The sequence below is a fragment of the Podarcis muralis genome, chromosome 11 (genome assembly GCF_964188315.1).
Source record: "Podarcis muralis chromosome 11, rPodMur119.hap1.1, whole genome shotgun sequence".
In the NCBI taxonomy this organism is placed as follows: Eukaryota; Metazoa; Chordata; class Lepidosauria; order Squamata; family Lacertidae; genus Podarcis; species Podarcis muralis.
This window is the reverse complement of record NC_135665.1, coordinates 30,911,211-31,055,389: the sequence shown is the minus strand read 5'-3', so window position 1 is coordinate 31,055,389 and position 144,179 is coordinate 30,911,211. Positions and strand designations below refer to the sequence as shown.

The 144,179-nt window shown below is 43.9% G+C and overlaps 2 protein-coding genes and 4 long non-coding RNA genes across 13 annotated transcripts in view; 4 read left to right on the top strand and 2 right to left on the bottom strand.

Moving 5' to 3' along the window:
- Window positions 1–31,073: 31,073 nt before the first annotated feature.
- On the bottom strand, window positions 31,074–117,338 carry LOC114606288 (uncharacterized). 4 transcript variants are annotated; one of them, XR_013394647.1, is made up of 11 exons: window positions 115,437–117,338; window positions 71,646–71,771; window positions 63,793–65,693; window positions 61,359–61,450; window positions 59,507–59,607; window positions 59,076–59,173; window positions 57,736–57,861; window positions 48,388–48,541; window positions 42,300–42,550; window positions 41,280–41,391; window positions 31,074–40,292 (listed from the first exon to the last, which is right to left on the bottom strand). It is a non-coding gene; the product is annotated as an uncharacterized LOC114606288 (long non-coding RNA). The 4 variants fall into 4 exon arrangements; XR_013394648.1 differs by having other exon boundaries at window positions 63,851–65,693; XR_013394649.1 differs by having other exon boundaries at window positions 65,569–65,693.
- LOC144329206 (uncharacterized) lies at window positions 54,308–56,176 on the top strand. The gene is made up of 2 exons (XR_013394653.1): window positions 54,308–54,984; window positions 55,863–56,176. It is a non-coding gene; the product is annotated as an uncharacterized LOC144329206 (long non-coding RNA).
- On the top strand, window positions 110,650–115,265 carry LOC114606289 (uncharacterized). 3 transcript variants are annotated; one of them, XR_013394652.1, is made up of 4 exons: window positions 110,650–111,383; window positions 112,094–112,246; window positions 113,491–113,638; window positions 115,162–115,265. It is a non-coding gene; the product is annotated as an uncharacterized LOC114606289 (long non-coding RNA). The 3 variants fall into 3 exon arrangements; XR_013394651.1 differs by lacking the exon at window positions 115,162–115,265 and adding an exon at window positions 114,552–115,142; XR_003708826.2 differs by lacking the exon at window positions 115,162–115,265 and having other exon boundaries at window positions 113,491–115,142.
- A 2,457-nt stretch (window positions 117,339–119,795) lies between the features above and the next one.
- Window positions 119,796–130,555, top strand: NR2F1 (nuclear receptor subfamily 2 group F member 1). 3 transcript variants are annotated; one of them, XM_028748355.2, is made up of 3 exons: window positions 119,796–120,356; window positions 123,100–123,627; window positions 129,305–130,555. In XM_028748355.2, the coding sequence occupies exons 1-3, from the start codon at window positions 119,924–119,926 to the stop codon at window positions 129,583–129,585; spliced, it is 1,242 nt and encodes a 413-aa protein (XP_028604188.2). In that variant the 5' UTR covers window positions 119,796–119,923; the 3' UTR covers window positions 129,586–130,555. The 3 variants fall into 3 exon arrangements, with proteins under 3 accessions (XP_028604188.2, XP_028604190.1, XP_028604191.1); XM_028748357.2 differs by lacking the exon at window positions 119,796–120,356 and adding an exon at window positions 120,393–122,673; XM_028748358.2 differs by lacking the exon at window positions 119,796–120,356 and adding an exon at window positions 120,394–122,646.
- Window positions 130,556–138,418: 7,863 nt separating this feature from the next.
- The window catches only part of LOC144329205 (uncharacterized), a 21,452-nt gene continuing 15,691 nt past the window's right edge, over window positions 138,419–144,179 (top strand). The window contains exon 1 of the long non-coding RNA XR_013394646.1: window positions 138,419–138,873. This is a non-coding gene — a long non-coding RNA (uncharacterized LOC144329205). The remainder of the gene's footprint in view (window positions 138,874–144,179) is intronic.
- The window catches only part of ARB2A (ARB2 cotranscriptional regulator A), a 221,968-nt gene continuing 217,548 nt past the window's right edge, over window positions 139,760–144,179 (bottom strand). The window contains exon 12 of the mRNA XM_028748345.2: window positions 139,760–139,869. Within this exon, the coding sequence (XP_028604178.2) occupies window positions 139,775–139,869 (95 nt within the window). The 3' untranslated portion in view covers window positions 139,760–139,774. The remainder of the gene's footprint in view (window positions 139,870–144,179) is intronic.

Genomic DNA, 144,179 nt, shown 5'->3' with positions numbered 1-144,179 from the left:
GTTATTTTCACAAATATCTTTATTTTTATTTACATTTTTACCATAGAATCATAGAATTGTAGAGTTGGAAGAGACGCTGAGAGTTATATAGTCTAACCCCCTGCAATACAGGAATCTCTACTAGATCATACATGACAGGTGGCCACCCAACCTCTGCTTAAAAACCTTCAAAGACGGAGAGTCTACCACCTCTCACTGGAGCCTGTTCCACTGCCATATAGCTCTTGCTGTCAGGAAGTTCTTCCTGATTAGTCGGAATCTCCATTCTTGTAAATTGAATCCACTGGTTTAGGTCCTGCCCTCTGGAGCCAGAGAAAACAAGCTTGCTCCATCTTCTATCACATCTCAGTCTCCTCTTTCCCATGCAAAACATTCCCAACTACCTCAACAGTTCCTTATAAGGCTTGGTTTCCAAAACCTTGATCATCTTGGTTGCCCTCCTCTGCACACTTTCCAGCTCATCAATATCCTTCTTAAATTGTGGCGCACAGATCTGGACACAGTACTCCAACTGAGGTCTAACCAAGGGAAAATGGAGTGGTACAATTGCTTCCCTTAATTTGGACAGTATACCTCTGTTGATGCAACCCAAAGTGGCATTTTTGCTGCTTCGTCACACTGTTGGCTCATGTTCACTTCGCCAATGAGTTCCTCCCCATTAGTAAAGGACCACACCCAAGATAGATGATCCCCATGTAGTGCTGACATTAAAAGTGCAGCAGCAGATTGTCCGAAGACTCTTCTCTTCCCTGATCCTTCACCCTAGTGCCCAAATTTCTTCTCCAGCTAACATCTTCACACATCACTGAAGAAGAATGGCATGGAGATGGAGCCTATTTGCTTGCAGTACTTGACAGACTGCAAGTGATTGCCCAGCACAAGGAACTGTTTGGGGCAACGGGGGAGGGAGTATTTATCTGAAGAGACCCAGCCTCTCAAAGCCTCTGAAAATTCCCATCTTCCATAGCAATGCCTCTGAAGTTTACTTTCAATCTGTACAGTAGATATATGAACAGTTCTACAGTAATGTGCGTTCATTTTGTAGGGTTTTTTCATTTAAGCGTTGTTAAGCTTCTCACACTGTGAATTTTATGAAAAATGACCTGCTTATTGAAACGATTGCACCTCCTGATGTCTTGTCTCTCACCATCTAATGGCGCTTCTTTTTATCTTCTTTCCTATGCAATCTGCCAGTGCTTATGAATGCTGGGACTCTGTCGTTGACAGGGAATCCTAAGGACCACTTAAGAGACATAATGCTTGCAGAAACAGAGGCTCTCTGGTGGGGTCTAATCTGTGAATTAGCCCAAGGCAGAGCTGGCGTAATATTTCAGATAAACAATCAGGCACGACTCCGTATCTTGTTTACTCCTAAAGCAATAAAATGCCAATTTTTTTATTTTTTAAAAAATCTATTTTACCGAAGATCTTCACAAGCAATCTTTCTGTTCCTACTAAGTGGAACGATTTAAAAATATATGAGGTTGGGCGGGGGGGAGCCATGTGGAGGGGGTTTTTTTATTCATGTGCACTATGCCCCAGGTGCATAATGCAAAAGACTTTGTAGGAGAAGCAACTCACATTTGGATTTCTCCAGGAAGGCTGTGCATTGCATACTTTAGCTCTCCAGTTCAAAGCAAGATATTTTAAGCCTGGGAACACAGCAACATGCCAGCCTAAGGTTTAAAGAACTACACTGCAGTGGTAGATGGGGATTTGGCCTTTGGTCAAAGACTGACTTGTAAATAGCCTATTCTTCTAGTAGTAGGGTAGCAGTATTTTAAACTTTCAGTGACTTTTATGCAGCTGTCCAGAGGGCATAATCAGATAGGCTTCCCATTTTTAAGAAAGCTCCAGCAGGAGGGCATTTACCAACAGAAGTTCCAGAGTAATTCAGTTTTAAGAAATTGTCTTCAGGCAATGGGTGACCTGATCCCTTAATCCATTTTGAGGAACCATGCTCAGGTAAAATACCGGTTGTTTTATGTATTCTCTCTGCCTGATTTACTTTTATGTGTGTTTCTTTTATTTGGATCCCCTGTCTTCCTCTGACAAAAAGCAGTGAAGTTTTGATCAGTAGGAAATCAGGGCATTGAATTCTTTCACATTTGTAAAATGGTGTCTCTGTTTAAATTGAATGTATGATTCATCCGAAGCTGGCTTAGGATATTATTGGGTCTTGAGTAAGCCGCATGTCTATTCTTTGCAGTTGGAAGAATGTATGTCTGTCAGTCCCATTAAAACACTATTTTTACAGTCCCATTAACTATACACCAGAAGTACACTTTGAGATTTAACTGTCAACTGCAACCAAACTTGGCTTTTAAAAATAAAATATTATAATAATTTTGTTGGTTGAATGTAATCTACTGATTATTAATGGTGCATGTTTTCTTTGAGATTTACTTTTTTTACATTTTTAAAGCTGGTTTTTATCCACAAGATTTCAGCCTAATGAGGTACAGTCAGTTTAGATAGCTAATGGCAGAGTATAAGTAAAAATGGTGGTCTTATTAAACATTAATTAAGTTCTGGTATAGAAACCCTCTTGAAAAGTGTGACAAAAATCAGCTGGGGTGAGTGGGTGTATGGAGCAGCATAAGTCAAAACATGAAAAGACCTCCTTTAAAGACTACATCTGTGCTGGCATATCTTTCTTATAATTATTTTCAGTTTTCATTTCCTCATATTGTGGGCTCAATCCAGCCAATGTTAAGCAGCATAAAGTCCCATTCATCTCAGAAAGTCAGTTCAGCATGTTCCCAAATGTCTCCCATGAAATAAATGAGATTTAAAAGTTATTAACTTTGGCTGGAATACGCCCAGTGTTTCAGTGTATTCTCTCATGCTTTCAACATGTCTTCAACTTTGAACTTCTAACATTGCATAATCCATGATGGCTTTGGCTGATGGGAGTTGTAGTCACCTGCTTTCTTTTTATTCAAGTGAGGAAAATGTTTGTTTATTTATTTTTGCACACAGCATGTGCTATCCCTCTGCAATATAACGCAGGGTGTTCTCAGAAATGGCTAAATACCTAAACAATGTACCGTACAACTTCAGATATACAGGTTTTTTTTAAAAAAAAATCAGATGGAACTGAAAGGTGCTGGTTGTGTCAACAACTCAGATGGGGATTTCCAAAATTATTCATGATCCCCACAAAGCGTTTAGTGCTAGTGCTAAGGAACATAGTGGCGAGGTTGGCAAAACACCCATTTTCCTACAACACAGTCTGGAAGCTGAGCACAGATTGCAACAGGATGCCAAAACAACCAAAAATTAAATGGAGATTGCACAAGTAATAAGCAATCTTTACTGGTGGGCTGGGGGGAGCATGTACCACACACAAATTGGCCTAGGTAGCTTTGAAGTTACTTAAATTACCTTTTCTATCTTGTTTGTAGAACAAATTCAGAACCTGGTGTGTGTGTGTGTGTGTGTGTGTGTGTGTGTGTGTGTGTGACTATTAATGTCTCAGATTTGGTGGCTGTCAAGCATGCAAATGCTGGCAATCCCACGCATATGTGTGAATGCCCAAAAATTCAAAGATGCAGCAATGATGTTGATAATACACTGTTGGATGTTAATAATGCCCACTGCACAGGCATCTGTGAAAGCTATTCATGTCAATATGAAGGACAGCAAAGAGGAGAAGAGATGATTAAAACCTTAAGTCAAATAATTGGCAGGAGGTGTTGTGGCTGTGTAGGTGGATCAAGGACTAACACAGAGTCAATTGTGCACATTTGGCCTCAGCTTGTTTCAGCTCGCATCTGCTAGTTATTTTGTATCCAAGCAATTTGTGTGTTTGTTGTACAGTCTCTCTCGTGATTATTAGACACTTAATGCTAATCTTATCTAGAAAGAAGAAGACAAGATATATGTAGAACATGAAATTAAATCTATTCATGTTTTGTAAAGTGCAGGACCAGCCCAAGACATTTTGACACCTGAGGCAATGGACAAGAAAGCACTTCTCCCCAAATCCTTGTACAAACCAGGCTGCCAGTTGAATTTTACTTCAACAATGACCGCACTCATAGATCCCATGCTTGCTATCCAGAAAAATCCCCTGGTCTTGCGCTGAACTTGATCCAACAAAGTCCAGCAATCTTGATCTGACAAAGAAGACCTGGGCGTGGGGGGCTGAAGCGGGCTGTTTTAAATCCCCCCAGGAGTGGACCTGAAGGAAGCCTCATTGTTCCTTCAAGTCCACCCCCGGATAGCCCAGCCCTCCCAGCCAGCCTGCCATTTGCCAATTCAGCAGGCTGTCACAGAGCAGGATTTCAAGCCGGGAGCAAGAGCCGAAGCTCGTGCTCTAGCAAGGATCAGACCCTGACACACAGCCCTGCATCGTCAGCAGGAGGAGAGGCCGTTCCACAAAGCTGCCGCACCCCTAAAAGGGGGTAAGTGGACTTATACAAAGGCCAACCAGGCTGACAACTGAATCTTACTTCAACACTGGTAATGGGACAGCATTTTCCACCTCAGGGCCAAAGGCTTGTTTAGGAAGAGTAGGGCAGCCTAGGTGACATTTCCACATGGCTCTTACTGTTAAAGCTCTTTATGGCCTGAGACCCCCATTCCCTCAGATACCACCTCTCCTTATATGAGCCCAGATACTCTTTACATCTTGCTCCATGCGTCCAGACTGCTAGAAATGCTGTCTGTGGTAAGGATCTTTACCATAGCTGCTCACAGGCTGTGGAATGACTCCATTGGTGGAGCTTGAAACAAGTCTGTTTGTTCAGCTTTTCAGAGATAATGCACAATGTACATCCTCTGAAAGGCCTGGGGCTGCTATGTGGGCATTATTTGAGGCCCTGTGTTTCTGCCGCTGTTGATTCTATGGTATTTATTTATTCTTACTATTAATGTTACTTTTAATGTTTATGAACTGTTGAAAGCTGACTTGAGCCTTGGGTGGGTAAGATATAAACGCTTCGAACAGATAAATAACAAAACACATGTATTGCCTTACACCTCAGAAACTATCATGTATACCCAGATGTTGAAAACAGCAAATAGGTGCTGTGCTGCTGCAAGAAAAGAGCTGGTCTTAAGAGGGAACACTTCAGTGGTCACTGATAGTGGTGCATGGGGAAAAGTTGTCTGGGTTCTCTGGTGGACCAGCCTAAGAGAATGGGAGAGAGGCCAGCCAATCTCATAATATGGACTAATCAGGGTATTGTGTGTCCACAGACAGTCTCATTGGAATGGTCCTCTTCCTGGTTGCCTCTCCAGACACCTGTTGCCTCTGCTGGCCTCAGTCAATAACATAAACCTGTAGCTCCATTAAAAACAATGAATGGGCATGTTGTCGGGGTTGGGTGTTAGGGGAGGGGTAGTACCTCTGGTGGGGGACATATTATGCTCCTTCTGGAGCTGTTTGTCCACCTCTGGTCCCCACCCTCCATTCAGCTCCCACCTGTGGCTCCTAGAAGCTGTCAGCATGTGACAGCGGCCATACCCTGGGAATGGCTTTAACAGGTTGCCTAATCCAGGTGAGGATAGCCGATGGGTCTCAAACTTCCTGTGAGTTAGGGACTTCCCTGCACGCAGAGACACATAATTACTCTATGAGTTAGTGTTCATGCAAAAGTGCAATAAAGTTCCTCCTGCATGACCAACTTTTTGGTTGATTCTGGCATGTTTTCAGGAATCTTATGATTACAGTGGTACCTCGCAAGACGAATGCCTCGCAAGACAAAAAACTCGCTAGACGAAAGGGTTTTTTGTTTTTTGAGCTGCTTCGCAAGACGATTTTCCCTATGGGCTTGCTTCACAAGACGGAAACGTCTTGCAAGTTTGTTTCCTTTTTCTTAACACCGTTAATACAGTTGTGACTTGACTTTGAGGAGCAACTCATAGAACGCAATGTGGTAGCCTTTTTTGAGGTTTTTAAAGACTTTGGTGATTTTTGAAGCTTTTCCAAAACTTTCCCGACACCGTGCTTCGCAAGACGAAAAAAATCGCAAGACGACAAAACTCACGGAACAAATTAATTTCGTCCTGCGAGGCACCACTGTACCAAGATAATTGATGTCATGACTTTTATTTTCCCCTATCCTATCCATAATTACACAGAAGCAAGTCCAACCATGTGAGCTGATTTTTTGGAAGTGACGCGTAATTGATTGATCATTTATTGGAGCTTTTCCCCATAGGCACTCACATGACTGCAACCTAAGCCATTTCTTCCTCTTTAACTGTGGCTGTGTAGTTTCTCTCCCATTATTTACTCCAAAATTATAAAAGCAGTGCAGTGTAAATCTTTATATAATAACCCAGAAACCTTCTTAAATACAAATAAATGGGTGGCCTGCTGTTTGATTTTGGCATACTCATTTACCTTTCTTTACCTTATCTAAAAAGGTTGAGTAGGACAAAATATTAAAACACAATTACAAAAGCCATTATGAAAGCTATAACAGTCCTCATTCAAAGTCTCTGCAGCTTTTCTATGGATTCATATCGGTCTACAAAAGCTTTTCATTCTCCCCCAACCTGATGAGGCAAGAGGTAGTTAGCAGAATATAATGGAATGGGAAAAGAATGTGATGACCAAACAATATTGGTTGGTTTCAGAATAATCTACTCCTTGTGCTGTTACTTTTTGTTTCATTTGCGCAACATAAACACAGTTTATGGACAACTGTATGGTGAATTTAAAACCCCGGAGCTCACTTCCTATTGCAGATAATGGATTGTTAATTGCTCACTGATAAAGATTGAGGCCGCAGCACCTGCAAACTGCAATAATAGCTGTATTTCATACATATGCATAGCAGTTGGACAGGTAGCAAAATAGCAACATTAACAGTAAAATCATATTCAATAGGGTTTATGTCACATTATATTTTGCAAAGAATGTGTATGACCACTGAATCAGACATACTTCCTTTTATGTTTTGTTGAATAGTACTTTAAATTGCAGAATTAAATGCTCAGAGCAGAAACCTTGTCAGTTGCAGTGTCACTGAATCAAATGCTATAAAGATGAAGTAGTCCTGCTGTTCTTTCTGTCAAAGCCTTCTGGCTATACTTCACAATTTGTACCTTTATTTGTTCCTCCATTTCGATTCCGCAAATGAAATGTTGAAACAACAGCATGTGCTGTGAAACACAGAAAGTAAATAGAAGGACTGAACTTAGGCAGAGGTGGAGAAAAATCTCAATATGAACGACTGATGTTCCCAATTCTGCAAATAAAACATTTTCTAACGTACTTAAAGGAAGAGGGGAAGTGTAGGTGTAGAATACATTTTACAAAGCCAGTGCAGATCTTCTCTTGGGACCAAACTAGACATGGCATTATTCTCATCATTTAGCTTTGCACTATGACAGCTAGCATGATTTTATTTAACAAATAGGAGCTTAAGTCAGATCAAGGCCATGGAGGGGGAGCTTTAACCCTTTGCTCCCAGCACAGTCCCAATCTAAATGTGGGGTGGAGGGCAGACCCTCCAAGTTTCCCTATCTTCCAGGGACAGTCCCGGATTTACAGAAGCCATCCCAGTTTCTGATTTGATCCCAAAATATCCTGCTTTTCCTTAGGACATCCCTCTTTTCGTCAGATAAATGCTGGAGGGTACGGTAAGGTAAAGGTAAAGGGACCCCTGACCGTTAGGTCCAGTCGCGAACGACTCTGGGGTTGCGGTGCTCATCTCGCTTTATTGGCCAAGGGAGCTGGCTTACAGCTTCTGGGTCATGTGGCCAGCATGACTAAGCCACTTCTGGCGAACCACAGCAGCACACGGAAACGCCATTTAGCTTCCTGCCAGAGCGGTACCTATTTATCTACTTGCACTTTGACGTGCTTTTGAACTGCTAGGTTGGCAGGAGCTGGGACCGAAGAACGGGGGCTCACCCCGTCGCGGGGATTCGAACCGCCAACCTTCTGATCAGCAAGCCCTAGGCTCTGTGGTTTAGATCACAGCGCCACCTGTGTCCTGGGTATGCTGGGACGTCCTTATTTTCATTGGAGAAATGTTGCAGGTTATGCAACATCGGAGCCAAGGAGATACAACCTTTAGAAGACACCTGAAGGTATAGGGAAGTTTTTTTAATGTTTAATGTTTTATTATTTTTTTATGTATGTTGGAAGCCACTCAGAGTGACTGGGGCAGCCCAGTCAGATGGGTGGGATGTTGTTGTTTTTGTTGTTGTTGTTGTTTAGGATGTTGCTATTTTCATCAGAGAAATGTTGAAAGGTATGGGAGTGCCCACAGTTGAAGTTCATAATAGGAAGATATTTGAGGAGTTGCTTCTCAAACTACAGACCTGTCTGCACTTCTAACCTCATATTTATTTGTTTATTTATCAGAAAGTGGCTAAGTTAGAAACTTCTTCATTAGCTATGTATGAAAATGCAGCTTTTTAGCACAAAGGATCAATGTGCACTTCATGCAGGGGCTCGTGGTGTCACTCAGATGTGTGTGATGCTTCACTACTTACTTTTATGCACTAGGTAGAAACATTGAAAAGTAATAAGCTGAAACACAAAAACTGTAATTTACTGCCACATGTTTAGAACTGCTACAAAAAGAGGGGGGGGGGGGTTAGAACTAAATTTTGGATGCAGTGGAGGGATCCCACCAATATTATATTTGGTCAATTTTGTTCAGTCTCTGGTATCTAAAATGGCATTTACCCCAATGAGATTTCATTGCCTTCATTGCTTTCATTTGTATCCGAAGCTGGCATAAAGGAGAGAGTATTGAGCGAGGTATCTTGCTTCTCGCATGCTTTGAAACCTTTGGTGGTCCAAGGGAGTGAGCTCCCCATCACTCCTTAGCATTCAGTGCTCTACTGATGCAGCAGCCAACCATCTGAGAGTCAATCATCTTTGATGCCTTCCCACATGGATGGAAGCTATGTGTCAATGATGCATCCACATGGGTGGGGCCAATTGCAAGGTTCCTTCCCATGGACTCATTGTGATGTCTACTAGAATTAGCTTGACCATTCTATCGGGGGAGGCACACAATCTATCCACAGCCACAGGACAGCACATTACGGGAATGTGAATCTCACCTGTCTGGAGGCTGCATCTACAGGACATGATACTCAATGGAGGTGGAGGTGGCAATGCTCAAAACCAGATACAATCTAAAGATATTTTGTCATCATTAAACATAGCAGATTGCACTATATTTCTTCCCTTTGGTTACAAAGTGCTCTTGTAAGGGGGGGACCTCTAAACAATTACATTTCATTTTGTGAAATAAAAATAGCATTTTGTATTTGGTTGCTACAATTTCTTTTAAGAGAAGGAGCTCTTTATCTTCAAAAACGGGAACAAACATCTCTGCATGTCAATTGATTGTATTTAAACTTTATTTTCAAAAGCATTAAAAGGAACTCTGGCACAGAGAATAATAATAATAATAAAATGCCAGCGCTCTTGTATGAACCCATTTCTGAATGTCAGGTACCTGAACTACACGCACAAATCAGAATTAGATTTCTTTTTCAGGTGTTGTAGGCACAGATTTAAGTTTGAGGCCATTGTCTGAGATTCGTGTGGCCTGTGCATTGTGAAAAATCATTGGAAAATGAACAAATGAAAATCTAACTTCAGAAAAGCATTTTGCACAGGCTAACACCTAGGCTAATTCTTAGTCCAGAGAATACCAGTAAATAATACACATAGTGCACAATGTGGGAGCATTTAGCTTTCGATCTGCATTTTGAACTTGGCTGTAGATGTTCTGCTAGATGCCGTGGTTTTAATACCTTATTGGCAAAGATGCAGTGTGGACATTCAAACAGCATATTAGTAACTGACTGAAGCCTATCAGCGCATGCACACATGCCCACATATATGAGAGCTATCCGTAGGATTCAAAGTGATGCTGATCATTCAAAGAATGGGTAGGGGGAAACCTAAAGAAAACCCCAATGAGAAGCTGCTGCTATAAATTACATGAGCTGTTTCTTCTCAAGTTAAGCATTACCCAAGGGTAATGTGCTGGCTGCAATGATGAAACATGCCTAGGCATGTGCTGAAGCAAGAGACACAAGTGAATCTTGTTAATTAACACTAAATATCTGCATCACTGAAGACCAGCAATACACATAAATTCATAGGGTTGGATCCCAACAAAGTTTGTTGAATTTAGGTCTCACTAAAATAAATAGTAGGGACGCGCGTGGCACTGTGGTGTAAACCACTGAGCCTAGGGCTTGCCAATCGGAAGGTCGGCAGTTCGAATCCCCGTGACGGGGTGAGCTCCCATTCCTCAATCCCTGCTCCTGCCAACCTAGCAATTCGACAGCACGTCAAAGTGCAAGTAAATAAATAGGTACCACTCCGGCAGGAAGGTAAACAGCGTTTCCGTGCACTGCTCTGGTTTGCCAGAAGCAGCTTAGACATGCTGGCCACATGACCCAGAAGCTGTCTGCAGACAAACGGCGGCTCCCTCGGCCTATAGAGCGAGATGAGTGCCGCAACCCCAGAGTCGTCCGCGACTGGACCTAACGGTCAGGGGTACCTTTACCTTTTAAAATCAATAGTACAAGTTAGTCATCATTTACACCATATGGAATGAAGTGCATTGTCCCATGTGTATCAGTCAGGATGAAGTGGATCCAACACACCAAAACTAGATAAAACTGTTCATGCAACTTTTGCGAGTGCACTATGGGAAACAGAAGAAGCAGCCATGGTTAACTCAACCATCTTCATGCTGCTGCTTCTTGCCGGATCCTATCAGTCTGTAGATTAAGGAACTCCAGCATTATGATCAGATATTTTGCAATACACTGGTTCTGAGGAGGAAATAAATGTTAGAAATAAGGAACATTAAAGGAAGGTGCCAGGGCTATAAATGCTGCCTTGAAGAAACTGATTCCTTTACTCCAGCAGAGTGGTGGCATTATATGAATTAAGTTATCATTTCGTCTTTAATAATCATGTGGCCTTTAAGGCAAAACCAAAAAAGAGAAGACACTCTATAACCATGAAGACATTGTCTGTTTCCTTATTTTACTCTTCACCCTTAAAAAAATATTTCTGACAGATGACTTGATTTCAGTTGTTGGGTAAAATAAAGCATGCCATATAACTCAATTCAGATGTAATCTGTGTAAAATTTACTTGAGCGGATTGACATTATTTATGTTCCTGGCTTAACCCAGAGTAAAGAAACAGCAGGTATGAGTCACCCACTATTTGACTGTGTGTGGTGATTTCCGATAAGTAAGGCGTGAATCCAGTAAGTGTTTGTGCTTTTGATGTTGATTTTTGACCTTGTGGAATGTAACTAAATCGCGCGCACACACACACACACACACACCATGTATGTATAAAGACTTCTTAGTGCATGTTATGTGGGCCCAGTTGGTGATTGAAAGGAAGATGGTATTCCCCTCCGTACTGAATAACAGTTGGAAAGCTCATAAAGGAATATCCATCTGTGGGAAAGTTAGAAGTAGAAAGGATAGGTAAAATTATTATAAAGCTTATAAAATTATTATAAAGCTTGCTGAAGCCACATGTGAGGGTGGTAGACCCATTTGTTGAAACCAAGGCCTCTCCTAACCACATACAAAATATATGTGTAGTGATTTTAATAACAAGAGAAGTGTGTACGTGAGGGCAACTGAATCCTCTTCCCTTAGCATAGAGGCACCACCTATTAATTTCAATGGAGTTTCTGCAGATGAACTTCCCAGAAGTTCTGAATAATGTGTTCGTAAATAAAGAGGAGTCATTTTCACAAACACTTACAGAAATCAGACTTGTTTTATTTTCTAAATATGAATATTGTATCTAACCTTTGGTAATGTCAGTTGTTCTATATACATAATAACTTAAACGAACAACAAGTAAAAAAATGTGGAAAAGAAAAAGATGGGATAGAGATTACATAGTGATTTTTGGGTTGTAAGCAAGTAGAGCTGGATACTCTTTCTTCTTAAGGTTTTTCTTTTTTAATCATTTCATTTTTTTAAAGGCATCAAGACCTGGGCTGCATTGTCACCCCTGATGAAACTTCTGTTTTCCTGTTGCTGTTGAGCAAATTCTTAATACTCAAAGGCAGTTCAGTTTCTATCAACTGAATCCTCTTCGAGTTTCCAGATTGTATGGCTAGCAAGTCGTTGGCATATCCTGAGGCCTTTTGCTGCTTATGAATTGTGCATCCTGGTTCTTCTCCTTAAAGCACTGTGATAGATCATTATTGGGTAAGCATGGAAATCATCATAAAACAAACTGAAAACTACCTACCAGCATTCCTCCTACATTGGGGCATTTGACAAGTGTCCAAATTGGTCAAAAAGAAATTTTGCCATGTTGAAGAGTAGCAGTCTTGAAATTGATGTTTACTTAAGTCAGGAGCAGCTACCTTGGTGCCTTCCAGATGTTGTTGAACTCCAGCTCCCATCAACCCCAGCCAGCATTGACAGAAAAAAGTCAGGGATGGAAATGGGAGTCCAACAACATTTGGAGGGCACAACCACTGGCTAGCCCAATTTAAATAATGTGTTACAATATCTTATCAATGGTATTGGAAGTCTAGAATTAAAGAAGTTTGCTGTTGAGGGGAAAACCCAGTCCAGTGTATTCTTTCACAGATTTGCAAATACGGTGCTGTCAGCTCTCAGACAGTCTAGCCTCATTATCATGTTCCAAGTTTGGTTGTTTGAGTCAGCGGTCTTGGTCCATGTGAGCAGCTGTTCAATGATACTAAGTCTTACAGATGCTTTCTGCAGGAGAAGCTCAGCAGCAGTTGCTCTTATCACTGTTTGCCCCAGCAGTAGTCACCTACAGTAGTCACTCCATTGACAAATCAAGAGGAATACAATGATAGCAGCTCTGGAATACATTTTTGCATGTTTAAAGATGAAATTACAAACTTAACATACATATGCAGAACCCTGAGATTTTGACTAAGCAGATTAGTGTGGAGAAAGCTCCTTAGTGAAAGAACTCTTTTGGCGACATATGTTAAAATGCTGCTACAAAACCCCACAGGGGTTAAAAACTTTTAGAAATAATTAATTCATAGAAGAAACATACCCTTTGCAAATCAAATTCCTCTCCAAAAGATCCCTAATGTAATTTATTCATTCTCTGGGCAAGAGAGAGGCTAACATTTGAACTTTTATCAAACGAAACTCTGGATTATTTGTATACTACCAGCCTTGCAGCAACCTTACAGTAGTATTGAATGCCTAGTAGCAGTGCTTTTTTCTTTAAAAATGTTTAGGGATACAGTGGTACCTCGGTTTAAGAACATTCCTGTTTACGAACAATTCGGTTTACGAACTCTACAAAACCGGAAGTAATGTTCTGGTTTGCAAACTTTACCTCAGTCTACAAATGGAAGCCGAACGGTGGAAGGGCACCAGCGGCAGGAGGCCTCATTAGGGAAAGCGAGCCTCGGTTTAAGAACGGACTTAAGGAACGGATTAAGTTCATAAACTGAGGTACCACTGTACTCTCATTTTGACTCAAGAAAATCACCGGGAAAGGAAATGAAGCTGTCATCGGAGGTGGTAACAACAAAATTGACCAATCACCATGCTAGATTGCAACTCCTACTTCACACATTAATCGCTTGCTTCCATCTGAGACTCAGGAAACACTGTGACAGCAAATGAGGCTGCCATCAGGGGTAGCAACGGAACTGATGATTCACCGTGCTAGAGAAGAAACTAATTTTTAAAAAAAGTTTCTTCTCCCGTTAGCTTCACAAAATGCTTTGGGGTATGCATACCCCTCCGTCCCCCCAGAAAAAAAGCACTGCCTAGTAGTACTGAGTGCCTAAATGAACTTGAGGGTGGTGCCAGGAGGCATTTTTAGTTTGTTTCTATGCTCCTAGTATTGGGGAGATGAAAAGCTGCCCTATTCTCAATAAAGTATTCTTAGGACTTCATATCATTCTGATTCAGGATCAGAGAGGAATGTGAGAAAACAACATTGTATTCAAACATTTGCCACACTTACTTACTTTGCTTCTATCCAGCCTTTCTACTCTGTATGTTGACAAAAGAGTAGCACAAATGTTGCCAATGATACTTGGGAATGAAATGGGATCCAGTTAGATATCTTATTGCTACACTGTACTGTACAACAGACTCCTGGATTTTGATTAGCTGTACTCCAGCATCATGTTGATGCAACTAGACCCATTGTTCAGGAAGACTTCCGCATAATATGAAAATCAGTACAGTAATTTAATTCCTTTTCTTTTTGGTTGTCCTCCATGCATTCTATAAAATAGCTGTGCCCATCATAAATTTGAGAGTTTTGCCCTTTCCTGGAAGAAATTATATTCAAAATTAGCACAGAGCATCAATATAAATGCAGCCTTTATTTGGACAAACAGAGGAGGTGGACTGATCATCGAGGTGCAGACCCCAAACTCTTGTGGATTGTTCATCTTCTAGAGTATAGCCACTGACCTTGATGGTTGATCTGTCAATAGCATTGCTGAAACATAGAACAGCAGGCTGACTTTACTCCCCTTGAAGCAAGATTTCTCTTCTTCTGGTTCACAAGCACAGCTCTGCCTGGTTTACAAAGGAGTGAAATAGGAAGCAGACAATTAGGCCTGCTTCTAACACCAAGGACAGAGCCCACTTTTGCTGCTGTGAATTAGCTTTGCACCTACACAGTCCTTCCTAACAGCATATACTGTTCTTTGTTATTACAGCCAAACCATAGTTAGCCATCAAAGCAGAATCAACTGTTTTAACAAACACGAAGGCTTTTGGGGGGGAAACTCCACTTGTCTCCCTGATCAGCTAACATCCCTTTTTCTTTCTGGAAAAGTTTCTGGAATGGCTGGTCATTCTGTGTCATTTAGCATCTAGATCCTACTATTTTCCCATTGAACATATGCTATCCTGACATTCAAGTTAGATTTGTCACTCAGGCTGTACATACAGTATTACAGTAAAAATCTTCACTTAGATAGTAATTGCATCATCCTGATAATGTTAGATCTTCCTGGAGATTTTGATACTTCTAATCACAGAGTACTGGTATTGAGTCTATGACTGCAGTATATGAGAATGATGTTTGTTTAACAAGCACACAAGTTGGCTTCACCCACCCTACTGCACTTTGTGACTGCTGCATTGTATTGGAATGATTGCTTTGCATGTGGAAGGTCACAGATTCAGCCCCTAAAAACTCAAGGATGAACCAATCAGCACAGACAATACTAAGCTAGATAGACCAATTGCCTGATGGGTTATATGGCAGCTCCCTAGGTTTGCCTATGCAGGCCATGTAACTGATGGGCCCCAAATGAGGCAGATTTGGCAGAGTTATAAGGGGAAACCTCGTAATTATAGTCTCTGGTACCTGAAATTTCTATTCTGTGCCAAATAATATATATCTGTTCAGGTTCACCTGAATAGAGCTGTGAGGCATATTAATAAAAGTATCTGCCTGTCTCGTCAAGACACTGTACCATTATCTGACTGTATTTTTAATATAGCCCCCATAGAGAAAAGAATTAGAATTTGCTTTAAGCAGCAGCAAAATCTGGTATTGTGGGTGAGGATGGGGGTGTTACAGATAGTATATTTTCTATTTTCTCTTTGAGAAATTGTGTTTTTTAAAATACCGATATATTCCGTTTATATTCAGCCCCCCAACCTCTGCAGATTATGTTAGCCTGAAGCTCATTGAAATTCTAAAAGAAATTGCCTTTCTGGGTATTTCCTGTTAAAATGCTGTAAGATTGCTCATTCTCTTGATATTTTAGTGAACAACGAAATGATGGCAACATGAAGATTCTGCTTCTGGAAAGGCAAAGGATTCTATTTAACTTCTGTCAGGTTGTCCTAAAGGAATTCTGCATGATAATATTTATTTCTTCTGGGAGACATTCTAGATGTGAATAGAAGGGGATTGGGCACCGGGCAATGATGCAGAGGCAGCTGTGAGCACAAGTACCATATTTTATTGCAGTTGCTAAAGTAACAGCATCCCTCCCCTCCAGTATAGCCAAGAAGAGGCATATAAAGCGAGTTCAACTTACACATGCTGCACCCTTTCCTTTCAGCATCTTTCAAATTGTTTTAATGAAATCCCTGTTTTGTGAAATCGAATACATTTCTCCGCCATATATCACGAGCAATGGTGCCTGTGTGAAAGGGTGAGAAATCAGGCCAAACAGAATAAAGCCCTAACGTATATTTATCTGCTGATTCTGAACAGCAGGAATACTGCCAATATTCTTTCAGCCTCCTTTATTATCCTTCGTTCCACTTTGTAGAAGTGTCAAACACCAGAGGAGTAGCTAGGTTAGCATGTAGAAGGCAGAAAACACAGATAAAGGCTGAATGTGTGAATGGACTTCATTGAAAAGCACTGTGGCAGAGATGCAAAAGTTCTATCTGTGCTTTTAAATATGTGCTAGCCTATTTATTTATTTTTTATTTATTTGAATGATTTTCATCATGGCTTCCAGAGCAACTTATAGATCACTATTTAAAGATGAAAAACAGTCCTTTTCTAAACAGATGCAACAACAAGGGAAATCAGTTCCACAAATCAAAGCAGTTGAGTGGGCATAAACAGTGTAAGGTGTAACATAAAACATGTAGCATAAAGCATTGAAAAATGTGTGCTTTGCATTAAAGGTGCATGCAATTAAAAGGCAGGGTTTGGATGTGTTCTTTCAAAAAAAATGCACACAAAATAGGATTGAACTATGATTGAACAGAAGTGAAACTGAAGTGGGATGGAATAAGGCTTCTCAGTCCATTCCAAACTTCCTTGGAATGTCCAAGAGATATCTCTCCTGGCCACAGAAGCTGTCAGTTAATAGCCAGGGACTGGGACTTACAAGTGATTCCTGCCTGTCAAATATGGGGTGGAGGTGGAATTCCGATTCACTCAAAAATTAATTAGCCAAGCCATTTCCCAGTTTTAGAGGAAATGGCTTTGCTTATTTCTGAGCAAACCCAATGTGAGCAGCTGGTGACTCACTCAATAAAATATTACCTTCAGAATCTTTTTCTTCAAGCCAGACCATGCATTATGAAGGTACCCAATGCCCACACAGACCAGTATCACAAATTTGCACAATCTTTGTCATTATGTAACTCCTTTTGGGCGCAGCAAAAGAGCCATAAGTCCAAAGCTGTGAAGTAAGAGTTGCTAAAGCTGGACTTGTCACATTGTAGTAGTAAAATTGGAACATTTGATACCAGCAATGAGTAGCACAATAAAACACATGCATTTAGGACGTAGCCTCTCTTCACAAACACACAAGGAGAAAGCAGATACTTCGTGTTTCCAGGTGGAGGGTATTCTATTATTTATTTATTTCATAAAATTTATACACCACTTGATTGTAAAACAAACAAACAAACAAACCCTCAAAGAGGATCTGAAATACATGTTGATCAAGCTGTAAAAGACTGAAGTGGAACAAAATCTGGAAGCTATCTCTAGTAAATACAGTCAAGCCCCTTCTTTCTCGTAACCTTAGCCAGTTTTGAGTGATACTTCTGTTATTCCAGGATGCTCAATTTCCTGCATCAAGATCAAACTTTGATAAGACAAACTCTCTGTGGAGCACATTTGGTAGTACGGCTAGCAACACGGGCAGCAGTGGTCCTGTCGCTGCTGGTATAGCTGTTGTTGTTAAGCTTTTAAATGCACTACATGCTCTGTGCCCTGTGTTGAAGTAAAATATCTACTTAGAGCATGGTTAACATGCTGTTTCCTTAAATTTAACAAATCAAGACTGATTTGCTCACTGCAAAAATGTGTGGAGGATTTTCTTTTCTTTTCCTTTTCCTGTTCGTTGTCATTAATAATATGCTGAGTCATGTACTTATGGGTTTTTCATCTGTTCTGTAGGCCTTGTAGTTTTTCCTTGCATGTCTGCTAGCTTTTTCCTTTAATTATCCGTACATTGTTGTTTTTGGCAAGGCTGCACTTTCCATCTTGAAATGTTTACCTTCCAAAAAGGCCTCTCTCCTTCTTATCTTCATTGGCTTATTGATATTTCCTGTTCCAACAACTCTCTTCCTCCCCAAATGCTGTGTAGGAACATTAGCCTCTCGTCAGCCATATCCTCACCTTCACAGCTCACTTCTCTCTCTCCCTCTCTCTCACCACATTTATACCATATATTTAAAGCAGTATGCTACCACTATAAAGAACCATGGCTTCCCCTCAAATAATTCTAAGAGTTGTAGTTGGCTAAGGGTGCTTAGAGTTGTTTGGAGACACACACCCCAAATTCCTCTCACAGAGCAACAATTCCCACAGTACCCTGTGAAGAGGGATTCATTTTTAAACCACTGTGTAGCGCTGTGAGAGGAATTGGAGTCTCCTACCTCTCAGCACCCTACAACTCCCAGAATTATTTGGGGGAAGCCAAGACTGTTTAAAGTGGTTTCACAGTGCCTAAAATCTACAGTGTGAACGTGGCCTCTCTCTGCTCTCCTTTTTGAGTAACAAGCTATTTCCTCTCTCAGAAGATGTTTTTGGACTTGTTCCCAAATAGCTCTGACATAAATTATGCCCGTTCTACCCTTGTGTTTCCAGTGAACAACGTTCCAGATGGGTTTCATCAACCTAGGCATTTTACTCTGAAATCCTGGGTAGTTCTGAGTATGTAAATCATGTGCATTGCCATGGACAATGGTGATAGGATTGGTGAGCTTATCCCCACTGGTGATATGCTCCGTGGAGCTTAGTTTTGATCCACAAGAAGCCTATTGCACTGGGTTGCCCCAGCTGAATCTGTTATATTTATTCGCCCTCAATGAATTTTCAGTTGACTATATGTTGTTACATTCTTTAACGAAGCTAAGCTTTTTCTGGAAATCAGTTTAACTGAGTCAAAACAAACAGGACTTGTTAACTCTTGAAAGTGAACAGGTGAACACATCGGTAAAGCAATCCTATGCATGTTTAATCAGAATTTCAAGGTCCCATTGAGTGCAAAAGGCTTACTCCCAGATAAGTGCACACAGAATTCATGCAGCCCTGGGGAAGTCTATAAATTATTTTAAGCAGTTTAGTGTTGATTTCTTGTTTTTATTATTAGCATTTATTTATTTATTTATTTATTTATTTATACATACATACATACATACATACATACATAACCCACCCATCTGGCTGGGTTTCCCCTCTGGGTGGCTCCCAACAGAATACTCAAAACACAATAAAAGATCAAACATTAAAAACTTCCCTAAACAGGGCTGCTTTCAGATGTCTTCTAAAAGTCAGACAGTTGTTTATTTCCTTAACATCTGATGGGAGGGCGTTCCACAGGGCAGATGCCACCACCGAGAAGGCTCTCTACCTGGTTCCCTGTAACCTCACTTCTTGCAGTGAGGGAACCACCAGAAGGCCCTCGGAGCTTGACCTCAGTGTTCAACCTGAATGATTGTTAATAAGTAACAATATTAAGTAGCTCATTAAACAAAGCAGCAACATATCAGACCAAGCATATGAATTGCTGCACTGGTTCTTGGGACAGATGCTAACCCTAGCATTGAAAGATCTTTACTTCCACCAAGTTCTCTATAATAAGTGGTTTGCAGCAAATTGTTTAACACAGTGGTAGTCAATATGGAGTCCTCCATACATTGTTGAACTAAAAACCCCATCAATCCCAGCCAACACAGCCAATGGTATGAGATTATGGAAGTTGGTGTCCAACATCATTTGGAGACCTATACAATCACTATTCCTGCTGTAAGTGTTCTTAAATTGGGTGACAAGCCTATTCTCAAACAAAATTGCCTGTAATGGGTGACAACTTCAAAAGAAGGGAATTTTAGAATTGCATGCCTAAACATTTTACTATTATTATTAATCTGTGAGGAACATGGCCTTACAGGATATGGGATGGTAGCATCTGTATCATCAAACATATTCAGGAAAACAGATGTATCCTCTCAAATATTAATTTATTGTTCTATCACTCCAAGTTTTTAGTGCCTCAAGACAGCTAATATTACATTTCCAAAAATGTCTATGAGTAAAAGTTTGTTCAGGTGTGAGTTCTTCAGATAACACATCATTTTTTAAAAAAAAAAAATTGTACTAATACAGAAAAGAAGTAGGTTTTAAACTTCCCTCTGTAGGCAAACTCTTGTGTGGGAAGAGATCTTAAAGTGCACAAGGAAATGTAATTATAACTCCAGCAATCTCCCATTTAACTTAAGAAAAGTGTTTAAAAATATGAGCAAAGGGGGGAAAGGAAAACATGTTTCAGGTGTGAAAAGTTCTACAATCTTTGTCCTTCAGTTTTCCCATTTTACAGATAAGGAACTGGGAATATTTGCCTGAGACTCCCAGTGAGATACAGACAATTCACATTTTGCATGGGGGTTATGTTCCAGACCTCCACTCATCAGTGGGACCCATATTGTTCCACCCTGCCCCCATTCCACTCTTTTACTGACATTTTTGGGTCAACTCCGGGTTCAGTGCCATGCACAATCGCATGTCAATTGGATACATGTAAATCAGTCCTTGCCTGTAATTGATTTGAATACAGTTCTAGGTCCACATATTTGCCCCTAGCCAGCAAGGCGAATCTGAAAGCAAAATATTACATGCACTTGCATAACTGATGTGGAATGGCATGCAGATCCTTATCTGTGTAAGCCCCATGCAGCTGTCCAGATGTGGATTTTGATACAGAAGATGTGCAATCTCATAGGGACCATGGACTGTTGCACGCAAGTAGTTGCATCCAGCTAGAACTTGGATCTGAGCCACTATCTGCTCATCTGCCACTATTCGTATTTTTGTAATTTGGAAATTTAAGGAAAAACAGGCTGACAGTTCCAGAATCATTATTACCACTGAATATTCCATAAGAAAACAGAGATTGACTATGTCAAGAAGAGGTATGAGAGGTCGAGAATAAATGAAGCATCTAGCCCCTTGGGCCTCAAAAGCAGAAGGCAAAAGCCCTCAGCCAATATATCACCCATGACAACATACACCCATGTGTTGGGAATTCATTTATGGATAAATATAGGTCTAGTTGTCTCTTGCCAGTTTAGAATGTGGGCAGCTCTATAGCCCAGACCTGTTCACTACTTGATTGAAATAACCTGAAAGGAAGCCGCGTTTTGAGGACTTGGGTCTGTTTGGCGAGAGTACATCTGTTTTATATGAGACACGCAATCTGTCTTATTCCAACCTGCATTTCTGGGTCACTTGAGACATTTAAACTGCACTTATAATTAACAGCTATTTTTAAACAGTGAAAAAATAGAGCACTGGTAAGGTACAAAAGCATTAAAATTGCCCCAGTTTTGCTTTTCAATAGGACACACTACTGCAATATGCTTCAAGATCAAAGAGAGCTCAGTAGAAAGAGACAGGCCGATCAGTAGGGATAAATAGTTCCCATTATGACGGTGTAAGAATAGGGTTCTTTCAATTGAAACAATTTAATAACCACATTCATTACATTGGTGTCCACTTGGTTTTTTATCTGAGCAATTTTTGCATAACTGGGGAGCAAGTTCAATTGAGCTTATTCTCTAGAAATTAAGATGTGCAGGGTTTGACGTTCAGAAATTGAGCACTAATAACCTGCAAAGCAGTTGTCTTGAGATTTTTCCCCTGGATAGACTTAGATTTTGCAGACCACTAATTATGTCAAACACAAATGTGTTCTCCAGAATATACCCCCCCCCCAAAAAAAATGCCGTTACTGGTTTCCAAATAGCTACGTTTACACCAGAGGGGCTTTAGGTTGTTTGAGCAACTTTATAAAATTGTGTTACAAAAGCAGGAGTTATGAAACAGCAAGGCCACTCACAAACATCCCCATCAGCAGCCTCGGGAGGAGAAGAGCAAGAAGTGATTCCTAACAACCCTGCTAAGCCAAACAACCAAGCAGTGTCACCAGGGTGACACTTCCAGCAACATAAAAAAAAAAAAAGAGGAACAAGAGGGTCATTGATAGATTTCTTTCTTCTTGCAATGCTGACTTCAGCTACGAACACCTATGTATTAGAAAAGGGTTGGGTTCTCTGCCAAACGGCTTGGCTCGGAATGATTAAGTTTGTAAGTTCTCAACACACAGCGAGGCAATGTACAAAGTGAGCTGCAGTGTTTTGTGGAAAGTTAGCAAGGCATGCTTGTGCACAAATGTTTTTTAAAGGAAGATCTGACTCAGAGTTTTGTTCGTGTCCAATCCAAGCTTCCCTACCCATTCCTTCCTGCTATCCTCCTAGCAGCAGGGGGTGGGGGGGGGGAGTCATCCACCAAAACCTTTAGGAAGAACAAAACATTTCCCAGTGAATGCTCAATCCTATCTTGTTTGGGGGGGGGGCGGTGTTTGTCACTATCGCCAAACCAGCCAAGAGGAAAGAACTGCTGGAGCATGCACTGGGTGGCAACTTCATGCTAGCCCCACTTTTCCTCTCCTCCTGCCCCCACGTCTTTTTTACAAGAAGACAAAGTGTAAAAACTGTGAAGTCACTCTTGCCTCAGTTAAAAGCTTTTAAATGGATGCTTTTTTCCCCAGAAGCACTTCTCTGTTCACCCTTTTCCCTAGATAGGATTTGCAATATAAAGCCATACATGGATTTGACACACAAAAGCGGGGGGGGGGGGGACTTGAACAGATCATGGTTCAGATAAAGCCATGGAGATAAATGTACTTTTCTTAAAAGTAAAAAAATGAACAATTCAAGTCAATTAACATGTTACTAATTGTCCATATGATTGCCAGTTTCTATAGGGATGAGTTGAAAGTGATATAACAGATTTATAAATATAAAATTATATCATTGCTATCTCTCAAAAACAATTATTTTGTGCTCTGTATGAAAGATATACTCAATATTATTAATTTTTGTTTAGATACAACCCTGGCTAATTAAAATAAAGTAGGCTAGCTTTTTTTCAGAATGTTGTTTCCAGCCCTGGAGCTCAAATAACAGTGCAACAGCAGCATGAAATGTGGTTATAATAGCCCGAGACCACATTTCCTGGAACTAAAACATAGGAGATAATAGTGTGAAGGTACAAATTAAATGCAAATAAAACAGATTCTCCATTGTTGCTAATCCCTGGATTGGATTTCAGTGAGGAAATTAGCTGTAATGTTTAACCTCTTTGTGTAGTAACCATTGACACATTATTTGTTTTATTTTTCAGAGTTTATGAAGAAATTATTTGACAATTTGGGAAAGTTACCTTCCAACTTTTAAGGAAGTGATAAGAGTAAATGGTTTAGAGGCCATGAGTTTAAATTCTTGAGGTAGATTTTTATTTAAAGACAGCCATCAATAAGAAGAGAAATGGCATCCTCTGTTGCTATCTACCCATATTTATTTATTTATACTTATACCTCCATAACTTCTTAAAATCTAGAAGACAGCAAGCCCAAGACATATATATAGCAATCATCATCATCATCATCATCATCATCATCATCCAAATGGTGCTTCCTATCCAGGGCTGGCCCAAGACATTTTGGCACCTGAGGTGGACCCCAAAATGGCATTTCCCCCCCCCTTCCCTCCCTTTTCCTTCATATTCACTTCTGCTCTGCCAGTTTGAGCTTGATAGTATGTAAGTTAAGAGTGTTGACCTGCTTTCTTGTTTCCCCCTCACTACCATCACCTTAAAGCATCCTTTAATGGTGTCCAAAGTGGCTCCAGTTTATGTTATCATAGAGTTCACCCTGCTATGAAAAATCTTCAATAATGTCCATGCTAATTATTATTAAGCATCATGTATAGCCATTACTTTTGGGGGGGGGGGTCAACTGAAATACCCTCTTTGGAGAACATGTAATCAACAAAATCCAAAATGTGTTCTTTGAACTCACATTTGCTTTGGTTTAGTGTTAGGTTCTCCTCATCCAACCATTTTAAGACTGTTTCAAGTCAATTATCATGGTCCACTGATGTGATTCCAAATACCAAAATGTCATCACTTAGATTAAGAATTCCTGGGAATTCTCAGCTAGAAATTCATGTATGACATTCTGAAACGTTTCTGCCGCAGAAGCAGTTCCAAAATGGAGGTGCTTGTAGTGATAGAGACTGAGTTGAAAAGTTTGTTACGTGCCTAGATTCTGGATGGAGCTCCAACTGATGGTGGTCAGCTGTGCAGTCAAGTTAGGAATATACCTGAAGGAGCGTCTTCACCCCCATTGTTCAGCCCAGACACTGAGGTTCAGCTCCGAGGGCCTTCTGGTGTTCCCTCACTGCGAGAAGTGAGGTTACAGGGAACCAGGCAGAGGGCCTTCTCAATAGTGGCGCCCTGCCTGTGGAACACCCTCCCATCAGATGTCGAGGAAATAAACAACTACTTCACTTTTAGAAAACATCTGAAGGCAGCCCTGTCTAGGGAAGTTTTTAATGTTTGATGTTTTGTCATGTTTTCAATATTCTATTGGGAGCCACCCAGAGTGGAAGCCCAGCCAAATGGGCAGAGTATAAATAATAAGTTGCTATTATTATTATTATTATTATTATTATTATTATTATTATTATTAATTCAAGTCTGCAACAATTTAATCTACAGTAGGAATAATGTGCCTCTCTCAGTTAGTGACTACACAAATCAGGATTTTACCTGGTTGCTTTGGTTTTTGGACCACTACTATTGAAGAGACCCTGAGGTAAGACCTTGTACTCAGTATGTCAAGCTCTTCTGGAAGTTTTTATTTTTCTTCAGCTAGTTCTGCAATGCAGAAGGGCATTGGCAGACTTTGGGCTCTCAGATTTTAGTAGCACCCTGGGTGGTGCTAACATTCGGCACACGCACACACCACCTCTCACCGCTGCAGTGTGGCACCCAGTGCAGCCACACCAGTCATGCTACCTTAAAAACTGCATCTGAGAAGGGTATATGTCTTTGTGACAGCTTCATTGTCTAATCAGTGTCATAAATGTGAAGTTTTGCTTGCTTGCTTGCTTGCTTGCTTGCTTGCTTGCTTGCTTGCTTGCTTGCTTTTTAGCTTTTCAATTCCTTTAAACACTTCTTGATGAGTTTGGAGAGTTTGAGTCAGTTTGTCAACATATATTTCTTGGGTCATCTTAACCAGTCCTAGCACACTGGCTGTCTTGTAACTAAGCAATGCATCAGTGCCATCAGCTGCCACATACACTGAACTTGTAACAGATAACGTCTCTGAAGGTGGGCTCAGAACATGCCACATGCTGATAATGGTTTTGGAGTAGTGGTAGCTTCTGAGGGGATGCATCATATGCACACTGAGCCCTCATATTTACAGTTGAGCCAGTGTCAGTGAAAACTTAGGTTTTATGCCCCTGTATGAAAACGTGGCAGTGTGTCAGAAAGTTCTGTTTGGAAGCACTTGTTTGCCTGGAGCACACAATCTAAACATATTTGCCCTCTTCTTGTGGCGGTTCAGCCTGAAAATCATTTGCTTGCTTTTGGCTGTAACTGTGTGGTGCAAACTGTCATGAAATGCAGAAACTTGAGTACAGTAGTTATTTCTTTTCCCAAATTTGTGGGTGGGCAATTATCTCTGTGGGGATAGGATGCTCCAGAGTTGTAGCAGGTTACCTGAGCTGTCTTCAAAGACTTTCGCTGTGCTTTAGAAGATTGATTGTCACCTTGCAGGTATCTCAACTGCTTCTTGTTGGAATGGACCTAGAGTGCATGGGCTCCATTTCTCACTTTCTATGGCATGTATTTTGGATAATGAAAAATTATGTTGATTTTGGGGACAAGAAGAACGTCATGAAACTGGAAGCCAAAGCAGATCTCTCAGCACAGGTGTAATATGCCCAAGTTATAGCATTCTGTACCACCATCAGCTTCCAACCAATCCCAAGGGAAGCCCCACATAGAATGCATTACTGTTGTCCAGTCGTGAAGTTACCAAGGCATGAATCACAATGGCTAAAGGCTCTCTGCTTTTTCCATGACACAGGACATCAGAGCATGTCTATAGGTAATTTTTACTTTTTCTACTTGTATACTTTTTTATATGTTTTATTTATTGTTTATGACTACTTTTGTTAGATTTGTAAGTATGTAATTTTTCACATTGTGGGGGAAAAATGGTGAATGGATGGATGTTATTTGGAAGAACCATACAATGAAAGGGGAAATAATAGAGGGATAAGGACTGGAGAGATATAAAGATTGAGGTGAAGCAGAATTTGGGGAAGTGAAGTTGTTGCCATGGGCTGCTGGAGTAGGAACAGGATTAGAGGCAGCTGGAGAAGGTAGTCGGCAAAAGCAAAAAAGAGACAGTGCAGAGGAAGCAAACAAGAGATGGAAGAAGATGGAGTGGAGCAGATGTTTGAAAGTATGATGGTGCCATAAACTCTCTCAGTAAAGATGAGAGTGCAGTAATGTGACCAGGTTTAGGGTGTTTTAAAACTGAGGCACTCCCTGTCAGTAACACATGAGAAGTCTCTCAGTACTTAACAGTGTTTATTAATATCCAGCAGCAAGGATTTTTAATACTCTGGAAGGAAAACCTGTGGTCATGTATCACTCAACCAGAGGATCAACGTAAGCATGAGGCATGTTTGAAACAAAACTGGAATTTTATTTAAACACACTTGATGAGGATTAAAGCTTAATGGTTACTTTCATAAGGCACACCACTTGGTTTCAGTCAGATCACTTTACCAAAGAAATTAAGAATTTTGCTTAAAACTCCCATTTAAACCTGTTCTGTTTAAGCTGTCTTCCTAGAATGGCTATTTGTACTACTAAGCCAGTAAAACACTTTCAACCCCTTCTAGGATCTTTTTGTTCCCCTCAGGGAGACGATATTGGTTGTCCTGCCTAGCAAACTACTAATCACCTAGCTAAACCCTGGCTAAGCCCAGTTCAAGCCCTATCTCACAGTTTGTCAGGTTCTATCTTTTAATTCAACTCCCTCTTGATTGGATTATAATGACTCAAATAGGGGATATATCTGATGTAAAGGCTATCCCAATGCTACATTATTATTTTTAATAAAGCCATATTTCCTCCTCCGTTGACTATTATAACTAGTTATTTGACTAAGAGCTGAGGGAATAAGTATATATTATTATTACTTATATACCACCCTAATACTATTAAGTACTTTCTTAAAATATACAGTAAATAAGTCCCTGCCAAAGCAGTTTAATATCTCCAACAAGGCTTTGTAAGGGACACATTAAAGGGGAATAGGTGGCAAGAAATATTAAACTAGCGCCATGCTCAAACTCAGGATAGTAGAAGTACCAGTTTGTGTTCAAAAATATAAATATATTGCCTTTGAATGTAACTCAGAACAGTTTAGCTTTTCCAACGTACGTTTTATAGATGCCTTTGAAGTCCTTTTGCTGCAAGTGTGGCTTTTACCCCCATTAGGTAATTTAATAGGTAAGATCAACTTACCGGTACTCTTTTGCTGCACCCTGCCCCCATTATACACTGCCACCATTAAAGCAGTTTTGGGTCATTGGTCATTATGGTTACAGTATTTTTGTGAAATCTTTTCCTTGTTCATTTCACTATCCAAAAATATCTGCTTCTTTAATTGCTACAGTTTTGTTACATCTTGTTATTGTTGTTGCTATTTGTTCATTTAATTAATCCACAGAGAGAGTTCTGAACAAATTGCACAATGGACTTTCTTTTTTTCTTTTCTTTTTTACAGGTGCAAGTGTGTAACAGAGTTGTTTAAGAGAATGGAAAATGAAGAATAAGGGGAATGCAAATATGCATAAGCCTCATTGTCATTTAACCCATTTGGAGTAGAGGACAGCATAAAAGGCTGATCTTTCCCTTACAGTTTCGCATAGACGATGCTGCAAACTGAGCTTTTTCTTCTACTATAACCTTGGTAATAATGTGTTCAGTTAATCTGCAGTGTAGAGTCATCCCCTCGAAAAGTAATTCACTTCTTCTTCTTTTTTCTTTTTTAAAGGTGGAAAATAAATATGGTGCCGTAAAATTGTTGAGTAGAGGAATCTATCTGGACATTTCACAAAACATTTCATTATGCTGATAATTCCCAGAAGTGCTCTCGAGAGTGCTTTAAGCTGAGGATTACTGCACTGGATCTGATGGACTTTTTTTGTAGCCCCTTTAAAAGGCAGTGAACCGTTTTTCTATTTTATTTAAATAATGCCCCTTAAAATGGATTTTTAGAGGTATAATAACTCCTTAAGAGTCAGTTATGCTAAACAGTTTCTCTTGATAGAAATGTTGTAAAACTCGTTAACTGCACAATTTCAGATGCCGGCTTGGTGAACACTAACTGACATTTGAATGGTCGGAGTTTGTAAAATAAATTGAAATAGTTGTTGTATCACACAGCTAGCTGTGCACAAGCTGTAGGCCACGAGGGGCTTGAACCTGACAGAAAATTACTTCAAGATGAATGAAAAGTGCTTGTTTCTCTTTATTAGTTTTTGGAGAACAATGAAAATGTTGAATTGTTTACAGAAGGGCTGATTAAAAATGGTCAGTGAGGCCATGTCCCCACTGCTAACTGTTAGCCACCCCCCAGCCTCCCCTCCTCTTCTCCCCACCATATGCATCTTCTTATACCCATAATAGTCACACATCTGTGTGTGAAATGTGCTCATTTTGACATTCCTCTGCTGCTGCGAGCTGCTGAGGCCATTGTTAGGTAAAGGGCTGTTGTCAAGCCTAACAAGCTGGTCATGCAATTTGCTGGACACCGCGGCAGAGAATAACCCACGATGAATTGCTTCAACCTCAAACAATGCTCAGTTCAATATTAGAATACAGAAGTATTCTTTGGCTTTGTGTCGTCCTGATCCTTGCAATATTTTGAAATATTCTATGCACACACACGCAAATCTTTTTTTCCCTCTCTCTCTCTGTCTCTCTTCAGAAATGCATACCTACTGCCCAGAAAGAATATCATGGTAACCAAGCCTTACATGGTTGTTATTTCTAACATATGTTTTTGAATGGTGAAAAGAGAAATTGATACAAAGAGTTAAAGAGCGAGAGACACTTTTGTAACTCAAAATTCATTTTTTTTGTATGTCTTCCACTCCAGGCACAGTGGGATGCTTCAAAGTGCTATCCAATATTCTGTCAAACTGTTTGGTCCAATTTCAGGGCAATTCAAGTCAAGACCCCTTTAGCACAGCTTTGCCTGTAATTTCTTTTACTAACACATATGGTATTGTTCAACGAATTATAAAAGTTTGGGAGTAATTAATATTCCCATGGGGTAAGAGAGCAGTGCAGTCCCTTTGAAGCTTCAAAAACATTTCTCATGATTCTTTAAAAGAGAGCGGGAGAGAGAGAGAGAGAGAGAGAGAGAGACGGAAATCACTTGTATTTACATGGTACTGTTTTTAAAAAAGCCTCCCTCTCCTCCCCTCCCCTTCTAAATCCCTTCCCCCTTCCCTTAAACACACACACCAAGAGAAATCACCCATTAACATGCAGGAGTATGAATGCTATTTGTGGCATTCTGTCACTATACATTGCGTACCGCCCCAATGTGAAAGCAGGATTTTCTTTTTTCTATCTGCAGAACATGCATTCCAGGGCCTATTATGTGTATAAACAATAGCATATGTAATTACCTTTCCAGGGTGGCAATTACTCTTCAGATTCAATGGCTAGAGTTAAAGTAAAAAAAAAAATCTGTTCCCATTGCTCACAAAGCTGCCAACCTTTATGGATCAAATCTTGGTCATCGGTAGCACAGGACAAACCCTATCAATCCGGTTTTTAAAACATCCATGGGGTAGGGAAGGGGTGGTGCAGTCCACAGTCCACATTGCTTTGGGGACTTTGTTTCAAATGTGTTCATTTCAAGCCTTGCCTACCCATCAATTGCTTTATACAATTCTCCTCACGGAAGGGGGGGGGGGGGGACACAGAGAGAGACACACACACAACTTTTTGCTAGGGAGGATTTCCTCAGCAATTCTGTAGGTATGAAAATTCCATGCCTGTCATGTCAACGTTGGTGGCTGGTGTAAAATGCTGACTTGCTTGACTTCCTTCAAGTTATGATGAGTTTTCTGGAGTAGGGGAAAGGAAATTGCATTTCTCCTCCACCTTTCCCTGCCTCCACCAGCCCCCCTCCCCCTCCAGCCGCCCAATATTATTCCATATGGCCTGCGAAGCTAAAATACTGAAGCACTTCAGGCTTAGATTTTCCTCAATTAATCATCACATAATCAACTAAACCTTTAATGACAGTTTAAAATGCCACTAATCTGCAAATAATAATAATAATCCAGGATTCAGGACATTTGAAGAAAGTTGTGTAACTGTGAAAGTTTATACATTTCTACAGAAGTAAGTCCCATTGAGTTTGATGCTCCCATGAAGGTGAATATTGCAGAAATGGTGAACTTGTGGTCTTCCAGATATTGCTGGGCTCAGGCTCACATCAGCCCCAGCCAGCATGGCCAATGGTCGGGGCAATGGCAATTGTAGTCCAACAACTTATGGAGGGCCACAGGTTCCACAGCCCTGGAGTAGAGAACTGCATCCTAACACTGCAATTCTGTACCCACTTAAGAACATAAGAGCTTTTGAATCAGGCTAATGGCCTACCTAGTCCAGCATTGTGTTCTCGCAGTAGCCAAACAGATGCCTGTGGGAAACCTGTTAGGAGGACCTGAGCACAAGACCACTCCGCCTGACTGCAGTGTCCAGCAACAGGTATTCAGATGCATTGCTGCCTCCAACCATGAAGGCAGATAATGGTCATCATGTCTAACAGCCATTGATAGCCTCATCCTCCATCAATCTATCCAGTCCTCTTTTGAAATCATCCAAGTTGATGGCCATCCCTATCTCTTGTGGGACAGAGTTCCATTGTTTAACTATGAACTGCATTAAGAAGCCCTTTCCTTTACTTGCCTGAATTTTCCAACATTCAGCTTCATTACTACTTACATGGTAGTAAACCCTGCTGCATTCAGTAGGATGTGTGCCTGAATTCACATGCAATTGCTGAAATAAGCTGCCTCCCTTTGCCAAATTTGAAGGTCTTAAAGAACATTTTTGCTTCTGGTTGTCATCCAAAGCTAGCAGATCATTTGAAATTGTACTTGATCTTCCTTCAGGAACCTCACAAGAGCACCTTCTCTCAGAGTTTGGAACAATCACTTAAAAGCCAGACAGTTAATTGATTAAAATAATTTATTAAGTTGGCAGCCCCAACTCCCATTAATTTATGGGAATGGGGCTTAAATCCAGTGCTGAACATTTAATAAAATCAAACATAAGAATTTTCAAATGAACATGTAATACATATGTTTAATTTAATAGGATTACAGTTTCTGTGGCTTCAGATGTGTCATTGATACAGGGGGAATGAAAAACATGCCTGGTACTTTTAATTCCTCTACATCTAACAACACTCTCTATGAGGGACTGGCATTGAAAACCACTCAGAAACTTTAAATGGTGCAGAACCCTGTCATTAAACCCTGAATGAGGCAATGTCATTAAACCCTGAATGAGGCAATCTGGGATCTTGTGAACCCCTTACCTGTCATTTCCACTCTTGGGTTGGCTGTGGGGCCAGCCTTGAACAGCATCTGGAAGCTACAACTGATACTGGATGCCATGGCCAGATTATTCATATTGTTTACTGGATCTGATGACTGCGAACATATCATGACAAGGTTTTTAAAACTTTTTACTAGCACCTAGCTTTTTTCCAAAGTGCTAGCTGAGGACCACCATCTCCAGCAGAAACCTGTCCATAGATTAAGATAATATTCAGAGATCCTTCTCCAGATTTCACTTCCTCAGCATGCTTGCCTGGCACTTGGGTTGTATCCAGATGACCTGTTTAGTGAGAACTCATCTTGATCAACTGTTTGCTGAGCATTCATTTGTATTTGAGCCGGGGGATGGGGTGGCACATGTTATATGGCTTCACATCAAGCCAGTTCTATTGTATGCTTTCCAATGCATTTCCCATCACTCTCCTTACCACAAAAAGTCCCTCCAAAATTGGAAGCCGATTATGGAAGCTCAAGTGTGCCAAATCCACTTTAACTGCTCAACCTGGTCTGCATCTGAATCTCACCTGTGAAACAGCAACAACAGTTTATTATGGAAAAGGTTGATGTATCAATAAAGATATCACCTTGAGCTTTTTGGAGGAACAGTGAAATTAAAATGCAATATATAACCATAATAATTTGGTAGCCTGTCCAAAGTACCTTTCACTCTGCCGTTTGGACAGCAGAGTAGCATACAACTGAGATGATGGAAGACAACCCAGGTAAAGGAAGATACCTCTTTCCTTTGAAACTTTCATGCAGATTATGTGGGAAACCAGCCACATGGACTACATAGTCCACACTTATTAGCTATGTAGATGAGTAAAGGCCAGTATCAGACCCTGTGCTTCGAAACAACAGGAAACAGCTGGTGTGGAGTTCTTTCAAGTCTACTGCCAGGATGAATCCAAAAATCTTGTCCCAAATACTTTTTGGCTCTTAAAAAAAACATTTCCTAGTTATTATGGAACTTTGATGCCTTTAGCATAGAAGGAGGTGTGATCTGACCGCTGCAAATGTTTCTGTTTTTCACTTGAGGGTGTTCTTCCTGCCTCCAGAGAAACAGCCTCCGTGAAAGTTTCCACAAGGCTCACAGTTCTTCTGTTGGAAAGCAACCATCAGGCATTTATTTCCTGTGGCATGAGTGCCTGCACCCCACCTCCTCCTCAAGTCATTCCGTCCAGGCGACTCAGATTATGAGTTTTGACAAACCCCATAAACATGTCATTATGGGGAAGATGGGTTGTAGTCATTGCTCAGTAGTCTTTATTATTTACTACACAATGAATAGACTAGCACAAGGAAAGACTATGAGAAGATGAAAGTAAGGTTAGTTAAACATTGAATTAACAGCTCTGTGCTTTATAAGATTGATAGCATCTAAGCTTGAGTTCAAAAGAACTGTGTAAATGCCGTTCATTTACAGGTGCTGTTTGGTTGTTAGGACTGTTTTATTGTTCATAATACTGCTGTCTGTAAAGATATGAGCTTTCCACACTGAAGTTAAAAAAAATAGATTTTACATAAGTCACAAAGTGACTTCAGGAATTGACCTCTGTAAATATTCCTGTTTATCCTCACCTATGGCTCGTATACACATTATAGCTTTGCACAGAATTTGAGCAGTCAACATGAGGGTGCATGAACTCCACCATGCACTTAATTAGAATTCCATTCACTTTATGGAAAAATCAAAGGGCAATGACAGAGCATCATTCTGCTACTTGTGTATGCCTTCTGAGTTCATGCAGCCTTCATCTTGCTCTGGGGACTTTGATGATATAGTTATATGAAAAAATCAAATATATATATCTGTATATGAAGGGTGGAAAACCTATGGTCCTTCAGTTGTTGTTGGACTACAGCTTCCATCATGCCTGACAGTTGGTTATGCTGGCTATGGCTGAGAGAAGATGGAGCCCAGCAACACCTAGAAGACTACAGGATCTAATGGCAGTTCATTGGCTTTGGCTGCAGTTGTTCTTGGTGGCAAGCTAAAGATATAACCAACTCTGCTTCTGTCCTTTAGCTTTTCAACAAGTGATACTCAAAGCACTTGAAACAAGGGAGGGAAGACTGTTTGCCATCAAGGCACAGCTGCTTCCACCTGCCATGTCCCACACTCTTCCACCTAGGAGCCTTTATAAGGGAACAGCTGCCAAAGGAACTGTGAGGGGGTTCTGGACTCTTGAGTCTAGGTGTAATGGTTGCAGGAGAGTTGCTAGCTATGTACTTCCTAGCATTAGCTATCAAGCTACATTTGGATCTTAATTGGCCTGTTGATATGCTTTATGCTCACTTAATCTTCTTTGATATATTCTACATAAACCATCATGAGCCTGTTGCCCTCCAGATGTTTTGGACTACAACTCCCATCAGCCCCAGCCATCATGGCAATGGTCAGGGACAATGGGAACTGTAGTCCAACAACATATAGAATTGCATTCCTGCTCTTGAGGGAAGCAGAGAACAAGTCTTTGCACTTTTCTATGTGACAGCCCCTCAAATGAGATTTCGGGGTGCAGGGACCTCAGTCGTGTTTGGATCAGTAAGCATTTTCTTGACTATGATGTAGCAGATTAGAAAAGGTACTTAGACTCCAAGCCAGACTTTTGAATTATATCTGAGACTATAGCAGTAGAGAAATAGGAATGAAATGGAAAGAAGTGTGAAAATGGTGGCTGAACTGGAAACTGACCACAGGAGGGGAGCAGTTGTATCCTAAACATTAGGAGGTTTGGGGCACAACTGTTCCACCCCTGTGGTCCTAAATCGTTCAAGGAAAGACTCATCTAGATTGCACTACAGTAGCCAGATGCTGAGAATCATTTGTTTGGAAAAGCTCAATCATCCCTTCTATAATAAGCTTCTATATTAATGTCCCTCTTTCTATGATTCATCACAATGCCTTTCCTCTATATGCCACACCCCTAAGTAGCCAGAGGAACATCCTCTCCCTCCCCTGGGCATCCCCCATGCTGTGTCAAAATCTGTTCTGGGGCACTGGGGGGAAACCCAGAGCAAATTGGGGAGGTGCAGGGGGTGTGGCAGGAGGAGGGGAAGAGAAGGCTCAGTTATATGAGCAGGGTTCATTCCGCTTACGCAGTGACATAGCTGAATGCAACCCAAAAGTGTAAGAATAGTTTAAAAATCTTCTTCATGCACGATACTCATTGGCTGGCCATAAACCATTCTAGATATCTCCACCTGATCTACTTTATAGGTTTGTTGTGAAGAGGAAATGGGGTGGGGGAAGGGCAGTGCCACTGAAACTCTCAGGCTCCTGGGAGAAAGAGGAGGATACATACAGAATAAATGAGATCCGCATGTCACTGGATCCACAGATTAACTCACCAAGGAATATTGCATGTGTAGAACTGCATTAGCCCCGGGCAGAAGAAGGTGCAATTCTGTGTAAATAGATATCCCTCAAAAGATAGATGGAAATGATATACTAACCAACAATATTAATTATAATAAATGTGTTGGTCAGTAAGTTGGTTAAGCTAACCCAATTCAACTGAACAAACAAATGGGCCTGAGCTGGCAGCCTTTTTCAAAGAGTATCTCCAGCCTCTTTTATCCTGCCTGGTCATTAGAGCTGCTGCTGGAGCTGTTTCACTAGACTTTTCAGGTTTACCTGCCAGCTTTTCTGGAGTTCGCGTCAAAGCTCCCACTTCCCTTCGGTTTCACTGCTGCTATTAAAGTTTGAGCTGCACTTTGCTAAGTGTGGAGGCTTGCACTGAGCGGATCCACTGCTGATTATCATGCAAATCAGACTCCTCTGCTGGCTCCAAAGAGGCTCCCAGCTTTGCTACCCCCATTGATCCTTTCATTGTCAGAGGGATAAGGCTAACCCATCTCTTCTGACACCAGAAGCTACAAAGATAGGTTCCCGTGACAGTGATTGGTAGGAGGAAATGAATCTTTCATGTACGGCAGAAATATGGTTTGATTTAAGAAAAGAAAATAACCATATGTAATTGGGCTTCTGTCACTGTAAATTTTAATGGTAATCGTAACACTGAGGTTTCTGGAACCTTAAATTACAGCTTTCAGTGGCTTCCCACTGAATCTCTCTATTATTCTTCATAACTACTTTCTCAAAGCATGTGCACCATGACATCGATATCACAATTCACGTCTAAATTCGAAATTGACAGCAGGGCTGGATGGTGTGCCCTTGCACTGAACATCAGAGGGACAAAAAGAGAGGATGTCATTTCCTAAGATGTAGCCACCTGTTTCTCAAAGTGCTGAGTGATGCAGTCCTGCAGCAAATGCTTCTGGGAGCCAGTGTGCGGGACAGTTTATTCACATTCAAATGCTAAAACTTTTCCCTGGACTCTCACTTCAGATAGCAAGTATACAAGCATGGGTGGGTGGAGTATGGGTATTGCATGTCTGAATGTTCCATTCTTGGGGGAGGGGGAGACTGCATGTAGAAAAGTTGCGTTTCAGGGGATTGTTCTCTCTTCTCCCTGACATACTCACTTTCTGTATGCCTGTTCACACATCCAGTGGTCCTCCGTGCTCAGCTAAGAAATGGAATGAAACCATCTATGATATCACTGGTATGCTATGTAATAGGCCTCATTGATGCTGATTCCATATACCGTATTTTTCTGTGTATAAGACTAGGGTTTTTTCCCTAAAAAATAATGTCAAAAATTAGGGGGCGTCTTATACTCTGGGCTATCTCCCCCTATTTTCTTAAATCTGAGTCCCCAAAACTAGGGGATGTCTTATACATGGGGGTGTCTTATAGATGAAAAATACGGTAATTTTGGTACTCCCAAAATATGGTGATCGTACATACCCTTGCATATATATGGTGCTTTCAAAATTCTTTGTAGTTTACACTTTATTGATAGGTTTACAATTGTGTACATTTTGCTGTGAAATACAAATGGCTGGCGTGTTTCATGCTGTGTGGGGAAATCATGTATAAAGTATCAATCAGCTGCTCAGTTGAAGCAGCAAAATCGCCAACTTCTTTATACAGCGACATATGTGAAGAAGAGACAGCATGCCCATACAGGTACCTGTCCCAATATGTGAAAAAGAGAAGGTGGCCTATGGGGAAATGTAATAGGAATGTTGCCCAAAAATATGGAGTTGGATGAGGAATAACTTAATTGCACATTGCTCCCACTGAAATTGGATTAAAGCTAAACATCCTATTAATTAAACTGGGAACTAAGTACAATAAATTTCATTGAGTTCTATGGGGCTTACTCCCAGGCAAGCTGTTTTAGGATCACAGCCTTGGTCTGGATCCAACCGATGGTTCTGAAAAGAGCAGCCATATCATTTAATTCAGACCTGAATGTACATGTTGGCTTTTATTTATTTAAAACAAACAAACAAAAAAACTTCCAATATACAATCAAAGCATTGTTCCATGAAGTAAATGCTCTAATTCTAGTGTCAGTTCATAACTAATTTCTTGAAAATCATGACAGGTGTGCAAAGTGTGCTAAACTTTACACACAAGTACAAATATGTAATGAAGTGTGGGAGAGGGCATAAGGGATATGCCACTGATCACATTCAGGATGGGATGACCTACTTTATCTCAACATGTTGCTGGTATGCTAATTTCATCCAGACTCTGATCCCAGAGAGTACCTGGCAATTTCAGGTAGCCCTGAAAAACCAGTTGCCACTGATGAGTGAGAGCCAATTATCTTACTGAAGTAATAGAGGTTCTCTTTTAAACAATTAATTATGGGATTGGCGGGTGCATGACCCATCCCTTGAACTCCTGTTATGGCTTTGCACATGTACAACATTTGCAGCATTGCCACACTCTTAATCTTTTTACAGAAATGCATTTCTACTTTTTATGCTGGTGCAGAAACTTTGCAATGGAAACAAAGTTCCAAACAACACAGATTGAAATCTGTAGTAGGTGGAATGAGCTGATGGTGTGATGTTAGAAATCCATGAACTAACCATTTTCTCTTTATTAAATCAGATTTTGCAGTATTTGCTGAAAGCAAGAAACACTGAATTATATTTAAATAATCATTCCATAAATACTGTGTGTTTTCACGGCAGTCACAAACTCTGGAATTTATGTGCTAATTACAGACCCCAAATCATCTCTATCCAGATTTGCAATTAAAACTGAAATATTTTCCTATAATACAATTCCAGAGTTCGTAACAACATCAATGAGATGTACCAGTTATTATTTGCTTAGTACAGTCAAACATTTTATGTTTTCCAAAACCATTGTTTCACTTTTTCTGTCCTTGGGCCTGCTGTTTTTACAGCTGGGAGTGGTTAGGATTTAGTGGCGATGTAATTTTGAAGGGCAAAAAAAACAAGAATGAAATATTCTTACATGGCAATTCACATGTGGTAGAAATCAGTAGAAACCAATGATAACCAGAAGATGCACAGATTATTATTATTTTTTAAATCCTCACATAGCATTGACTTCTTAATATAATATTGTGGGCTGTTTTTTTAAAAATAAAATCCACATATTTTTAGAAGTATGGGCTGACAGTAAAGAAGAGCTAGAATGCAAATTTAGGGAGAATGTTGAATAATTCAGTAGCTTGTTATGTGATTAGATCTGATTGGTTCTCTACTAAGATATTGCCCATAAAAATGATTTCCCATGGTAGCATTGGTCTCAGGATAGGAAGAGGATGGGGGGTTTATGATGTCCATTAAATGGGAGAACAAGGCTTACTTGAGCTAATAATATCATGGTTGCACAGAGTGATTGATGGTCTTTAAAAAGGCCCAGATTGGTTTCATCTTTCTTCAGATTTTATCACTGACTTGTTCTTAGTCATGTGCAATCACTAAGGCCAAGAGAGGTAACAAGTGTTTGATGTATGATACTTGCGCTACTTTTGTCAGAACTGCATTTATTCTTACACTGTACTCCTATAGAGAGATTCCACAGAAGATGGAAACATGAATCTGGACACAGGTGGAGGTGGTCAGCGTCCCCCAAAATTGATCAAACATTAACAACTTTTTTCTCCTTTCAGTGCAGCTGCTTTTAATATAAATTAAATGAACTAAGTGTATGAAGCCATCTATATGTATGTCTTTTCAGCCTACTTATGCCTCTTTGAAAGAGCTTTATCAGATTCCCTTCATTCCTATCTTTTGCAATTTGCAAAGGAGCACCAAATTCCCTTTATGGTGTTGTTGTTGTTTTTAAAGTGTGAACTATAACATGGCAGAGGCATGTAGGCAAGCATGTTTATCAGCATCTCATATAGTACGCCTCCAGATGGATATCTTAATCTGTTATTAGAAACATTATTATCAGCATCGCATTCATGGTAGACGGTGTATGCATGAACCACAAAATGTTTGGTGGGGGCTCTGATGGAAAGCGAGGGAGTGTGAGAAAGAGTCCTAAAAGGTTCACAAAATAGCTTTGTGCTATGTGAATAGCTTTCATTCTGAGATCCTTCAGTCATCCCTCTTTGTTCTACTGAGAAGACAAAGTGCCAAACCAATAGAATGTCAGATATCTATGACTTGGTTTGACCCAGTTTCAGTCTGGCATCCTGGTATGTTCATGCACGTGTTATCGTAGACGCACATGCAACATTTGGTACTATACATACGTGCACATGGACAAAGTGTGTGTCCACATTAATTGGCACATAGGTCCCCTCCCTCGTGTTGATTTTATCCCGTGTAGAGTTGAATGGCTTTCTGTTTTGACAATTTGAACACTGTCTCAAGATTGTTTAGCAAAATCAAGAGCAGTTCTTGGCAATTAATTTCTGCAGTCAATAGTATTCTCAAACTGGGCAACTCCCCTTGGAACTGGGAGCCACAACAGAAAAAGCCTGTGCAAGGGAAAGAGCAAGACAATTCATTAGACAATTCTGCAGCAGCTCAAAGTGGCGGGGGGATGTCAGCCCCTGCTCCTGTGCTTCAATACTAATGAGAGTCATTGCATATTCATAACCCTAAATACAGTCAGCTTCTTATAAAAACTTTTGTCATTGAGGCTTCACGGCAAGAGCAAAGCATTGCACTCTTCGTGTCCTGGCACTTCCGCCAAGAGAGTGCAAGAGCAAGATTGATTGTTTTGCAACGCAGCTTGACAGGGAACTAAGAGATACTGCCCCAAGGGTCCTGAAACTAAGCTTAGTTTGATTACAAGGCTCCAAGTAATCAAAGAAACAAAAGAGGGGGGGAGTGGATTTTTTTTTTTTTTTAAGATAAAGGAAGGCTCTAAAGATATAGCTTTCCTTATTGAGTGTTCAGAGTAATTATCTGCTAGCAGTTTAAAACAGTTCATATCAATTTTTATCACAGAGAAAGAAGAACAGTGATCTCCAGCAAACTTGTTCCCATGTTGTAGGAACACCGCAGCATGTCTTAATAGATACAAATCTCTAAAACCATATGAAGCTTCCCGTCAATATCAATAGCAAAGATTAGGGAACTCAACCTGTCAGATATTAAAATCACTTCTGCCAAGCGCTGGGCTGCCCAGAATTGATTCACTCTTTGCAGGTTGCTTTTCCTTTGTTGTCAATGTCTTCCTTTTGTGCGGCGCATCCTTATTAATATATTTATTAAATTTGCTTACCTGTCTTCCGATAAAATCCTGAGGGTGCACACAAGCATGCATACACACACACACACCATTGCTAACCTCTGACCCCACAATACCTGTCTGCCGGGGTAGCTATCAGCATCCCCTGGAGTCAAAAAAGGAAAGCGCCTCTTTCAGCACCCACTTTGAAAAAAGGCCTTGAGCATTTTCTCACTCATAATGATGTCTTCAGCTGGAATGCCAGCACATTTCCACATCTCCTTGACAGGCGAACAGACTAGAAGATATACATAAAATTAAAATAGAATGGAATGGAATGTTAAAAGAAAGGTTTGCACTTCTGATTACATTCAGGCTTGTTGTAATTTTGTATTTAAAAAAGGCAGTTTCCAAATGGATCTGCTAATACATGCAAAAGCTCTCTGTTGCTCAATAAAATGTCATAAAATATTAGTGGGAGGGGGATCTGAAATGTTAAACATCTTAGTCATATTTATACAGACTCAAAAAATAGAGGAATCCTGTAGTTATGATTGATTGAGGTAACTGATTAGCCGCAGATATTATAAGTGTTGAGACTAAATTATCAGCCGTATCAGTCTGATTGCAGTAAAACATGAAAACATTGACTTTTGTCTAGTTAGAGAAATTTATTTTTCCCTGAATGACAATCCTTTAAGTAGAAACCAGGCAGTCTGCCAGCTCTCCATGTCATACACTGAAGTTTGCAAAGGCAGGCTGTATTTTCAGCTGTTTGTCTGAGCTCAATGAGCAGTGCTCAGGACTTTTACAGTTTCACAATAAACGTATCTCTGCAGATGCTGCTTCAAGCTTCCTTAAGCTGTGTGAAGGACAGTCTCTGCACGTTTGGGATAAATGAAATTATAAATTGAATGGTAACGATAGTCTACATGGAGTTAAGTCTTTGGTGAAATATTTCTTTTAAAAGAAACAGTAAGCCACTTTAGAGCACAGCTTCCAGTGGAAGCTCAATTAATATGTTTAACAAGATTGAAGTAAATGTCCACTGTAACTGTGGAAGCTTTCAAAAACAGCTTTTGCTCCCATAATTTTCTTTTAAGATCAGCCACCATCACTTCCTGCCACATGAGGAGTATAAAACCCAGGACCTGACCCAAATATGTTTAAAATATAACTTGCCCAAATATGATCTGCCCAGCATTGAACTTGGAGGTCTCTGAAACTTCCTCCTTTAAAAAGTATGGCCAGGGCTGTTGAATCTGATTATCTCTTGAATACTCACTCTTACTGCAAGATACAGATGGGGTGGATCTCTCTCTCTCTCTCTCTCTCTCTCTCTCTCTCTCTCTCATGCCCCCAGTTGGCACATAGTGAAGACATCTGGTTATTTTCCCCTGAAGTCGTGATTTGGTAGTAGAAGGGTTTGTTTCGATGGGAAAAAAATAAGCAATATCAACTTTACCTGCAAATTTATGGAATGCTTGTAGATCACTGGTATTATTCCCTTTATTACAATAAGTTTAAAAAACCCTACTGACAAAATGTGTAGTGTTCAAACTTTGTACTTTATTAGTAAATTTAGGAGCAGGGGAATGTGGTATAACCATATGAATGATTAAAGCAACCCACCTAAAATAAAAGGAATCCAATATGAATCATATTTTCTGTTCTGACTAATGTAAAGGAAAATACTTGGTTTGGTTCAAGACCATGTTCAGTTGCAAGCTTTTTCTCTGAATTTCACAAGGGGATTCATGACATTATTAATGAAAGCAGTCTGAAACACAGGAAGTTTCTAGACAAGTAATATCGGTCTCACTTAAAGCCACAAAAGAGGAAACCCAAAGGGAGGTCAGAATGCCAGGATGGCATGCTGTCTTCAACTTCTGTTGTTGTGTCTATTTTCCTAAAAACTTATTAGAGGTTGTGTTTTTTTAAAAAAACAATCCTGTTCTTTAAAAGCTGAAGACGATTTGCTAAAATGTATATTAACAACAGTCTTTCTTCTCATCAATGTTTTGTTAACCATAAATGGAAATCTAAAAGTGCAAATTAGTGTTGGAAAGGAAAAGTTGGAAAGCCATACAAGCTACCAGAAAAGATGTTAGGATGCCATATAGCTTTGGAACCTAAGGTGCTTCTATTTTGTTATGTAAAAGGCATTTTCTCAGAAAATGATCTAGAAGTGATATATGGTGCTAAGCTCTTAGCTATGACAGCTAAATGGAACTTCTGTGTTCGGAGGCAATATGTCTCAGAATAACCACCACTAAGATTCAGACAAAAAACGGGAGAGTGGTACCTTCATATCCTGCTTTTGGGTTTCCAAGAAATTTCTGGTTGGCCACCATGATGAGTAGGATGCTGTTGGACTAGATGGTCCTTTGGTTTTGATCTAGAAGGGCTCTTCTCTGTTTTATGATGAATCAATGAGAATTTTCTTTTGCAGTTATTTAATTTTTATCACAGTATTCCAAATCCAGAATTCCTTTCCAGAAGAAATCTTATTCTGCCCATTCTAGCTAGCACTCTCTCATCTTCTCCCTCCTCTTCCTAAGGCGAATAAGGAAAGAGAATAAACAAGCAGGTGACATCAATTCTAAATTCAAGAGAATGACTGATGGTTCAAAACATAGCAGCCATCGTGTGGTCTTGGGTTAGGGATTTTGGGGGCTTGTTGTTTCAAAGAGACGCTCATTACATGGAAAAGCCCAGGCATAGCAGTTAATGATTTTGTCCTTAGGAGTGGATATAACCACTTCCTTTAAAAAAAAAATACCTAACATTTTGAAAACTGGTTTTTGTTCTTGCACACAAGTAGCTTATGGTTCCAACTAGAAAAAGTCAGTTTTTCTAAGCCTCAAACACACAGCCTGTATAAATATGTAAATGCCAGCTAAATCAAATTTGTTTATGATCTAATTTGCAACACTTCCTATACTGAGATACATTGTGTCATATTTATATAAGAATCTACCAAATGTTCAATATTTATATAAGAATCAGTGGATTAAAACAGCATGATTGTGTACATATATCTATCTGTTTTGCAATGGGTTCAACAGGCATGCACACATGGCCAGCTCAAGTCATTTTTCTGCCCCCATTCCATATAAGAACTAAACAAACTACATGGGTAATTGAATGATACCAGGAATTAAATGGTGCCAGCCTTCGTGCTGGCATAGTTTATTTCCCTCCTGTTTTTTTCCCAATGGGGGAGGAGGAATAATAATAAGAAAAGGATGGGAAAGCACACAATTACTTCTCTTCACTTCCACCCTGACAGCAAAAGCCTGACAGAGTATTGGAGGAGGCTGTTTAACCCCCAGTTCTGACCTCGCCCCAAAAGCTGTACTATATCGCATGATTTCCATTTTTGTATGTGTGCCATACACTTAGGTTTCTCCCTCTGAAAATGCTGGTGAACATTTTCGGATATTAACCTGGAGGAAAAAATCAGGAGATGATGTAGGCCACATCTCCATGTTCTGCATAGTATGGATATTCCACACTGTCAGTTCAGGGGATGTTTGGTGTTAGACAACATATCCCTGTTGACCCAACATTGACAGGGAGAGCAGAATTGCCCGTGCACTCCTCCCCATGCATACTCAGCACAACTTGAGTTGTGTACAAGTCTGTCCATGTACAAGTGGTATGCATGTTGACTCTGTTCAAAGGTGATGGTAAATGCACTAAGGGGCAGCCCCCATAAGCACAATTCAGTTCTGCCCCACTAAACAATGTTTGAACTGGGCTATGGATGTGCAAATAATTTAAACATGTTAAAGAAGGAGGATGCCTCAAGAGAAACTGGACTTCTAATATACACTATGGCCAATGCTTTTTCTTCTGGCGGAATGCAGGGGGATGTATACCCCTAAACATTTTGTGAATCTAAGTTTGGCCTCATTGAGAGTGACAGTATTTCAATGTGAGTAGGAAAATGAGGGTACCCCTAAACATTTTTTTAGAAATAAAGCACTGACTACAGCCAATTACTGTCCATCTGACTATACATATATCTGGAAAGAGGTTGGGAAGCTCTCACTTTCCCCAGGTATGAAAACAATTGTCAGAAGTGGCTCCTATGACAGATGTGCAGACTAACTATACTATTTCAAATAGACTGAGATATTTTTGTCTGAACAGAGCTGGATACAATACGCCTCAGATCTGCAAATTGTTCATAAACTCTCCAGTAATTTCATCCCGTAGATAGCAAGTACTTGTGCTTGCTTATGGAGAAACACAACCAAAATAAACCAACATAGACTCTTTATGAGGTGCTGAGCCTTCCTCCCCATAAAGGTTGTATACATTAAATGCACAAATGTCCAACAACCGTAATAGTAGAAGGGAGGGAAATCAGTTTTGCTTTTCTACTTCTTTTTCACTTACTTGGTATTAACTTAATGGTATGTGACACCCTATCAGTGCAGCGCAATAAAAATGAAATGGTGCCCAATGTGCATAGACACCATGAAAATCTCAATGACAACAGCGACAACAAAAATTATATGTCCTCTTTCCTTTCCTTTCCTTTCCTTTCCTTTGCTCTTTGTATTTACTTGAGAATATGAAGGGTTGGCTCTCAGCACACCACAATAAAAGTAAAACTGGTGGTCAAAGTGCCAAGAAAGAAAGGCAAATAAAACCCCACTGTTTTGCATCATGCAAGGAGTTGCAATTCTGATCACAGAATATCACTTATGAGAAGTGAGAACAGCTAAAATCTTCACTGCTAGTTATTTTAAAACCACTATTCAAGCATTAAAAACCAGGTTTTAAAAGAGGGTTTTCATATACTACACTCTTATTGTGTTTATACTTTTAACAAAATGAATGTTTTTACTTAAATGTTTACAGCGAAATTTCTCATAAAAATAAAATATACAATCATTTTATAGGATAATAGGCAAGCAGACATCTGCATGCAACATTTCCCTCATTAGATGTTATCATGTTAGCTTATTTTTATGACGTTGCCGCAAAATACAATGTGCTGATTTGTAACCTCCTTAAAATATATGTTTTGAAATCTTTAAACTGTGTTTGGGGGGATTGTTTCATTGTTTTACAATGAGCAGTAAGAATCCTGAGGATTAATTATACCAAGACCATCATGTGAACCAAAAGCCCTATATGTGTTACTCCAGCTCTTCTCAGATCCCAGCTGCAATTTCAAAAGTGCAATAAGAGCCGCAAATATATTAAGTATACATGTGTAGATGTGAGAACTATTGGTCCGATATAGGCTGACATAGATAGCAACAGCTGCAATCAGATACAGATTCAAGTATGCTGGCTCCCAATGGGCAGAAGACCATTTAACTGGACTGTGGCCAATGTATGCAAATAGCCCTCCTTTTTATTCAAATCACTGTACAAAGCATAGATGCCCAGCTCTACAGTCCTTCGACATGCTGGGCAAGCACCATGAACTGGCATCAATAGCATGTTTGAAACGGTGCAATGGGGTGAGGTACTAGGCATCACTTGTAGTGCTGCTCATACCTAAAGTTTGTATTACTTCTGTGTGCCCCAACAGGGCACACAGAAGGGTAGCAGGGGGCAAAATGACCACAGAGGTGGATTTAGGGTAGCACAACCGGTTCAGCTGCACTGGGCATGGAGCCTTGAGGGTGTCACAACTGTGCTTTAGAATGGAGCATGAGAGGTGGGGGCACTAAATTTTGGCATTGCACAGGGCACTACTGAAATTTGAGACCCCCCAAGGACTGCCACTGATAACCAGGAGAGCAAGGAAGTTATTGGCAAATTTTAGATTTAGCATCTACGGATTGCACATCACATGCTTCCAGTGTGCCAAATCGAAGTGTCTCAATTGTTTTCCTAACAGAACCATTGTTGCTGGTGATGCAAAAAAGGAAATCGCTTATCAATGACTCTTGAAAGGTGCCCCAAAACAGCAGCACGGCACGTGCTATTAACATTAGGAAAATCTAGCTCTAGAGATTAGTTCTACCTACTGGAAATTATTTAGCTAAAACTGATGCTTTCCTTTGAGTTTTCCATGCAAAAAGAGTGATAAATGGGATCCGTTAACTCTTTCAGACATGTTCCTCATAACAAAGGTGACAGGAATGCAAAACTAACATCTGAATTTGAATTAAGGCTTTCTACAAATCTACGAATCTATGATTCTAGCACACACTTGCCAGATTGTCTGAAATTGGGCTACAGTCCTATATCATGCTGTGTTGGTGACACAGCTTTTTGGCATTCTGTTGCTAGATGCAACTCCAGGACTAGCACTAGCCCAGCAACAATGATTAATACTGCTATTGTTGCAAATTGTTCTGTAGTAGAATTCCCAACCAAACCCAGCAGTGTTGCACAAGAATAATTAAGAGTACAATGTGGATGCAAGTGGAGACGTGTCAAGACTCACCAACAGCATTTCTATACATCATTCTCACAGACATTTGGCTACCGTAATGACACTAAGTCCAGTGCAATCTTGAATTTAATGCTTTCTTTCTAGCAAATGCCATAGAGTGTATGGTGCAATGGCCACACTGCCTTATTTGCCAGGCACGAGAAACAGATTTGCACACATATATCCAAATCATATTTACATGATCAGCCTGCTCCAAGAGCACTGTCCAGTGGATTTCTTGATCCGGGAATGAAAGGAAGATCCAGCTTTACAAAGTACGATTTGGATAAGGTAGTCAAGTCTTGCGGTTTATTGTCCATTTGGTCACATAATGTCATGCCTCCTACAACTACTCTTGGAAATTGTTAAATGTCAGTTGCACTACCATATAAACTTTCATGGCAGTATTCCCGCTGAGCTTAGGAAACCTATTTCCAATAATTATGCATAGGACTGGGCTGCAAGTTATCAATTTTAATTCTAAAACACACTGAACATTAAGGGAGTAATTAAAGATCAGGTAATCATTAACAAAATTGGATTGGAATTAATATGAGCAAAAATTCAAGGAATTGTCCATGAGTGTAACCATCATTGTGCAATGCAAACATCTGTATTTGCAGTACTGACATACCATAAATCAAAGTGTTAGAAGAGTTACTGATCAGCATGAAAGAATTCCCATTAAAGCTACATATGTTGCTGGAATGCTGTCAAACCACTCTCAAAATGCATGGCAACATACCAGATTGTTAGGCCAGAGATGTCTTAAAAACCTGTCTCTGAACTGGACAATCTGCATGAAGTCCTGGTTCAGAAAGTACTTTTCTGCTTTATTGGCTATGATTCAGAGTGGAATGAATCCCTCAAGCCACCATTTCTTTCATCTGGGTTTGGTCAAACTATTACACTTCTAAGCTCCAGGTGCCAAAATATGAATATATATCTGAGAAATTCCTTCTTTTTTTCTCTGCAAAACTTTAAATCCAGCAACAAAGGAATTTAATAGGGAAGTTACTTTCTTTCTGAAGAGAATTCCACCCCAGCTTTCTGCAGCTCTGCTGTTTGGATAAAAATGATTGGAAATCATCACTCCAGTCATTTAAATAATCTGTTAAAAAGCTATTAGGTTTCCCTAATGCCTAGTCATTTTTAAATGGCTCTCAATTTGATTCATGAACAATACACGGCCAGTACATGATTCATGTGACCAATCACTTAGCAAAAATGCAATTTTTATTAAGAGCCTCTTCAGGAAACTGATATCATATGGGGGTGAAATCCATTGCATCTTGTAGCATTTCAACACAATTTTTCAAATGGTTATGCCTCGAGGGTCAACTTTTCATGAACCAAAGTTGGCAGAAAAGTTAGAATTGGTAGAGAAGATCAAGGAGCCCAAAGGAGAGGGAAGATGTGGCACAGATAATTGTGAAAATTGTGCTCCAGTTCAAGTGCAATTGAAGCTTTGTAAAGACATTGAGCTATCAGTGCATCTCAAATTTTATTGTAATCAGAGCTCATTGCACAGTCATTAGAGGTGTGTACACATGTAAATGGCAGTGGCTACTTAGTTATGAATACATGGAAGCGTTCAATGAGACAAATGCATTCTAGCCCTGCTATTGAGACAGCATGTGTTCGCTTAATCAATATGATAAATAGGAGTTGCTAGATTGACCATGTACTAATATCAATTACATAAAAGTACATATTTGCAAATATGTGCTAAGGTGTGGAATTAGCTTGCATTGACCTTAGGGATTCAGGGAACACAAGATAATTGGGAGCTAAACTGGTTAAGAGAATGAGCTGTGGTGGCCCTGATTCAAATCTCATCTCTCCAATAAGCTTTCTGGCTGGTCACAGGCAAGCAAGGGCACACCTAGGGGTTGGTTGGGATGGCCCCCTGCCAAGGGTGCAGGCCTGTGGGGGCACAAAAATCACACCTCTCCACTTTGGCTCGGAGCGGCTAGGAACCCACCTGTCAATCTGCACACTCCCTGAGCTGCTCCTCCGCTGTTCTGGGCAGCCAGGTGAAGGGACAGGGGAGGAAATACATCTCCTTTTCAAGGGCACAGTGGATGGGGAGTGCTGATACAGCTGCTTGCCAAGGACACAAGGGAGCCGAGGTACACCTTTATTAAGACAAGCCATATTTGTCAATTCCCAGTACAGATCTAACATAAGAATAAAAGGTACATGTCTAAGTTGTTGGAAGGATAGCTAAATTAATGTTTGTGAAACTCCAAACACTTCAGGACAGTGCTGTATGAAAACTTAATTATTAAAATGTTGGGCTGGGTACATCTGCACAAAGTTTTAGTGGACCAAAGTTTACCCAACAACCAGTGACGTAGCGTGGGGGGTGCAGGGGGGGCCGGCCGCACCGGGCGCAACATCTGGGGGTTAGGGTTAGGAGGCACAAATCCACGGGTTAGGGGGTGCAAATCCACAGGTTAGGGGGTGCAAATTACTTGCCTTGCCCCAGGTGCTGACAACCCACGCTACGCCACTGCCAACAACTGCTGCCTCTGTGTTCTGAGTGCTAGATTGAAATTGATCTCAGGCACCTGGTGCTTAATTCAAAGTGGAGCTTACTCTTGCAGCACCCTGGAATAAGTGTCTGTGGGGGGTGGGAATGGATCTTCTCCACATTTCACAAAACAATCATGGAGATTTGTTAGTTACTTTTCAAAATTACTAATATGGTTAAAGAAACGTTGCATATTTAAGGATTACAGCTAAGGCATAAGAGATATTGAATCATGCAATTCAGCGTGTTAGATCTGCTTATAGAAACATTTTAATTTATCTTAAAGCATTTAAGATTCTAAGTAAAGGTTTATGACGCTTCATTATAAAATGTAAAAGTGATATGGAAAGCAATGCACTAAAATCCTAAACATGTTAGGGATAAATCCTTCTAAGTTCCATGGGGCGTACTCCCGTCTGTTCACTTCCCTTACCTAGAAGTAAGCCCCATTTAACTCAATAAGGCTTACTTCTGAGTAGACATGTATAGGATTGTGGCTGTTAATGCAGTTATGGCAGCAGCCCTAAGAATATTTACCTGAAAATGTTTCATTGCGTTTAGATGGATGCTATGTAAACATACTTAGGGTGGGAATGTGTGTTGTGCCATCCTTCATATAGAACAGAAAGCAACACATAGCAATATCAAGTCGAAGTGATCTCTTGAAATTTCTTGCTTGAGTAGAATTCATTTTATGCACTTTAAGAGGCTACTAAGCAAAAGTTTAATCACGTCATGTAAACTCATATTTTGAGGAAATCAGTAATTGTACTTCACAGAAACTATTACATAAAAGTCAATTCTATACCAAAATGCTTGGTCACTTGAAAAAATGCAACATGCTTAGCAACCTGATCAATGGTTCATTTAGACTTTTTACATTGTGAATACCCCAGTTACTGACTTAGTAAAGAATGATTCATAGTCCATAAATGTTAAGCACTCAAACATGCGTACAAAAGACTTGGATATTATCATAGACTCTTTCTTGGTAAATGATACTGGTGTTATTGTTCAGTTAATCGGTCCCATAATATGTTAAACAATGTACCAAGATACATACAATATCTTACAAGGTAATCCGCTTTGGAATCCACAGTTCAGCTAATAAGTATTCCTCTCTCTAATCTCTCTAATCCTTAGTTGATATAGGTCAGGAAAACATTAAAACTAAGCTTCATTTGATAAAACTAAGTGTGGATTTCTTGTTAATTCTTTTTGCATTTTTTGTTATTTTATTTTGAGAAGAATGTCAAAGTTTGGGATTTTTAACTTCCGTTCATTTCAATGGGAAAGACTTAAGTTGTAATCCTATACCTACTTCCCTGCAACACCGTCTTCAGTTACATATGCGTAAACCCCCAGGTTTCAAAGGAACACGGCATCATTTTATAAGGATTTTCCATCTGCATAACAGCAATAGTTGTTAAAACTTCTGCATGCAATCTGGTTTGGGACTGGTTATTTGAAGGACCACCTGCAACTACAGGAACCTGCCCAGGCCTTAGGCTCTGTTCACAGGCCTGCCAGCAAGATCAATTAGATAGATGGGCACAAATCCTTTTTTTTTTTTTTTTTTTTTTTTTGGTGCTGTCCCTCTGCTTGTGGAAGTCCCTCCCAAATTTGGGAGGAATTCCATGTAGCGCTCCACCAGTGCAAGCATTTCTGTTTGCCCATTAGAACAATCTTCCCTCTCCTCCCCACATGTATGGTTCTCATAGGGTTGCCATATTTCAAAAAGTAAAACCCAAAGTTGATTGACTTGTCCTCGATCCAGGGATAAAGTGCTGCCTTTTGGGGATGTTGGGGGTTCTCTCTCTCTCTCTCTCTCTCTCTCTCTCTCTCTCTCTCTCATACAGTCAAGAGTGCAGGGGGATGAGATGGGAAAACCCTCATTGAGAATGGAAGACATTGTGTGGGCTTCTACTAGTGACACCAGTTACCTGAATCTAGCCCACAGTGCCCTCCAGATGTTTTGGACCAGGGTTTTGTTTCAGCCAGAACTTAATTCCATAACCTGTCAGGTGGGCACCATTGCCATTATAAGAGAAAGAGGGAGGCATTCGTGGTGAGTTCAGGTGGGCGCATCTTTTTCTAAAAAAATAGTGTTGGACTATAGCTCCCATCAGCTCCCGCCAGCGTGGCCAAAGGTCACGAATGGTGGAAGCTGTAGTCACCAACATCTGGAGGGCAGCACATTGGCTACCCCTGCTAGAAACTATTTCAGACAGCTGTTTTAGTGAGTGGTGCTGTGGGTTAAATCACTGAGCCTCTTGGGCTTGCCAATCAGAAGGTCGGTGGTTCGAATCCCCGTGACGGGGTGAGCTCCCGTTGCTTGGTCCCTGCTCCTGCCAACCTAGCAGTTCAAAAGCACATCAAAGTGCAAATAGATAAATAGGTACCGCTCCAGCAGGAAGGTAAACGCCGTTTCCGTGCGCTGCTCTGGTTCACCAGAAGCGGCTTAGTCAAGCTGGCCACATGACCCGGAAGCTGTCTGTGAACAAACGCCAGCTCCCTCGGCCTATAGAGCGAGATGAGCACGCAACCCCAGAGTTGGTCACGACTGGACCTAATGGTCAGGGGTCCCTTTACCTTTATATAATGTTTTAAATCATGTAGGAGAGTCACCCTTGGAAAACATGAACTGAGAGGTAGCATATATATCCTGGAAATAAATGAATATAATGCAGTTATTGTGGATATGTGTGCATCTTCCCAAAAGAAGGTGCTGGGTGTGTTTCTCTACTTGATTGGGGTTCAATTTACTGCTTCGCTGCTTGGACAATTTCACATGCCTTAGGCTGTTTGAACTCATTTATATGAGCAGACATAGTATAAATATGAACATGAACATCTTCTATCTCACACAGTCATGCATTTCCATAGTAAGATAGAGCCTTATATTTGGAATAGTCTTTGTTTAAAGCCTTCTGACTTTATTTTATTCTTTCTCCCCTGCTCCAAAAAGGAAAAAAAAAAGGAGGGGGGAAGCCCAGTTATAATGGAGGTTTCAATTTATGCTTTATGAACAATGCCAGCATCATCATTTTAATGTTGTCCATATGGGCTTCTAATAATAGATAAGAGACTACACTTGTATTGTATGTCTTAGAGACATTTAAAATCTTGATAGGGAAAGGCTGATTTCATTGGCCCCACAGTTAAAGGAAAGCAGACCCTAATTAAAAGAATTCTGTTCTGAATTAACTAGTTTGACATGTGCTAATTGACAGTTCCTGTGAAATGGTTCTAATTAAAGTCAATATGTCTTTTTCAATTAAAAGGAAATTAAGAATATACTAATATACATTAACAACTTAATCTGCCTTCAATATCCCATATATCAGCAGCCTTAATGTTATTGGAGAGCCATCTGACATATATCTTCCACTGTTTGGTTGCAAAGTCTTATTACTCCAAAAGAACACCAACCATATATGAATCCCCTTCCGCAAGGAGAAAGCTGGATTTTGCTCTCATTTTTGCAGACCCTAAGTGCAAGGATGATTGAAGGTAAACCCACATTTCTTGACAGTTAAGGTAAGGAGGTATTCTTATTACGCTGCAAACTTTGGTTGCAAAAGTTATTCTAGGAAAACCTTCTGACATTGCTCCTACTACTAATCAGAAGGTTGGCCCATTTTCAAGATTTGACCCAAGTATAAAATACATTCCTATGAGACATGTGCCCAAGAAAATTGACTTTCCCCCATTATATTCTTTTTATCAGCTTGAAAGGAGATGCTCTCAATAAATACTTTTTGATTTATATAAAAATGAAAAATATGATTGCCTGGTAGGTAAAGGAAGAATCCAACATTGAGCAAGTGGAGCGCCACTCATGCAGCAGGATTTCACTTTCCCTCCCTCTTATAGCCCCTGTGTACCCCAAAAATCTGCTCTAGTGGGTCACCCAACTCTCCAGAAAAGATTTTGACGGCTGCAGAGTGAAGGAGAAGAAGGCAACATTCTGATGTCTATAGGTGGTAAATTTTACTCAGAGTATACCCATTGAAATTAATGAGCATGACTAAATTAGGTCTATTACTTTCAACCGGTGAGTAAAACTTTGTTGAATACCACCCCATATGTCTGGATTCAGCACCAATGTGCTGGAAGCTGCCCCTTGACTATATGCAATGATAAGGAAGTGCTGTTTATCAACCACAATATTAAATCAAATCAATACTTTAATGCTAACAGCTGTGCTGATTGATAATATTCCTTTGCCCTTTCTTCAATACCAGCACCGATACATTTAAGCAGCTGCAATATATGGTAGACTATTAAAATTCAAATGATTTCCTTACATAAAATATATGGTCTAACTTTGGTTTCTGTCTGTTTCAATTGTTTACAACGAACATAATTAATTATGTTAATTATGTTAATTTTGGAGTCACTCTTCCCTTGTAAACAGCATACAGTTTAATTGAACGTGGAAAACTGCCTTATATTGAGTCAAACTACTAATCTATCTAGCTCAGTACAGTGGTACCTCGGGTTACATACGCGTCAGGTTACAGACTCCGCTAACCCAGAAATAGTGCTTCAGGTTAAGAACTTTGCTTCAGGATGAGAACAGAAATTGTGCTCCGGCGGCACAGCAGCAGCAGGAGGCCCCATTAGCTAAAGTGGTGCTTCAGGTTAAGAACAGTTTCAGGTTAAGAACGGACCTCTGGAACGAATTAAGTACTTAACCCAAGGTACCACTGTATTATCTGCACTGACTGGCAGCATTTATCTGGGGTTTCAGAAAGGGATTCTTCCTAACCAGTCGTGTAGCCAGCTGTCCTTGTGGAGATGGCCAACCACAATTCTAGATGGGGCATTGGGGGGGGAGGTAAATTGTGCCAACCAATTCCTCCTCCACTGCCCCACATCACTGCTGGAGAGGATGTGAGGGCCAGGCCAAGGGAAGGGAAGGGGAAAATATGTCCCCCCCCCCCCCGCATCTGCCCCAAACATAGCTGGCAATGCCAAGGATTGAACTTGAGGCCTTCTGCATGGAAAACACATGTTCTGCCACTCTCTCCCTTTTTTAAACTAAGAACTTTGGTATAAGTTCTCATCCGAAAAGACATGAAGAGAATCCATGACCACATTCATACCATAAATTTGAAGCACTGTGATACCACTTAAAACAGTCAAGGCTTTGCCCAAAGTATTCAGGAAGCTGTAGTTTGTTAAAGGTACTGAGAGTTGTTGGAAGACCTCTAGTCCCCAAAGTTCCCTGCAAATTTGTAAAAAGTTTTGGAAAATGTAACTTTGGGGGGGTGGGGTCTTCTAACATCAGGTGTACATTGCTTCAGGCATCAGTGGTATAAGTGCACTGGAGCCAGAGGAAATGTGTACACAGCCTGAAAAAAGGCCAAACGGGTCCTCCATCAGAGTGAGACCTCCTGGGCAAGGTGGCCAGGAGACTGCCTGTACCACCACTACTTTGCCACAGTGACTAGAATTTTTGGCCCTCCCTCATCCCGCTCTAAGAATGAGGCAGGTGGAGGAGGAGAACCCTGCAGTAGCATCATATGGGCAGCAACAGGAGTTTGAGGAGTGGTCCAGCAGAGAGACCACAAATTTACTACTCCGTCTGCCCATTGCTTGAGACCATTTTTTCATTTTGCCCTATGACTGGACTGACCCTGGCACAGAGTGGGAGGAAGCACATGGCTGTGGCTTGCGCATGTAGCCCTAAGCCATGGTTCAGCATTACATCGGAAGTGGACCAATGCATCAAGATGGTGTCCTATGGATGTATACGGGGGAGAGCTTCCAGGCTATTACTGATAACCCCTCTTTATTTCCAGCAGATCCAACGTTTTCCCTACGAATAACTTCCGCACTACCTTCTTACTCACAATTCGCAGGAAACAAACTCCAGAACAGAAGCAAGTAGGAACAGGGGCCAAATCATTCGTGTATCCCCTGCTTATATAAACCACCTCCAAATGAAGTTGTTGATTCGAGCTAACAAATCTGGATTACAGCCTCAGGACCATGTAAACAAACAACTTGAAGATTATAGCAAGCACATCTATGAAGGTAAATGCATAAATCTAGAGGCGTCATATATAGGCCTGGTTCAAAGAATCATGTCTTAATAAGAACAAACCTTGGTTCAAATAAAATGGGAAATTGTAGTTAATTAAAGACTTTCGGTTTAATTGTTTCACACTGTGGGGAGAGACAAGAGGGGCCTTTGAACAGGCAAAGGATTTGTAAATATTTCAGTTTATTAAAATGAGATATATTCCAAAAGCAGCTATACGATCCAAACCAGGATGATTAAAGTTCAATAACATGTGCAACTGATTTATTTATTTGTTTTGCCTTTTGAAATAACCTTCATTTGACATGGATTTTTTTCCCCTAACTGTACTACAGTAAATATGTGTTTTTATTAAGTCACTAGATTAGCAGGATTTTTATGGTGAGAACAAGGCAAGTGAAAACTGCAACAAAATATTGCAGTGCATCCTCATTCCTAAAAGCATCTGAAATGTCCAGGGAAACCCGGGGTCTTTGGCAGCCCATATTGGAAGTGTTGTTTTTTGGCAATTTTCATTTAAAAAATAGGTTAAAAACTTCATTTTCTTTGGAGATTTTGCAAAAAAAACCAAGTCCTTCCCCCTGCCGCCACCGCAAAAAAAATAAAAATAAAAGTTCAACAACTTGCCTGAATTTTCACTTTTTGAAATATGGGACTCCTACCTCCAAGCAATACTTGTTTTCCCACCACCACCTCACAATTCCATTTTTCATCTTCCAACCATTGCTCTACATTGTGTGTAGCTACTGAGTTTGTCCAGTACTCATTGGACTATTATTATTATTTATTGAATTTATATACTGCCCTATACCCGGAGGATTGCCCCCTCAGATTTGTTTAGCAATGACTTATGTTTGTTTTTATTTCCCAGTTCATTAGACTTCCATTCCCATCATCCTTGACAAATCGGCCCACGTTGACTGAGGCTGATGGGAGACGTAGTCCAGCATTACCTGGGGTCCCAGGGTTGGGAAAGGCTGCCTTAAAGGAACAATTTGCGCATTGGCACCATTTTGCTCCTCTTTCTATGCTACTGATTATCATAACCCTTCTACAAGATTAAAGTGGCAGAGTGCAGACAAGAATACAGACATTCTGTCCTGCCTTTCCATTATGCAATGGTCAAGGTGGCTTACAGAAAATTTATATTTTTAAAAAAGCTGTAAAAATCAAATAAGCACTTTTTTTAAAAAAGGTACAATTGGCATGTTTTTTAGGCTGCTTCCCAGTCCCAAAACCCCTCATCCAAACCTCTGGAGAACAGGTCCCTGGAGAGACAGCACACCCTTAGACTAGGAAGTACATGCATGCCACTTTCCTCTTTCTGACTAGACAATACATTACTGCTGCTATATAAACAGAGGAAGTGTGATGATTTATTATTATGACCCAGATCTTACGTTTCTCTGATTTTCATGGCTTAAAATCAGAAAGAGTTTTAAACTGGAACTATTTTTAACTGCCTTTGTAAGTGAAATTGTTTTTAAATGTTTGTATTATTTTATATATGGAATTGTTTTTAATTGTTTTTAGACTTCTTTTATGGCTATAACTCTTTTATTTTATTTTACTTGTTTTATAATTGTAATGTGTTAGCGTTGCAACCCACACTAGGACCCTGTTGTGCAGGGAGGTAAGAAGCAGAAATAAATAAATACATAAAAATCCAATTTCATGATGACACACTGGTTTTATTACATACACCACTCTGATTGGTTTTTCTTGATTTGTGGTGTATAAAATAAATAAGCAAACAAAACAGGCATGCAGGTTGAGATCATGGTCACCTTAGGCAGTACACCTTTCTTTAAATTAAAGTCATTTCAGCTAAACATCTTGAAATTCTATATACAGATTGATGGTGCAAGGCTATTCGTAAAGGGTCTGGTGCTTTAAAGCTATTTGGAAGAAAGGCTTTCTGACTTTCTGGTGATCTCAAAATGGTGCAAAGGTTGGGATTTCCTCTTCAGCTTGCATACACGTGTGCAAGGCTTGGCTCTCCAGTTCTTGGCTTGTTCTGGTTTTAATCTCATTGTTGGCAGATGGCAGATGGGAATGTTTTGTGGCTTGTAGGCTTTGGACGTCGCTGATGCAACCATGATCGCTCGCACAGATGCACCAGAGAAGAGCCATCTCAGTCCTTATACAATTTCCAGATTCCAGCTATCTTTGCCTTTATACAAATAATTAACCCGGCATCCTTTCTGTTTATATCCCAACTAGCAAAAGCAGAATTGTTTGTGTGAGGAAGAAACTGCTGTGCTGGCAAGGCGAGGCAAGCACATCCTAAAAAACGCTCCAGTCCAAGGAAAATTTTTCTTGGCAGTGGGTCTGTTCAAGTAATCAGCATGTGGGACATGGTATGCCACGGCCCAGGCAAGACCCCCTGTTACTAAAGCCTGTTTCTGCTCAAGTATCTGTCCCCCATCTCTCCTCCTCCCTCCCCCCACACCCGTCACATTTGCCTGCCCTTGAGTTCTGTGAAATAACTATACATCCTCTCTTAATATATACATTCTGGAAACTGTTTTCACTGCTAAAACAGAACAGATAAACATATTTTCAATATTTATTTGTTCAGCAGATAGAAAACAAAGTAATATGGGGTGGTTTTAATATCTTATTGGCTTTGCTATCCCAAGATCTTGGCCTCCGGCAGCCTTTCTTTACACACCAGGCACTGTGCTTCCCCTTCCCCTTCTCCCCCCCCCCTTTGTTTGGTTTTTTAATTGAATATTTCATACCTTAGGTCAGCTGATTCTGGCCCCTGTTTGTTTTCCACATTCCAATGTGCGTTGCAGCATCAATTTTTAATTATTGTGGTTGTTATGATGAACATGAAACACCATTCAAGTTGCTCTCTTCGTTGCCTGGGAAAAGAAAGGAAAACTCCTTTTAGGTATCAATGGCTGTATCAGACTGACTGCTTTTACCATGTGTTCTTACCAGCTTTATTTTTTATTAAAGTTCCAAGCTCCTGTTTCTTAATTTTCTAGAACCTTCTGAAGTTTTCCAAACTATGTGTAAAAAATAAGACCCAGGCTGCTTCCAGACTGTTGTTATTTTGCAGATGGGATTCAGCGGCAAACCAGCAAATGGAAAGTGCACAGTGATAATGGATTTAGAATGGAAAGTGCACAGCTCACCAATGGATTTTTTGCTATAAAGAAAGTGGTGGGCAAAAGGCACCAGAAAATGTGGGGTAGTAAAAACTGCTTAAGGCAGTTGTATAACCTCCTGGCAAACAAATCAGAATAATATAATAATAATATTATAATAATAATAATTTATTATTTATACCCCACCCATCTGGCTGGGCTTCCCCAGCCACTCTGGGCGGCTTCCAAAAAAAATATTAAAATACTGTACTACATCAAACATTAAAAGCCTCCCTAAACAGGGCCACCTTCAGATGTCTTCTAAAAGTCTGGTAGTTGTTGTTCTCTTTGACATCTGGTGGGAGGGCATTCCACAGGGAGGGCGCCACTACCGAGAAGGCCCTCTGCCTGGTTCCCTATAACTTGGCTTCTCGCAGTGAGGGAACCACTAGAAGGCCCTCGGTGCTGGACCTCAGTGTCCGGGTAGAATGATGGGGGTGGAGACACTCCTTCAGATATACTGGACCGAGGCCGTTTAGGGCTTTAAAGGTCGGCACCAACACTTTGAATTTTGCTCGGAAACGTACTGGGAGCCAATGTAGGTCTTTCAAGACTGGTGTTATATGGTCTCGGCGGCCGCTCCCAGTCACCAGTCTAGCTGCCGCATTCTGGATTAGTTGTAGTTTCCAGGTCACCTTCAAAGGTACCCCCACGTAGAGCACATTGCAGTAGTCCAAGCGGGAGATAACCAGAGCATGCACCACTCTGGCGAGGCAGTCCGCAGGCTGATAGGGTCTCAGCCTACGTACCAGATGGAGCTTGTAAACGGCTGCCCTGGACACAGATTTGACCTGTGCCTCCATGGACAGCTGTGAGTCCAAAATGACTCCCAGGCTGCGCACCTGGTCCTTCAGGGGCACAGTTACCCCATTCAGGACCAGGGAATCCTCCACACCTGCCCGCCTCCTGTCCCCCAAAAACAGTACTTCTGTCTTGTCAGGATTCAACCTCAGTCTGTTAGTCGCCATCCATCCTCCAACCGCCTCCAGACACTCACACAGGACCTTCACCGCCTTCACTGGTTCTGATTTAAAAGAGAGGTAGAGCTGGGTATCATCCGCATATTGACGAACACCCAGCCCAAACCCCCTGATGATCTCTCCCAGTGGCTGTATGTAGATGTTGAAAAGCATGGGGGAGAGGACAGAACCCTGAGGCACCCCACAAGTGAGAGCCCACAGGTCTGAACACTCATTCCCCACCACCACTTTCTGAACACGACCCAGGAGGAAGGAGCGGAACCACTGTATGACAGTGCCCCCAGTTCACAGCCCCTCAAGACGGTCCAGAAGGATGTTATGGTCGATGGTATCAAACGCTGCTGAGAGATCCAGCAGAACTAGGAAACAGCTCTCACCTTTGTCCCTAGCCCGCCGGAGATCATCAACCAGTGCGACCAAGGCAGTTTCAGTCCCATGATGAGGCCTGAATCCTGACTGGAAGGGATCCAAATGGTCACTAAACAAGTGATATTGTATAATACCCCACATAATTAGTGTATACAAATTGGGATACATCACAGATCAATTACCACAGATAAGGCTTTATCACCTCAAAGGTAAAGGGAACCTCAAACACAATACTTAATGAAGCTACAAGCTTCTGTAGGCTGAGATATCAGCTGAGACATCACAAAAGGATGTGTGAATATCAGCTCTACATTTTTGGCCTTTTGTGATGTGGCGGCTCTAGCTGTCAATGAAAGAAAGAGCTTCAGAGTGACATCATCATGCAACTTGGTCATTCACTGGTGATACAGGGCAGCTCTTAGCAAAGGGCAAAAGACATGGTGAAGCATCAGCTCACTTTGATGGAGTTGGTATAATGCAGGCTTCCTCAACCATGGCCCTCTAGAATTTTTTGGCCTACAACTCCCAGGATCCCTAGCTAGCAGGACCAGTTGTCAGGGATAATGGGAATTGTAGTCTTAAAACATCTGGAGGACCGAGGTTGAGGAAGCCTGGTATAATGGTGTACCGGTAAGTAATTGCTCACAAGTAGAAGCAAAGGCTTCACAGGTTGAGTTTTGATGTGTAATATAAATTTGAGTTTTGAATTGCAGTGTAATTTTACTGAGAAGCATCTGATAGGCAGAAAATAGATACCATTTATGCAGGATTTTCACATACCTTCTAAAATGTTTTTCAGCCTAATGACTGTATAGAAAGACATATAGATGCATCACACTGCAGATATGCTTTTCCAGCCAGGCATGTGAGAGAATTTGCAATAAATGAGGCTGATTTTCAGAGAATAAATCTCTAAGAGGAGGGGGGGGGAATACATTGTACATTGTGCTTTCTGAAATATAGGAGCCTGCCCTTGATATATGGCAATAATTGAATAAGTGGACATTTAAAAATCCATATAGGCTTTTATTTTATTTTTTCCATGTAAATATATTCAGTAGAATAGTTACAATTCACTGCGTTGAAAAAGTCTTTTCTTTGATGAGGAGTGTCACTGTGCAACTCCGAATGAGTGTGTTTTGAAGGTTTAATGGTGTAAAATGACACAAATGTTTCAAGACCGGCTATGCTTTAGTACACAAGAGTGTGCTATGAGGATAACAGGAACACTGAAGCCACAAATTGCTGGGAATGAAGCATTCTGTTTAAGTTTGTGTGTGTGACAGGGAATCCTCTCAGCGCTTTCATCAATGCAAATGCAATTAAAACATTGCCTGCCCACAATAAAGGGGAAGGTGTTCTTTATTTTCAGCTAGCTGACAACCTTTTACTTAGCAAGTGTGCAGGTTTGGAAGGAAGTTGGGAATAAAACATTCCTCCAAAGGGAGAACCTTTGCTCTTTCCATGGTCTTTGCCACATGTGTCTTCAGGCTCTACAAGGATCTCCAATTACTGTGGAATTTTTAAAGTTTGTTCATTATTTACTTATTTATTTACTGTACTTATCACCCTGCTCTTCCCCCTAATGGAGCTAAGGCAGTCTAAGAACAATGTTTAAAACAAAAGAAATGTCTTTAAAACAGTAATTAGGAGTCATCAATGAATCAACAACAATGATACAGTTGACCATAGGCCATTTTTTTTTTTCCAAGATGCTGCAAACCACCAAAAGCCTAGTGAAATAAAAACATTTTTAGGCTGCCATCTAAATGTCAGTGTTGTGGGTGGCAATCAAATCTCAGTCCAGAAGGAATTCATAGACCAGTGGACAGGGGTACATTATGCAAAAGATGTTCTTACTCTTTTGAAGATTCATTTTTTGCCGGAGCTGGCTTTGCCATGAAGCAGAGGAGGCAATACACTTCAGGTGATCCTGCCCAGGCAGGGTGGAGCTGAGGAAAGAATAGAGGAAAGCAGAGAATGGTGTCTGAATGGGTCAAGTCCTTTGAAAAGTGGTGGTCCTCAACAGCGAGGGAGAACAATTTGGGTCTGATTTCAGACATCAAAATAGCTCGGGGAAGTAATCCATATTGCATTCATATTAGGGATGGAGAGAAATTTTGTTCGATTCATATTTTAAGGCAAACCTGCCTAATGTGGCCTTCCGCATATACACGAACTGAATTTGAATTTTGCAATTCATTTCTACTCAAAGGATGTGTAAAAAAATATATGCAAATATTAGGGGAAGATGTGCACACACCAAAAAAAATAGTTTAGTAAGAATAACATACAAAAATTCAATATATTGGTTTTAAAAAATGCTTGCAAAAATGTGTCTATTAGGCAAAATTTGGGGAAAGTCCCACCTGTAAATTAGGAGAAATGTGCACCAAAATGCTGATGGATTTTCATCGAGACTTTTTATTATATATATTTTTAAAAATCACCAGATGTTGAGAAACTGAAAAAAAATAGAAGTGTCAGCTTAAGAGAGTGACTGGGGAATGAAGCTGGAAGATACTAGTTGCTGGAAGCAGAATGTCAAAGAACCAGACCAATTTTTGTTCCAAATCTCTTATGAACTGAACTTAAGGTTGCACCTTATTGTGCAACAAAATTGGGCAACCTGTTGCCCCCAAAAATCTGCTAGCACAATTGTTACCTGGTCCTCTGTTCAGCAACATTAAAACTCACCTACCCACTACTGTAAGGGCCTTTGTGCTAGTGAGCAGAGAATGCTGGACACCACCTTGTGCCATTTTTGGTATATTACCATTACCAGCTTAACAGTCCACATACCATCACTAACATCTTTCAAACCTGTTATGGACACTCTTGGGGTCACATTTCCCTGCTAAAATCCACATAGTGGCACAGCCAGAAAATGACAGCTGACACACTTCTCCGTGTCACAAGGGTCATATACAATTAAGAACTGAATAGCTAATAAAGCTCCTTTTCTCTTCTCTTGAGTTCATGTGTCACTGTCGAATATTCAGCTTGTATTTACAATGCCATATTGCTATTTAAGGATGTTTTCACACATGAGGCTTAAATTGATTTTTGTTTCAATTGATCTGTAATGCAAATGTAAAGCTTACAGTGACCAGAATGTACATTTGATTTTAAAATGGCTATTTTCTGCTTTCTTTCACACATTAACAACATTCACACATGGTACAAATAAGCAATGTGAAAGGGACTCAAAAGTGCTCTTTATGACATGTGTGAAAATGCCCTAGTAATCTGCAATGTTTCTCCAACATGAGCAGAAATCCATAATATGTGCATTTGATATAAGAGGAGTGTGCTGCTGTCGAAACCTAAGGGTAGCTCACACAATTTCCGATGTAATAATACAGTGGTACCTCGGATTAAGTACTTAATTCATTCCAGAGGTCTGTTCTTAACCTGAAACTGTTCTTAAACTGAAGCACCACTTTAGCTAATGGAGTCTCCCGCTGCTGCCGCACCACCGGAGCATGATTTCTGTTCTCATCCTGAATCAAAGTTCTTAACCCGAGGTACTATTTCCGGGTTAGCGGAGTCTGTAACCTGAAGCATATGCAACCTGAAGCGTATGTAACCCGAGGTACCACTGTAATGTTCATAGAATCATAGACCTGCAAACTTGGAAGTAATCCCAAGGGCCATCTAGTCCAACCCCCTGCAATGCAGGAATCTCAGCTAAACCATCCATGACAGATGGCCATCCAACCTCTGCTTAAAAACCTCCAAGGAAGGAGAGTTCACCACCTCCCATGGGAGTCTGTTCCACTGCCGAACAACTGTTATTGTTAGAAAGTTCTTCCTGATGTTTAGTCGGAATCTCCTTTCTTGTAACTAGAATTCATTGGTTTGGGTCCTAGCCTCTGGAACAGGTGGATACAAGTTTGTTCCATCCTCCATGTGACAGCCCTTTAGATATTTGAAGATGGCTGTCATATCTCCTCTCTGGCTCTTCTTTGAAGGTGGCTAAGATCTGTGCACTTGCTTGACATCATCACTACATGCACAATATAACATATTTATTGCAGTACTGTATGCACATTCCTATGCATGCATTTCCCCTTCCCAAAGCCCACCAATTCACTTTTTAGATGGACAGATTACAAAACTCGGATGCATGCATGTACATACCAATGTAAGCACATGTTACTTTCATATTACATCACTCATCTATGTGGTAGGCACATACAAAGGCCGCCACACCACTATAGATGCTTCCCCCCAAAAAAAAACTGGAGACCACAACAGTAGCCAGGGTTGAAAAATTAAGAGAATGCCTTACCCAAACTATTCAACACATTATCACTGGGGTTATAGTGTGGCATCTTATCAAATATTACCGTTTGAATTAAATACAGTCAGGTGTAGTCCATTTCTTTGTCCACATGACCTTGCTTTCTGCGACTGTTGACTTTACTCATTGTCTTTGATTTTCTCAGACCTGTGGTGTAAAATCACGGTCATGGATCTAAAGTGGAATAAGTAATTGCTTGATAGCTTCTTGCTAACTCTGGAAAGTGCTGTGCAGCTGCTGCTGATGTATGTTTGTGCTGGCATTGCAGAGTGGAGCCCTGGGAATAAGGAATCTGACTTCAGAGAAACAAGAGCTAGCTTCAAAGCAGGGAACAAGTCTCCCCAGCTGATAGAACTTTTACTGAAAGAAAAACAACAATGAACTAAGAAACACACCAGTAATATCTCTTGTTACTCCTCTGCAATCCTTTTCCAAACTTTATTTTCATTTATCTGATTAGACACTTCCGTCTCCACAATCTCCATTGTGATGGTTCTACCTTTTCTGTTAGTTTAGGTGCTTGATGGTAGATTACAGTGAGACCACATTACTTCAAAGCACACTTTTTAGTTATTAAAGCAAAAAATATGACTCCCATTATTATGATATGTCCTTAGAGGCTTCTACAGATTTGGAGGTACTAAATCCAAGGAAATGATTTGATGTCTATTAGTTGTATGTGTTTTTTTTACAGATTAAGAAGCTATTGCGTCCTAATAAATAGCTCACCTAGAGTTTTCACTTGTAACCTGACATATTTTATCACAGCAAATCTAGCCTTGGTCATACTTTTCGTATGGTGAATTGGTAGGTGGGCCTCCAATTGTTCCCATTTTACTTCTTTTAAAATAAAACTAACATAAAATAGTGGGGGCTGAAATAATGTGTATCTTTCCAAACTTGAACTTGGGGAAAATAAGGAAAATAAAATATTATCATAAGACTCTAGTATTACCCTGTTCAAAGCAAATAGGGAATTTTGCCACTCCAGTTATAGACAAAAGGAGCCTAGTTGGGTATTGTTGGGTATTATGACTATAAATTAGCAAATCCATTATTGTCATGTTAGTTTACACCTATTAACAATGCTAAATGGTATATTTAATACCCATTAAGCTTTTACTTGCAACATTTTCACTTGGGTCAGCCTTTACAGAAACTGGTTGGTTTTTTTAAGGAAAATTTGAACATTATCAATCAGTTTCATTCTCCTGGCTGCAGGCAGTGCAAACTAACATGAGTATAACATTAATACACTATTCAACAAAATTCAGTTTGACAAAATAATACTTGGTGCACCACTATGTTAAAGACACACCTATGCACACTTACCTGGGAGAAAGCCCCATTGACCTCAGTGGTACTTACTTCCAAATAAACATGTATTTGTAATTGCTCTTTTTTAAAGTACCATTTGCAAAATAGAGACCAACAGCAAGAAAAGCCATGCCTACTTCTACATTGTCTCATGATTGCCTCATGGGGAAACAAATAAGATGAATGGATGTCCATGCATGCAACAGGTTTTTGTATACCCAGTTTAGCAGAACCATATGTAGAAACACTGGGGGTTGCTTGATAGAAGACAGCTATTACTTAAAAGGACAGTTCTGTTTATTCAGTTGTAGTTGGTGGGAGGAAGAATAATACAAATAATATTTTTTCCCCTGAGTAAGTTGTAAAAATTGTGACTTACACAACAGCATCAGAAGAGCTTGCCATTGTTAAATGAATCACAGTGAGATAATAAATTCATAGTTTTACCTGTATTTACATTAGGCAATGGTTCCACGAAAACAAAGAAAAGGATGCAAGTGACCTTCCTGCTAGCCATTTGCTTGGGTTCCCTGCAGATAGTCAGTGTGAGCAGGAAATTGGCAGAGCACAGTCTGAAAATAAAATTGAAGCTCCATCAGTAAAGAACAGAAAAGGGCTTTCAGCATTGATAGTGCACATAGCCAAGCTAAGCTTCTTCTTACCTTTCAAATGATCTGCCTCTACATCACAGTGTAACATTTTTATGAATGTCTTTTTCCTCAATAATATTTCAGCCTCATGTATTTATCCTCACAACTACTTTGAGAGGTATGATGTCAAGGTTCACAAGTGCTGGAAAATCTCAACCTCTGTCTCCCATGTTCCAACTGTCTTCTCCATTCACAACATACTTAGATACTTTTCACGTGATTATTTAATACAGGGCACACAGAAATCCAAGAGAAGTTACCCCATAAGAGAAAGGGATGAAGGAGCCTGGTTGGCATGGCCCCTGGAAACAGATGGAGACGACAAAAGGTCAAAGGAGGTAGGGGGCCAATAGAAGGGTGGAGCCCTTGACTCTGAGAAATAAGAAAAAAGAGTTAGGCTCAATACAGGGGGAGGGAAGAAGGAAAGATGAGAGACGGATGGTGTCAGGTAATTGAGAGAAGAAGAGTGAGCAAAATCCAGCAGAGGGCTAAGGAAAGACTGGTTCTCATGGCATCAGTCTGCCAAGAGGTGCAACCTTCTGGATGCAGGGGTGGCTAAATAAAGCAGGTGCCCATAGAAAGAAGAATGCAGTGGCACCAGAGGAAGAAGGAAGCCAAGGAGCTCTGACATTGAGCTGGGCACACTGAAAGGCCACCACAATTTGCAACCCTAAACTAAGGCCTTAGGGCTTTGTACCCAACTCTGGAGTGATGCTAAGCACCAGAAGGTGGGTGAATAAACCTCTTTTCTTGCTATGGTGTGAGGCAAGTGTGGTGCTACTTCATTCTCCTTTGATCAAACACAGAAAAGCTGCAGAGCTTTGACCATCAGGCCCCAACACATGAGGGAACACAAAAATGAATTAAGTGGAAGAATGAATTTTGTACCACACACTAAGATTGCATTTCCTTTATGTTCCGTGTCCCTTGCCAGAGAAAGAAATGTAAAGAAACAGCCATTGGCAGGAGTCAGACTTGGGTGTTTTGTTTGTTTGAAATATTTCTTAGCTGTCCTTCATCAGATTCCAGAGTACAAAAGCATGAATAAAATCTGCAAGGACCTAAAAACAAAAGGCAGCCAGATGGAGCTTCCATTCCCAGAAAATGTTTCTGCATGATTTTCAGGCATTCTTCCTTTCCCTCCCACCCCCATGCTACAGCCCTCCTCCTTCAGAAGTTCCCCCCAATCCTTAGAAGGGGGAGAAGGGGTAGGTAATGTCCCTTTCCATCTAGCTTTCTCCAGCATATCTGTAGATCAAATACCCTTTTCGCCATGTACCCTACTTCCCAGAATGGTAAGTAACCAGATATAAAGGAGGACCAAACTTTTCTGCCTTTTCTCATTGCATGGAAAAAGGAATTTCAGCAAGTGTCGCTGGGCTGTACCACTTCAGACTACAGGTGACATGTTTCCTCATGTAACAATCTCTTTGCAATCAGACTTCAGGGACTTTTCTTCTTCCCGCAAATATTTTAAAATGTAATTCTTCCATCTGCAGTCAAAAGTGGTACAATCCATTCTGCTGTGTGTACCGACCAGGCCATAGGTCAAAAGCAAGCAGCTTAGTAGGTAATATATTTTGTTAATGGCCTTGCTCTTTTAATGTGCATCTAGCTCAAGTATTTGCAATTGTTACCAGGTAGTTTTCAGTCTTCTAAAATCCTTTCTGTTATCTGAGTATCATTTTATCTAGCTTGCTATTTGCTGGTGTCATCTGCAATAAATAATTGGCTTAATAAATGCTCACGTTTAGCCTCCATCCCTAAGAGGCAAAACATAATGTATGCATTATTTCTTTGAAATAGCAATTTGTAAGTTTTGCCAAGAAGTTATATATTTGATATAGAGGAGTTTGCAAGGCAGCAGAAGAATAAAGACCATTTTTGTAATGCAATCCTGTCTCAGTCAAGCTCTTGCAGCTAACAAATCCCCTGGCAGGAAACCTCTCAGTGGACTGTTTCCAAGTCCTCAGCCTGAACAGCAGTTACAGGCTCTTCAGAAGAGCAAGCCCAAGATGGTTCCGCACCTTTGACTTCTGACACTTCATCCTCCTGTTACCTCATGCTTAGTGAACCTCTGAAGGAATACTTGGCTGCCCTGTTTATAAACAGCCTTTGCCTTCTTCAGAAACAGCCTGGAAGAACGTATCTAGGTCACAAGCTACAAAACAGTCCCCTAATTAAGTCAAAGAGCCACATGTCACTGCTTGTACTAGTAGCTGGGTGGCAAAGATATACCCTGCATGGAGCTGGCACCCCAACCAAGGGCAGAGTGAGGTGGCTGACAGAGGCAGCCAGTGCAGGAGGGCAGAAAGCCATAGACAGGTGCTGTGTGTACACTGCTATGCAGCATATTCTGTGCCCCTTAGCTAGCATAGCCTGCTTTGAGTATAAGGCAGCAAAGGACATTGAACTAAGATTCAATTGCCAGACCAGCTTCTGTATCTAAAAAGGGCAGACATCAAAGGTGCCAACTTGAATAAAATAGGGGGGGGCAGGTAAACCCTGCCCCACAAGAGGCTGTGCACACACACCATTTGAATGACAGTGCCCATCAGTTTGGGGGGTGGGTCAGATTCCTCAAATATTTTATTGAGGAGGGGCGGAAGGACTTGGCCCCTAGGAGTCCATCCTGTTCTTCACTTTGGACAGCAAAATGTCTTGTTTTAATCATCCTACTAGCGAGCCCACTAGTAAAAGATGACTCAGCTCACCATGTCTCCCGCTGGAAGTTCAAACAGCAGAACGTCTTTCAGTGGCCCAACCCCTTCCCATACACTGTGACATGCTCTGAAACCGAAAACACCACACATGCCACACTTAAGCTTGGGGTGGGGAACCAACTCCCGGTTCCATTGGAAGACTTTTTTCAAACTTAATTGCTGTGGAGGGCTTGGTAATCATCTTGGAGAGAGGAATGGGAAGGGAGGGGAAGAGTTAGCCCAACCCAGTGGCGTAGCGTGGGTTGTCAGCACCTGGAGCAAGGCAAGTAATTTGCGCCCCCTAACCCGTGGATTTGCGTCCCCTAACCCGTGGATTTGCGCCCCCTAACCCTAACCCCCAGATGTTGCGCCCGGTGTGGCCGGGCCCCCCTGCACCCCCCACGCTACGCCACTGGCCCAACCCTCCCTAGTTGCAACCTCCTGGAAGATCAGCTTGGAGGAGAATGTAGCCCTAATGGGGGTGTGCATGCATGTAGACATGTGAGAATGTTGTGTGGTGCATGCTGTGTGTGTGTTGTGGCTAGGGATGGGGGAATATGTCCATTTCAATTTCTCTAAAGTTTTTGATATTTCCAGTCTTAGTCCTCCACATTTCTACATTCTACGTTCTATGTGCAGCCTGTGTCTTCAATCATCACTGGCTACTAATAATGATGACTATATGCAACTTCAGGATCTGGTTGGCCACTATGGCCTGAAGAAGCCATTCTTTTACCTAAGAGTCATGAGGTAATGCTTTAACAGTACATTCCCATGCATGTTTACTCCAGCAGAAGTAAGTTCCATTATATTCAATGGGCTTACTTCTAGGTAAATTGATAGAGGACTGCAGCCTGGAGGTCCTACATAAAAACCACAAGTGTCAGGAGACATGAATCCAGCCCCATCTTGTAAAGAGAAATGGGTTTCTGTTTACCCCAGTTTCACACATGGCAGCAGTTCCACTTTCTTATTTTTCTTTGGTGAATGATTTTACCCACACATTTGTAAGCATTCTTTGCCTTATTAATCCTGCTCTCAAGACTAAAACAAATTACTGTAATTGAAATGAGTATTGTGTTTTAGTTCATTTTATTCGGAAGTCAAAAGGTGTGGTTGCCAAGAGGAAATTTCATCATGTTTCTGTCATGTAGGTTGTGGTTTGGGGGCAGGAAATAGAAATAAATTCACAATTGGGAACAATAAGCTGATGCAGCTGGTAGTTTGATCAGATTGGACCCCTCAGTTCAGTTTCAGGTCAACACTGAACTCCCACAATCTCTTTTAAAATTCATTGATATATTCTAGTGAGCTATTTCCAGTACTGACCTACATTCTTGACACATCTCTGACTTCACTAGGGTTGTATAAGGTGAAAATCAATGAATAACTTGAATGCAGAATTCCACGCCTTCAGATGGTGCCTATTTAATAGCTATTTCACAGGCACAATTTTCTTACTCTGTCCACAATACAAAGTTGTGTACACAGTAGTGAACAGTGTGCATAGGGATGGGTTTTTCTGAAGATCTTGATGTCAAGCTTATTCACATAGATTTTTTCTAATTCCTGTCTTGCTCTGTAATCTCACTGAAAAGAGAGTGTTTGTCCCCCTTACCCCAGTTCTGTTTATAATACAAACAATATTTGCATATTATATGCATTATTGTATGCATTATTATACACCTATACACTCCAGGTTTCCAAAGTAACCAACAAATATAATTGTATAGAAATGCATATACTTATACAATTACACTACATAAATATAATACTGCATTGGACTTGGCTCTTATTATATAATAATAATAATAGGTAAATTATTATTTATTCCCTGCCCTCTGGGCAGCTTCCAACAGAATAAAAAAGCGATAAAACATCAAACATAAAAAACTTCCCTTCTAAAAGTCAGATAGTTGTTTATTTCCTTGACATCTGATGAGAGGGCATTCCACAGGGTGGGTGCCACTACCGAGAAGGCCCTCTGCCTGCATAATATATGTAATTTTTGCATATAAATTTGCATGGAACTAGTCAGGTTTTTTTAAAAAAACCTGATAATACATAAGTGGCTCAGAGATAGGTGGGGACTCAATACAGGAAGTAGTACAAAGCCAACTGGATCAGAACCACTGGATTCCATATATAATTCTAAGGTGCTTGTGTACAAAGCTTGGGACTAGGATACCTGAAAGATCACTTCACTTTTTATATATTCAACAGATCACTGGGCTCTACAGGAAAGGGCCTCCTGCAGATATCATCTCATCCTGAAGTTAGCATGGTGGCACCTGCTGTTTGGAACTCCCTCCCATTATATATCAGATACATGCCATCTTTATTGTCTTTTTCACACCTTTCTCTTCCAACAAGCCTTTTAAGTGGCAATTAAGTGGTGATTACTGTTCCAGTGCTTATGTGCATTGTTGTTGTTAACTGTTTGGGGGTGTTTCTCGATAAGCAGTTCATGAATTAAACAAATAAATAAATAAAAGCATGCAAAACCGATTCCTCCTACAGCATGCATGACTCTGCCTTATCAGCTAGTCAGTGCTGTCAGCCTTGACAATACCTATCATCTGCTTAAAGGAATGGAACGTGGTTAGCTGGATTCAGTTGGCACACCTCAAACTACCCAATCAACGCCATACATATAGCCCCCTAGGCCACAACCACCTCCTATGCCACAAATTGATCTCAAGGAAAACTGGAGCTCCACAGCACTCTCCTCTTCTTCGGTTTCCATCAACCAGCATTCAGAAGCGTACTCTGCCTCTGATGGTGGAGGTAGAACATAACCACCAGGGTCCATAGCCACTTATTGCCTTCTTCTGCGTGACTTTGTCTTTAAAAGCCATCCAAGTCTGTGGCCATCACTGTCTCTTGTGGGAGCATATTCCATTGCTTGCCTATGCACCATATGAAGAGGTATTTTCATTCAGAAGCTCTTTTGTCCTAGAAGGAGGAAGAGGAGGAATTCTGATCTCCTAAGGTCTTCCAACATTTCAGCTTCTTTTGATGCCCCCAAGTCCCAGTGTTATGAGGGAGAAAAATGTGTCTTGAAACCTAGACGCTAAGATAGATTTGAATCCTTATGTGCCTGAATGACAATAATAATTTTGAACCATAATTTTTAAAAGCAAAGTGGTAAAAAAAAAGTATGAGTCAATACCTGCTGATCTTTAAGGTACCGCAAGACTCTTCCTCGCGATTGCGGCCAACATTGCCCATTGCTCTGTGGATCTACAGTCTTGAACTTAAGACATCATGTCCAGCAATACGAGGTACGCTGAAAACACTACAAAAAGACAGAGTGATATTATTCACATCAGATTGTATACATCCCGCTATCCCACATGACAAAGGCAATTCTACAGGGGAAACACATGCAAATGACTTCACACAATGCCTGCTTTCCAATATCAATCATTACCTGTGAAATGAAGTTGGTCAATTTGAAATACGTATCAGTCCTCCCTTTTTTAAAATAGGAGACTCGCTATATATAGGATACTGAACTCTGTGAGATTTATTCAGAAAAAAAGTAATGTTGAAAAAGAAAAGAAAAACCTGACATCAGGAGGATAGGAAAGTTAACTTGAAAATGAACTGCCTACTGCAGGTGAGTTCAAGGAACTCAAGGTAAAGCAAGAGACACTTCAAAGCATCAGTAAAAGACGAGTGTCATGAGGAAGCTGCCAAGTGGGAGCCATGAAATGATGAAAATGAATACAGATCATCTTGTATGTTAAACAATGATCAAACTTCCTTAAGCGACCCCTCATCTTTATTTATTTTTTAATATAGATATATTGAATAATAGAACACAAAGGTTCTCAAAGCACTAGACTTGCCTCTCTGGGGAGATTCAGACCATGAGAGATTCAAGCTTCTCACCCTGAGCGCCAATCAACATTTACGCTTTCACTGGTCCACAACGCAGAGCATCGAATTCCTACCTCATTCATACAAGCTGTGCCCCTTCACTTGATAGCCAGTAATAGGCTTATTCGTTTAGGACAAAGTGAACAAGCTTTTATCAGTTGAGGGCCAAATTCGCTCAGAGATAATCTGCTGGGAGCCACATGGCAGAGACGAGAGGGGCTTCCTTTCTCCCTGCAAACTAAAGGTCTGAAATGACAGCTTGCAGAAGGCCTTTGACATCCATCCAGATGCTACACATAGCCTAGAGCTACAGATTGCTGCCCTGATTTAGGGCAATTATACTGCCCTTCATAATACATAGCTCAGATTATAGGTATGTATACAAAAAATGCATAAAGGTAAAGGAACCCTGAACCCAGTCAAAAGCAACTATGGGGTGTGGCACTCATTTCACTTCAGGCCAAGGGAGCAAGAGTTTGTCTACAGACAGCTTTTCAGGTCATGTGGCTAGCATGACTAAATCGCTTCTGATGCAACAGAACACCGTGATGGAAACCAGAGTGCATGGAAACACCATTTCCCTTCCCTGCGCAGCGGTACCTATTTATGAACTTGCACTGGTGTGATTTTGAACTGCTAGGTTGGCAGAAGCTGGGGTGGAGCAACAGAAGCTGACCCATCATGAGGATTCGAACTGCTGACCTTCTGATCAGCAAGCCCATGAGGCTCAGTGGTTTAGACCACAGTGCCTGTACAGAAATGTATAGGATTGTACTGCTAGCTACAATGCTACACTAGCTCAGTACTGGGCATGATAAGCTGCTGAACATTTTCAAATGCAATACCACCTAAAACTATGGGGGGGGAGGGAATCAGCATAAATCATACCTTCATGCCACTCTGATACTTTTTTCCCCCATCTGAAGAAATAAATAAGTAAATCCCATTAGATTGAGGAATCTTGTCATGGAGGTACATACATTTTTACTGAATATTAACCAAATGATTGGTTCATGATTATATTCAAGGCTGAGCTGTTTACTAGGAGTATAATTGTTTAGAAACAGAACAGAAACTATGATTTACATCTCTGAAAGGTATTCTGGTCTCTGAGATTTGCCGCACTTGGCAAAGTTCACATGTCTGATAAATGACAGCCCTAGAAGTGTGGGATTTTTCTTTTAACAGTGTTATGCCTTAAAAATCTCTGACTGGGCAAGGATAATGGAATTAAGAATCTGCTTTTGTACATTCTTGGTATGAATTCCATCTGATCTGTAAGTTTTTGTTCCATTCATATTAATGATGCATGAATTCCTATCAATACTTTCTAAAACTGGTCTTAAATCTTGTGGGGTGGGATCTAAACAATATTGCACAAAACATATCATTCATAAATTTAATGCTTCCAATTTATTTATGTATCTATTAAACTTTTAGGCCACTCTTCATTACAAAATGCCATAAAACAACATAGTATGCAAAAAGAAAACTCACAAAGCAACTAAACTTATCACTCAGTGGTAAAACAATCACATATAATAGCAGCTGTTCAAAACCTCTTAAAACCTTGAATAGCCTTAATTTGATTTGCCAATTGCTAAGAACAGATGTATGGGATGCGGGTGGCGCTGTGGGTAAAAGCCTCAGCACCTAGGGCTTGCCGATCGAAAGGTCGGCGGTTCGAATCCCCGCGGCGGGGTGCGCTCCCGTTGCTCGGTCCCAGCGCCTGCCAACCTAGCAGTTCGAAAGCACCCCCAGGTGCAAGTAGATAAATAGGGACCGCTTACTGGCGGGAAGGTAAACGGCGTTTCCGTGTGCTGCGCTGGCTCGCCAGATGCAGCTTTGTCATGCTGGCCACGTGACCCGGAAGTGTCTCCAGACAGCGCTAGCCCCTGGCCTCTTAAGTGAGATGGGCGCACAACCCCAGAGTCTGTCAAGACTGGCCCGTACGGGCAGGGGTACCTTTACCTTTACCTTTAAGAACAGATGTATTTTAATCAGACAGCAGAATACCATCAAGGTTGGGGCATTCCAAACCTCCAGAACGAGACAATTCCATAGCCAAGGTGCCAATGCAAAGATGACCCAGCATGCAACAGCCAGCAATGGAATAATGAGAAAACACTCACATTCACATACAGTGACCTCAACACCCTCATCAGCTGACAAAGGGAGAGAACACTGACAAATACTGTGCTGTGCAGGGGTTTATAAGATCATTTATAACAACTTTAGTTCAGCCCAATAACATTGAATTGTACCCTTCTGTAGTGTGTGGAGATTTTGAGATTATTCGGAGGCTATGGAGAGCAGGTTAGATAATTATTGGATCCAGATCATGATCCAGGCAAAAGTAAGAGTATTTTAGTCCTCTTGATTATCAGTGGGAAAGCATGGCATAACTGTCTCCTATTGGAATCAGTGATACTTTAAAAGTGCCTGTCTTAAGACTGGATCACGGTACACATTATTTTATAACAGGATGTCTTACAAATCTGAGCTTCTGAGGCTGATTATATAGGCTGTTTTAATTTAGAAATTAAAACCTTTCATAAGAGTTAAAGAGATGCAGAGAGGATAAGACATGGAATATAATATGCTGTGGTGGCTTATGCTTAATGCTATCCTTTCAAAGTATGCCTGATATTAAAATGTGTATAGATGCTAGGTGGGTATCACTTTCTCCTTACCCCTTTATCTGTGGCCTGATCCCCAAATTCTTACCAGGACTTGACCAAAGCATTATACCTTTCTACTTTGTTCTCTTCATCCAAAATCCAAACATCTGACTCACGTCAGTCTAACCCAGGGGTAGGCAACCTTAGGCCGGGGGACTGGATGCAGCCCAATCGCCTTCTCAATCCAGCCTGTGGACAGTCCGGGAATCAGTGTGTTTTTACATGAGTAGAATGTGTCCTTTTATTTAAAATGCATCTCTGGGTTATTTGTGGGGCATAGGAATTCGTTCATTTCCCCCCCAAAAAAATAAATAAATATATAGTCCAGCCCCCTACATGGTCTGAGGGATAGTGGACCGGCCCACAGCTGAAAGAGGTTGCTGACCCCTGGTCTAACCTGTCATTACAGAGCAAGGACAGAGACAAGCAGACACAAGTCTCACCAAACTGAACTGCGCTGTGTGTGTGTGTGTGTGTGTGTGTGTGGACAAGCTTTGCTACAATGTGCAGGCATGTGTGTGTCCCATTCCGTTAGCCATCCATTTGTATCACTGATACCCATTGTGACAGCCCCTTCTACAGCCATGTTCAGATTCAGTCAGTTAGTATTCCCAATCGTTCTTTTCCATATTTCAGAAAGCAAAGGAAAAATGTGATTGCAGGACACCATGCTGTCTTCTCAAAGAGTCACCATAATGGAATGGTTAGTGTAAACACTATAATGGAACACCATAATGGAATGGTTAGTGTGTGTGGGTTAGGGTTAAGGTGTAGTCCTTAGAAAGTTTGACAAAAATGGGAGGCAAATCTGGGTTCAAATTTCCACCCAGCTCACTGGGTGATCTTGGTTCTTATTTTGTAGCCAAAACAGCACCACCATCTGTACACAAGAGAGAGGTGTTAGCAGGCTTGAGGGAACCCAAAGTCTTGCTTAAGTAAAAAAAAAAAAAAGAACTTTTTGGGGGGGTCTAAAAACAACCCAAAGAGGACTGAACTTGCTCAGTAGCTAAGTGTTGTGGGGTGCAGAGGAAGTGGGATAGGGGAAGAGGAATGGAATGGAGTGTCCTTAAAGAGGATCTGGCTGGAGATCTGGCTGGCTGGTACTTAGTAGGAATACACACTGTAGCATTTTGTTGCAGGTGCACTTGTCACTTTCAGTTTCTATAAAAATGATTGTCTCCAGCCAAATCCAGCCCCTCCATTAAGATTGCAATGGTTAAAGCATTCCAAGGGCAGAGTTACAAAAACTTTGCAATAGCATCATTCACCAAGGGTGCTTAATTGCAAAAAGCACCTCTTGTTAGGTTTCATTTCTAAACATTGTGCCACTTTTCCTTCTTTGCTCTGCAATGGCTCACTTGCTCACACGTCTCTCCATCTCGGTAGCCGGAGAGCCAAAACAATATTGCCTGATGTTGTGCTCTCACTTATCTGAATGGTGTTGTGACTCATCTAGATGGTGTATATCCATCACATTTTCTGGTTGTCATGAAATTTACACTGACCTGAAAATAAAGAGTGCCCATGGTACATTGAAATTCCAAGAGAAATTTCCCTCAAACTACTAGACATCTACCAAATCCATTCCCTCCTTGAAGTGACTTCCTATTGACCAAGTGATGAAGTTTCCTTAGGAAGGGTTTCTATCAGCTACCCCATGTTGGCCCAATTTGGGCTAATTCAGACTATGTGAAATTACAGCAGTAATTCAGATTTGCAGTGTTTTAAAATCATATTTGAAATGTGCCTTGTGCATTAATTCTGATGCTTTTTCTCTTTCGCCATATGGTTCATATTAAATAGTCTGATGAAACTGTACAATAAATAGACAGACAATGGCCAATTAGTAATCTGTTCTTAAATCTTGTGGGGTTTTCCAGTGTCAGCGTTGTCATTCAGGGATATTCTTCACATATTCCTACAAAAGTCACTAGTTATTTTTTGATTCCATTGTTTCAGGATTTTTTTGTTTCCAAAACAAGAAATGGGCTACTATTTCCCCATATCAGTGCTGATAATTTCCACTGAAGTCTATGGGAGTTCCATGTATGGACAGAAGGTATATTACTCTTCAAATAATTTCAGCAAAGTCAAATACTTAAAAGCTATTTCATCACATCAGCTTCCGCCTTGGAATAGCAGGCAGGAATTACATTGCTGCCCTGTTAAAATGTTAGCAACCACATTTCATTTTTTGAAAAGGCAATTTATTTGTCCTGAAATAAAGAGTTGATTATATCTCTTATTACTGTTACAAGAACTTGATATATCACAGAGAGGAAGAGTTACAACATGTACCAACTATCAACCAGGAAAAATGAATCTGATTCATAATTCACTCTGAGAATGTCTAGTTAGTCAATCAAGTGATTTGTAATCATAAAGGCTGCCAGGAATTGAATGAATAACGGGCCACACTAAAATCCTTGGATTTCGTAGTATTCTTATTTCATTATGCGACTTTTATTGCTCTTGCTGGTAGTTGTCTCTACTTCAGTAGAACAAATTAAACACCCCACAGTTATTTGCATGAATCTATTCGGCTATTTAATGCGCATACAAAGAGAGAGTGACCACTGGAGTAACAGACAAAGCTAGATTTCTTTTCTTCATGAAAGCTGAACCTTTTTATGATGTAAAGCTTGTGGAGAAAGAGTCTATGCTCCCATCCCCATTTCCTCCTGAAAGCATTTTGGGGGTAATGAATCTTAGCATACTGTTACAGTACATTTTCTCAAGTTATTTTATAACTATAGAAATGACATAATTCATATAGCATGCCATCTGTTTAACAGCAGCATCCCTTCCCCTGCCTCTTAATCTTTACAGATTATCAACCTATTAACATGTTAGCACTAAATAACATGTGATCGCCAAATGTAGATTTCTGCAAAAACTGCGATCCAGCTAAAGATATGGAAACAGAAAAACTAAGCTACATTTGACACATGTCTCCCTAAATAACATTTTGCATTCATTTGATTTCTTTTCATATAAGAATAAAATAAAACAGACTCCTGCCACTACACAGGAAGACCTTCACAGAAATTTATTTATTACGTAATAAATTTTTAGACATGCTGTTTGCCATGCTCAGTAGCATCCAGACTCCCCCCCCCCCTGTTTTACATTTACTGTACAATACTTTCATAATGACTTAGGTATGCTGGTGTTTGAACCAAACATAACTGATCCAAATATAATCAGATATGGTTAAGGTAGATTGGCCCCCTATAACATTTTTACACTCCCTGCAATGGATGTTGCGAGTCTGAAGTCTTTTTCTCCTTGCCTTGACTTTTTTTAAAAAAAGCTTTTAAAAGGACATGACTGACATATTCAATGATATATTTTTACAGTGGCATTGCTGTTCTTTTAGACAGGAGGACCGTAAAGTCTGCAGTTGCTTTATCAGCCTTCTTTCAGCAATCCTTGTGTGTGAAACAAACTTCCTATTAAAACTAATTGTAAATTCCCATAGAATTGATCCAAAATATGATGGTTAACTTCCTCCTGCAATGAAATGCTACCAGCTCCAGAACTTGTATGTGAAACGTGGCACTAATAATGCACCAATGTGAGATCACATTTCAGCGCAGAACAAGAATTCTCTCTCCAGAGAGATATAATGAGGGGGATATTTAGAATGTACAGTTAATTTAATTTAAAATATATATTTAGACTTCTTCATATTCATTTACAAAATATACTTAATTATTGTCAGTGTTTTTGCACATCTTCTATAAACCGGAATCACTTTTAAAAGTATGTGATATACAGCTGCATGTTAAAAGGAAACCTAAAGAGCACATTTAGATATAGTAGTTTTTTTCAAGCAATAATAATAATAGGAATCTGCATGTGCCCAATGTGAGCATTGTGCTGAGGAAGCACAATGGATATATTAATGAAGAATTAAATTGACGAATACATCAGACAAAGAATAAAACAAAGCAAAAAATATATAATAATCCTTCATTGAGCTCTGAATAATAATTCTATTTTGGTGGATTTTAATTGATATTTGGTTTGCTATAAATTGTCATAGAACACCCTGAACTATTTACCCTATTCTTTTAAAACTTCTGTTGGCTGTAAGTAAAAACAGTATTTTTCACATTTACAATGTACCTAGATCATAACTTAGACGTTTTACAGTTAACATAAGATTAGTGTGTAAATACAGGGAAAATAAAAGAACACAGAACAAGAAAAATATGTAGCCCTATGTCACAGTATATTGGCAAGGACTATACATACAATATTGCACAAGTTTGAAAATTGATTTATCATGGATTTAAGTCATTGCATTCTTTGATGCATGCTTTGCACAGGCTCATAGTTCCCATTGAGGTCTGTGATTCATTTTACCAAAAAGGAATAAAAATAATAATTTATTTATGTGCCTTATTGACTCCATTTACTTACAAGTATATACCATCAAAATCAATGAGATGTACTCCCAAGTAAATGCGTTTAACATAAAGTGTTAGTCATGATCTTAGCTACTACGATTCTAAGCACTTTGAAGCAAGTTCTATTGAAATGTTGCTTTCACATAAATGTCTTTAGAAGTGACATATAAGCATATTATCAGTGCACGCCTACACATGATTACTCAGAAATAAGTCCCATTGAGTGAAATGAGACTTACTCCCAGGTACTTGAGTATAGGATTGCAGCCTCATATTTAACATTTATGCACATCGCGAGGGAGACAGCTTAAATTCAGGTTGCTAGCTGAATCCCAAACTATCAAAATCTGTTCCCCTCCTTTATGCAAGAAACCCCATGAAAATACAGCGAGGAAATGTAATGCATGAACTCATGCAAAGGTTACCAAACTGCAATCAGATGGGTTGCTTTCCTATCTATCTGGAACAAATTGGAACTAACATGTTTAAGTCTCTACAACACATTAACATTCCTGAAGTCCTCCAGACTCCTCAGAGCCACTTTTGTTAATGGTAGCAATTTTCTCAATACCCTGAAATGTAGTAAAACTAAAAAGCTGCTAAGATGTTTAATGCAGTGTAGAGTTACAGAGACAATTGGATATAACTAATTCTGATAGCTTGGTCAAACATAAGAATATACATTTGCAAGATCCCACCACATGGAACAAAAGGGACCGTACAGAACAAAGCATTCGCAGAGTAACTTTTTAGCACCCTGTCAATTGCATTTTTAATAAAACAGATGCCTATAACAATACTAAACATTTCCTCTTTTTCTCCCCCTCATGGTGCACATCTGCCTTTGGATTAGTAGAAAATTATTGTTCATTAAGAATTCTAGTTTTTAACTAAACTGGTGGACTTTGCTTGCTTTGGCAAATAACATCACTTTAATCTTTGGTATAACAACACAAAGAACAGGGAAATGGATTTTACTGTCATTAGTATAAAAGCCCTGCAACAGCAGAGGTTAATGGTTGAGCAAGAGACTGTACCCTCTCTAAATATCCTTCAGAAGTGTTTGTGTATTAGCCAGTTGAACACCCCTTCCTCTTGTAAATCAAGCCCATTAAACTTCTAGGTGAATAATAAAACATACTGTACTGCAAAAAAATAATAATAATAAAGACCCATCAGGCTATTGGCTTTTCACAACACATTAAAACTAATATGCTGTTGTTCGTTTTGTTGTTATAAATCATTGCAGGGAAAACTGAAATCAAAATAATTTGCAGAGAAGGAATCAATGATTCCACAAACTTAGGAAGCAACTTTGTACAGATCTACCTAGAATGCCGACTTCTGACAGTTGGCAAAGGCAAGATACCAACTAAATTTGTTTTCTCTGTACTTAGGAATGCCGTCTCTCTGGTGAACTCACACCCTTTGGGAAACTAGGGTTATGGTTGTTCTGAAACGTTCACCTATAGTTCTTGTAAGTGTCAAGTGCTAGATTTCCAAGAACAGGAGGGGTACTGATATTAGTCCTTCTCCTCAAGAATCATCTTATCTACACTGGAGCAGGTTGCTGCCATAATCTGAAGACCTTATGCAATTGTGAGTGGAGTTTCTGGGGCAACCACAACCTTTTTAACTTAGTTCCGGTTATGCTCTTGGAATATTTTCAAGCCTAGAAGTGAATTGGGGGAAAGCTTTCTTCTAGATTTGGAGTCCTAATGTAACTGGAAATGCCGTGGAGTAATATATTCATAAAAGTTGGTTTCACAAGTTTCTTTTACAGCCCTTTTAACATAAAAATGGAAACCATGGACCATGTCTGGCCAAGGGTACAGGCACCCTAAGAACTGTCTCCTCAGCAAACTGATTGAAATTTAACATTTCTGCTCACATGACAGTCCCTTTCATTTCAATGGAATTTGCACAGGAAAAGTTTCCAAATGCCCTTTGAGAACAATACCAGAGTGTACCAAAGCCCACAAGGGAAAGCTTTGCCATCTATAACTTACCAAGGATGCCCCCTGTGGGCCTATCATAGTCAGCAAAACTATTGAAGTAGCCTTATCATCAGTCTCCCCAGTTGGCTTTGAGTACAATGTATTTCCCACAGTCATGCCTGATTCAAGTACATGCTGGTCACTGGTCTGTGTCTGTTCTACAAGCTCATCCATGCCTGGGGTTAGGTTGCTCAGTTTGGTTCAATAGAGCCAGTATTTTCACTGCACATCATGGATCTGTCTTTATTAGTGGTCAAGGGATCAACAGGCCTTTCAAGAGACTCTTTATGTTCACATAAAAAGTAAAGCAATGCCTTAATTCATTTACTTAAATACAACTTCATCTGAAAATAGAATTGCCTTTCTTTTTTAAATGTTCCCAGTAGGGCTACACAGGACTTCAGCTGATGCAAACGAGATATGAATTTATTTTGAAAGCTGAAATATCTTTTATCAGATCCCCCCCTGACACAAAAAAATCTTTTTTATTTAAAAAATACTTTGCTTTATTTTAGTCACTAAGAGTTTCATATATGCAACTTCAAAAAAAATGCCATTTCTAGGGGTCCGGCTCCTTAAGAAAGGCTTATTCAGATAAAAGGCAAATTTCCCATAGATCATGAGAATAAAGATGTTAATAATGTACAAGTACTAAGAAACCTATAGGACACCATGTGGGCAGCAACTAAGCTTTAACTATGTGTAAATCCAGCACTGGCATGAGCGGGGGGGGGGTTCAATTTTGCCCAAAGACAAACTGATCCTAAGGTCACAGCTGGAAATACTGTGGGTGGTCTTGCCCAATGCTATATTAGATCTGGTGCTAAGTGTTAATCTCATGTGCACTTTGAATACAATAACTGAGAATTAAGTTTTCAAACAATATAAATTTGAGAAAACACATTGTAATGTAACATTAAGCCTTTTCCTGACAAGGATAAAGTTGCTATTATACGCAGCTCTTAGAACTGATGAGTGTTAAAAGGTACAGTAAGTAAATCTGTGAGGAGCGTACATCTGTCACTTCAATAGGCGTGCACTCCTGTTCGAGGGGTTAATGTTTGCTAATCTAGCTGGCTCTTGTTTCTCTCCGGTTCTGTAGGGATGAAAGGCTGCAGCCTTGTTTTAGAGTTTCAGATTTGGATTTCACTGAAATTCATCTTACTGCTTTTTGTAGGTGGCAAAAGAACAAGAAAGGGCCGGGAGGATACATTGACTGTTTGGGCTCTGATTTGCCATGCCGAGTGGAAGAGGGATAATAAAACATTTGAGGAATTAGCAAACGTGACCATAAAGTGGTCCCAAGTGGGAGCCATTTTAGAAGTGGTTTATTTCATCAGTGTTCTGCATTATTATATTGAGTCTTGGCTACTAATTACTGAAGACCGAACAGACAAGTTGAAGTCTTGCCTTAGAAAGCCTTCTGTTGGTTGAAGAATACTGCAGGCTTCTAAGTAACAGTGAACTGGTTTCAAGAGCCTGTTAAAGAGTAACAAATAGATATCTTCCTTGCTTGCACATATTTCCTGTGCAAATTCAAGCTATGCATGTTTACTTGGAAGTCCCACAAAATTTAATAGGTCTGATTCCTGTAAAAGTATGCATTAGATTTGCACCTCCAGTCCCTCTCTCTCTCTCTCTCTCTCTCTCTCTCTCTCTCTCTCTGTGGGGGGGGTGTTTTGTTTTGCTCATCTTTTGTGTGCTAATGGCCTTGCACAGTGTTGAATTTGGTTCTGGAAGGTTGAGTCAATGCAATTAATATCACAATGCTATGTTTCATGCATGTTCAAAGAGTGGTATTTTTGTTCCTGTACACACAGTTTTGTTTACCGTGACAAAGATGACATGCGTCAACTGTCAATGTGTATCTTTCTGAATTTGTGCATGGAAACAGATCTATGAAATACATGATTTACCATGCATATTTACTCAGAAGTAAACCCTATAGAATTCAATAGGGCTTACCTCCAGATAAAAATGTACAGAATTGCAGTCATTTACCTCAGTCCACAAAGCACTTTCTCCCACTGAGCTAGTTGTGGAGTTCACTGTGACTCCTTTGTCCCACTTTTGTATTTTCTGTTGCACAGATAACTGGACAGCTAAGCATGTTGTGGCAAATCTTACAAAACAGTTTCATAACAGGATTTCTCAAGCCACATATTCAACAAATGTACTTTATATGTGTAGCCTGATCCAATGCATGTTTACTCAGAAGAAGCAATTTCCACTGTGTATTAGATTTTGCACAGTTCCCTAACCCCAGGCCTTTCAACAGGACTTATGCAAGAGAACCTGCAGATATTCATAACAGTGTGAAGGGCTACTTCATATGGCTAACCAATGTGCTTCAGTTGAAAGAAAATTAGCTGGGTGCACAAAAATTAGCTGAATAGGCAGAAATTAAACAGATATGGCTTTTCCACCAGCATATCTCCCATTCTACATCTGTTGAATTTCTGCCTGTGGTACTGCTGTTAAGAGCAAATGGTCATTGCCAAGGGACAAAAATGGTGGCAATTCCAGATCTGGAACATACAAAAACCATAGGGATCCCTGTTGAGACATATAAGTGTTTCATTGTCCCAGAATCGCACCTGAAATCTATTAGCACCTAGCATATGCTAATCAAATTCACTATGAAAAAATCCCTCCAGGACTCCATCTTAGACTGTTGCAGCTACAGACTTTATGGCTTTATCTTTATACCAGCTTTCTGTTCATCCCTACCACACACACTTTTGCTCAGCAGCCGGCCTGATGAAGAGTTCTGCAGAACTCCATCGCTTGCTATTTTGGTCCATCTTCCTTTAGATCTGGAAGACTCAGGTTGCAATCCAAAACACACTTACTAGGAACTAAGGCTCACTGAACACACTGACTTACTCCCAGGTAAATGTGCATAGGATTGCACAGTTCCAGAGTGATCCTAAGCATGTTTACTCAGAAGTATGTCCAACTTACTCCCTAGATGGGGAATTAAGCTTGCTCCCTAGATAGGGAAGCTGGTGGCTCCAACCAGATCTTTCTGGACCCCAACTTCCATCAGCTCCTGGAAGCATGGTCAACATGCTACCATGGGAGTTGTCTAGTAACACTGAAAGGGGCCATAGGCTCCCCTCCCTGTTTCAAGTCCCACCTCTGGCATAAGACTGTGTTTTTCCTGTGTATAAAATGGAAATAATACCAGAATTGTTGCAAGAGCCACAATAATAAATACTGCCACACTGAGCACATTTTCAATGATCAAGTAATTAATTAAAGACAGCGCTCTCAGAGTTGGACATCAAGGGATGGTTTTCACAGAAGCGTTATCAGGATCTTCTTCAAGGCGACTGGATCTTGTCAAAGGGCTTTCTTTCAGCCGACTTAACAAAACTAATGTTTCTTTGGAACTGAGCATATACCTCCCACGATGGCTGTGGGCTGCTCCGGCGTCCCATGAGAATCTGGAAGACGCTCCTGGGGTAGGATCAGAGTTCCGCCAGAGGAAAGCAGCGATTGGCCAGCTCACATTCAGAGGCATATCCCAGAGAGATCTAAAGGCTTCTCCTCCGACGCGACTTCAAGCGATGTTGGCTTCTTCCCCCGGCTGGTAAACTTAACAAGCTGACTCACAGTCCACGTCGAAGTCACGCCGAGACTGAACTTCAGGAACTTGTAGGCCTGGGCTGGGCACTGGCTTTAACCAAGGTTTTAACTGGTTTTAACCATAGCTTTTTTTTAACTACGTCGGCATCGGGGGAATCTGGTTTCCCGAGTTTGATTTAGATTAGAAAAGCAAGAAAATTGCTCAGAGCCCATAGGTCTATTGGCAACAGCCGAATGTTTCAGGAATGGGGAACCTGTGGCCCCCCAGATGATGATAGGCTCCAATCCCCATCAGCCCTAGCCAGCATGACCAATGGTTAGGGACGATACCAGCTATAGTCCAGCAACATCTTGCGGGGCGGGGCAGCTTCTCCATCCTGGCAATACGTGGTTCTTTCTCAATCATAAATCTAACCTCCTCGGGTGCCTCTCTTAACCGACTTCCAAATCTAGGCAGCCGGTCAATTCATCGACGTATAAGTTAAAAGCCAGACAGCTCATCAACCTTTTAAAAAAATAAGCCTTTAACTGATTGACAGTTTACTCATTACCCGTAAATAAAAGTTGATATCACTAAATCAGAACAGTTTCCAGCTCCGGAAACAAATCACTTCTGCCTCTCCCAAACGCTGTAAATTGGTTGTTGTAGTTGAGTATTATTTGCTCAGCAACTGCTCTTTTTTTGGAAAGGGGAAAAAAGCACATTGTTTCCGAATAGATCAAAGGTGCAGATGCGGATTTGGAATCCGGGCTCACTCCATCCAAGAGTAAAATTATTAGTCATATTAATAACTCACTTAAGCCGAAGTATTTAGTCGTATGAGGTGCAATCCTGTGCTGGTCTACTTAGAAATAAGCCCCAGTGAGTTCGATGGGGCTTACTCCTATGTAAGCGCACGCATAGGATCGCAACTTGACTCAAGTCTGCAAGCGCACATACTCTGGCGATCTCCTTATGTAACAATGGGCGTGACTTTTCTCTATGTCTGAACGTGACATGATTCCCCATCTGCCCGTCTAGCTCGAGTGTCTTTCGTTTTTCCAATCAAATGACCCTCTTAACGCTTCCAGACAAATTGATCAGACGGTTTCCTCCCTACATTGCACTCGGGAGGGGACTCTGAAGCCTGACGTGTCTTGGCAATATCGCAGACGGACATACGGAGAGACAGATCGATAACAGATTAGCTATAGGCCGACGCCTAATATAAAAAGAATGAACTCTTGCTTTGCCTTGTTTTCTTCTGTTGGACTGAACCGGGGTTGAGCAGCCACGAAATGCCCTTTAATGGTTTTCCAATGGCTTCTCATTATGGGCCAGTAAGGGCTGGGGCGGCTGCGTCGGCGCTGTTGCTACTCGCCCTTCTTAAGAACTGTTGCCTGCAAAGCAGACGCCACTCATTGACATCAGTGGCTAATCTCATGGATGGAAAGGGTTGCGTTCCACACCCGTATTTCTTAAAGGGGGTCTTTCCCACACAGAAGCTGACCTGCAAGCCCCAAGTGCTACGAAAGAAAAAGGCATTCTGCACATGCTCCGAGTTACTCGACTTTATTCCTGCATTGCAGTGGGTTGGACTAGATGACCCTTATGGTACCTTTCCACTCTGCAATTCTCTGATCCGACTGGGGGTATACTGCCAACATTGGCAATGAGACCAACACTAGCAGGAGACTCCGGGGTGGAGCCGGAGCACAGAACTGTCAGTCATTCCAATTCAATATTCCCTTCCCGCCCCCCTTGTTGTTAAAGATCTTCTTTTAAGATATTCACAGACCCGTTTACTTTCTGAGCACAGAAGCGCAGGCGACCAACTTCTCCCGGAGAGAGCTCAGCGTAAAGGGGTTCTGCGTTTTCTATTTTTACACAAAACTGGCTGATTTGTCTTAGGCTATTACTGTCTATTACTGCTGGAAGTCTCGGGGAAAGGTGGGAAGCGGCGGATTCTGGCAATCTGCCTAAAGAGAAATCAATGAAACAAATTAATCCTTCGCAGGCTGCAATGACACAGTAATCCATCATTCAGGACTGCTTTTATACACCAAATCAGAGTGCAGAGGGAAAAGCCCAGGGGAATGTCAGAGACAACAACTTTCACCAACACTGGGAAAATACAGAGGAATCCGTTTATTTAAAGAGGATAGATTTCACTTGATTGCCTGTTTCACCCTATAAAGGTTTTTTTTTTTACCCCTTCCCCGACTGCTGAGAAACCAATGGGCGAATGACTATATTTCCCAAGTGTTCCCAACCCAACCCACCCGGTCTGCATCCTCAGCATCTGAACAGACTCTTCGCCACCTGAGGCCTGGAGCAGTTGCTGTTTCAACGCCACATCCACAAGATCACACCCTTCTGCTCTGCATCACATTAATCAATCCGGAGTTAACTGCCCCGCCACCATCTGCACTCACCGCCGCTGGTTTTAGATTAGAATTCCAGCTCCACAAATAAGTGTGCACCGAAAAGGGAGGGGGGTATCTCCTTTCACTCACAGCCAGCTATCGGAGAGCGCTCAGGATGGCTAAAAGATCACTAATCCGTATTAACAAGCAGGATCCTCTGCACGTCTACTCAGAAGGAAAGCCCCGTTGAACTCAATCGAGCTTTACTCCCGGGTAAGCCTTTGACTGCAGCCCTATATGCAGTAAGTTCCCACCTAATTCAATGGGACTTTCTTCGGAATATACGTGCATAGGATTGCTCTGTAAGCGATCTTTACATTGCGCCCAATCCTTCTCCAGATATGTACTGGAGAGCGCCCCATAAAAACTACACTGGGCTGACTCAGAATCGGGGCCCTTCTTTGCGTGCTGTCTCCATCATCAGCAGCGAGCAAGAGGCCAGAGTCCACCCAGCTTTCATGGGGCAGCAGGGATTAAAAGCAGCCGAAGAGTTTTGCTGTCACAGAGGCTGGAGGAGTCGGCTAAGGCCTATTCAAGGGGCTGAAAGAGAGAGGAGCATCTGCTGCTGTTCTGAACCCACAATCGGAGCGGCAGGATTCAAAGTGGGTGGCTCTTGCAGTAGGAGGCCACGTCGGGACTACTCGCCCACTCGCCCGCCTGAACCGATGGAGCTGCTGCTTCTTCTGCAGCCCGGCAGCCGTCCCGCTTCGCAAGAGCACAAACAAGCGGCCTAGTCACCAAAGCGACCCCCTTACAGCTAGCCCCGTTGCAACCGGCCAGCTCCGCCTCTGGGCTGCGGAGGGATTGGGGCAAAAGCATCCCAGAGTCCTGCGGCTCCTTCCAAAACGCAGGCGACATCCGATGCTGCAGATAAACACATTAGCCTTCAAGGTGCCGCTGGGACGCCTGGTTCTTCCATTTTGCAGACCCACCTTTTCTTCTTATCGCTTTGCTGGTGAATTTGAAAGCGACCCCTTGTAGGAACCAGACGTTGCTCCGAGCTGTGGGGAAACCAGGGCCCACCCCCTCTGAAAGTGCCTCTCTAAGCCCTCCGTGGCTTGTTATTTCACACTCCTCGCATAACAAGCAAAGAGGGATTGATGCGTTGCTGAGGGGGATAGGAGAACTGATCTGCAAGAGTGGGAAAGCAATCCCTACAGGCGGGGCCTCACGCTGACAGGATTGACAAAGTGATCCCTGCTGTATCGCCTAATAGGCAGGATTGGGTCCTTCATGGAGCAGAACAAAAACACAGTAGGCTGAGGGCTTTTTCTAGTAAGGGTCCAATCCTGCTGGTTCTGGAGAAGGCAAGTAGGTTCTTAGATTTGGAACAGTCAGCTGCTGAGTTCTTCCCCAGACCTGAAATCCGTTGAAGTGTTGGGTGTCCAACACTATGCATGCATAGAACAAAACCTTTCATATTTTAACATTGACTTCACAATGGGATATATGTCATCCAAACCCCAAGTGATAGTTTAATTTGAGGGTTCACCCCACATCTCATGCGAGGACCAAATTTGTGCTGGGGAACCTGTTTTCAATGCTGGGCTCAGCCAAGGAACCTTCAGGTCGTGATGATGAAGATGATGTCTGATCTCTCTCACCACTTGAGCAGCAGTAGACATCGCCCCTCTGGAATTCTTGAAATATGTGTGCAGATTTAACACACAGCTTGGAAGCCTAGCTGAGTGCTTGAATTTCTGCTTTACCCTTTGTTATAAACTGTGACTCTGAGTTTAGGAAAGCAAAGGAAAGACATACTTGATAGGAAAGTTCCTTGATCTGCCTAACTATGGTAGAGATACAAAGACTCATGCCAGCTCTTCAATCTCAGCAAGAGTAACATACAAATATGTCTCCTCCTCTAAAGTGAAGAGAAAGAAGAAATAAGAGAATTAAGAAAACAGCCCTAAGAGCATCAGTCTAGCACCCGAGGAAAGCTCATCACAGGTTAAAGGATAGTCTGGGAGGTTTAGAGGTTCCTCTCTCTCTTTACTTTCTCCCGCACAAACCCACTTAGTCTTCAGTACAAGCTGAGTTGCACTTCCAAGAAGAATTAGCCAGAAACAGTTCACAGAGCTGAATGTTATTTTCCAGGAAAGCATAAGCCAGGCAAAGGCGCCTTTCTTTTTATACAACACTAGCTTTCTTCACAGAACCCAGTGTCTAGCTCCAGAAGCCACAAGTTCCATCTATAATCCAAAGCTAGACATATCTTCCAGTGAAATCCACATTTCTGTTCAGGGGGAAGTGACAAATCCTGAAATTATATTATCTACATTACAAGAGCCCTACTGGATCAGACCAGGGACTTGCCAAGTCCAACATCTTGTTTTCACAATGGTCAACTGAAGGCCTGTGGGAAGCAAGACATGAGAGTAATAGCCCTCTCCCAGTGTTGTTCCCTGGTAACTGGTAACTCAGGGGTATACTGCCTCTAATCTTGGAGATAACATCATGAATAGGAGCCACTGAGAAGCTTGAAATCAATGGATTTGTTCAATCCCCCTTTAAAGGTAAAGGGACCCCTGACCATTAGGTCCAGTCGTGACCGACTCTGGGGTTGCGGCGCTCATCTCGCTTTATTTGCCAAGGGAGCCGGCGTACAGCTTCCGGGTCATGTGGCCAGCATGACTAAGCCGCTTCTGGCAAACCAGAGCAGCGCACGGAAACGCCGTTTACCTTCCCGCCGGAGCAGTATCTATTTATCTACTTGCACTTTGATGTGGTTTCGAACTGCTAGGTTGGCAGGAGCAGGGACCGAGCAACAGGAGCTCACCCCGTCATGGGGATCTGAACTGCCGACCTTCTGATCGGTAAGCTCTAGGCTCTGTGGTTTAACCCACACCACCCATGTCCCTTAATCCCCCTTTACAGCTACCTAAATTAGTGGTTGCTTTCATATTTTGTGGTAGCAAGCTCCATACTTTAATTATGCCCTGTGTGAGGGAAAAGTTCTGTATATCCCACCATTCAGCTTAATTGCATGGCCCCGAGTTCTCATATTTATGAGAAAGAAGAAAAACATCTCTGTCTACTTTCTCTTCTCCCTGCCCATATTAGTTGTCTTTTTCCTGTACAATAAAGCCCTTGCCTCATAGAGAAGTCACTCTGCACTGATAACTTTGCTTCTTTGCTGGTCCTTTTCCCATGCCATTTTTGAGGTGCAGCATCCAGAACTCTATGCAGTATTCCATGCATGGGTCACACCATAACTTTGTATAATAAATGCATACTGGTACTTTTATTTTTGATCGCTTTCCTAATGATCACCAACATGGAATTTGCCTTTTTCACAGCTCCAGCTGCATACTTCACTATGACCTCAAGGTCCCTTTCCTGGTCAATCACTGCCAGCTCAGCCCTCATCCATGTATATGTGAAGTTAAGAGTTATCAGTCTTATTATAATCATTATTAATTATTAGCCTAATGTGTATCACTTTATACATAAATTTAATCACATTTGCCATTCTATCACCCACTCACCCAGTTTGGCAATCTCCTTTTTGAGATCTTCACAAATCCTTTTTGCTTTTACAACCTCGAATAATTTGTTGTCATCTGTAAATCGGGCTGTGAATCTGCTGCAATGCGCGCCAAGCCTAGGGGGCACTGCAGGGTCTCTAGTGAGCTTCTGCTCATAAACCACACAGGTGTTCTGTTGGACTTGATGGTACCTTTCCTGATCTGCAGTATATGTTTTAACTAAGCATCCATTTACTGCAGTTTTGAATGTTTCTCTCAAGTGTTCTGAAGAAATTTGACTGATTTGGCTTCCTTGTTCAACTTTTCCACCAGTCACCTCCTCCTTTTTCAGAAATTTCCTCTTTTGATGTCCAAGCTTTGTTGGACTTTCTCAGCATTTCTCCACTTACATATTATCTGAATTATTTCCAGTTCATTCAATAACATGCCTCACACCAGGTCCTGGATGCCACTTAAAAGTCACCACCTCTCTAGTTGGTTCCATGACCGACACCAAGTGCTCTGGGTGATTACCTCTTTGTTGTGAACTAGAGTATGCATTTACCTAATGTATGTATAATCAGTCACCTGTTAATGCAACACTTTCTTCTTTGGATACCTTCCTGAACAGATCCTCCATCTCAAGATCACCTTGAGTATTTTGCTCAGGCAGGCAATCTTACATCTCCAATAAGCTGATTTTTGTGGGGTCATATTGCCAACCATAGTGATTCTATGGTGGAATCTGCCCCTTTGTTTGACTCTCTGTCTTTTTTACATACAGAATGACATTGCCTCTAGTATACATACAGTTTCAAACTATTAAACATGAAAAAAGAGAGGCATGTGGCCAGATACATTATGAGAATGCATGGGAGAATTGTTCCATTTACCACATCTCTTCAGATTCCCTAGCTGCAATCACTAGGCTGCCTGTAATCCTGTCAAATGCCATTGTTTGTGTTTTGCAGTCTGATACTGTGCATGTTAACTCAGAAGTAAGGATGTGCTATAAGGCTTTCTTCCCAAGTTAGTTCACCTAGGATTTACTTGCATCTTAACCAAGCTTAACACCATTTGCCCACATTCTTCCTAATTTTGTCTCTTGCTTCCCTCCCTCTGTTGTTTCCTCCATTGCTTATTTGTTAATGTAAGCTTCTGGGAGGCAGGGACCTCATTATTTTTGCCTGTGTAACACCTGCCCACTAAAATTAGGCAGCCGCCTTCACTGTTTCCTGTGCCTGCTCAGAACATTTTTGTTTTAGCAAGCCTACCCAGACACATAATTTCAACATGTGATTTTAGTGTGTGTTTGTTTGAAAACTAATGACTTTATTATATTTTGATGAATTTTAATTTCAATATGTTTTTAACATTTGAGTTTATTGATATTTTTATGGATATTTTTAATGTGAACCACTTAGAGATTCTTGTTAATTAAGCTGGAATATGAATCTTGTAAAATAAATAAAAGAGGGGAAATAACTGCATTAATGCTACTTAATAATTTGCTATCTTTGCAATAAAGGGAGGTAATGCTCAAATGTAGTAGCAGCTGAGGCCCCAGACCTTTAATGGCTGCATCCAAGGCGGAATGGCGTAAGTGTCTCCACTTGGTGACAAAGTACTGCAAGAATGAAGCAAATTGTCCCTGGAACATGCTCCTTCACCTATACAACGATGGTGGCTCCAAGGCCCTTCTCTTCTCTTCTCTTCTCTTCTCTTCTCTTCTCTTCTCTTCTCTTCTCTTCTCTTCTCTTCTCTTGACTTCTGGTATTACTGGAAAGTTCTGACAGAGAAAGGCAGGCACTCAAAACTCACACTTTCCTACCGAAGTCAATGGAGCTTCTCCAGATTAGATAAATAATTGGTTGTGGTCAGAAGCTTTTGTTTGACAACAGCCAGCTGTAGTGGTCATGTAATAAGGAACCATAATCCACTTCGCCCTCCCTGTAGTGATGTGTTAGCTACACTCCTCCTTGACCTTTGTCTGTCTGCTCAAAAGCCCCACCTAGTATAAGTTCAGTCCTTGCAAGTATGCCCATTATTTTTCAGACAGAACTTGAAAGGCCTCTCCCCTGCGTCCTGTTATATATATATTTAGTAGGACAAACAATGCTCTTTCCGTGGTCTATGCCAAAACAATGCACTGCGCTATAACTTCTCTTGAGATTGAAAGTCTGAAGCAAACTAAAATCCATTAGTGTTCAAACAAACACTTTGTCTCAAGAGGCTTGGCTGGTTTGGGTGCAAAGCTGGTGTGAATGTCCGCTTCCCTAGGGAGGGCAAAGTAGGAGAAAATATATCCCAGTGTGAGGAGGGGAGTGTGATGGACTTCACGCTGTGCTAAGCATAGAAAAGGCCCCTTCAGTATCTGATCCAGTATCTGTCAAAACATCCAGGAGGCAGATCTCTTCTAGCAGACACTGCTTGGGAAAGGAGGGGAGGTCACACAGAGAAGGAAACTGCAAGGGTCAAAAGACAGTGAATAATTCGCTACTGGAATAGCAAATAGAAGCAAAGCCTGTCTCTTAACTTCCTCTGTCAGTTAGAGCTCTTATCACATATCCAGCTTGTGAACCAAAGCGCTTCATGGTCAGGTCTTATTTTCTTTTCTTTCTTTCCTTATATAAGAAAAAGAAAGAAAGAAGACCTCACCTGATAGGGCTCAGAACTCACATCAATTCACACCCTTCTGGAAGTTTCTCCCAAATGTGTGTGTAGGGGCTGTTTACAGCAGCTTTTTAGTGAGGAAAATGCACTCCATATTAGGTCCAAGGACATTCTCTTTTTTTAACCTATCATTTCACATGATCTGGAGCAGAACCATTTCTAGGATTCAAAGGCTAGCTTCAAGGCTACTCCCTTAGTTCAAATTTCTATCCTGTTCCTAAATTCCCAAAGTTTCCTCTCATTTATTATAGCTCATAAAGCCATCTATATTTATATTTGAGAGAGGGACTGGGGGGGAGAGAAAGTGAGCGCTGACAGCACAATTCTATACATATTTACTCTGATGTAAGTCCCATTAAGTTCAGTGGCACATACTTCCTAGTAGCATACTTCCATGAGCTCATAACTCAGTCTGAGCCAAACATTTCCCACTAATGATTAAGCTCTCATGTATAACACAATGGAAAATAATGCCACTTTCTGACAAAGCTTAATGTTAAATGTAGCATAAAGCTGCTACCACCTCATTCTTGCTCTTATTAGTAACCTCCTCCACCTTTTTATCCTTCAGTGCACTCCTAAGCAGCAATATTGCACTGTGGCAGAAATAATCATTTTTGAAAAAATATTTTCCTTACTTACACATCAAACAAACACTTTAAAAAGCAGATTAAACCCCGATCCCAGCCAGCATAATATATATCACCAAAAGCCAGACAAACAAAAAATGCCTAAGCTTTGGTAGATCTAAATAGCAAAGGTATTGCAGAAGCCTTCTGTCTGTGTGCATGTGATGTTCTAACTGGGCATGGAGACTGTCAGTAAGATGGAGCTCTTACAGTGCAAATCCTGTTTTTTATGAGTGTTATTCAACTAAGTGTTACTCAGAGTAGACCCAATGAAATTTGTAAACAGAAGCTATGGTCCATTAATTTCAATAGGTCTAGTCTGAGACACTCTTAGTTAATACTATCTCAGGTCTACTTAGAGGTAAGTCCCATTGAGTTTAATGGGGCCTAGATTGCAGCCTTACTTCAGGGATGGTCTTTGGCCTTTCAAATTTCAGTGGCTCCCTGTGTGAGGCCAACATTTGACAGCCCCTGCCTCTTGCCTTCCATTTTGCTCAACTTTCATAGTTGGGACACCCTACAGCACCCCCTAGACTCAGCGCCCAGTGCAGTAAAAGCTGTTGCATTGCCCTAAATCCACCTCTGTTTAGTTGACAGAACATATTGTGGTGACTGGTGCTCATTCAGACTGATAGGGCAGAAGGGGGGGCATCAAACAGTATGTGGAATCAGAGCCTGAGTAAACAAGTTCTACTCTAGTCCTCATCCTCCTCTCTGCTGAGTGTTGGCTCCTCTTGCAACACTGAGACCAAGGAGGAGGAAACTGATAGGCCGTGCTATCCCCTGGAATGATTGTAAATAAGAAGACAGGTCAACAGGAAGACAGATTGAGGCTGGTTGGGCAGTGCTTAATACAACCTAATAGAAGCAGCCTCCACTATGTGGTGGCATAGTGGATCCAAGTCACTTAGGGTTAACTTAAAATCATTGACCTTGAATTCTGCCTTGGACACAGTAGGAATTCAGAGCAAATACTGGAGGCTTTCTCAAACTCCAGATGTTTTGAGACTACAATTCCCATCATCCCTGACCACTGGCCCTGCTAGCTAGGGAGCATGGGAGTTGTAGGCCAAAAACATCTGGAGGGCCAAGTTTGAGGAAGCCTGTGATACTGGAACAGCAACATTATCATTATGCTGCCGGTGACTCACCAACCTAACCCCGTTGGGAGACAAGTTTCCAGACCAGTTCTACACAAGCTGAGACCTTTAATGTAATGTAACCTAAAAGGTTCCATAGGCATGGACAAGTAAGATTCTGAACCTGGAATCAAATCCCTGCCCAAGCTTACTTGGGACCAGTAATAGTCTCTCTGCTACCATCTGAAAACCTAAAAGAACTTTGACCTAGCTCACACCACAAGGTCATGAGGAAAGCAAATGCTCCTCATGATCCTAAAGCTCTCTAACCCTTCCAAGCATAAAGTTTATACCATGCCAGTAAAAAGTTAAGATACTGGTTTTTAGCATGAAAGCCTTAAGTGATCTGATTCCAGCATACAGCCACCCCATCTAATATCAACCATGAGTGTCTTCCATTATGGCTGAAAGCATAATGCATTATGCATTATGAAATGCATAATGCAGGGAGGCGGGAGGCGCTGTGGTCTAAGCCACTGAGCCTCTTGGTTGGCGATTTGAAGGTTGGCGGTTCAAATCCCCGCGACGGGGTGAGCTCCCGTTGCTCGGTCCCAGCTCCTGCCAACCTAGCAGTTCGAAAGCATGCCAGTGCGAGTAAATAAATAGGTACCACTGTGGTGGGAAGGTAAACGGTGTTTCCGTGCACTCTCTGGTTTCCATCACCGTGTCCTATTGTGCCAGAAGCGGTTTGGTCATGCTGGCCACATGACCCAGAAATCTGTCTGTGGACAAATGCCAGCTCCCTCAGACTGAAAGTGAGAAGAGCGCCAGAACCCCATAGTCACCTTTGACTGGACTTAACCGTCCAGGGGTCCTTTACCCTTTTTTTACTTGAAAGCAATGCAAGCTCTCTGAGCCCCTCAGCCTTCCTCCCTTACTCTCCCAACCTACCCCTTTCCCTTTCCTCTTACCTTAACAGTGGCATAATTATAGATCTTGCCTTGAAAAGCAAAGGGGAAATAAAGCTTCCTCTTAATTTCTTCAGCAATAGCTTAAGTACTGCAGGGAGCAAGAGGGGGGAGGCAAATGCTGTCTGCTGACAAGGGGCTCCATAGGAGAAAAACAGAAATACACAAACGAGTCCCTAAAATCCACACTTCCTCCCCCTTGCACCCCTATGCTGTTTGTAAGATATGTTGCCGGCAATTTGATTAGTGCATAAAACTGAGCATATTTGTCCCCTTGGACGAGCAGAAGCATCATGGATATAGCTGCCATTGAATGTTGGCCTGGCAATCCTTACCTGGCTTACCTGTGACTCTGTGCACAGCTCAGAACTTAGCTTTGGGTTCAAATCCCTGTCTTAATTGCAAGGCAGGGCTTAACTCAACCAGTGTTCATAGAGGTCAGTCTCCAGAACCTATCCACCCTAAGGCTCCAAACCAGTCACAAACAAGAATGCTTCTAAACATGTGCAAAGTGCATTTCCCTCATCATTGAGGGTATCTAAACTCACTGTCGTCAGCCCCCCACCCTGCCCCACCCCTAGCCTTAAAATACAGGACTTGCCATTCACAAGATCAGCTAGTGACTGAGCCTGAGTAAGTTTCCAGGATGCCTTTAAAAATTGCATATCATGACACCACAATAAGAGAAGCTATCTGTGTTCAGCAAACTATTCCTCCCTTGCTTATCACAATCTAATAGCCAAATAAATGAATAAATCTTTAAGGCACCCCAGGACCTTAAAGACTTATAAACAATAGTTTTGGGACCCCTTTCAAGGCCTAGAGGAAATCCTATTGTTGGGACAGATGAGATAATGGTGTTTTAGCCATGATCCACAACAACTGTTTTCTTCCCACTGGGGATAGGCTTGTTGAAGAATGTGGTCTCACCCCTTCAAGTCCATGCTGTGTTCAAGTTTTTCATCTTTAAAGAGCTGCCTAATGCAAGGACCTGGAGAAGCTCTTGGGGTCGGGAGAAGTATGCTAATTGGGAGGGCCTAATTGCTTCAAGATATTCCGGAGAGCCTCATTGATGGGCTTGGCCTGTTCCTAATAAAATGAAGAAGCAGCACGGACTTCAATCCCAAAAGCAGGAGGACTCCTGGAGTTTCCACAGGCGAACCAAATGACTTCACCTAGCCCCTTATTCCCCCCTCAGATGACATCTTGAGGGAAAGCAGACTCTGTTCATCCTCCAGAGTCATAAATTGGCTGTGCCGAGGCCAGTAAATCTGGATTGATTTAAAAAGGCTTTTTCATCCTCCCAATCAAATGAAGTCACTGTTAATTAGATGTTTTTTGTTAACAGTGTCACTCCTGCCTATATTACCTGCTCACACATCAACCGGACTTATTACAACATCTGGCTCAGCACTTTGCTTTTATTACAAGGAAGGAGATATTCCGATCGTTTTTGATAGAAGCAGGTTTCAAAATCTCTTGGCAGCGTTACCAGAAAGAACCCTGGGCTTGCTGGTAACACAGCCACTGTCTTTTGAGTGGTGCAACACGAACAGAAGCTGCACAGCTTAACTCTGAATTAAGTGTTTTGAAACAACATTTAACTCTTCAGCCTATGTTCACAATCACTAGCATAGCTTGGAAAAGAAAGAAGAATGGTTTCACCTATAATCATGTACTGGGAATGGCGGCGGGGGGGGGTGCCACATTTGAGCTATCAAAATATTAAGGGCAGTGATGGGCAACCTGCAGCCTCCAGGTGTTGTTGAACTTCAACTCCCATCAGCCCCAGCCAGCATGGTCAATGATCAGGGATTATGGGAGTTGCGGTCCAGCAGTTTCTGGAGGACCACTGGTTCCCGGACTGCATTTAAAGGGTGGTTTAAGGAGCAGTCAATTCAGACTGAGGCTGAAATCCTGTACAGCCCTACGTACTAAGGAGTAAGGCCCACCGAAACTCCTTGGAGCCTATTCTGAGTAAACATGCTTTTGCATGTGTTAGACCTATTCTTGCCTATACATCTTTATGCCATATCCACAAGACTGAAGCCCTTCATTGGGGCAGGCCAGTCCTATTCATGTTTACTTACAAGTAAGTCCTGCTCATTTCGATTGCACTATCTCCAAAGCAAGGGTGCACAGTATTTCAGTCCTAGAATCCTTGATCTGGAAAAGACCTGAACTTTCCTGAGTAGTCTGTTTAAACACTGGGATGCAAGCTTAAGGAGATATTACTCTGCTGTATTGGCTGGCATCTATAAATAGCACAGAATATATTATGTCAACAATATTATTATGTCAACCTAAGCTAATGTCAAACAGATTGCAGAGGTTAGAAGCGGTCAGTTAATCGGTATGATGACCCAAAAGGCTTAATAAGAACAGGTTGAAAATACTCTGAGCAATCCAAGCTTTTTCAAATCAGTATGGAGTGGATTGCACCCATAGCTATTTAAATGGAATTTTAATCTATAAAGCAAAATAATAGAGAATAAAAACCTGCCAAACAGGACACTGTTATAAACCATTTCCTGCTCTGGACAATCCTTTCTGTTGTGGGGAGGGGGTCCTCCTAGTGAATAAAATAATAGCCATGATTTCTTTTTGGAGTTTGGGAGCCTATCTACTCTACATTAAAAATGCTCTTTCAATATTGCTGCATATTGCGTAGAGAGATAAAATGACATCTCTTGTAGAGTGACCTACCTAGTTAATCGGTTAAAAGCATGATAAGTTGAATGACTCAAAATATTTCCTACTTTGCTGTGTGTATGAAAGTCTGGTGACAGGTAGCTCAAAATGCTTGGTAGGCCAAATTATGGATTATAACCTTTCTAAGCAAGATTTATGGCAGATTCTCCTGTGTAGACACTAGCTGTTCAAGGTAGGGAGGAAGAGATTGTGCATTTAAAAATTAAGACTATGTACAGTATTGCAAGTTGTCCATAAAAAAGCACCAGCATTTTTTGTGGTGGTTTTCATTTTAAAAAAAAAACTAATCTACCTTTCTGGACAGTGCCCAGCCAAGGTAGCTTACAACAGTAAACATTTATAATATGACAATACCAAAAAAATATACAGTTTTCAATCCCCTTCTCCAGATAAATTCAATCAACATACTCAGTCAGCAAATTAAAACACTTTTTGCAGAACTATTTAATGTTGTGCTCAGTTATATACATATACATATATGTCTTGCATACATATTGTCTGTTAATTGCAAAGAAGATGTTTTCAGGTTGCAATCCCTGCCCAGCAGTAAGTCCCACTGAATCCAGTGGGAATTACTTCCAATTAGATGTTCCTGGGATTTCACAGAAAGCCCCCTGCCTTTCTCAATAATCTTCAAGGAGGCCTCAAACAGGCCAACTTTCAGATCTCAAGAGTCTTACAATCCACCAGGTGCAACATAATAGAGGTTAAAGCCAGAAATGGAAGTGTATGTAACACACACATTTATAATCTGTACACACACACACACACCTGAAAAATCTCTATGCTTCAGGCCTGGGAGCTGGCAGATAAGAGTGACCATCCCAGAGAGGAAGGACACAAAGTGTCTGCTAAGGAATCCAAGTAGGGCTGCCAACTTTTTTTTTCTGGCATAGCTCTTTCGTAATGACCCAGAGGCAAAAACTAAACAGGTGGAACTGTTTCTATCTCTCCATCTCTGTGTCTGGAAAAGCTCCACCTGCTGAATTTCTGCCACTTAGGTAATTGCTGAAGGCGAAGGGTGTGGGAGATATTATTACTAGAGCAGTCAAGTACATCATTTTCCTGTTGCCTAGAATGGACACACGGGGGAATGCGGCTCCAGACAGGGAGGACTTCTTGTCATACCTGCTCTGGAGCTTCCTCCTCCTGTGTGTGACCAGGGTAGATGGGTGTGACCCTAGCTGACCAGATAAAAGGGCTGGCCATGCAACCTTCTCTCTCATGGACTCTTGGACTCTTAGTCTTCAACTCTCGCTCTCCTGGCTCTTAGCCAATGCATGGCTCAACCTTCACATAGGATGGAGCCCACAAGCAGAAAGTCTGAGATGTAGCTCAGGCTTCTTCTCACTGGAACCACAGGATAAAGCCTGCCTGCAGATTACTGCTGTGAACTGAATATGAGTCAAACTTTATTCTTACTTTTAAAGAAGACTATGTTGTGTTGTTATTATTTTAAGAGGGAAATAAAAAGGGAAACTTACCAGGAACAAGCCAGGCTGGATTGCTTAATTAAAGGATTCTAACGAATCATCAATTTGTTTCCAATAAGTTGCAAAGGGAATGTGCTCTGCTGTTTACTCACTAGCGTGAGTGAGGAGGGATAATATCAAAACAATATATCCTCTCCTACCTTCCTTAACATTCTCACAAAGGGGGCCTCCCAGGAAAAAAGTGGGGGCGGGTGAGAATTAAATGCCTCAAAAATTGGAACGTCGCACAGTCTATCCCCGCAGGCTAGAGAAATAAGAAGAGAAGGCGAGGGAGAAAGAAAGATGATGGGGAAGGGGAAGGAAACGGAGTGTGGTTCTTTATTAGGCTGGCAGGGTTAGACACAGCCAGTTGTTGGTTTTCGAATAGAAAAGTGGTACCCCCAGCATTAAGCCCTGTCCTTTGAGTTTACTTTGTGAGGAGGGGGTAGCGCGCTCTGCACGCGCCTACAGGCATTCGCCGCTCCCTATCCCGGGTCTGAAGCGCGCTTTCCTACACAGCTGAGCCTCCTCCACTCTTTAGAGACAATCTCATGGAGCTCAAGGGGCCGATTTCGAAGTTCAGCGCCAAGGGGAGCGGGGGCCCCCAGGGTGCAATCCAGAAAGAAAGCTCCCATTGAATGCAAGGAGAAGCCGACAAGGCGTTGATGGGCATTCCCCGGGTGGTGCTCCTCCTCCTCCTTCGGGCTGCGCAAACCTCCGAGGTCGGGTTCCCAGCACGCGCCCCTTCCCCTTTGACGGGGACTCTAGAGGCTTTCTCCTGCTGGAAGGAACAAAAGCTTGGGCCCCGCTCTGCTCTCACCGCCCCTGAAACTGCTCTGCCCCCGGCCCCGTTGACCTCTCGGCCAAGGCCTGGAGGCTCCGCAGTGACATGATGTGCCTGCCGCCTGCCAGTCTCTGTAACGCTCTTCCAAAAGAGGCTGCGGGAGTTTGCTTGGAATTCCCTTCCTTTTCTAGTAGGAAGCCAGCTTGAGAGGTCGCAGCCACGCGACCCGATTCCCCACGCGCGTCTCCTCGGAATCAAGTGCCAATGAGTTCCAGGGGATTTACTCTCGAGGAATGGTGCGTGTGGTTAGTAGGGCAGAAGGCCAAGGAACGTCCTCAGGCAGGCTCCCAGAAGGCGGCCTTGCCCTGCCTGCTCTCTTGCTTCGTGGTTTATGGATCCCAGCCTCCCCCCCCCCCCTCTAGTTGCTAGCACGCTGTGCCTAAAGAGCTGTCCTTTCCCCCAGGTGGAGAATATGCTTTATTAGTTTCATAAAGGTCTCCGTTCGCCGGCTCTCCGTCTTTTTCCCCTTTCTTCCCCTGCTCCCGCAGTCTGTTTTACAGGTTCCAATCTAATTGTGCCTTATGAGCTGCAAAACAGCCCAGAAAGCCTAATCATAACAGAGAGCGCTCTTCGCCTCTCCTTACCAGCCGGTGTTCTCCAGATCTATGTCCCAATATACACCTGGACAGGCGCAGATCCGTCACCCAGGCGCGCCGGTTACGGGTGCATCGCGTTTAATGGGAAGCTGCGCTTCTCTGCTCCGACGCGCAGGGAGGGCAGGTGCGGGAGATTCGCTTCTGTTCCAAGTTGCGCGCCGTTCTCCTTCTCCTGCCCCAAAGGCCAGAGACTTAACAGCGGGCCGGCTCAGAAGCAAGTTCCACGGAACTGAATGGGGCTTACTCCCGAGGAAGAGCCCAGAAAGAAGTTCTCAAAGCTACAACGATCGCCGCAGGAAATCCCACCCGCAGGCAGGAGAATGAGCAAGTGGAACCCCAAAGACATCCCACATTTTGACCTGAAATGATACACGTTGCCATCTAATGGGGCGGGGGCAGCTCCTTAATACCATTAAGTCTAGCATTACCCGCGCTTGCCCTCGGTGAACCTTGCTTCTGAGTAGACAGTGCATAGGATCGGGACGAAAGCTGCCACTCACGTCCCCGCTCAGCCGGGTCCACGAAGCCGTTATGTCGGAGAACTTGAATCAAAAGGAGGACTTCAAAGTCGACCTTTCTGGTTTCACTGCTTCAGAGAAGGGGTTCTGACCAGGCCCGAGTTTTTACGAGGTAAAGGACTTCGCTGGTTTACAAGGGTTGCACAACTTTATTGCCAGGATTGCTTTCTGCACCCAAAGTCGAGACGATTCCAAATACGGAGGATCACTACACTAATGAGAAACTGAAATGAATTAAATCGATACGATTCTAGTTGTGCGCGCGGAACATATACAAATATAGCCGCCTGCTTTTTTGTTGTTGAAATCATAGCAACCTTGGTTCTGGAGCAGAGAAAAAATCCACACAGGGGATATTTTAATGTACATGAAAGGGAAACGGGGATCCTTCCTTTCTGACACATGCAGTCAAACACTCTAGAATCCAGGGATGGACAGAGCTCATGAATGGGAAATGGAGCTCTGGGATCGCACGCTTAGAGTGCTGGCGAAAGGGGCGAGAATTAACACAGAGCGCGGACAATTTCTCCAAAATCCAACCTTACGGCCTTCCTTTAATCTTACTCCGAAGTCAGCTCCCTTTTATGTTAGGAGGCTTCCTTCCATGTAAGCGGGCACGGAAGCTGTCCAGTTAACGTGACTCTCTCAGGACAGAGGTCTGGTCAGTCTGAAACAAATCCAAGCAACTGTAAGGCCAAAAGCAACGAGATGGGGCAAGGGAGGGAGAGAGCCAAGGTCTGCATTTCTGATGTCGAAAAACAGAGAAATGCTACCTTGCTATAATTTAAAGAGGTTTGGTTTTGGGGGTTTTTGTCCGTCTCCCTTCCTCCCACCTCCGGATAACGTGAGAAGCGAGCCAGAACTCGACCTTAAACGCCTGGCTTTATGTGGGCAGAGCTGACACGTCCCTAGGTAGGGATCTAAACTGGCTCAACCTGGATTGTGCACCACTAAACTGGTTTCCCCATTAAACCCCATAGGCTGAGCGGATGGGAGTTGTAGTCTGAAGCTGATTGGGGAAGCTCCAGGTTGTGGGAAGCTGAACTAGATCCCTGCCCCGGGTGCCGGGGCGTGTGATACGGCGTCTTTCTGCTTCGGGGATCTGAGAGATGCAGATGAAAGTGCGACAGTTGGAGCTAAAACACCTGCGATCGACTTTAACTCCCTCTCTCTGCTTTCAGAAAGAACTCGAACCTGGGAGATGAAGGTTCGGATCTATTGGAAGCATAAATCGCTTCCGCAGCTCCCGAAGCAAAAGCAAACAGACAACAGGGGAGGAGGTCGAGTTTGTGCGTGACTTTCCTGGAGGCCCTGATCCCAGGACACATTGGGCGCCTTTAACATATATTAGACGGTGGTTCTTAACATCCCCAGCCAAAACACTTTCAGCCCGATCCTATGCAGAGTTAAGCATCCATCGATTTTCGGTGAGTTTGGGTGCGTCTAAAGATATAGGGCTGGACAAATTCACTTGGAAGCAATAACATCGATTCCAAATTCCAATAGCTCTGGTTTCCTAGTAAGTCTTGAAGATCTGGTTACTAAAGAGTCAGGACGTCCACATTTCATTCGCGGGAGCGCGGGGAGAGAAGAAACTGGACTGAGGCAAAAGGAAGAGTTTAACAAAGCACACAGGAAAGGGAAGGTGTTAAGTTTCACTTCATTTTCCTTGCGAGATGTGGGAAAGTAACAGAGACACGGCGAAGAGCGATGACCTCGCGCCGGAGTGTTTACCTTCCTCTATTCTACCGCTAACTCCTGGGGCGACATTTGGACACATGCACACTTTTCACATACATGTACACTTTTACCTATGTGTGTGTGAGAGAGAGAGCAATGCGTTCGCTAAAATAGGGCAGAGGTACTGCATGCGGTGTGTTTATATAGCAATATGTGTATCTGTGCAAAGTAATCTCCTGTGCATGTCAAAGCAGACCCGTGTGCACAGTATATAGGGGCTCCGGTAGGAATGTACGTCGCAGTGGTGTCAAAGGGGTTAAAATATTGCGGGGGGGGGGCTCAGGCAATCCCCGCATCACAGAATCGGCGCACAAACACCATTTGAATGGCAATGCCCATCAACTTTGGGGTGGCCCGGCCCCCTCAAATCTTTAATGGGGGGACGAGGGAACCTCGGCCCCTAGTAGTTGGCTCCTGTGTTATGTAGATTGAGTACACAATAAGTACACAGCACAAGCGAGTAAACGCCCTATAAAAGTATTGGACATAACACACTAGAGACAGCTGCAATCTTCTGCTCCCTTGGTTGGGAGAAAGTTCCATTGATCTAAGTGGAACCCTGAGGAGAATTGCAACCAGAGCGAAGAGAGAACTCCGGTTTCACAAACACGCGTTCTGTTCGTTTCTGTGACTGGTGCGTTTCTCAGATGCCAAGAAATGCAGGCACACGTGTGTGTGTGTGTGTATAGAGCTTTCATTGTCACTGATCGTATACTAATAGGCGAAGGCTGGATTTGGACTGCGAGCACATCGCAGTCTTCCGCTCTGCCAAATCTGTATCAGTTTCTCCTTACCTACGCTGCACTCTTTACTCTTGCATATGACCGTAAGACGTTCAGGATAGGACGAAGCGCCGGAGGATCCTATTGCATGTTTGCTCGGTATCCAAGCCATAGGGAGACTCCCTCCCGAGGAACAACATCCCAATTCACTTTGTCTTTTCCCCAACCGAGGGACAGTCGGCTGGCAGTGAAAACTCCACGCCACCGCTTGAAAGGAGTGAGATCTGATCCGGCTCTGCAGTCGCAACCTTGACTTCACGCCCAGCTAGCATGGCCTAAAGGTCGGCTGCTGTGGGGAGAGGCCGAGCGCAGGAGAGAGAGAATCACTCACCACCTTTGAGTTTGGGAAAGAAGGATGAGCGGACCCCTGCTTAACGTTGCTTCTTTGTATCTCGCCTTCCTCCGGTGGAGCTCAGTATAGTACGACAACCCTGAGAGGTAGACCGGCTTGAAAACCGTCATTTCCCAAGACCAAAGAGCTTCTCGGGCCTTTATCCCCACCCTATCATTACCATTTACTTTCTCGCTTCGCACTTCCCCAGTAAGTTTATTTACTCAATCTTAAATTCATTGCCTTTAAACACACAAACACAAACTCGCTCCCTCCCTCCCTCTCCCCTTGTTTGCGCAGATCATCACGTTCCAGGGACAAATTTGTTTCCTACGAAGACTCCACTTTTAAAATGCTCCTCTGCAAAGCGATGCCATGTCACCCGTGTGCGTGTGCTTCTTTAAGGTACATTAAAGGATCATTGCAGTCTCCCTGTGAAGTCATTACGCCTTTATCCCCACCAATTAACCACACCTCAGAGGGCTGCTATTAACAGCTACATTGAGCTTAAAAGTGAGGTATCCCATTTCAGAGAGATGTCGTGATCTCGCTCAGGAAATCCCAGCAGGCGGCCAAAAATGGAGCTCTGACTCCTGATCTCTGCCTTAACAGGTCTTTAAAATAAAATAAAAAACACCACTCCACGCAACCCCGATAAGGGGAGAATTAAATATACTAGGGAAAAATCTGAAGGCTAGAAAGTTCAGAGGTAGAAGGTTGGAGCGGGAAGGGTCCTGGAAGAACTTGCGGAACAGCTTGAAATAAAGGAGAAAGAATTTCAGGTGAAATTGCAGATTGGGAGGAGATCGTTTGTCTCAAAAAAAAAAAAAAAAGGAACTACAACTGAATTGTAAATTAGCAGCAAGCGCTGATTAAAAGGCAAATAAATGCACGTGCACACGTTTGTGACTCTGAGAACTATCCAATCCTCCTAAATTGGTTTTGTGACATCCGATTTCTTATCTCGCTCTCTTTCTCATCACACAAACCAGGAATGAAACCCCATTGATTTTCGGTGTGGGTGTGACTTCCAGGTGTCACAGGTGGGTTGGCGGGGAGTAACAGAAGACGTGATGGGGGAACTCGGAGAGCTTGAGGAAGAAAGCAGAAACCCTCCTTGCGCTTCTCCAGCAACTCTACCCAGAATTCGTCTTGAAAGAGACGGGGGAAATCTCTTTCTCTTTATCTCTCTCCTAGCTCGCTCACTTACACACACACACACACACACACACACACACACACACACCCAAAGGAAAGAGAAAGTGTGGGGAAATGCCCGGAACAGAATGTTGCCGGTCAGCAGCTTGTTTGAAGGCAGAGATTCCCTGCCACTTTGCCTCTTTTGAGTAACCTATGAGGTTCCAGTTTAAAAAACTCCCCCCCCCCCCGATGCTGGCAAGCTTTTCTTTTCTTTAAAATAGTAACAACAACTACCCTCATCTGAGTCTTCTGCTTCTATCCCGGATACTTACCAGCTCTGTGCTATCGCCTTATAATAGCACTCTTATATAAACTAGAAAACCAACTTTCTGCTGTTGGGTGGGTGATGTTGCTTTTTTGGGGAGCTCTGAACACCTTATGTTGCTCTTTTTTGCCCCCTATGCCATTTCTCTTACTCGTGTCCTCGTTCTAAAAAAACCCCCAACAACTAACCCATCCAAAGGCAACAGGAGCCCTCACTCATCCCGCCTACCCCCCACCCTTAAATGAGGCGGATTTAATTTTCAATATTTGGTACACAAAATTTAGTCAGCCGAAAGGAGATTAATTTTCTAGAATAATCCAATTAAAAGATTTCTAAACTAATCTTTTGGGGTGGGGAAACAGGCTGGGGTGGGGGAAAGGAGGGAAAGTGATTTATGGCCGTGGTTGATTGAGGAGACCGGACTGCTCCTTCTGCGGCTCTCTTAAAACTAAGCGCTCGCATCTGAAATTGACCAATGTCAGACAACCCTCCCTCCCAAAATTCAATTAACCCAAAGCAGTATGCTTTGAAGATTGATTTGTACCCGTCCTCACTCCAGTGGCACAAACCCGGTATAAATCCCCTACTCCGGCTTGTGGGTCGGGCCGCTTGTTTGCATTGTCTTCCCGGATGGGTTTAATTCAGATGTTGCATTGGGGAAGAGAGTCGCTTATCACTCACACCATTCTTCCCCTCAAATCATAATGTGGAAAAGGAGTTCGTGCTGCTCACAAGCCCCATGGACTTTTTTTCAAGTGCTAATAGATTTATGGTCTCCCTTTTTTTTTTCCCCAACGCCCATCCACAGTAATTAGCACATATGTTCTAAATAGATGATAGTTTTGTGAGCAATAAAGCAATTACCCATCGGTGGAGCTGACAGTTCCTCCAACTAAACTCCAACCAGCAGCTAATTGGAAAAGTCATTTCAGCTCCATTGTCTGCAATTAGTCTTGCTAAACTACTGCACCCCAAACTAGCCGGTTTGAGGTTTATTTATTCATTTGCATTTGCATTTGCAAGCGGTCATCTCACCAGGCTCAAACTTTTCCAGAGCTTAGATCAGCTTTGCAGATTCTCTTCGACTGCCTTGATTTTCTCTCTCTCTCTCTGCCATTTCTGCCCATTCCCATCGATACCGAGAGGTTCAGTGGTTCCCAAACATTTGTTCCTTCTGCTGCGGCGGTTTGTAAAAACAATATTTCCCCAGCCACTCGGGAATGGTGATCAGTGTTGCCAAATGGAGGAGGCTTAAATGCTGCTTCTAAGTTTTGTTTGATTTTTTTTTTCTTCGCCCTTCTCCTTTTCAATTTTAACTCTGCATTGGGGGATTGCTTAGGGGGTCTTCGCTGTGGCCCCAGAGCACTAAATCAAATAAATCAGATGTTCTGCTTAATACACCGCCGGTCATTTTCTTTGTGACAAATGGGATGATTGGAACCCCAGCTCTCTCTCTCACACACACGCATGCATTCAGCCAGGAATTCCGGATCAGTTAGCAACGTTTATGTTTACTTTTGAGTGAAGAAAATGAGGCCGGGGGTAGGTGAGGGAACAGGCGAAAAGCCGACCTCCCCGCTCCTTTCTGCTGAAGATGGGGAGGGGGGAATTAAGAGGGTCTTCCTGATGAAGACTTGTGCACAGTGGGGGGAAGCAAGGCGTTAAAAGTGACGCCTGGACGCGCCAGCGGAGCTTCACACGGAAGATCCGCCAGGTTTCTCCGCCACTTAATTTAATCTTCGTGGCACTGGGCCGGGAGATGAGTTGGGGCTTCCCGCCCCCGCCTCTCCGAAGCCCTAGGGTCGAAGTCCAATGGGGAGCTCTTACTCTGACCTGCAGCCTTTAGTAGGCGTTTAAATGCGAAGAGCGTGGTGGCCAGGAGGTGGCCTTCAGGGAAGCCCGGTTGGCCCTGGGAGGTAGGAGAGATTCATGGGTGGGAAGGGGCAGCCCCTAGCAACCATGCCACCATTCGTAAGTATTTCCAGCTTCCAAGCATCCCTGGACTCTTCAGACGGCAAAGGTGGCTCTTTCTAGTCGGAGGGGCAGCAGCAGTGGTAGAGAGGTATTTCCCCCCACTCCCTGGCAAAGGGATTTGGAAGCTGCCTCTGAAATGCTCTTGGTTCCTTGCAGCCAAAGCCATTAGACTATTAATAGGAAGGCCTTGTCTGATGCAAAGGAACAAATAATTCTGTCTAACCAGGTTCTTTTTTCTTTTCTTTTTTGCCAAAAAAGACACATACTCATCTCCCACACAAGGGTTGGGGGGGGGGGATAAAAAAAATCGTTTCTGAACAAACAGGGACTTGGCTTTCGTGTCTTGTGGGTTCAACTTTAGCTTAGCATGACAGCTATTGGGAAGGAAGAGATCGCTCTCTCTCCGCCCGCCCCCTTATCAGTTTATTTCGGATTCACTGGGTGTCCTCAGCAGCAGTGGACGAAGCAGGGCCTCGTGCGAAGCCTACAAAAGAAGTCCGGGATCTGGAGTGCGGACGGACGCTCTTTTTATTATTATTATTTGCCAGACCAGACCAACAGTTCCGTCCTAGCCTTGAGAAAATTGTTTCGGCTTCCAGGGACTTTGCAAAAATGGGAGAGGCGGGAAGCCTCTTCGAGGTTTGTTCCCTGCTCTGGTTTCCTTTGTATCTGTTTGCCAATGGGGAGTGGTGGTTGGAGGGTACATTTTATTTTATTTATGGAACGAGTCCATCAATGTGGCCGAGGGACTCCTTCCATCCCAACCCTGCTTGCTGCCAGGGTGAAATGCAGGCAAGGGGAGCAGGCAGCGCGGCCCTCTCCGCCACCTTCCGCGTCTCCAACCGGGGCGCACGCGGTGGGGATCGAGGCATTCCTCCGCTCGCCGCCGCCTGGCTTGAGGCCTAGGCGCAATCATGCAAGCCAGTCCCCTCCTTCCTAGAGTGAAGGCATTTTCGAGCCTTGCCCCACTTTCTTTCTATGAAGAGCGATTAGATGGCGCCTATTCAAAGCTGCTGATCCAGAGAGAAAAGAGGAGTAGATAAAAGGCGATTTCAAGTGACCTCTTCGTCCTTTTCACACCAACCTGAGTCCCCAGAATAGCCGAGGATCAGCTGGGACAAAAGAGCGTCCCCTCCTTTGCCCTTTCAGCTTCAGAAGCCTCCGTGCAAGGGGTTAACAATAAAGCAGATTTCTCTTCCCCCACCACACACACACACACACCACCCCCACAGCTTTGCCAGCCCCATGTCTTCCAGGATACTTTTTATGAGCCCCCCCACAATCGCTGCTCTCTCTCGCGCGCGCCCCCCCCCCATGCTCCCCATAGCCTGCTTCAGTGTGGCGCGATTCTTTATGGTCTGCTTGAGCTGTTTCATTGACTTTTTTTTTAAGCCCAACTTAAAAGTCCTCCCGCTCCATCTCCTTAGCTGCCTGAACAGGCCTGTAATAAACACATCTCGGCCCTGACAGTTTAAGGGAAAAGTCAGATTTATTAGTTATATCAAGTTTAGGAGGAGCTCAGGGTGATGCTCACACCAGCAGCCAAGCCTGGATTCCCTCCCCCACCCCCTCGACACCCTCTCGGCGCCTCTAAGCGATAGCTGAACAATCGGTGAGGCAAATCTTTTATTTTCTTACACACAGAGAGAGAGAGTTCTTTTAATTTTTAGCCTGGAAAAGAGAAGTCCAACTGAACTCATCTCCTGATGGGCTAATGCCTATGATAAAAGAAATGGGAGCTGTGACAGGTGACTATTATGGGAAACGATTCTACAAGCCAGGAGATCGTATTATCAGGACACGGGGAGAAAAACTTCTCTTGCAAGTGTGCCCCCTTTTCATCCCCAGCATAGCCAGATATTAATGTCTACGCGCGCGCGCACACCCACACACACACCTACTAGATCTGGGCATCAGCTTGCCTGGGCCTTACGTGATAGGCGCATGACAAGACTGGTCTCCAAGCTAAGGGTAGATCCTCAGAGAAGCCAAAGGGAGACTCTCCAGCGCTGCCATCTACACTCATAGAAAGTCTTCACTCCCCACCCCGCTCCCTTTGTGGCATCTGCACACACCTATGTCGCTTCGCTTCCCGCATTAAGATCCCCGCAGCTTTATTTGTGCGGAAAGTCAATATCTGGTTGTGAGAATTCGCCATTTTGCGCAGGGAACGGGGTGGGGAGCGCATGGGAGAAGACAGCTCTGACGCAGGAAGGCTGCAGAGCTTGCTGACCGCCAGTTTCCTGTGTCCTGCTAGGATCTTCCGGATCCATCTCGGCCGTGAAACAAGGCACACTATAAAAGCTGGCCAATATGGGTCCCTCTGTCGGCTGGGAGATTCCTGCGCCCCTCGAGGCCACTCGACTACGGCGCCTGGTTTAAGAGGCCCAAAGGACCCTTTTCTGGAAATATTCTCCAGGGAACATTAGAGGGATTTACTCCTGAGTAAGAGCTGTTCTGTAAACCTGCAATCCTGCCCCCCCTTTCTTGGGAACAAGTCCCCCACTCAGCTCCGTGGGACTTCGTTCCAAAGAAACAGCTGGTGTGGGATCGCGCTGCCCCTGACCTCTGCACAGTTTTCAACTTGTTTGGGTTTCCTGGCTGATGTGTCGGCAAATCCACGATTTCAGTGGCCAGCTGCCGCCGTCTGGTTGAGAGGAGACCGCCGCGCTCTGAAAGCACCTGGTAACTCAGCGCGACATTTCGCTAGGTGCCAAATGGCCAAGTCGAGCCCAGAATACGGCCTGATGGCTCCTAGTGAGGCCCGCGGGGGTGGGCGGGAGGCCTTTGGGGAAGGTATTTTGCTCCCTTGCCTTGCTTCGCTTACAACTCCACAACAAAAGCATAAAGCCAGACTCTCGGCAGCCTATTTTACAGCTTTCATTTTAGCCTTCGAGCACTGGCGGGTGCCTAACCGGGAACCTTTGCCCAGGTTAGAGCCCCTATTTCCTCCAGACGCTGTCCTCCCTTGCCCCAGCTGCCTTTATAGTGAACACGCAGCGTTTTCTCTTTTGTAAGAAAGCCTAGAAGGAATGGTATCCACATATTTTCTTGGAAGTAAGTTTCACGGAATTCAGTAGAATTTACTTTCAAGCCCCAATGGGTTGTGCAGACATGGGATTCCAAGAACGGACTGCTTTAAAAAGTAGGTCTGATTAAGATGTTGGAAGTAAGTTAACTAAAACTTATATCACATGTGCACAACACAAGCCAGCTTCATTTACATTTATGTAATTTTAATATTTTGCTGGAAGCCGCCCAGAGTGGTTGGGAAAACCCTTCCAGATGGGCAGGGTATAAATAATAAATTAGGATTGTACATTATTATTATTATTATGGAGGATTTGCTGGAATATCTCGTGCGCGTGTGCGCGTGTTTGTTTGTTTCCAAACAGGCTTTAAAATGGGAATCATCTCGCACTTGGTCCCCTGAAGTGAGTAAGGACATAAAGGAAAGCGAGTACAGATCAATTGAGAACTCTCAGGGATCCATCCAGGCACTGGTGAAATCCTCCCTCCCTCCCATGCACACGAATCTGAGCATCCGTGTGAGTGCATCAGGCTTTGTCTAGAGAGAAGGCCCCCCCCCCCGAAATATTAGGTGGCCAGTGGCTATTTATTTACAAAGGGGCGCTGTAATCCACTGGGTCTACTTTGGCTGGGATTCTGGGAATGGCCAATTGTGTATAAGATTGGGATGGTGGGGGGGGGTGAAATCTGCAGATTTGTGCAGATAACAAACGAGGGTCGAGTAAGGGGCAGGCGCGCCTCCTTTTCCCACCCGGGCAGGAGTTCCATTGCGCTGGAAGCCTGTGACCCGGCACTAGTGCAGACGGTGAATGCGGCCTACTTCCGCTAGTCGTGGCAGCGGCGTTGCTGGGCAGGCTTCCCTGCCAAGGCCTGGCTCGCTGACAGCCTTGCCCTGCTGGACACCAAGCCCTCGCCAACGGAAGGCAGAGGGAGGAACCAGCAAGGCCGCCGCCACTACGCACTTTGCTTGAGGAGGGGGCTTTTGGGGGGAGGTGGAGGGAAAGAGGTGGGTCAGCAATGTTTACACTGCAATTAATATTTGACGAGGACTGGAAATAGTCCTCGAGGGGAGGGACGCCCCTCGACAGGCTGGCTTCTCTGATGGATCAGGCATCCGAAAGCTGGAAGGCAGAGCTTGTCAAGAGTTCGTCGAAAGCGCGAGCTCGCTGATTTGTGGGGCAAGCGGCCCAGCATGCTGGTAGCGTGTGAAAGTGAGAGAACAGCATTCAAAGCACGCCTTCCGTATGGCTTTCTGGGTCTGTTTTAAGTTGATCTATGTAGAACGGGGATGGCATATGTGTGCTTTAAAAAGCACTTCCCAAATGTCATGTCCTAACGAAATGCAGCTGGATCTCTTAGCAGAACGGGGAGTGAGTTGCTCAAAGTTGCTAAAAGAATGTAACAGATTTTTTCCCTCTCCACTTGGGAGAGGGAGTGAAGATCCCTCCTGTGCTATTTTCCCCTATAAGGATTCTCGAATACACAGCCATGCACAAACACACAGTCAATATATATTATACAGTACTGTATTGAAAAACCACACATACGCCATACACTTGATTTTTGCAAAGGAATCGGGCCTTTGAATTTAAAAAAAGCAAAGGTTACAGCAAGCGGATAAATATTTCTGGGTACAGATCATTTCCATCCCCCAGCTAGGCTTTGCTATTACCTTCTCTTCAGCCCATATTTGGTTTGGGTGTTTTACGGAGGGAGGAGGTTTCGTTTTTTAAATGCCCCCCCTCCTCCCTCCTGGTTCCAGGAAAAGTTCTGACAGGCACAACGTTTTCCTCTGGTCCAGAGAAGATGGGTGTCTCCGAAAACAACCCCAGAGAGGACAGCATTTCTTTTCTGAACCCACAAAGTGACTGCAAGTCCCACAATTTCAAACGAACAGAGGTTACTTCTATGTAAGTGTGCTGTGGGTCGTGGTCTTAGGCTCAGCCTGTCTGCATCTCTGTTCTCCCATAAAATGACCTTATCAGATTACAAAGCCTTGGCTGAAACATCGAAAGAGGAATCCTGGTTGGCCCCACGCAGGAAAAACACAAAACCCCTTAAGCGGAGCCCGTGCATTACTTCCAGAATATTACAGCCTCGTTGAACATAACTGATCTGCTTTATTTTACCACCATCCCAGTTCGCACGCCTATTGAACACCAGGGATGCGCCTTATTTTAAATTCTTCACACACACCCTCGCTGGTTTGCATCTGAAAATGCCATCCGGCTGTCCTGATATTTGAGGTTCAACCGGTTTAGCAACTCCCCTCTGCTTAACCAATTTGCCCATTGCGGCCCAAGATGGGATTCTAAACACAGATAAGAGACGCGGGAAACCTATGCGATTTCCATGTAAATATGGTTAGGGCAACGTTGGGGTTGGCAGTCTTGAGGAAGTTGGAGCTCGCTTCTATTTTTCGGGGCATACTTTAGGCACCGCAAGAAGCTGGCGGGGAAAGCCGGCGTTTCCCAATTAATTACGTTGTGACCACATTACTTTTCTTTATTTCCTTTTGCTCTCGGAGAGAGAGGAAAGTGAGCGTTTGAGAGGGAGGGAGAAATTGACAAAGGATTTCTATATTTGAGCCAGCTTCTTTTGGAGAGGTTAAGGATCCCCGCATGCAATGAAGGATCCATTCATTTCTCGCGGCCTGAATTCTTATCCATTTCCCATTCAAAGACCCAGCCAGATCCCTAAAAGATGAGATTTCCTGAAAGACTCATAAAATTGGCTAGGCTTCGCTCTATTTTCGCTGAATAAAAGCAGAGATTGAGTGGGTTCTGTTTTATACCTATTCTAAGAGAAATGTGATATCCTTAGGGACAGCAAAGGCAATCTTGGAGTGGGGGAGACAGAACGTAATCGGAATTAAAGGTGGGTTTTGTAATTATTTTTAATGGGCCTTTCCTTGTCATAAAAGTCTTTCTGTCTCCCCCTCTCTCTCGTTCGGTGGATCTCCCTGTTGTCCCTTTAATCTGTTGACACTCCCCACCACCACCCTAGATAAACAGGCTGCCATCGATCTTTTCATTAGGTGATCAAATAACAAACAGAGCAGGTGAAAGACAACAGCATTAGCACGCTGACACTCGTCTGCAATCCCTCTTTAGGGGATGAAAAGTCCTCGCATAAACACTCAGCCCCACTGAATGGATCTGTTCACCTCTTCCTTAAGCCTACCTAGGCAATAGGAGGACTATGGGATTCAGCTCTGGATCTGGACAAGTCGATCCCTGCTCATTCCCATCTGAGGTTGTTCCCGGAGGCAGCTGGTCCCATGATCTTAAGGATTGGGGATGGGGGGGTTCCACAACATTGTTCAAACAAAAATTATTATTTTTTGCTACTTCTGCTTCCTAACTTCTTACATCTCTGTCTATCCCTCTTCTCCGCCCCCCCCCCGCCCCCATCCCTGCCGCCTCTCCTTCAGATGAAATCTGGCGGGGAAATCCCAACCAGGCCTGAACTGAGTGCCTTTTCAGGGTCTCCGACAAAGCTTGCGAGATGGTGGAGGAAAGCGGAGAAGGAGCGTAGGTGGGGGGGGGTGGTTTTTTATTATTAAAAAAGTTACATTGCCCAAGTGGAACTCTATCAGAAGAGGATGGGGTGGGGATGAGAGATCCCAACTCCCTGCTGCCGGATGCTGCTTCACAGCGTCTAAAAACCCACCAGAAACACACGTTACAGAAAGCAAAAGCTACTTGCCTTGGCCAGCGGAGGTTCTGCTAGTTGCTGGTGGAAGCGATCCGGACTCCGACGAAACCTTGTCAAGAAGCTGGTGCTTCTCTGTGCACCTTCTCCCGGGCTTTCTTTCTCTCTCCCCTTCTCCCTCCCTCTTCTCTCTCTCTCTTTTGCTCTGCCTCTTTTTTCCCCCTCTCTCCCTCCCTGTCTCTCCATAGTCCGGAGAGTAAAACCTTAGATGATATACATACAGAGCCCGGGTGTGTGTGGGTGTGTGGGTGTGATTTAATCTTATTCGTTTCACCTTTTCAGTGACCACCAGAAGACAGGACCGAGAGTTTATTGGGAAAGAAAAGAGAGGCGAGGAGGCAGGCGAGAGAGAGCCCACTGTTGCATAGTCAATAACATCCTTTTTATCAATGCAATCTACAATAGGGACGGCTTGGCAGGAAAAACTGATGCGGAGGGTGGGGGGAGGGAGGGAGAAAACCACCCTTCATTATTTCACCACCAAATCGCAAACCGTGTCTTCGGGTGCGGGACTCGCCTCTCTAACTGGTGCCTAATATTTTTACAACCTGAGAAGGGACGCACACAACTCTCTCTTTCTCCCCCTAGGCTCTAGTGCGCTGCGGTGTTTTGGAATAGCCCCCGCCCGCCCGCCAACCCCAGCTTTCTGCTGGTGTAGAAACTTTGATGGAAGTTGAGAAAACAAGGAAAATAAGGAGAAGTCAGGAGGGGCAGAAGATCGAGAAGCTAATGGAGAAATATTCCAATAGGAAGGATTACTCCCCATAGAAACATGCAGGCAGGGAACAAATATTAAGGGAAAGAGCCATTCAGATATTCTCGTGTCCCTTTCTGCTCCTTCATCTGAGGCGCAAGCTTTTTATTTATTTTTTAACTACACAAGGAAGGGGGGAGCTAAACAAACTGCAGTTTCACCGCTTTCTTCCTGTCCGCTAGATGGCAGCACGAACCAGCGATTCTTCTAGGACTGGCGAAGGGGAATTTGTGTCGTCGTCGCGCCCCCCCCCCCCACTACCCGGTTCCCAGAATACACTTCTCCAAACTCACATTCTCTCTCTCTCTCTCTCTCTCTCTCTCTCTCTCTCTCTCTCTCTCTCTCTCTCTCTCACTTGAACTTTCCTTTACAGGCATTGATCCTTTCATAAAGACGGCAAAACCGATCACTTACTTACGTTATCCATTAATCATTACTGAGGCTGTTTAAAAACATTCGCGAAAGCAAAACACAAGGAGGACGGAGAAGTTAATTTAATATATGTATCTATATATGAATAGTAAACAATAAATAAAAATAATGGGAGTTGGAGTGGAACCTTCATGTGAAACGGGGTTGTCGATTTCTGTCCGGTCATATTGCGACGGGAATGAAATATATTCTTAAAAAAATTACTAAATCCTGGAGAATATTTAAAGTGAGGGGGAACAGGCAGCGAGGTGGGAGGGGGAGAGAGGCGGCTGCTGATGAACTGGAACATATGGGACCATAAATGTATTTTTTAAATACTCACAGTCCTTATGGACTCTCCTTAGCCATCTCCTTGCAGCCATTAAACAATGGAATCCAGTCCAAGTATCGTAATTCCTAATCAGGGTTATTTTTGGAAGGAAGGAAGACCGGGGGGGAAGAGAAATATCCCAAAGAGAAATCTGATCATTAAAAAAAAAACTTTTCAGAATGAGCCAAAATAATTTCCTTTAAATTCCCCTTTCCCCCTATCGCAATGCATCTCTTCCCCGCCCGCCCCCCCCCCTTTCTTTTGTCGTGCGTGTGCGTCTGTGTGTGTGACCATAGACGACCCATACTAATCAGGTCTCAAAGTAAATAGCAGAGCAGGGCGATCTCAATGTAAATTGTGCTTGTCAGAAGAATCCCCCTCCCTTTCTCTTTCTCTCTCTCTCTCTCTCTCTCTCTCTCTCTCTCTCTCTCTCTCTCAAGCCCCCTCCCTTCCCTCTCCTTTCCTCCCCCCTCCCTCCTTCCCATCTCAGTCAGTAGGTAGCAAAGAATAAAGGCGGAGGGGGGGAGCGAGAGAGAGAGAGAGAGAGAGAGGAGATCTCAGCCAATGGAGTGAAGGAGGCTTGGCTAACCTTAGCCTCCCATTTTCTCTCCCCCCAATTCAGGGCTCTGACCAGTCAGTCGCCTTTGATTATCAGTTGCCAGCAGCCCCTCTCTTGGCTCCTTGACATGAGCTCCATATAAGGCAGCGATCTCCATAGAAACGTGTCAGTTTCAATAGTAGTGTCAAAGTTCACTATATACAGACATTCGCGCAGATCCCCCTTTCGGAAACATTGCTCTGCTAGTCTTCCCGTTTAAACGCATTCATTTTTTGGTTCTCTCTCTCTCTCTCTCTCTCTCTCTCCCTCTCTCTCTCTCTCTCCCTCTCTCTCTCTCTCCTTTCTTGCATATTCTATTAGTTGAAGGCTGGTTTTTTTTCCTCTTTATCTCCTTCTCTCTCCACTCCTTTTCTCCTTTTCCTGGTGCCTCTCGCTTCCTTCCTTCATGAGACCAGAGAGAGGGAAAACTTAAAAGAAAGGGGAAAGACCGCAAAAGAAAAAGAGCAAAAAGAAAGAAAGGAAGAAAAAAGAAAGAAAGAGGGGCGCCTTTTGAACATCTTCATATCTTCAATTTTTAAACACTTTTTTATTGTTATTTTGGGGGAGGGTTTTGTTCTTGGCTGCGGAGGTTTGTTTTCTTTTTCTTTTTCTCCTCCGAAATTTACTTTAAAAAGAAAAGAAAAGAAGAAGAAGAAAAATAAGAAGGTGTTTTTTTTCCTCCTCCTTTCCTTCCCCTTCCTCTTGGGCGATCTCCAGTGATTATTGTCAGCAGCACGGAAGAAGAAAGAAGGCGAGGAGAGAAGGAGCTGCCGCGCGAGCGAGCGAGGAAGGCGCCAGGAGGAGAGCAAGCCGGAGAAGCAGGAGAAGGGGCTTTTATTTATTCGACCTACTTTGGATCTCTCGCTCGCCTTTCGGCTTTTCCCCTCCCCTCGGCGCGCGGCTGACATTCGCTCCGCTTCTGCTCTCTCCATGTTCGCCTTTCGCTCCGCCACTTGGCTGGGGATCCTCGGTCTGCCGCGCCTGGGCGAAGTCGAGGGCGCTGCTGGGGCTTCTCCTTTGTATCTTCCCCAGCGAAATTGACGAGGGAGAGAGGCAGAGAGAAAGAGAGAAAGCGGCGCGCACGGAGAAAGAGAGACACAGCTAAAGAGAGAGAGAGAGCCCGGCGGCAAAGCAGCGGCGGCGGCCGGAGCCGGAGCCCAGAACAACGGCGGCGTCGGCGGCGAGAGACCCCCAAAGTGTCTCGTCCAGTCTCCTCTCGCGTCCTCCTCGGCGGCGTCGCCCTCGGGCTGGTCGGCGGAGCTTCCCGAAGCGCCTTTCCTGCATGGCTGACGCGCTGCCTCGGACTTGGCCCCCGGACACCCGCGCGCCCTGAGCGGCAGCCGCGCCTCGGCTCCCCGTGCGCCTTTGCCGGCCTCCCTGCGCGCCAACGGGCGCGATCCAGCGGCGGCTCTCCCGGCCGGGCCCCAGCGGCTTCGGCGGCGAGCAGTGGCGGCGACGGAGGCGGCCGCAGCCCCGGCAGAGAGACCAGCTTCTTCACCAGCAGCAGCGGCGGCGGCAGGAGCAGCTTCGGCGGCGGCAGCAGCAGCAGCATCGCGCGGCTCCGGGCTCCTTCCTTGCTGCTGCTGCCTCTTTCGTGTCGGCCGGCCAGGCGGGCGCGCCGCTAGCCCGCCGCGGACGGTGCGGGGCTGGCTGGCCCGGCAGGGTGTCCGGCGAGCCGGTCGCCTCCTCTTCCTCCCTTTCCTCCTCCTCCTCCTCCTCCTGCTTCTTCCCCCCGTCGCCCTCTCCTCCCTCTCCTCCCCAGGGTCACCCTCCTGAATGCCTCTCCCGACAGCCCGCTTCGCCCTGGCTGCTTTTGCAACTTGAAAAGGGACACGTTTCTGGGGGGGAGGGAGGGAAGGGACTGAGAGAAGAAGCAGGAGGAGGAGGAGGAAGAGAAGAAGAAGAGCGGGGGACACCATCCTGCTAGACGGGGGGGTGGGGGTTAAACCCTCTGGAATTCCATTGTCTCCCCCCTTGCCAAAAGAAAAGAAAAGAAAAAGAAGCCACTCCACATTAGAGAGAGGGGAAGAGAGAGAGAGAGGAAGGGAAGAAGGAAGGAAGGAAGGAGGGAAGGAAGGAAGGAGGGGGCAGGGCAGCAGAAAGAAGCAGAAAAAGATCGGCAGCGGGAGCAGCGGAGAGGCGGCGGCGGCAGCCACAGCAGCAACAGCCGCGGAGAGGCGGGAGGAGCCCCGATCCCTCGCCTCTGCCCCCCCCCCCCCGCGACAAACCCAGGCAGCCGCCCTTCTTTTCCCCCTTACCCTACCCCACCCCCCTTCCCCACCCCGACCCCGACCCGCCACCCCTCCTCCTCTCCCGGCCTCTTCTCCGGCAGCCCACCATCACCACCAGGCACCCCCCCTCTTTTTTTTCCTCCGTGGGCCCGAGATATGGCAATGGTAGTTAGCAGCTGGCGAGATGCGCAAGAGGACGTGGCCGGGGGCGGCCCCACCGGAGCAGCTCAGCCGGGCCGGGACCCGCAGCAAGGGGCCTCGGCGGCCCCCCACACGCCGCAGACGCCCAGCCAGCCGGGCGCGCCGTCCACGCCGGGCGACAAGGGGCAGCAGCAGCAGGGATCGGGCCAGAGCCAGCAGCAGCAGCAGCAGCACATCGAGTGCGTGGTTTGCGGCGACAAGTCCAGCGGCAAGCACTATGGGCAGTTCACCTGCGAGGGCTGCAAAAGTTTCTTCAAGCGAAGCGTCCGCAGGAACTTAACGTACACTTGCCGGGCCAACCGGAACTGTCCCATCGACCAGCACCACCGCAACCAGTGCCAGTACTGCCGCCTCAAGAAGTGCCTCAAAGTGGGCATGAGGCGGGAAGGTGAATATTATTTCTTCCCTATTCGGATCCGGATTGTTTGTGTGTGTGTCCAGGGCAGGTTGGGAGGAGGAGGAGGAGGGAGAGAAGGCTGGTACCCCCTCCCTCTCCTCCGAGCATCCCCCTCCCCACCAGACAAACAGACACACTTTCGCAACCACTACACTTGCTTCCTTTAGAGATGCGTAATGTTGCTATTACTCTTACTCCACCACCGATTGAATGGTGTCTATTCCTGGGTTGGGGGCTCTGTCCTTTCTTGGCTTGGAGCTGGGGGGGCAGCCAGAGAGAGGGGGAGAGAGACCCTTCTTTCAGGCTCCCTTTCCTCTCTTCATTATTTCGCCCCATTAGAAAGATGGGGGGAGCGAGGAAAGAGAAAGCACAACAGTTCACGTTAGATCCTTCCCCCACCACAACCCTGGCCTCAAAGCTGAAAGAGACGTGTGTTGTGTGTAAGTTTGTTTGTTTGTTTTAAAATCATAATAATATATATTTTTTAAAGCAAATTGGAGGGCCAATGGTGTTTAAATTGCTCTGTTTGTGTGGCTGCTTCCTTGCACCTTCGCTCTCTGCTAGGCGATCCCACCTCGCCAAATCCGGCCTTGTTTGGACTCCCTCGTGCTTTCAAATGAAGTTTGTGAACGATCACTGCTTTTACAGTTCTGTCATTTCCCACTCCGTGTGCATGCTGCTTCTTTTATTTCTCCATCAGACGCCATCGTCGCTTTATACTGCATCCCAATAATACTGGTTCTTATTAGTCTTATTATTTTTAAGCATAGCTTGCCTTTGGAATGTGGTGCTTATTTGAAAAGAAATACCTCCAGTGTTATGATGGTACTTTCTGTGTGTTTGTGTGTGTGTGTTAATTCCGAGAGAGAGAGATCTATATTTATATGAATGAAAGGAATAGTTATTATATGTATTTGTATGTGTGTGGGGAGTGTACGTGTGTGCTTGTGTATATATAATAAGAGCGATTTACTGCGGCGGTGTTTTTGGTCTCCACACACATACTTGTATAGATATATACACACACACTATTTAGCTGTTTGATGCTGAAAATTCAGCCTCGTGACCCTATTTAAAGAGGTCCTTAGGAGTCAAATGAGCCAAACACTTTCGGTAATGGAAATGGTTGAAAATAATAGAAAAAATAAAAAATAAAGCACATCTCTCCCGTGTGCCTCAAGGAAAGAATGGAAATCCTTTTAAAAGGGCCACTGATGACTTCATTTAGGAGTTTCGGAGAGCTGTTGTCAGGATAGGGGTCTCGGGGAAAAATTTATATATCGAGAGCGAGGGGGAGCATAGGGATATATATGTATAGCAGCTAACAGCCCTCTCACAGCCTTTGAACTGTGTTTGCATTTAATTGAAACACAGAACTGCCAGGTTTGGAAGTATAATTTGCAGAGGGAGGAGGGAGGAAAGGGGGATTCTGACAGCTCGATGGGAATATTAGATTCCCCCCCCCCATCAAAAGTATGATTAACAACAGGAAACCCTGAAGAAAATAACTCTTCCTGTGAAACAGAAAATATTAATTTTCTGCGCCTAAGAAATAACTCTCAGTAGTCCTCTCTTTGCTCTAAGTTACCTTTGTTTACATGCCAGGAGTGTGAATTGCTGACCCAGATTAAGCAGACCTGGACACACACACACGCACACACACACACACACACACACACACACACAAACTTTGCTCAGCTTCGGAAACTCCAAGCATGCTCGCGTTTGGGGTTAATGAATTCCGTGAGTTTGTGTGCCCGGCGCGTCTCTTTTTGCACAGTTGCAAACGTGTGTTTTCACTGGCCAGATCGTGGGCATATATTTCCCACCCTCCTTTAATTTTCATTTTCATGCATCTGCAACCACGCAGAGAATAATTCGCCCTTCTCCCCACACTCATGTTTGGCTTCCGTAATCGAAATCTTCATTTTGACCTCCTTTTTAATAACAATAACAGCAGTCAAACCTTTCCTTTCCCTCCCCCCGGTCCTCCTCCAGCCAGGGAGAAAGAACTCTGCTGCAAACAGGAGAGAAGCTTCCTCAGCTGAACCTGGGAACTGTTTAGGGAGAGGGCGCGGGGGTAGCTCTCCCACCCCTCACCTCACCTCACCCCACCCCACCCCACCCCCACTCCAAGCACTTTTGCAAGCCTATTTGCTGAGTGGGACTCCGGACTGGCAAATAAAGCGGGGAGCCTGCGCGGGATGGCCTTTCCGGATTCCCAATCCTCGGAGCGCTAAATCGGCCGAGAGGTGACCAAGGATGGCTACCTGGCTATCAGGCAAGGCTAGGAGGGAGCAACTTGGAGGTGGGCCCTGACTTTGGAGAGTTCTTTCGGGGACTGCCTCGTCATCATCATCATCATCATCATCATCATCATCATCACTATTTTCATCATTCCTCTTATTATTACTATTACTACAAAGAGAATGGCAGTCTTGTAAGGCAGTATACATGTCCCCATTTGCACAACAATGCAAGCTGAGGTGGGTGGGGGGAACAGGCTTGCATTGTGCGTGTTTGCCATCCTCCCGGCCGGATTTGTGCGTGTCTGTGTGAGAGAAAGAGGCGACGCCTGTGTGTGTGTCTGTGCGCCTGTGTACGCGCTGTGTGCGCGCGTTGCTGTGGGAAGAAGGCTCCGCTTTGTTGCGCGGCGGCTAGCGGGCTGGGTTTCGCCAAGGCTGCTGGATGCACATTTCCTCTCCTTTTCTCTCTCTCTCCCTCTTTTCGTCAGCGGTTCAGCGAGGAAGGATGCCTCCGAGCCAGCCGAACCCGGGCCAGTACGCGCTGACCAACGGCGACCCGCTGAACGGCCACTGCTACCTGTCGGGCTACATCTCGCTGCTGCTGCGCGCCGAGCCTTACCCGACGTCCCGCTACGGCAGCCAGTGCATGCAGCCCAACAACATCATGGGCATCGAGAACATCTGCGAGCTGGCGGCGCGGCTGCTCTTCAGCGCCGTCGAGTGGGCCCGCAACATCCCCTTCTTCCCGGACCTGCAGATCACCGACCAGGTGGCCCTGCTGCGCCTCACCTGGAGCGAGCTCTTCGTCCTCAACGCGGCCCAGTGCTCCATGCCCCTGCACGTGGCGCCCCTCTTGGCCGCCGCAGGCCTCCACGCCTCGCCCATGTCCGCAGACCGCGTGGTGGCCTTCATGGACCACATCCGCATCTTCCAGGAGCAAGTGGAGAAGCTCAAGGCCCTGCACGTCGACTCGGCCGAGTACAGCTGCCTCAAAGCCATCGTCCTCTTCACGTCAGGTCAGTGGAGTGGCGGGAGGGAACGGGGGGGGGTGTTAGGGGGGTGAGCAGCAACACCAGGGGAGCATGGCTAGGCAAGCCCAGGCACCTTCCTCTCCAAGCAGATCGGCCTCCTGGTTTGGGGACAGTCCCCCGGGATAGTCTGGAGCAAGGAAAGGCGCGCAGGGCCTGCTGAGGCCAAACCTGCCAGCCTGCTGCAGAAGGTTTGTGCAGTAGACGCACCAGAGCCTCATCCAAATTCACTTTGCGTTGGGAAAACGAATCCCTGCCCTCCCCGCAGCCCGGCTGCAGCTTCCTCCTGCGCTCTCAGTCTTCTTAAGCATTCGTTGGATTGTTCCCCTTAGGCAGGCGGGTGGCTTTGGCAGCTTCCGGTAGGCCTTGGGTGAAATCGACTAACTCGAAGGTGTAGCGTTGTGTTCATTGTAGAAGGTAGTATTCGGCCTCAGGTGGGGGAGAGGGGGGTGCGGTAGGAGCATAAATTCCCCACACCCTTTCCTCGTGCGTTTGTGTGTTTATTTGTTTGTGGAAGAGAGGAGAGAGTGGTTAGGCCTCGCTGAAAGGGCTTCTCGCCAGATCTTGTTCCAATAAGGCAGGCAGGAGCACAAATAAATCATAAATAATACTGCTTTATTGCTGCCTGATCCCCACCCCCACCCCCACCCTTATCGGAAGCCATTCATATTTGCAGTTGCTGTGGTTAGTGACGCTCGTAAAAATGGATTCGAGCGCCAGAAAAGGACTTACTTCCCTCCTTCAAAATAAAGGAAATAAGACCCAGCCTGAGGCTTTAGAGTACCAACCTGCAGATGCATTTCCTCCCTCCCTTCTTCTTTTTTTTAAACAATGCAAAACCACGCAAACACTGGGAAATGTAACAGATTGCCTGCAAAAATATCAAATTAAGGGTAGGCGGGGGTAACGTGCATGTTAGCAATTTTGCTTATGATAGATGGTTCAAATTAACTTTGCAGGAGAGTGCATTAACGTCGCCTTTGAAGTGCTCCGGTTGGAGCCTATAAGAATACAAGACATCCTTTATTATTGTAACCTGTGGGAGAGACATATATAACATCAACCTGCAAGGAATAAGGAACAAAGACAAGGGGGAACTTGGCGGAGCCGTTTGGGACGGGGGGGCGTTGTGTTTGCGAGGGTGGAGGGGTGCGGCGCTGGTCTGTTCACCGAGCACTTTTTGCAAAACTTTTCTCACATATATATATATATATATATATATATATATATATATATATATATCCTTCAGAATCTTATACCATTAAATCCGCCACCCACCCCTAACCCCGTTTAAAAGTGGCCCGAGAAGATATACAAAGCTTTTTGGAAAACAAAGCTGTTTCCGAGGGTCTGGCTGGAGGGGAGAAACCCATCAATATTTGTTGCCTTTCATGCATGAGAAATAGTATTTACATTGTAGTCAAATGACTCTTAAATTTGCACAATATTGTAATGTAGCAAATGTAGTATTAATATCGATTTGAACATCGGATAATTTATTTAGACAGGGGGATCTCATTGGTATGCGTGGTGCTGGTAGACATGGACTGTGACTGCCCCCCCTTGTTCTTCAGGCTGCAAATGCAGGCCAGAGCGAGGGTGGGAAAAGGCCGGGCTCTTTTTTCGCAGAGAATCAAGTACAGGTCTTAAAACAAGTGGGGGAGATTTACTGAACAGCCGCAGAGACGTTGGGGTGCGTTTTATCTTCAGGAGCCTTGCCTGACGGAAACGTGTTTTTCAGAACTGACAAAAAGAGACCCTGGTGGCATTTTTCAGGGTGATTTAACTGGAGGGTCCTCCCGCAGCCCCTCGTGCTTTTTTGTTAACTCGTTTATTCATTTGGGGGGGGGGCGGTTAGATCTAAACTGGGCGGGAATAGCCCGGCCATTTGGAAAATGCAGCTTTTAGGCCGCAGCGTTAAAGAAAGAGGGCGGCCTGCTTTATTGACTTCACCGCCAAAAGCCCTTGCCTAAAAGGTTTGACCCCCCTCCGCCCCCTCGAAAGGCGCTTTCTTCCTCTTTTCTCAAATCCAGGATGGCTTAGAATACTGCTAGCTGCATCTGCTATATTTATGTGTGTCCATATATTTTGATGGTACACAATGCAACATTATTTTTTTAATCGAGGCAGTGCAAATTGGCGACATCCCAATATAAGCTGAAATAATAATAGCATATTCTAGCTCTCGGATGGGGTGGAAGCCCCAATGGCGGGGATGCAGAATTCCCACTCTAGTTATGTCCTGTCTTTCTCCTCCTCCTCCTCCTCCTCCTCTCTCAAACGCCGCCACTTCTACCCCCTACACCCATTTCCACTTGGGCCTGATCTTGTTTTGATTGCTAGCCAGAAGCTAATTGATGGCCCGGCTTTCGCCAAGTCCTCCAACTTTTTAAGGAAACTTTGATGGATGGAAAAGACATTTTTAGCCACCTGGTCCCAGGGGCTTTAACTCAACAACCTGATCCCAAACGTAAAATGCTTCCAGATCACTGGTGTTTAAGATCAGCAGGGGTCACTGGCTTGGAAGTTATTCTAGTTTCTTGCTTGCCTCTTCTTCTTCTTCTTCCTTCACCACCTCCTGCCCATTTGGGTTCCGGATATTATTTTCCACCCACAAAAGTTTGGAGCCTGTCCCAGGAAGGAGCATTGTGTTGAAAGTAGCGCTGGTTGATTTGTTGTTTTCCCACACAGAGAGACATGCAAACTCCATTAAAGAATTGCCTTTCTAATTCTGACACCACCCCGCACTTCGATATATAAAATCTCCCACCGAGGGGCCAGGTTAGATAAGATCAGCTCAATAAATCTATCTCCTGCGCCATAAGAACTTTGATTTCTCGTTATATGCGAGCTGATTACGTCTATATTTTCTGAGCACTAAACTCTCCTGGATGCGTTACATGAAATACATTCCCTGTACTACAAAGGCCCAGGTTGGCGTGTGCTGAACAGTAATGATTATTTATTTACATCATTTCTTCGCCATAGACTGGAGGAAGAAATATTGAGAAATAATGACTGCAGGAAGAAATATGATCATCTTAAAAAGTGGGACACGCACAATTTCCACCCAAACCCACCCTTCTCCCATCCCAGCCCGCCCCCTTCATCCTTGCTGAGATGTAATTCACAGAAGGTGAATATGCATCGCTTTCCCTTCTTTGGTCTATTTCATCTTAACTCAATCAGCTAATCGATCAGATAGCATAGATTGTTTAATTAATTTTCAGATCCTCTTGCTTCGCGGTGGAGATTGAAAGCATCCCCCGATCCTAGCGCTATTTGTTTGAAATGTAGAGGGGGGGAGATGAGTCCCTCTGAGCTGGCTGGTGTTTCGAGTACGGGGGTGCGGAATAAAATCCAAGCGTGCCTCTCATATATACCTGAGGGGACCTTTCTTTATTTTTTTATAATAAAAAAATGAGAGAGAGGCTGAAGAAGCTATCTGATAGAAGATGCACTGGGAATACGACAGGAGAATCTCCGTTCTATCTGGTCTGTGCCTTTTCTCAAAGATCCGGTGGTGGTCTTTGCGCCGGAGGTGAAAGACGGGATAAATATTTCACCCCCTCCCTAAGGAATGGGACCTCCCAGATAAATGTGAGGAAGAGGCAATCAGGCCCTGAAGTCCTGCCGTGTTTAAAAGTTGGGTAGAAACCTTTCGCCTGAGTGGACGAGTAGCAATACAAGGCAAATAGCAAAGGAGAAGTTAGCTGGTGATCTCTCGCAATCCCCGTCCGAGGAGGCCAGGGACTCTCTCGGCTATGGACCACGAAGAAGGGCAGGCCTCCGCTGTTGGGTGCGTGTGGGTTGCAAGCTGGCTCCCTCCTCGCCCACCCGTTAGATGTTGCAAATGATCACTGCATTTAAGGCAAAAGTAGAAATTAGCACAACAGTCAGGCGTAGGTAATTGCAGATCTAAGCGCTCCTTAGGCCGTGGCTGGGGTCATGGGGGTCTTTTCCTCAGAAGAGCCAGAATTACAGCTTGGTTGCTCTCTGTTTTCGCTGGAGGCCAGAGGCCTGGAGATGAAGGTGTTTGACATGCTTTTTTTAAAAGCCACTTTTGGAAACTAGGGAGAGGGATACACCACCCCGCAAGTTCAACAACAACAACAACAACAACAGCAACGAAATCCACTTGCCACAGTTTCCCCTTTTTAATGGATTGCTATGATGAATAAATCTGGAGGGCCTTTGCAGGGCCATCCTTATTTTACATGGGCAATTTCGTGAATTCCTTTTGGGGGCCATTACTCTGCGATTAATTCTTATATAGATTTCTATATTAGCAGAGGCCGCCTTTGATCTGCGCTAAACCGTCCTGCTAGCTGACGGCCGCCTTGTGATCCGGGTGTTTTGAAATATTTATTATTAATATAAGAAAAACAGGCCGGGGGTGGGAGGAAGAGGAGGCGGCCTGCGGATGCTTGAGCTCAAAGAACCCACCGCCTCGGTGTGGGGGGGGACTTCCTCTCTCCCTCCCCTAAAATACTATGTGGTGTCTGTGTGTGCGTTTAGGCAGGGGAGAGGGGGGTCTGAATAGTCCTTAACACTTTCTGCTAGGACTTCTAAGACAGAAGGAGAAATATCTGGCGAAGGAGTTGGTGTCCTTCCTCTTACTGCGCCTTTTGCTGGCTGTGCCAGATGCCCGGGATCTCGGGGTCCTGAGCGCCAGAGCTGGGCCTCCTGCCTTGCTCTCTGGCGAGCTTGATGGAGCCTTAGCGGCAGCGGCAGCAACTCCAGCGAGGCAGCCGGCGCAGCAGCTTTGTGCGTGCGAGCGAGGGCGAGAGCAGCTGCAGACAGACGGCTGCTTAGCGCGCAGGCTTGGGGTGCGGGAGGGGGGCAGCTTGGCGGGGCTGGAAGAGGCAGCCCGGACCGAGCCGTCTTCCCGGCGATGATTATATAGCTTACAGAGATGTGACCAATTTTCAATTACTCGATCCGAGAGATCCCCAGACAAAGCAGGGCCTCCCCTTCTCCCTCTCTCTCCCCCCCACGATCGGAAATGGAAGCGCGGCCGCCTTTCGTGCGAGCGACTCCAAATCCTCGCCTGGCTTTCTCGCACGCGCGCCTGGCCCGGTTTCTTGCACCCCGGAGCCCTTTTCCTTTAGCTGAGGACGAGGCTGCGTGTGCTTGTCTTGGGCGGGGTGGGGGTGGGGAGCTTGGAGGGAGGAGAGAGAGAGAGAGAGAAAGTACTTGGGAGAAACGGAATCCCTCCCGGCTGGCTGTATCTCTGTGTGTGTCTGTCTGTCTGTCTTGGGAGATGGTATATGTCAATGGGATGTAACAATAGGATTCAGCAGCCGAGGCCTCCGTCCTTTCCTGGCTGATGGGGGGGGGGGCAGGTTGCTGGCTGGCTGGGGAAAGATGGCTCCGGCTCCCCTCCCGGCTGCCTTTCCGCGTCTTCCATTATTTATTTGCAAGGTGGAGGAAGCTGCACAAAGAGAGGGGGGGCGGAGGGGGCGTCCGGGGTCGCGGAGGCCGGGTTGCTGCTGCTCCTGCTGCCTGGTTATTGCTACTGCTGCGCTTTTGGGGGGGGGAGTGGGGAGAGTTGTGGGTACCTCCCTGGCTAACCGTGTCTCCTCTTCTTCCTCCTCCTCCTCCTCCTCTTCTTCTTCTTCTCCTTCTCCTTGCCCCCCCCCCCCCCCCCGGCGCTGCGTGGCAGATGCCTGTGGCCTCTCGGACGCGGCCCACATCGAGAGCCTGCAAGAGAAGTCTCAGTGCGCCCTGGAGGAATACGTGCGGAGCCAGTACCCCAACCAGCCCAGCCGCTTCGGCAAACTGCTCCTCCGGCTGCCTTCGCTGCGCACCGTCTCGTCGTCGGTCATCGAGCAGCTCTTCTTCGTCCGCTTGGTAGGTAAAACCCCCATCGAGACGCTCATTCGAGACATGCTGCTCTCCGGCAGCAGCTTCAACTGGCCTTACATGTCCATCCAGTGTTCATAGAGCACCTCCTGGGCTCCCCCGCTTAGAGACCCTGAGAGGAGGAGGAGGAGGAGGAGGAGGAGGAAGGCCTCCAGCCCAGCCAGAGACCGGCCCAGACAACCACCACCTTGGGGGCGCACGCAGCCGGGTGGGGGGATCCGAGGAGAGAGAGGGGGAGGAGGACCGAGAGAGAGAGATAGGAGCAGACCCCTCAGACACTGCACGAAAGACTCGCTTAGGATCAGACCCCGGCTGAGAGAGGCGGTGATGGTGATGATGATGATGATGAAGGCGAAATGGACACCTCGTATTTTGTGGAACAAACCATTGACACTGAGATGAGAAACTTTAAACAAAAACCATTTTAAAAAAAGGACCGAAGAGATTAAAACAAAAACTCCCCCCTAAAAAAAGAAGACTAGAACGGATTTCCCTGGATTTATGATGGATGGACTGAGGTGGATCTATCGTCTGTACAGCAAAACAAAACACACAGTTTAAGAGACAGAACAAACAAACAAACAAAAACCTGGAGCCGAATTGAACTGGTGGACGGGGTGAGGGAAAGAGGGAGGGGGACCCAAAGGCGAAACACTTTCCACGAACATTGTTCTTCATTTTGTAAGATATTAGTCTTTATTTTCACTTTTTTTGTAAAATTTAAAACATCGTATGCGCATAAAGGAGGCGAGAGGGGAGGGGGAAAAAACACCACAAGAAACAAACAAGAATTAGGGGAGGGGAAAAAATAACATTTTCCAAATAATTATTAAAAAAACAACAAGGAATTGTTCTGTGTGTATGTATCTATATCTGTTTTGTATTTCTTTCTGGTTCCAAACCAGGCTTCCTGTGATTCTATACTAATAATTTTTTATATAACCCTTTGCTTCTTATATTGAGTGCGATATATGTTGTCGAAGCTGTTCTTCAAGAATTAAAATTGAAGTGAGAATTTAAACAAAAATAAAAGAATTTAGAAAAAAAATAATTACAAAGGCAACCCAAGCGCAACATCCAACACAGATTCCCACGCCAATCCATGAGTTCTTGTTCCTTCAAGCAGACCTAAAGTTTGGGTTTGTGGGTGGTGGGTTTCTTTCCCGCCAGCCCCCCAAGGCTTTGTGCCTTATATAAGAGGTCCAAGGTGTGGGGTCTTTGTTCAAAAACAAATAAATACAGTGGTCATGCTGCTGGTAAGGTGCACACACCTCTCAGTATTCCCAAGCTGCCTGGTTTTAATGCGATTCTGGTGACTGATGCTGACGAAATGGAGGTGGGGGGGACAGTTAAGAGGAATTCCCTTAGGTTGCAACCCGACGTTCATTTAACTGGGAGGGAGTCCCATTAAACGTCTGCGTGAGCCTACTGGCGTTCTATGAGAATAATCCGGAATAGAAAACAGGGCCAGCCCTACCACTAGATAGAGTAAGGAGGGTGACTCAGGCAGCTGATTCTGAGGTGCCTTGAAAGGACAGTGAATAGTTGTTGTTGTTTTTAATTTATTAGTATAATATTTTTGCTCCCAGCGAGAGGCGTTTGTGCTAGTTGGCTTTTTGTTTTTCTCGTTGGGTTTGCACCTTGGATTAATTGAGAGGAGATCCATTTGCTGTTCTGCCTGTAATGCCTAATAAAGGTAAGGCGAAGTGAACTATTCTGCCTCGGGTGGCGAAATGTCTTTGGCCTGTCCTGAAAGTAAATTTCCACTCCTCTGGAACACTGTGTTGTCACGTCTGGACTGAAGCTCTTATTTCCCTTCCCCACCCTTTACACTTTGTAAAGGTCTCTGTGTCAGGTGCGGGCAATTTCCTCCTGGTGCAGGTCTTTCCTCCGGGCTGGTGAGTTTCCCCTGAATTCTAAAGCCACCCTCAGAGAGAGGGAGGTGCATATGTCTGGTCGTGTGTACTGATCCAAGGACACGCGTGCGCCCCTATTCCCTTGGGCTCATGGAATCCTAAAGCTGTTAGTCTCCTTCAAATGACTGTCGGAGCAGCTTTCCAAAAACACCCCCCCACACACACACACACATCCCCCCCAACGTACCATTCGTTCTCCGAGTGGAGCCCCTTTTGAAGGTAAAGATTTTCCCAGAGCTTGGAGCTGGTCGCTGCAGATCTCTGTAACAGCTTTCAGTGCATTAATGTTTTATAGGATCTGAGACGGAGCTGTAAGAACACACACTGCCAAGGGAGCTCTTTCTTAACGTATTAATAAAGCCGGATCTTTAAAAATAACATTCGTGTGTGTGTCCCCCCCCCCTTCGCCCCCCGCCTCACATTCTCCAGTTTCTCCCTCGCCCTCCAAACACATCCAGGATGAGGCAGGATTTTCAATTGGAGGAGTCACTGGCAGTGTTTTTTCTGTTAATTTGCTGTCTACACTCCCCAGATTTTTCTTTTTACTTTTTTATTTTGCATTAACAAGATCCTTCAGCCTAACCCGCTTGGGGTTTTTTAATATTCTAGACGCAGTAGATCCCTGGAGAGAGAGAGAGAGAGAGAGAGAGAGAGAAAACGCATTTTCTATATGGCGGGCACTTACAGCTGCATAATAACATTGCCAGCAGCTACAGTCTATGGACTAGTCAGTTTCAATAGGCAGGCTGTAAGAATGCACATTTTGGCTCTTAACTAGCCAGGACGAGCTCTGAAAAAACCAATGTCGGAGCCAAAGCCGGAGGTATCCCTGTTTTTGCCCAGACCGGGTAGGGAAAGGTCACCTCACGGCCCTGAAGACCAGACAGCCCTTGAAGATTTAGGCCCGGATAGGATTAGGATCATTGCGGAAAGGCCGCAGAAAGTGTCCTCTTCGCATCAGAAGTAAATCTAAGCGCTGGTATGTTATGCACCCCTGGTGAAACCCGAGTAATGCTTCGTCTTTCCCATCCCACATTCATTTTCGACCTTCTGGGGAACGATGATATTAAATAATATTTTGTAACACAATAATGCCGGGAGCGGAGAAATCCTTCCAGATCTAGACAAGGTGTAGAAAAGGAGGTTGATATTCTGGGTGCATTTTCCTTGCTGACGAGCGCAACAAAGCCTGCCCGTTTCCTTTGGGAAGGGTGTTCACTGTTCAGATGATGCTTGGTGGAGTTTTTCCGTTAGTTTGGCCCAACGATTTAACACGAATTAGACTGTATAAAGCGCTAAAGAACTAACTGATGTTGTTGGACCCTAGCCTACATATTATGATGAATCTGTTAGTCAATCTAAGACTAAAAACCAATGCTTTCTCACATGGCGTTCTCTCCATTAGACATGCCACCCAGTCACGAATCCGTTGCCCTTCTACAGAAATGGATGCTCTGTTGGGATACGCCTTCGTCTAGAGCCTGTTTGAGACCAGAATACGATCTGTCTACCGCTTTGTCATGATTCATCTGTTCCTCTTTGCTGCAGTTACAAGACCATCAATAATAATAATAATAATAATAATAATAATAATAATAATAATAATAATAATAATAATAATAATAACTGGCTAGGTCTCTCCCTCTTTCCCTTGTCTCATATGCACACTCTCTCACACAGGCATCCTAAGCAAACCTCACTCGCTTTTTGAAAGCGTTAGGCCACAATAAGCCTCGCCTTTTGCCTACTCTCAGGGTGGCTGACCTTTTCTCCCACATCCCAGTTAAGTCTTTTCTAGTCAATCTAATTTTGGGACTTCCTTGGCGATGGAGCTTGAGAATTGCAGAGATCCTAATGTACATAATAATTGTGAAATAATAATAATAATAATAATAATAATAATAATAATAATAATAATAAAAAACAACTAGTTCTGCAATGTGGACATGTGGCTGCCTTGAAGTCTTCAGTCGCATTTAACGAGAACAACCCCGCAAAAGCGGAGTTGCCCTGGTGTGAGACGGGTTTAGACCTACCACTGATGTAAATGGGACTGCACATTTGGTCAGGAATGTTCATATACAAGAGCGGAATGTAGTGGCCTAAAACGATGTACTTGGAAGTGTCTTGTGTGTGGATCATCATCGCTCGCTCGGAAAGGAAAAGGGATCTGGCAAGCCAGTTCCACTCCCATCATCTGTGAGGCTTGATTTAAACGTAAGGTGTTTGTGGGTCGGCTTTCTGAAATGACTTCAGCCCAACTGGGCAGACGACAGAGCCCTGACAGTTTTTTGACAAGCGAAGAGGGAATGTGTCTCAGGGCTCCACAGCGCTCTGGTTCACCTGCCAACGAATAAAAGATTTGTTCCTTTTATAAGAATCTAGGAGCCACATGTGGATGTCTACCAAATTAGGTGAGAGAAGAAGGAAGGAAGGAAGGAAGGAAGGAAGGAAGGAAGGAAGGAAGGAAGGAAGGAAGGAAGGAAGGAGAGAGAGAGAGAGAGAGAGAGAGAGAGAGAGAGAGAGAGAGAGCGTTTTGTTGAGTCATGTTTAACGTCATGGAAGGGAGGGGGGAACGGTTAATAAATTTATTTCAAACGCAGCTCTCCACGTAAGGATGCTCTGGCAGAGATCGATAATACCGAGAAAGCATTTTGGTCGAAAGCTTGAGGTTGTGGGCCATTCTCCTTGGGAAAAGGCAACTTGGGTTAACTCCTTTTCGTTCTAGACATCAATAAGAACATAGATCTGAATGCTTTAATCCGAAGTCACTCTTTTTGGCATAGATCCCTCTCTTTTAAATGTGCATGCGTGCGTGATGTGCAAGTCAAAGGGTTCGTTTTTTGCAAGCAAAACGTTCTCGGGGAGAGGGAGAGCTTAATATTTCTTTGAAGTGGTTGCAAAGTGTTGTAGATTCAAGCTGCTTTTAGAACCCTCCGCCAGCCAAAAAAAATTTAAAAGGCAGAGGATGGGTGTCGGACAGAAGTTTCCTCCAGGAATTACGGGTGGCGTGAGAGAGAAAAAGAGAGAGAGATCCCTTCCCCGCCTCGTGAATCTTGAGAGAGAGAGGCAGACAAACAGAGAGAAGACAGACCTACACCAGCTCCTCCCTAGTAATGAGAAGACCTTTTGGAGCTAAAGCTTCGGCCCGAAGCAGTTTTGCCTGAAACTAGTAGGTCTCACTGATTTGTGGCGTGAGATTGCGGCGTCCCTTCCCCAGAGTGAAGTCTGAGTAAAAGAGAAGGGGCTTCTCTGCTGGTTGGGCTTCGAGACGAGGTAGGGGAGACTCAATACCTTTGGAGAAATGGATTCTGTCCCTCTTCCCCCTCCAGTTTACATAAATGGGTGTAATTAAAAAGAAACAAAGAAAAGGCAATATCGTCCTGATGCTAGGGAAGAATTTTTTAAAAAAAGAAAAATAATAATACAGTCGGTTCATATTTTCTATTGAGTTTCTAGCGAGAAAGGCTAGAAAGAACCAGCCCTGATAATTCTGGCAGATTTTCAAGTTTGCCATGTGGCTACTACACCTTTCGGAACCTGACAAGTTTTTGTCTTCTTCTTCCTTTTTTTTTTTTTTAACTAGTCAGTTGGTGCCTTGACGAGGCCTCCCTGCGGGGGTGGGAGGGAGGAATTGGGGAAAGATGAGGGCTCACAAGTGGAAACCAATAAAACTCTTGTTTAAAAGGGCTCGCTCAGGATCCACGCCGTTCCGGGGCTCTTTGACTGGGGGAGCCGGAGAGTTTTATTCCTAAATGAGTTAAAGAGCCATTTACCTCTGTCGTGTTCTATTCATCAAGCCGCGAGCCCTCGAACACGGCGGCTATTTGTTTGCTTACACAACCAGCTGGGCGCAATTTCACGTCTGAGATATCTATCTGAAAGCGCCTCTAATTTATTATCCTTACTTGTCAGCGAATCCATTTTCAAAGTTGGGTTGTGTGGCTTTTGAGAGAGAGAGAGAGAGAGAGAGAGAGAGAGAGAGAGAAGAAACCATTGAGGATTCTGGACTTAAAATATGCTCCCTCAGTGCCCTCCTCCCAATTCTTTTCTCCCCACCCAGCCAGCACATCACATAGAAGAGTCAGCACAAAACAGCTGGAAAGGAAGGAGAAATGTGCAGAGAAGCTGGAAGGAAGGCAAGGTGACTCTCTCTTTCTCTCCAGAACTGCCTCTCTTCCGAGCTGCGTCACGTTCTCCGCTCCCCTCTCGCCTTCCACCCACTCTGAGGCTTGGAAGTTGGCGGAAGCCCCTCCAAGGACTTCAGCCGGACTCTCAGCCCCTTTCCCCCCCGCTGCCTTCCATGGCAACCCCTTCCTGCGGAGACGGCAATCGCGAGCACTCCGAATGATCTCTGTTGAGCTCGTTGGGGATGGCTTTGCCAGTCATTCTGCCTACAACTTTGGGCTTCAAACGCGCACCTAGCGTTGCACCTTTGTCAAGGTTGCAGAAACAAGTGGAAAAAAATGGGCTGGGATTCTCCAGTGGGCCATGCTGGCCAAGGACAGCCACCTGTAGAGGGAGCCAAGGGAGATGAACGTGAATGGAGAGTAGGACTGGCAGATGAGCTGCCCTGAGGGTCCCCATCCTTTGTCTGATCATGCCGGAGCAATTCGGTGTTGGGTCCAATTTCTGGGTATGGTGAATTTCACCGGAAGGCCCCGATCTGGTTGGCTGCCATACATTTGAAAATAAGTGTTGCCCGCCTTGCTCAGAAGCACATCCTGCTAAATGCCGTGGGATCTACTCCCAAGTAAGACTGAGATGCGCTGCAGCCCTAAGGACCGACGCATCTTCTAAGAAGGGGGTGGGATGCATTTTGCCTGTGTGTGGTGGGGGGAGATGGCTGGTCTCTTCTCTCCCCACCCCACCCCCCCTCAAGTGGTTTGCATTAGAATCACAAAGCCATAACATGGAAAGGAGCAAATCGGTTTATACATATAATTGCAAGGAAAGAAAGCAATTAACAGAGAGGACAGTGGGAAATTAGATCTCCTCCCCACCCCCATTACAAAAAAGGGATAGCGTTGAGCAGCCTTTAAGCAGCCCAGCCAGGCTAACAAGCGAATCCCTGGAAGAAACAGCAAGCGGGGTTGCACAATCGTGTGTCTACAACCTCTTGGCTGCAGAGCCCACCATCAAGCTTCAAACAGAGAATCCCGTTGAAAACTACGGGGTGTAAAACGGGCACCGGTTGTTGTGGAAAGCGGAGGAGAGGGCAAGAGGCAGAGCGAACTTCTTGAAGGCAGAGCAGCTTGGCTGCTGGGAGATATCCTTGTGTGTTGATTTAGGAAGACATTTGCTGTATATAACGTTTAAGGCTGATAATATCATTGCTCGGGCAGATAAATAAAGCACTGGCCAAACCGTGGGGTCAGCTATCGATCCCTCTGTTTAGAGAAGGAGGTAGGAACGTCTCTCTCTCTCTCTCTCTCTCCCCTTTCTTTCTCTCCCTCCCCCCCCCCCGCTCTCTCTGTGTCAGAGCAAAAAAAGACCGAAGCTCGGATAGCTATGGAGGAGTGAACAATTACAACATGGTAATTTGTGATTCGGTCTCGCCGGTGGAGCCCAAAGAGCCACCCTGTCTGGAACAGTCATAACCAGTTAGAGGAAAACCCTTGGGATTCCAGCCGACGCGAGCCGTTTGGTGGAGTGGCACTCAGACTGCTTCCACGCAAACCTTTCCTATGTCACCCCAGGGGGAGAGGAACGAGGAATAAAGCCTGAGTAGCATTGTATGTGCGCATGTTGTGTATGTTTAAGGATTGTGTTCTTGAGTACATAAAGATCCAGGGATGGGTGTGTAGCTGGTGGACGTGAGTGCAAAAAACCAAGCAAGTGCCCTGGGAGTGAGAGTGAAACAACCGGAGAGAGAGAGAGAGAGAGAGAGAGAGAGAGAGAGAGAGAGAGAGATGACGTGACTATGCGAGAGATCTGCAGCCTTCAGCCCCTCTGCAATGGCTGATTAGCATTCCTCGCCTGCCCCTGGACCTGAGCTGACAACTAACAGAGATATCCAGCTCACCACTAGGCCTCCTCTCCTTTTGTCTTCAGCTGTCTAGGAGAGAAACAGGCTTCTCCGCGGGCCCCGCACACACTAAACGGCCCCCTGATCCTGGGGCTGCCGAGGATCCCACCCAGTCCAGTCAAATCGCCTCAGCATCAGACCCGCCCCCGCTCCTTCGCCTCCCCGCTTGCGCCAGCTTCCCCCGCCTCTGCCCAGCCTGCGCCTGCTTTCCAGATCTGCGCCAAAGGCTGGGAAAGTTAACTTGCTGCGACTTTCCTGACGCGTATGCGGCCCGAGAGGACGTCTCCGCATCGCACACCGGCCTTTCTCCCCCTCTGTCTCTCTTTTTGAAGCTTTTAATGTGATCGTATTCCAAGAGAGGAAAGAGGGGGATCTTATTCTTTCGCTGCAAGATAAAACCTTATTGTTAAGAAGGTTGCGGTGGGCTGGGGGCTGGGGGGGGCAACAGCAGCTCATGTCACTGGTGTTTCTTTTGGCCTTTGTCGCTGTGCCATTGAGACACGTTTATATCCCCCCCCCCATCTCGAAACGGTTTATAAAGAGCTAAGAAAGGGGAGCGGCTGAGAGGAGGACGGTGGCCTAGGGTGGAGAGGGGAGAGGGGGCTTTAATCCGAAGGCCAGAAAGACCTTTCAGGTCAAACTTCCCCGTTTGGTTTGGTCTTAGATCCATTTTAGGAACTTTCTAGGATTAAACACTCACATAAAAGCGGGGCGGGAGGGGTAGGGGGCGGGAGGTTAGAGACAAAGATCCCTGCATCGACCAACACAGACCCTCACAAAACTAGTCAGTTTCTCCTCGCAGCAACAGCTTACAAATTAGCTCATGTTGACAGATGTTTGTCACTTAGTAACTTCTCTCCCAGTCCCCCCCCCGCACTATTTCCCCTCTTCTCTCGCTCTCTCGCCCCCTCCCCCCCCCCGCAATCCCTTCTTTGGGGGCTCGCTTTGTTGTTTTTAAAATATGCAGGCCTCTCAGGAATGCCAGTCACGAGTCCAAACTTTGTGTCCAGCCTCCCTCGCGAAATGACCCTTTTATAGGGATCCCGATATGTCTCAATCTGCACTTCGCTCCGAGGCCGGGCTCCCTGCTCCCAAGCGCGGCAGCAGAAGCGCGCGGCTACCTCAGCAGGGAGGCCAGCAGGCGCGTCCCCAGGAAGACGCTCTCCAGGGGATGGGATGGGACTGCAGCCCTCCTTCTTGCAGAAGGTGCCAAAGGACAGCGGAGCCTGGGGAAAAGAAGGGAGGGGGCAGGCAGAGAGGGGGCAAAGGAAGGAGAGAGAAAGTTTGATTTCTCTTCTGATCGCTATGATTGGCCTATGACTACCCGAGCAAGCCTTTGCAGCCCAGGCTGAGTGGCCTGGGGAAGCAGTGCTTGGGGAAAGGAAGAGAAGAAGGAACAGCCGAAGGAAAGGCTCCGCTTTCAAAGTAAGTGGTTAATGGGATACTGATCAGGGGTGGCTGGGGCGGGTGGGGTGGGGGCTCCTGGCTGTGAGCGAGAGCCAGCTAGGGCCGCACACCCTCAGCTCATAGGGATGCTTTGCAAGACGGAGGAGGGCCAAGTGGGGAAGGAGGCGGGTCTGACACCAGCGACCCTTCTGACAGAAATATGGGGCCAAAGGAAGGCGCTGAGGGTGAGAGATGCGGTGACAAGTCAGAGGAGAACCCTCCTGTGCGCAAGAGAGAGGGAGAGAGAGATGCAGGTCATCTGCTACAGATCTCTGCGTGGGTCAGGTTCACCCGGAAGGGTTTGTTTAATACATTTTCTCTCCCCCCCCCATCCCCACACCTGTTTTCCCTCCTTTTTGCCGCGTGCTCTTAAATCGAGCCAAGCATTGCAGTGGGGGGTAATAGATATCCCAGCTTAAACAAGGATGGAGGAAACGGAGAGATAAGCGCAAAGGGCTAATTTCCGATTATTCTTATTGAGTTGTTACTCTTGCTGCTGCTGCTGTTCCAAGCAAAACTTCCCAACTGTAGAGCCCAGCAGGCAAGAAGCTTCTCTCTCTGCCTCCCCCGCGCCCTCCCCCGCGCTCCCGGTTCCTCTCCTGCGCGATGGGGAGTGACGTCACCCGGGCCCCGACCTATCCGCTCCGCGACCAAGGGAAGGGGGTGGAGCTCTTCCCTGCTCGCTCCTGCGCTTGGGACCACCTCCCAGCAGCAGGAGGCGAAGCGGCGCTTGGCGCGCGTGGAGAGGTTCCTCGGGCTGCTCCGGGGCGACTTGCTTGCTCGGCGGGTCCCGAGATCACCAGCCACAGACCATCGTCCAAGTTTAGCTATAGGCCGGGGAGCCAAAGGGAGGGGGGGAGCCTGCAGGCCCCGTGCGCTTCTAGGAAGCTGCGGATGGCTCGGTTCGCTGCCGTCTCCACCGCTTCTCTTGAGCACCAGATGGCTTGCCATTGTGTTGCCCCAGCCGGCGAGATCCTGCATTTAAAAAGGAAAAAAAAGAGGGGAGTGGGGAGGAAAAGGACAGAGAGAAAGAGAAAGAGAAAGAGAAAGAGAAAGAGAAAGAGTCCTGTTATTATTTTTGTAACAATCACACCAGACCATTTTGACTACCATTTTGACAGACGACCATGCCCCCCCCCCCAGTTTTGAACCATAAAGAGACATATATATTTAAAACCAACCCTGGCCACAGTTTCTTAAGGGAGGCACCGTGGCCCTTTCTCATAGCTCCTTCCACATGGGGTGTGGGGATATGTCGGACAAGGAATCTGGGGATGCGTCCCCGGGGATCTAAGGGTACAGTCCTAACCTTTCCAAGCCGCAGGGAACTTGGACCGGTGGGAATTAACTTCAGTAGGAGGCGAACTGGCTGGCTAGAGCCCCCGCCTCCCCTCCCCTCCCGGCCCGCCCCTCCTCCGCGGACTCCAATGGCATTTATTTCTCACTCAGGATTATCGCCTAATAGTCAGAAGCACAGACGTGCGCATAAAAAAAATATCCAGGCATGTTTATTCATTCTATTTGATCAATCTCTGGGTGTCTGTTTATTAAACTTCCACCGATTTTACGTTTGGTGTTTCCTGATGGCAAACATTGTCGAATGATAAATATTGCATACAGTTAATTGTGATGCCAGGGAAAGCTCGGCTCCGGGTTTGTGTGGCGGTGCCGTCGCTGTCTCAAGCCCTCCCATGTCTTCTGCTCCCCGTGTAACTCAGGGCAAACAAGAACCTTTCTCAAACATATTAGTTAATGGGGCGAAAAGAGGAGCGGGGGAGGGAGCGAGAAAACGATGGGAACCCCTCAGACTTGATCCCTCAGCTTGGAAGGGAAGGGAGGCTGCCTGGAGAGAATGGGGATGTGAAAACAGCTAAAAAGGGGGGTGCTCTGAAGTAAAGCGTTTCTTGTCCAGGAATCTCTTCCATTGGTTTTTTGGGGGAGGTATCCCTCCCCCTAAAACAGGGGGGAGTGTCCTAGAACACTGTTTTCTCTGTGTCTGTGGGGAGCTGGCAATCATATTTGGCACCTCCTCTTATTTTATTATTATTTTTTACTTATTTCACTGAAAATACACGCCTGTTTGGCCAGGCCCCCAGAAAGGCTCTTTCTATCTTGAAAAAATATCCACAGGCCGTTTCTTTTTCCGGCGCGGCTGCAGGTGTGTTCTCTTTCTGCATCCATCCCCAAGTCCACAAAACCCTTTCCCCCTCCTCCCATTTGTATTGCAACTCTTTCCCTAATTTAATTTTGTTGTTGTTACGGAAAAAAGGGGAAAGAAACCCAGATGTGTGGGGTTTTTTTATGGCTCGAGTCTCGTCTCGGCTGGTGCTGCGAAGGCTCTAATGCGCCCGGGCTACTAGTCACTGAGCAAAGCGCAGGGCGCCGTTGGCTCCTTTCCAACAGAGTTGGTCATAAAACAAGATGTGGGGAGAAGGGAGGGTGGAATTAACATCTGCTTTTCTAAACTCAAATATGTCAAGGAGCTTTTTTATTATGATGATCATGAATGCTTTCCTCATTTGAAGAAGAAATATGTAGAGATAAACTGACATCCACATGTATAGAGTATTTATAATGGTGTTAGGATTTAAAGGTAGCTATTCATTGCATAAGCCATTTAGAACTGACGTTTTAAAAGCTACTTAACCTCAGACATCCTTGAATCTTAGCGAAGGATTCCAAACGATATTATTTAAAGAGGAATTTGCTGTAATTTAATTGCATATCAAGGCGGAACGAGGCGCGAGCTTTGCACCTTCTGCGCTGTTTAATAGCGTTTTAACTGGCGTTTTATTCACCCACATTCTCGGCTGCCCTCGCCTTTCCTTGGGAAGGGGCCGCTAGAAAGCGGGTCCCAAGTTAGTGGTGTGTGTGTGTGTGTGTGTGTGCGCGCGCGCGCGCGTGTTTGTTCACCATTTGCAACGGGCAGTCATCTTTGCGCCTGGAGCTTCGCCCTCTTAGGGGACACAGTTAGTACCTCGGTTCATTAGTGCCTATTTATTATTGCTGCAAAGAGAAAATAACATGTCGGATTCTGTGGGTGAATCGACCGTTTGCCCCCATCCTCAGATCGTTCCTCTCACCTTTCCCCCCCCCAAACCTGCCCACAATTCGGTAATGCCGGCATTTATTCAATCTGCTATCCATTCGAATTTCCGGGGGCCCATGGCGCCTGACATCCCAGTCCGATGCCCTTTTATTTACATTTCTCACAAATCCCTGAGTTAAGTCAGAGGTGTCTCTGAGTGGGGTGGGAAATCAGCTGGCAGGGAACTACTGCGGCTTAATCTGGGCGAGGATCGAGCAGGGGGGGGGGGCTGGCCTTCTCTCAATAGTACCTCGGAGGGCAGAGAGAGAGAAACAGGCCTGGCTTATTGGCGGCGGTGGTGTAAGGCATGCACCCTCAACCCGGTTATGTATTTCTCTCCATCCTCTTGGAAAGAACGTGTGCATTTGGATGGGAGATCGCTGGGATGAGGAGGCAGCTGGTGACGCGCATCATGCCAGAGCAGTACCGCGGGTGCCCCTTGCAAAATGGCTCTCCCTTGAATACAGGCCGCCTGTGCACGGTTCCTTGGGATTAAGCCTCATGAAATTTGAGGCAGGCGGGCGGGCTTGCTTGTGAGTAAAGGAGGGCAGCAGTAGAGATCTCGCCTTGAACCATTTCTCCGTTTGCCTGGTGGAGTGGCTACTCCAACTCTAAAAATATCCCCAGCACACGCGCACACACACGTATGGCAGCAGCTAGTTCGTAGTCTGCTATGAAGCTGGTTGAGTGCCCCTGAGCCATCTGTAGCCCGAGCCTCCTCGAAGAGGAATCCAAGCCTTTGGACTTGAAGAGGGCTTAATTCCCTCTGGTTCACCACTGTGGCATAACTGGGTAGATAAAAAAAAAAGGGGGGGGGAGAAAAGATCCATCCTAATTCGAATCCATAGAACGTCGGTTCGATTTGAAAACGTCTCCATGCAGTTTTCTAATCCACAAATAGGTATACTGGGGCATTCCATCCTTTCTTTAGGATGCCAGATTGAATTAAGAAAAATCATCCCACTCCCCAAAAGACTAATTCATCACCAATCCTAGACCCCCCATTTCTTTAGGGCATGGCTCCAGTGAGGGGTGGGGGTGCCCAGGGGGCCGCACGGCTCTCCAGGAGCCCCGGGGTCTATCCCGTCGGAGACCAGGGGACGTAGCCCGGCTTATGATCTTCCACTGAAGGCAGCGGCGACGGCCTGAGCCTAGCTGGACGGGGATCTTGTGCCCTGAAGGGAGGGGGCATGGGGGGAGCAGGGAGTGGGGAGAAAGGCTGTCGATCTGTGAGGGCAGAGGAGAGAGATTAAAGAAATGGCCCTTAGTTCTCTGAGTGACACGGCCCCATTCAAAGGGCAAGCAGAAAGAAATGCTGCTAATATGAATAGAGGGATGCTCAAGAGCCTTGCCCCCTTTTCTTCTTTGGCTCCACTTCGGGTCGGATCCTGGGTGCATTCTTAGAGCCGTGGATACGCTATCTGGGCACACGCACGCGCGTATGGGGAAAAGGTCTTATCGATTCGAGATCGATATTGATTCGAGATCGATTTAGACCGATGTAGCTGACTGACCCTACTACCCTCTTTCTGGCTCGGTAAGAGATTCTTCCAAATAAACGCTTTGGGTTCCTTTCGCCGGTCTGGACAACAAGTGGGAAGGCGGGTGGAGCGGCTCTCGGAGCCCGGGGGGTCTGGCCTGAAAGGTAGTGCATTTATGGGAGACTCTCTACAAAGAATTGCTCCGACTGATGAGGATAGCAACCCCCACCCTTCCTTACATCTTCACTTTCGCCTTGCAAAGGGACAGTCCTCAGTTGACATCTCCAAAGTGATTATTAGACGCCTCTGTGATAAATCAGGTTGGGGGGGTAGGGGAGTCGGAATAAGGCCAGGCTACACACACACACACACACACACACACACACACACACACACAGTGTCTGGCTAACGCTGTATGACTGCCCGATAGCCCTTTTCAATTTTTCCACCAACACCCCTGAAATAGCACATTGCCTCAACAACCTCTCTTGTTTGTCTCTCTCTCTGTGTGTGCTCAAAAAAAATTCTTTAACATTCCTGTCCACGGATTTCCCTCTCCTGCCTCTCTTTCTCATCCCCTCTAGCTTCATCCCCCACCCCACCCCAAAGAGCCTCGGAGCCCTTCTTCCCTGATAAGTTGTAAGAACTTTGCTTTCAAGAGTGTGAAATGAAGAACACAGACAGTATATCAGTGAAAAGAATAAAGTGGCCTTTTA

What these genes read in the sequence shown, in the direction of transcription:
- NR2F1 (XM_028748355.2), top strand. Translation starts at nt 119,924, where the DNA reads ATGGCAATGGTAGTTAGCAGCTGGCGAGATGCGCAAGAGGACGTGGCC. An exon ending in AGTGGGCATGAGGCGGGAAG is followed by an intron (nt 120,357 to 123,099) that starts GTGAATATTATT and finishes TCTTTTCGTCAG; the next exon opens with CGGTTCAGCGAGGAAGGATG. An exon ending in CATCGTCCTCTTCACGTCAG is followed by an intron (nt 123,628 to 129,304) that starts GTCAGTGGAGTG and finishes GCTGCGTGGCAG; the next exon opens with ATGCCTGTGGCCTCTCGGAC.